Source organism: Mustela erminea, chromosome 9, assembly GCF_009829155.1.
Source record: "Mustela erminea isolate mMusErm1 chromosome 9, mMusErm1.Pri, whole genome shotgun sequence".
Classification (NCBI taxonomy): Eukaryota; Metazoa; Chordata; class Mammalia; order Carnivora; family Mustelidae; genus Mustela; species Mustela erminea.
Window position 1 is genome coordinate 103,319,631 of NC_045622.1, and position 120,113 is coordinate 103,439,743.

The following is a 120,113-nucleotide window of genomic DNA, read 5'->3' on the forward strand; positions in this document are numbered from 1 at the left end:
TCACACTTTCCAGAGCCATCTTAATCTCTGTCCTTCTGAGCAGAGGCTGTTCTCCAAGCAGTCTTAAAAGGAATGTTAAGGTGGCAACAATGTCCCCTCAGTACCCCTACTTCCCAGCATGTGAGCTTGTATGCAGTCTAGATGGCTGTGCTTCTGACTTCCATCTACTATATCCTTCCCAAGATGTGCCTGGACTTGCCTGAGCATGAAGTTATTAGGGAGATACAAAGCCAGAGGCAGAGAAAAAAAAAAGCACTCATTTTTTGGGCAGTTGGGCAGCAAGTCCCCAGAGGTTGCTTTCAATTTGCCAAGAGCCTGGGAAATGGGAAAATAAATAAATTCTCCCAAATCCAAAATGAATATCACTGTTATCACTAGTTACGGAGTACCTACTTTTTGTAAACTCTTTGCATCTTTTCTCTTTAGTCCTCCCAACAGCCAACAGTGGAATCCCTATTATCCATCCCTATTCAGTAGACCAAAAACTCAGGCTCAGATAAATTAGTTGACTTACCTACAGGAATAGGGGAAATGAATTCTAACTGGGATCATGCAAGTCACTAGTCTTCACAAGCTATTTATTCTTTCTTTCTTTCTTTCTTTCTTTTTAAATTTATTTTCTGCATAACAAGTATTCATTATTTTTTCACCACACCCAGTGCTCCTCAACTCTATGGGCAAATAATCTTCGACAAAGCAGGAAAAAATATACAGTGGAAAAAGGACAGTCTCTTCAATAAATGGTGCTGGGAAAACTGGGCAGCTATATGTAGAAGAATGAAGCTCGACCATTCTCTTACACCGTACACGAGCTATTTATTCTTATGTGTTACTTGTATTTTTTTGTGTCAGTTTCCAGTCCTTGAAATTTAGAAAAAGAAAGCAGAGTCATGTATTGACTATAAGTACACCAAAGCTCTTATCTTGTGTAATCATAGCTACTGCTCTGAGAAAGGGGCAGGAAGTCTCAGAGGCTGGAGAGCAGAGGAGCAAGATCATTCTGGCAGGAACAGCAAGTAGGAAGTTCTGGCTGAGAGCTCCCCAGCAGAGAGCTGGCCCACCAACCACCACTTGCAGGACTCGGCTACAAGAACAGGTGGGCACCTTGGTTTGAATCCTGAATTTTGGGGGGAGACGACTGTCCTTAGAATAACCAGCCAGGAATCAGATTCTTATTCTTTCTTCTGAGTCCCTGCATGACTGGTGAGTTAATTCCCTGCTCTGATGATTAGTTTACCTACTTCCCAAACGAAAGAATTGGGTGAAACAATCTTTCGGTTCCCTCCAAGAATTGAGGTGATGATTTTCTACAAGTCTCTGCATTTCTTGGCATGTCACTCATATTGTGCGATTAGACTGGATCCTGCATTAGGACCCCAAGGTTCCATTCTATTCCTGTCATAGAGAAGGTTGCTGGATGCAGAGCAGTTGTCTTGTAAGCTATGATTTGTCTCCAAAGTGGGGGTTTTAGAACTGTCTGGAAAATTTGTGGGCCACCCCAAGTTTGCCTCCACCTGACGAATGTGGAGGGACCAAGCATCCCTCTCAGACTTTGGAGACTGTGGGTGATGGCATCAGTCTGGAGACTCCTATGAAACCACAAAGAATGCTGGCTCTATAGAACTCCCCCTAAAAAGTAGCAATACATGTATCATAGCCTTAAACTCCGCAAATCAACTTCTAAATGTTACTCTGAGTAGATAGTTGAATAGATGAGGCACCACAGAAGTACAAAGACGTTCACTATAGCATTGTTCATAATGGTAAGGAGAGAGAGAGAAAAAAGGAGGGAAGGAGGGAGGAGAGAGAGAGAGATGAAAACAATCCAAATAACCTTCACTGGTTAAATGAATTTTGAAACATCATTCATTTGGATACACTGTCTTTTTTATTGTGGTAAAATATTCATAACACAAGATTTAGCATTTTAACCATTTTTAAGTGTATCATTCAGTGGTATTTAGTATATCTTTATTCTCGTGCAACCATCCCCACAAATGAACTCCAGAACTTTTCATCTTCCCAGAATGAAACTCCGTGCCCATTAAGCACTAACCCACATTTCCCTCTCCTCCCAGCCATGGTATCCATTGTTCTACTTTCTGTCCTGATGAACTTGAGTACTCTGGCTGCCTCCCAGAAGTGCCATCATACAATATTTGTCCTTTTGTGACTGATTATTTCACTTCACGTACTGCCTTCAAGGTTTATCCACATTGTATCGTGTGTCAGAATGTACCACTTGGCTCTTAAGTTTAGGATTTTTATCACCGACATTCATTAGTGTCAGAGATGTCCACAGAATAATGTTGAGTGCAGAAAGATCTCTAACCGGCATGGATAGAATGATTGTGTTTATGCAGAACACTGAATGTGTGTAAACACATAAAAAGAAAGAAGAAGGAGAAAATGCAAGAATGCAAAGGATACGTATGCAATGCTGGTTACTGGGCAGAAGTTGGGATTTAAGTAACTTCATTTTCTTCTTCAAAATGTATTTCCTTTTTCATTGTATTTGCTATGTTATATACGCTTTCAAACAGAACAATTAAAAAAATAATAAAAGAAAATAAATGTACATGGTATCCAGAGTATGGTAATTGTACCAAGGAGGCTTCCAGGTCCTAGCCTCAGGACTAGAATCAAGTATATCCTGTAGTCCTTGGGTATGAGGACTGAAAAATATAGGAAGGAATCCTATAGAACTCCTATAGGAAAGGAACCAGAACTAGAGACTATTGTTTTTAAAATCCTAAATTGGGATTTAAAAAAATTTTTTAGGTTTTTATTGTGGTAAGAACACCTAACATGATATCTACGCTCTAAAAGATTTTTAAATGTATAGTACAGTAGGTCTACCTATAGGCCCAATGCTGTGCAGCAGATCTCTAGAACTTACCTTGCACAACAGAAATTTTATACCCATTGTACAGCCATTCCCCATTCCTTCTTTCCCAGAGCCTGGCAACCACCATTCTAGTCTTTGCCTCTGTGAGTGAGTCTATTTTAGGTACCTCATGTAAGTTCAGTCACTCAGTATCTGTCATTCTGTGACCAGCTTGTTCCACTTAGCACAGTGTCCTCATGGTCTGCCTTACAAAGGAGGAAATCCTGCAATTTATGACAAAGTGGTTGAACCCCAAGAGACTGGTAATTAAGACTAGAAAGAGAAAGGGGTCTACTTAGCCCTTTGAGTTAGTAAACCACAGGAACTCAGCAGAAGCCAATTTACCAGGAATATGGGACCAAATGTCCAAGGTCAGAAATGCTCCTGTGGCTAATATCCGAAATCTATAAAGAACTTATCAAACTCAACACCCAAGGAACAAATAATCCAATCAAGAAATGGGCAGAAGGCATGAACAGACATTTCTGCAAAGAAGATATCCAAATAGCTAATAGACACATGAAAAAATACTCAACACCACTTGGGTTCAGGGAAATGCAAATCAAAACCACAATGAGATACCACTTCACACCAGTCAGAATGGCTCAAATTAACCAGTCAGGAAGGATAAATGAAGGGCAATAACCTGCCCATGGCCAGCAAATAAATATCTCTGGAATCCTACTGAGTTTTAGATACGACTAATATGTACTGAGAGTATACCATGTGCCTCTGTTCTATGTTGAAGCCATTACACTCATCATCTCATCTCTCCCTCACCATGAACCTATGAAGTGGCTAAAACAACTTGCTTATATTTAGTAATAACCGATGGGTATAGAACACAAGCACAGGACTGTTCTCCAAGACGTGACGCTCAAATGTGCAAACTGACACATTGGACTTCCAGCTCGATGTCCCTTCCCATCTCCCTCACTGGTAATGAGATTATAGATGCCAGTTTCAATCTTTATAGGTTATGCACTCCCTCCAGGAGAACCTGGATGTTGAGGAGAAGGATCAGGGAACAGAACTGTGGCACCATCAGATTATCACAAGCCTTTATTCAAACTACGGCCTTCAAGGGGGAGAATGTTGTACTGAGAACAGATCTAAGGAGCATCCCAGTGGCTGGACTCTGCTGTTCACAACACAGAGGCTCAGCAATACTGCTGAGCTGGTGGGCAGCAGGCGACATGCCTCTTGAGTCTACACTGGAACTTCCAATATTAGGAAAGAAGGGAAGATGAGGAGAATTAATGTGGTATTGAGAAAACTGTTACAAGCTTCTGAGCCAGATCGACTTGGTTCAGACTGTCATGCAAATATAGGAAAATAATAATTTTATTTCTGGGGCACCTGGGTGGCTCAGTGGGTTAAGACTTTGCCTTCAGCTCAGGTCATGATCTCAGGGTCCTGGGATCGAGCCCCACCTCAGGCTCTCTGCTCAGCAGGAAGCCTGCTTCTCCCTCTCTCTCTGCCTGCTGCTCTGCCTACTTGTGATCTGTCTGTCAAATAAATAAATAAAATCTTTTAAAAATAATAATAATTTTATTTGCTACCATGTGTTAAACACTTTCAGTGTGCCAGGCTGAGCACTTTGTGTATTTCATATAATAAAAATCACTTGAACTTATTAGTCCTGAGTCTCTAACGCATGACGTGGAGTTAGTAACACCCAAGTTGTTATAAAGATTAAAGCTACTATGGCGTAGTGCCTAGAATTAGCAGGAGTTAAATAAATGTTCATATTAACAGTCATTGAGCTACTATATGCAAGGGGGTCATTCCGTGTGGGACAGGACCGATACAAGAAAGAGATGTGGACTAGGAGTAACCAGCACCTGAATGGAAAGGAAACAAGACTCTGATGGAAGACTGAGCCGTACAGGTGCACGTGAAAGTACAATTCGGGGACATGGGTGTGGGAACGCAGCACAGGTGAAGTAGCCGCACCCGGCTCTGAGAGGGGGGCTGGAAGCAGAGCTGCTTGGAAGGACAGTGAGGTGGATACACTCAAGGCTGCAAGGTAAGTTCTATACAAATTGTTTACCTCTCAACTGTGGGACTCCTCAAAATGCTTAGTTTTCCTCCAGTGCCTCCTGTCCACAATGCTTCCTGTCCACGTGGATGGATGGACTGTGCCAAGCATGCTGGCCTTCCAACGCTTCCACTGCTCCCCACCTTCAGTTTTGTTCCTAAAGGACAGGTCACCCCTTAGGCAATGGAGAAAAATCTTTAACGGTTTCACACCTTCAAGTTGAACCTTGGGTCCTAAATGAATTCACTGCCTCTTCCAGCACCACCAGCATCATGCTGTTCCAGCCCAAGACCAAAGGAGACTTTGACTCCTTTACTCCAAATGGCATCATCATCCTCAAAAGAGAAAAACCCAAGCACAGCTACCAAAAGGAAGATAACCCACAGAACAGTCTGAAGGAAGAAGCTACAGTCCTTGGAGTAAGTTGATGTAGCTGCAAGGGGAACCCTGGGGGAAATGTGGTGACTGTCTTCCGATTACAGATCTATAGTGGATCTGGGAGAGTCTTTGTTTTTTTTTCTGTCTGACTCCAGGCTAACTTGGACACGAAATGGGGCTTTATGGGAAGACTCTATCCAACTCGGGCTTTTCTATAAACTAAAACCACTAGGTCTTTACTTGAAATTTGTACCAAAAAAGTATCTTGCAACTTGTCTCTAATATAGTCGATTTTGGATTTAAACACATGATTTTACTCAATAAAGTTAAATTAGATTTTTCTGTTTTGAGCTTATTTCTTAACCATTTTGAGATGAGACAGTCTGGATTAACCTCACTGGTTCTCCCTGTTCACTTACCTATAAGACATCCAAGTGTCTCCAGTCATACCAGGACTTTATTATGTTTTTAAATTTTTATTTATTTTTTTAATTTCTTTTCAGTGTTCCAGAATTCATTGTTTATGCACCACACCCAGTGCTCCATGCAATACCTGCCCTCCCTAATACCACCACCAGGCTCAGCCAACCCCCCACCCCTCTCCCCTCCAAAACCCTCAGTTTGTTTCTCAGAGTCCAGTCTCTCATGGTTCGTCTCCCCCCTCCAATTGCCCCCAACTCCCTTCTCCAGGACTGTAATTCCCACCTGGCTCTGAATATCCCTTTTAAGACCTGACTCCTACTCATTTCCAACTTTGGAAACCTGCCTAGTTGTGGCCTCTGGAATTCAGGATCAGTTAACTTCATAATCCTCCTCATTCCTGAATGTGTTTCTCAAAAGCCTCCAAATCTTTTGTGTAAACAGAAACCCTTGGGCATTGTTTCCACTGCTACCTTCCTTCTGGGCCTGGAAATGAAAGCAATCCATTCTTTGTTTCTCAGGGACACTTCTAGATCAATCTTCCCCTCTCCATCTCTAAAAGCTCCTACTTTAGAATCTCATGTCATCCAACTAAGTAATTCACTCCCACTTTTCTTTCTAAAGATTTTACTTATTTATTTGACAGAAAGAGAGAGCACAAGCAGGGAGGAGGAGGAGAAGAGGGAGAAGCAGGCTCCCTGCTGAGCAGGAAGCCCCAGTGTGGGCCTAGAGCCCAGGACCCAGGGATCATGACCTGAACCTCAGGCACAGGCATAACCAACTGAGCCACCCCTCACTAACCAACCCAGATACCGCTCACTCCCACTTCCTTTAAAAAACCACATAATGACTCTTTTTATTTATTACTTGAAAAATCCTAATTCAGTCTTCTAACCCCCAAAAAAGATATTTTTAAAAAGTTATCTATATTTTGAAAAAGTTATCTATATTTTGAGCATGGGAAAAAATAATTATCTCAAGCAATTTAAACAATTAAAATAATTAAAATCTTTTGACCTTCAAAAGATTCTATTAGGTAATTCCAGTATTTGGAATAATCGAGAATTGGTAGGAGAATTAAAATTTCAGAAGACTGAGTTTAGTTTAAAAACATAAAAATAGGGACACCTGGGTGGCTTGGGCTCGGGTCATGATCCCAGGGTCCTGGGATTGAGTCCCACATTGGGCTCTCTGCTCAGCTGGGAGCCTGCTTCCTCCTCTTTCTGCCTGCCTCTCTGCCTACTTGTGACTTCTGTCTGTCAAATAAATAAATAAAATCTTTAAAAAAAACATAAAAATAATCAGTGTTTAGGAAATAACATTAAATGATGTACTGGAAAATTTGAAAAGTGATCATCCTTAGAAAAATCTTTTGATGAATGTGTTGCTTGAAAATAAAACAAATCAATGTTTGTCATCCTGCCATATTAAGACTTAACTGCTTCAATCTTCATGTTTATGATCCCTCCAGTATCACATCCTCTCTGTTCCTTGACCTCTTCTCCCCAGGTATCTTGTCCATCCTTCCTTAGTCAAACATTCTATGAGTCATATCCTGGGCCTTATCAATACTAACAGCAATAAAGCCACCGTTACCTACATTTCGAGCACCCCATATTCCACCAACTCTGACCTTTCCAGATTAACTCCCTCTGACTCTACGTTGACTCTCTCTTTAACCTCCCTGACTTATTGATAATATCCCTATTTCATAGAGCCTTTCTCACCTACCCAAGATCCCATTGTTCACTCTCACTTGTGAACACCCTCAACAGCCTTGTGTTCCTCAACTTAAGGCATAATCTTCAGGAAAAACAGCAACATTGTTTTACTTCTAGCTCTGCCCATTTGCCTATTCTACACCTGAACCCATGCGACTAAACTTGGCTGAAAATCCAATGTGGACTCCACTTCTGGTTTATGACCGTAACCTCAGATGGATGGTAAAAGTTGTCTGAAAAGAACATGATCTTTCCTTCATCTATTCACTTACCTACTACCCCAGATAACTATTTCATACATTCTATCTCCTGAAACCTCTGATGCTTCTTCCTTCTCCACTGATTACCTTGCTTCCTAAAATACTAAAAAAAAATTGAGGCAATTTGGAGAGAATGTCCACAAGCTGCTACACATCTGCAATTACATCTGTGCCATGTATTCTCCCTCCCCTCTCCATTACCAATATGATCTTCTAACTGATGATAACCCTCCCTTTGTGCAATAGATCCTATCCCTTATTACTCGTTCCAGTAAGTCTCTTTATTCTCTCTGCAAAAATTTTTATCAGTCCCATGAGCACAGAATCTTACAGTAATTTCTCCCATCTTGAGAACAAAAAAGCAGAAACAAATAATTATAATTTCACACTCCCTTCAACTATTGCCCACTGGCCACTTGCTTTCCCAGCAACATTCCTCTAAGGGGTAGGAAGTCCATGTTTCCAGTTCCTCCAGAACGATATTCTCTCTTGAATCACACCTAACGTCATTTGTCCCCATTGCTCCACATTAGTAACCTAATTTCCGAGTCTCAGTTGTTAATGTTCTTGAAATAATAGAAGTGTTTTACGCAGCTGACTACACTCTCCTACTTGAAATATTTTACTCACTTGGCTTCTTACACACCACGTTCTTCTGGTTTCCCTCCTTCCCTCTTGGCTTGTCCTTTTATACTCCTTTACCATTCCTATTTATTTCTCAGATCCTACATTTGCAGTATTTGATAGTGCAGTCCTTAATTCTATTTTGTTTCTGTATCTGCTGCAATAATGATTCCAACTGGTAATACATTTTTAAATATTATCTTCACTTACAACTTTGCGGGGGGAGGGGGGACTATATCCCTTACCTGGCTCTCTCCTCTAAACTTAAGATTTATTTACCCAACCCCTGGGTTATCTACTAGATATCTCTCCCCTAACCTGTCCCAGACTGAAATCATCATCTTTGTCCCCAAACCCACCCCTCATACAACATTCCCAGATCAGATCACTGTCAGTTCCATCATTTCAGATGCTCAAGCCAAAACCCTTGGAGGCAACCTTCATCCCTATGTTTCATAATCCACAAACTCTCAGCAAATCCTACAGATTTAATCTTCATCACGCATCTAGGATACAACTCCATCTTGCTATCTCCATGGTCAACATCTTCTGTAAAGTCAACATCATCTCACATGAATTAATGCAACGTCCTCCTTATTGATCTCCCTACTCTGTTTCCTTATGATCTATTCTCAACACAGCAGGTAGAACGATCCTTTAAAAATATAAATTGGATCATGTAATCTCTTCACTTAAAATTATCCACTTCACTTCCCTTTTTACTTAGAATGATAGGCAACATTTGTAAAATAGCCTACAAAGTCCTACGTGGTTTGCACCATGCTGCCACTACTTTTTGGACCTCATTTCATGTTACTTTACTCTTAATTCATTCTATACTTTCCAAGGAACATATCTGTAAAGCACAAAATACGTGGCCAGTAGCAGTGATTTTCATTTGCTTCATTTCCCTGGTGCTGACCCAAAACAGATGTTTAATACATATTAATTATATGAATTTTTGAATTCTCTTGACTTTAGGTTATTTCTCCTATGTTTATACCAACTTTAAATTGCATGTGCATTAAATAGTGGGTTACAGTGTGGGTTCCAGATCAAAGTAATAGGGCTAAAACCTAGCTCTCTCACTTCGCCATTTGTGTGGTTTTGTACAAACTATTTTTAACCTGGTGCCTCATTTTTCTCACCCATAAATAAGATGAGAAGAATAATCAGAGTGTAGAAAGTGTTCAACAAATATAGATTATCATAATTATCACTAATGTCATGAAAATAGTAATTATTATTAAAATCCAATGATGAACAAAATGGATTATGGCACTAAAGACTTTCTACCTTATTTTATTTCAACTGAAATAAATTCAAATAAAAAAATTGAGTCCTTTGTTAACTCTTCCTTGATAAGTTTGCTTTCTACATCCATCTAACTGAACTAGTGTCCAGAAAAATTTTCTCCATTTGCTTTTCCTAGAACAATAAGAATAACAAATTGGCAATTATCTTTTTCAAAACAAAGTTAGGGGCGCCTGGGTGGCTCAGTGGGTTAAAGCCTCTGCCTTCGGCTCCGGTCGTGATCCCAGGGTCCTGGGATCGAGCCCTGAGTCGGGCTCTCTGCTCAGCAGGGAGCCTGCTTCCCTCTCTCTCTGCCTACTTGTGATCTCTGTCTGTCAAATAAATAAATAAAATCTTTAAAAAAAAAACACACACAAAAAATACAAAACAAAAACAAAGTTAAAGTGTACATATGATCACTTCCTGACTTGCTAATTTAATAATCCTATCAGAAAGAAGAGGTTGGTTATACATGGATTTCCTTCTCTTAGAAAATGCTTACTGACTCCTTGTAACACATTTTCCCCCTTTTAGTAAATAAAATAAATAAGTAAATTAATTAATTGTTAGAGAAGAGATAGATTGAGCACACATGAGCAGAGCGGGGGAGCAGAAAGAGAGGGAGAGAGAGAATTTTAAGCAGGCTTAATTGACTGAGCGACTCAGGTGTCCCTTTTTTCCTTTTTAATATGACAAATTATAGCAATTATAGCATATTTTATACTCTTTATAAACACAATTTACATTCAAACAGTCACTTTCATCTGTTTATGTGTTCTTAAAATTTTCCTTCTTGTCTCTTGTAGGTTATCCAGATCCTGTGTTGCCTGTTGATTTCAAGTTTGGGGGCCATTTTGGTTTCTGCTCCCTACTCTTCCCACTTCAAGCCAACAGTTTCCACCATTTTGATGTCTGGGTATCCATTTGTAGGAGCACCATGTGTGAGTACAGTGGGGTCTCCAAGAGACGACATGCTTTCTAAATGCTAAGTAGGTACTAAGTCACTCCATGACTCTCAAGAGGTAGGGATAGAGGACAAGGCAGCCAAGGCCTCTGACTTTCCCTCTGTCATTGTGCCACATCACATTTCTCCAATGCAGGAAGAGCAGCAGAGGGGTTTAATCGCCTCCTCCTGTGTCAGCACCCCAAGGAGTGGCTCACTGGGGCAGGACACAAGAGGGTCATACAGTGGACATATCAGTCCAGCATTTCTTACCTGGCGTCACAGCCTGCCTTTGGAATAATGGAAGATTTTTCACATTCTTCTTTGGGCTTTTGGATTTCCTCCAGTTTAAGAATAATCCACCTGCCAGGTAGGGAGTAAAAAGGTCATTTTTAAAATAGAATGAGCACCACTGGTAGATTACACAGATTGCAGGGAATTAAACTGGCAATGGTAAAATTCACAGGAAGCAAAGACTCTTGTTATCTGTACAGAAGTAATCCTGAGAATTTGGAAAACTTTTTTGCTGCCTTCCATTGAAGCACTCATGGAGAAGGTCCTAGTTAATCTTTTTCTTTGAAGAGAGCCAGGGCCTAGTCATGCCTCCCACAAAGGGCCACTTATTTCCCATGTAGTATCTTGTACAAAATGAGAAAAAAGCACACATTCTGGGCAAATGAACTCTACAAAGACACCATCACTGTATGGATATAGCCTCTGTGTGAACACAAACTATGCAGTGAGGCAAGGAAGCTGTGCTCCTGCCCCCAGAGCATAATTTGTCTTATATGTCTATCTGATCAGTAGTTGTGGTTCCCACATTCCCTTATGAAAGGTAGAAATAGGTCATGCTGGACCCTCTTTGTCTGTGACTACCCAACCCCTAAAAGCCACAAGCTTAGCCAATGTTTCAGCTTCTCCAAACATTCTTCCTCCACCAGCTGGATCTGAAACACCCCTGGTCTCAAATACTGAGTTCTGGGGCTTCAGGATGACCCTTCACATCTGTCCCTATAACTTCCCACCTTCCTCAGCAACTAGTCTAACACAGGTCCCCTACACTAATACTTGAAGCCCATGTGTTTCTGTACCTTGGGCCATAAGAGACCCTTTCCTAAGTGCTTCTTTTGGCTGCTCTCACCTTCCTGTCCCTTCAAGTCATTGGTCTTTCTCAACCTCCACTCTCCCCACCTTGTAATTCAGCATTACTCTCCTCCCTCCCTGTACACCTCCTCTCTAGGCCACCTCAGCTCACAGCGACTTTTGCTAACATAAATCCAGATCCTCTGGATTTCTTCAAAGTCAACATAAGCATTGAGAGTAGATTTCCACATTTCCACTAGACAACTGAACTGACTATTTCTCTCTTTTCTGAGCAGTTTGCCATTACTGGATCCCTCTCAATTATTTCTGGGAAAAAAGCAACTAAGACCTTTGTAAGTATAAGAACTATCAAATCTCAGCTCATTGGAATAAAGGGAGTTTGACAGTTAATTACCCTAGTTTAGTTTCCATTCACAAGTTAGGAAAATGGCTATGAGCAGGGTAGAGAACCCAAATTCTCAGCACTGGTCCACTGGCAGAACCGGGTGGTAACATCAAATTCCCTACCTTCTAGACAGGTACTCTTCCCCTACACAATGTCCTCCTGGATCATATTCCAAGTCTGGAGATTTACCTCAGTTGCTTAAACAGTAGAAATTTTTAAAGACACCATGGAGTCTTTATAGTTTGTTATCTTGGCCCTGAATAGGGTAGATGACCATCCCAGCTAGAACCTAGACCTTCTTTTTCTGGAAAAACCTGTCTCATAATGAATCAATTTCCTAAATGGCAAGGTCAGAGGCACAGGTGTGTGGGCTTAGATCCTGCGGTTAGCTCCCCCACCCCCTCAGAAACAAGAAATTAGCAGACTGTAGCCACTTTCCTGACAAAAGTCGGGAATGTGTGGGTGGGGTCTTTGATCCTCTCATTGCAAACTTTCCCTTTCCCTTTCCACACACTCACAAAGATGACTCAGGGAAAAGCCACATCCTGATTCAGGAAGATCCAAGGTGTAGTTAGCCATGGATGAGGGAACCTAAGATGGTGTGTGAAGCTGGTATGTGTTCCTGGTACTTGAAGCTAGAATCTAAACCCCAGAATCAGTGGACAGAATTTTGAAATGTTTACCCCATTGGATGGAGTTCTGGACTTGGAACCAGGAAACCTATACTCTTGTCCCAGCGCTGTGACTGACCCATCTGTGTGCTCAAAAAAGTTCCTTCCTTCTCTGGGTTTCGGTATTCTCATTTATAAAATGTGGAAGATGAACATTTGGATCTCACAGGTGGCTTTCCAAGTGTCCTGAACACCCTAAAAGGGAAAACTATACTTGAGCATGATGTGGACTTCATACATAAGACAAAAGCCAACATGTGGGCTCCATTACCCATGTGGCAGCTCTGGGCAAAGGCACTACCCACTTCTGCTCTTCCTTCGGTAACTCAGCACTTGAAGCCACATTACCAGGTCCAGGGAAAAGACGGAAGAGCAACCATTCTCCCACCCCATAGTATCCTATAATGATGTTTAATTAGAAAAGAACATATACTGGGAACCTAGCACAGAATCTAGCACTTCAGTTTCTTTGCAGAGGAACCATATTGTGTGAGAAACCTTTACTCTAAAATGTAGAACACGACTCAGGAGAGAGTGTGGTCCATGTGGTTCTCAGGCCTGACCCACCTATAGGTAAGTATTCCAGCTTCTCCAGTGTTATGGAAAGAAAAGGCACAGAGACCACCAAAGACCATATTCTAGAACATCTTAAAGCAACAGAATGATTCTAAGGCTGTTGAGGAAGTCAAGGAATAGACAGGGAGTGGTTTGAGCAGGGCCACCTCTGTCTGCAGAGAGCCAAGGAGCCAGAATCCCTACCCCGAAGAAATCATTCCTGCGTTCATGCACTGCACTCAACAAACGTGTTAATTATATCAAGTGATAAATTAGATAGTGAAGAGGGATACAGAGGTGAATAAAACACAGTCCGCGCCCCCAGGAGTACACAGATTAGAGAGGAAACAGACTCAGGGAAGCGCCACTGTAGTGTAATGGATGGAAAAATAACAGCATCACACGCTGCTTCTACCGTGAGATCCCAGGACAGATTTATCTTTTTCAGGCCGTGAGCAGCCTGACCTCAAGTGCAGTGAGTTCTCTCACTGCTGGAGCAGGCCTCTTCCTCCTTGCTGATGGTCTGGCAGCCCTAGAGACTGCTTCTCGACGGTGTGACTCAGAAAGGGAGTATCTATCCACACTGCCTTATTCGATGTACTATTATTCGATATATGAATTCAAGGGCTGTCTTCTGGATAGCGTCAGTCTAACAGTAAGTAGCTTCAGACTCAATATCCTGTCATGTGAAATCTCAGCTTCTCTCTTTTGCATGATTTCTGCTTTTTCAGCAGTCTATATCTTGTTGATCTGAACTCCTGGAAGCAGACAGGAAAAAAAAAATGTGGTTGAAAAAGTCCTATCGTCAGACTGCGAAATATAGGGGATGTATTGTGCCATGTCAAAATAGGAAATCAAGAAGGGCTGTGGGTTCAAGATATGTCTGGTCTGGCAAGAAAAATAAGCAGAAATAAATTACTGAGACTCCACCCAAAACAAAAAAGCTTCTAGACAGCAAGGGAAAACATCAACAAAAAGAAAAGGCAACCTACTAAATGGGATAAGATATTTGCAAATGAGATATCCTATATGGGGTTAATATCTAAAATACATAAAAACTTACACAACTCAACATTGGAAAAACAAATAATCCAACTTTAAAAATGGGCAGAAGACATGAATAGCTATTTTCCCAAAGAAGACACACCAGATGGCAGAGAGACACATGAAAAGACGTTCAACATCACTAATCATCAAGGAAATGCAATTCAAAACTGTAGTGAGGTATCACTCCATGTGTGTCAGAATGGCTAGTATCAGAAAGACAAGGAACAAGTGTTGGTGAGTATGTGGAGAAAAGGGAACAACATGCACCATTGAGGAGAATGTGAAATGGTATAACCACTTGGGAAAACAGTATGAAGTTTCCTTTAAAAATCAAAAATAATAATACTATACGATCCAGTAATTCCACTACTGGGCATTGACTCGAAGAAAACAAAAACGCTGGTTTGAAAAGACACATGCACCCTTGTGTTTACTGCTGCATTACTGACGATAGCCAAGATATGGAAGCAACCTAAGAGCCCATCCATAGACAAATGGACAAAGAAGAGGTGGTCAGCAGTCCTTCTTACATTAAAAAATATTCCTTTCTCAGTAGGTTTAGCTCTTGAGGTGCCCCCTTTGTTGAGCAGGCATCTTTCCCCCTCAACACAGGCAGAAATATCCCTCTTTATTTGAATTTTACTTGATTTGCGATTAATGTAGCCACAGTAAGTTAGCTATAGAACTTGGACTTAAGCCCAAGCACATAACTACTACACTTTGGCCCAGGAAGGCTGGCAGAAGGAGAAGGGGATGGGAGATGGCCCACTAGTGGATTCCACTCCTAGCAAAAATGCCAACATCTCTGGGCAGCGTTTTCTTGCCTAAATTCCCCCCAAGCTGGATGGTCATCACCTGTTTGGTAAAAATCCTGGCTTAGTCAATCCTTTATCCATAGGTTCATAGTTTTAAAACCATAAGCTCTGGCCTTTTAAGGAGAAAAATTTCTTCCTTTGTGACTCCTCTAGCAAGAAGCCAGGGAGACAAATGTAGTATCTCTTCTTCCCTTGGATCTGTCTCACGGATCCCAGAAAATGTGTGCAAGTTCCTGCCCGTGTGACCCAGAGGCTGTCAAAAGCAACCCTTCTGAGGAAGCAGAAGGGCTTGTAGCTTGAGGAAGTGAAAGGGCACAGAAATGCATCAGGTTAGAAATCAGTGCAAGGAAGCCTGGGAGACAGCATTACCCTGGTGCAGGGCAGACATCAGGCAAATCTGGGAGAGTGAAGGAGACATCCTCCCTGCCAGGATGCTGAAGTTTTAACTCGATGAAAACTACTCTCAATACATCAAACTGTCTCCTGCTCTCAGACAACCAGAGAACTTCCTGCAAAATCAGAGAAGTTGCAACAGGACTGACCCCAAACACCCATTCTTTCTTTATGAACACAAAGATCACCTAAGCAAAGTGATACATCAAAACATTTAAAATATATACCTGAGGTTGGAAGAAGGAAGGAAGGGAGGATTGAAAGAAGGAAGAAAAAATCAAGGAAGAAAGGCATTTTGTGTTCCAGGAGCTAAGAAGGATGCTGCAGCCAGGTAATCAAACAAGAGCTGGGACCAGAAAACCAGAGAAGTCTGGACGGGAACACAGGGGTTACCAGCTGGGGTAATGGCATTTTAATGCCCATGACAAATCTAAAGTTCTTCAGGACCACACTGAGTGTCCTGCAAAAACGTTAAAAGCAGAGACTGAATATTTACTGTATTTTTGAAAATAGGACAAGGAAATCCCTGCCCAACATCCCAGGAAGCATTAAGAAACTCTGCCATAAAGGATGCTAGGGTGAATTCATCTCACCAAGCCATGGGCAGGGATGGACGGCATCCAAATTGAAAATTACATATAATATAAAGGAATCTCGAATACAAGGATTAACTTAAAAACTTCCTGGGTCTGTGGAACTCCTGAGGTTCTAGCAAAATCAAACATAAAATTCCCACTGGGGAGTCATCCATAAACCCAACCACTGGGTCTCCTATATATTAAAAAATTCTCCCTCCCCACCCATATGCTAAATCACCTAAGAGTGAAAGTGTTTTGAAAAACATAGAATAAATGGGGAACAGCAGGAAATTGAACAAATATGAAAGTTAGATCAAGTTAGCTCAAGAATTGGAGGTTATATACTAATTTGGAAGACTATAATGAAAATGTCTTAAATGATTAAAGGCATAAAAAAAGGAGCAAAAATCAAAATAAAAGAACATGATGGTAAGAAAAAGGAATAAGCAGATTTGAAAAAGAACTGAACAGTATGATTAGAAGGGCAAATTATAATCTTTGAAATTAAAAATTCAGCGTATCAATTAAACTGTAACTCAATATACCCAAAGAAATTGTGAGATGGAATTTAGGTCTAATTAAATCACACAGAGCATACCACATTGCAATAGAAATCTGAAAAATATGAGTGACAGGCTAACAGGAAGGACACAGTGAAGCACAAAGGGTCACATCTAACATGAGCTCCAGGAGGTTGGCCAAGGAGAGAAGAAATATACAAAGATAAATTACCGGCAAAATTTCAGAATTTAAAAAAAAAAAGGGAGATTTCAGATGGAAGGTATGAATGGAGACTGTTCCTGGATAAATAAAAACAAATCCGCACTAGAAACATCATAACAAAGATAAACATAAAAAAACTAGAGATAAAGGAAAGGTTACTCTTCCTGCCGCTTCCCTTTCTGTCCACTGCTGGAACTTTTAAGCCCCAGGCTCCCCTCTGCGGTCAGGCACCAACTATCCCTGGCTTGATTCACAGGGGGTGCTGGTGGTGATGTTGGTCTTCACTGTGCTGGAGCTCTCACTGGCTGCATATGCTTCCATCCTTTGGTGGAAAGAGGTGTACTCCAGCAACCCTGGGGTGAGTACTCTGGTATGTCACACGAAGCTTGCTGGGTCCCAGCATCTGAGCTGTGATGATCCAGGTTGAGAAAGTGTCAGAAAGAGGAGTCAGTTGTTGGTCCTGTGGTTCGTGGAGAAGGCGACTTTCATAGTGAGGAGAGAGTTCTAAGAATGGGTTCCCCTTCATGATGACACTGGTATCTGAGATTATTAGTGGCTGACTTCTGGCCAGCAAGTCAGTTAGAGAACCACTTAATATGAGGTTGGAATGGCTTTAGAAATCATCTGCCCCGGGATGGCTGGGTGGCTCAGTCGGTTAAGTGTCTACTTTTGGCTCAGATCATGATATTGGGGTCCTGGAATTGAGCCCCTCATCGGGCTCCCTGCTCAGCACTTCCCCCCAACTTACGCTCTCTTTTTCTCTCTCAAATGAATAAATAAAATGTTAAACAAACAAACAGAAATCACGGGCCCCCAGCCCTTATGAAAGAACTGAGGGTTGGATAAAATCACATGGATAATGAGTGACACAGACAAACCGGCTGAGAATGAAAACTGGCATCTCCTCCTTCTTGTCACAGACACAGCCACCTGCCTTGGTAGAGTCTCCAGGGCTCCATTCTCCTGCTATGTGATGAGATCTTATTGGGCATCTCTGTTCTGTTGATACTTTCTGTGTTCTTCCTTATCCCTTCTTAGGGCGTGACATTACAATTTAAAAATCTTCGCTTTTTCTCTAAAAGCCATGATTTTTTTTTAAGATTTTATTTATTTATTAGACAGAGATCACAAGTAGGCAGAGAGGCAGGCAGAGAGAGAGGAGGAAGCAGGCTCCCTGCTGAGCAGAAAGCCTGATGTGGGGCTCAATCCCAGGACCCTGGGATCATGACCTGAGCCAAAGGCAGAGACTTAACCCACTGAGCCACCCAGGTTCCCAAAGCCATATATATATATATATATATATATATATATATATATATATATTTTTTAAAAAGGAAATTATTTAAAGGGACAGAATAATGATTCAATTATGGTCTTAAATGGTAACATGGTTAGCAGATTAAAGAATGGAATCTATTTGAAACTAATACTGAATCAATAATATATTTTGGTAAAGTTGGAAAGGCTACTACTGTACAACATGTGGGGAGAATGCATTCTAAATATGGATCAAAGAAAGCCTCCAAAATCAGGTTTTAGTAACGACTACTACTAGACTGATGATTCACAGACCTGTACTCATGAAACAAATAATACATTATATGTTAATTAAAATACTACTAATATTATTATTATTCACAGACATGTACCCCTGAAGCAAATAATACATTATATGTTAATTAAAATAACAGTAATAATTTAAAAAATAATAAAATAATACACTTTCTCTTTTCTAGAGCACATCTTCCTTGCCAAGGTCATATTCAGCATGTCAAAAAGCTCTTCAAGGTCATGTATGAAAGTAACGCTTCAGAAAGAAAAGGAGAAATCCAGCACTCCTGGCAAAGTGTGATTAGAATTTCCTGAAATTTCAGCTACTACAGACGCTGAAAGAAACTTTCAGAAAACAGCTTTGGTGTTGCACTTGCTCAGTGTGAGCGATTTCATTGCTCTTGAAAATAATCTCTCAGAAGCCCAGGTGGGTAAGCTGAACAGAAAGTGATTCACCTACCCATGAATAAGAAGAGAAAATGTGCACTCTTGTGCTAGTGTGAAGTGGCCAAGTCACGTGGCTTTGCAGGCTCTGAGCCTGTATTAGTTTCACACTATGTTGCTTAAACACTGGATATTAGGGACTGCAAGAACTTTTAAATTAGGAGTACTTTAAGGGACGCCTGGGTGGCTCAGTTGGTTAAGCAGCTGCCTTCGGCTCAGGTCATGATCCCAGCGTCCTGGGATCGAGTCCCACATCGGGCTCCTTGCTCCGCAGGGAGCCTGCTTCTCCCTCTGACTCTGCCTTCCACTCTGTCTGCCTGTGCTCGCTCTCGCTCGCTCTCTCTGACAAATAAATAAAATCTTTAAAAAAAAAAAATATATATATATATGGCTCCATTTCTGCCAATTGAAGTGCATTTCTGCCAAATAAATGTGGCTCGGTATTCTGTCTCATTTTATGACTATATTCTTAAATATGTGGCTTCAGAGATTATAATTTATCATAACGCTCTTCCCGATCTAAGTTCTAGACCAAATAAGAAATTAGCCATATAGAATGAATATCTACCCTGTTACTGTATTGGAATAAACAATAAATAACATGACCTACCCAATAAAGAGGGTCCCACTATTATCCCCTGGATCTAGGCCTTGGGTCCTATCCCAAGACAAGGATGTAGCAGAAATGCATACACGTGTTTTCCAAATGACATGTACAAAAATGGTCATAGAGCCAATACACATAGTTGCCTCCAAAAGGAAACTATCCAAATGACTATAAATAATAAAAGAGAGAAATAAAAATTGTACTATAGTCATACAATGGAGTACTAAACAGTAATGTGAACGGGCAGACTATAATTACATGCAGCCATGTAGATAGATCCCACAAACATAATGTTCGGGGGGGAAAGGGCCTTTTATAAAAGAGTAAATACTGTATGTGTATAAAGTTTAAACACAAGCTGAATTAGCAGGTGGTGTTAGAAGCAGGACGGTGGTTGCCCTTGGGGGTAGATAGTTATAGAAAGGGAACCCAGGGGGTCTATGGGCTTGCAGAAACGTTCTTCTCCTTGATCTGGGTGCTGGTGTCATACGTAGGTGACTTGGGTTCTCTTGCTTCTGTTATAATTGAATAAAAATGTTTTTGAAAAAGTTGCTTTTGACCCCTTGGCCTGTCTAGTTATTAAGCCCCCTCACTTCTCCAGAGTCAATTTCCTTTGAAACATCATATTCCAAAAACCAAGGAGTTGTCTCTGGCTCTTCTATTTTTTTCAAACACTATATCCAGTCTATCATTAAGACTTCAAAATATACTGAGTCTGATTAATTCTCACCATCTCATGAGTCCTCTGGCTCATCATCTCCCACGGACATTACTGCAATGGGCAACTAGCTGGGCACCCACACCAGGTGGTTTGTTCTCCATATAGTAAATAACAGACTTTTTTCCCCATCTAAAATCAGACCATGTCATTCCTCTGTTCAAACCCATTCTATGCCATTCCAAAGAAAAGCCAGAGTCCCTAAATTTCTTTACAGGATCTGAACTGTCATATCTGCTCTGACCTTCTGATAATCCCCCCTGGCTCCTCTATTCCAGGCACATGGGCCTTTTGCTGTCCCTTAACACATTCTTTCTTTAGAAATTTTACACTGGCAGGCCCTCTACCTGGAGTACTTTTCCTGTAATTACTTCCATTGCTTCCTTTCTCACTTCTTTCAGGTCTTTCTTCAAATCTCTTAATTGAAGTAAAATTCTCCCCACCGACACACACAAAATTATGGGCCTCTCTCCCCTTCACTTCCTTATTTGTTTCCCCAAAGCACTTATGGCCATCTGACAGGCTATGTATTTTCTTGGTTTGTTAATTTTATGTCTACCCCCACCAGTCTGTAAGCTATGACACTCCCTTACTACTCTCTACTGAGGTTTTCAGCTCCTGTTTATGTGTTTTCAAATCTGTGTGTGTGTTTATGCGTGTGTGTGTGTGTTAGTATTTTACATAGGGGGCGGGGGGCCTTGGAGATTCCTCCTCATTCTATAAGCCAAAAATGTAATAAAATATTTAATACAAGACCTATTTCTTATTTTTTGTTTCTCTGTTAATAGGAAAGCTCTTCAGAATATTTGAAGAATTATATTTAGAATTATCTGGAATAATATTTTAGATAATGCTATCTGGAATGTATCCAGAATTATCTGGAATAATATTCCAAACTGATACTAGGTACAGTAAAGACAATGTATATTTCATTTGCAACTTCCCTCCACTCCCTCAGCCTGATATGTCCATCCACTCAATTTCTAAAGTCAGAAATTTGGGAGTCATTTTTGACTCCATCTTTTGCCTCACTACCTTATTCACTTTGGGAACCCAATTAGGCAAAAAAAACCACTAGCATGAACGTCGAATCAATTAATGGAAAGAAAAAGAGTTAACAGTTTCAACCAATTCCAAACAGACACTGCAGATACTGAACATACATAATACAATTCTGTGTTCTTTCAATATTTTGGAAAAAAATTGCAGGTTCCCCAAAAGGAACCCAAAATTTGTGGCTGAGCCGCATTACCCAATTCCTTATTACAAACTCTCCATCCTTCCTCCATCTTAACCAATGGGGGTGAAGGATTCTCCCTGTTGGCCTGATGTAAGCAGTCATGTTGAGAAAAAGAGGAACAGGGCGTTCATCTGGCAAAACCCAGGGCCCTGAGTCATACAAGCACAAGGAAATAGATTCTGTCAATTATCTGACTGCCCTTGCAAGTGGGTTTTTCCCCACTTGAGCTTCTAGATGAAAATACATGCTGTCTGACACTTTGACTGTAGGCATCCCTGTGAGACCCTGAACAGAGGTACCCAACCAGGTTATGCCTCAACTCCCAATCCATGAAAATTGTAAGATGATAAATGTGTGTTGTTCTGAGCTCCTAAAAATTTGTGGTAGATAATAGCAATTAAAAAAAAAAACAACTAATAGACACTAGATCGTTGCATAGAAAATGAAAGGGGGGAAGGCCAAGCTCAGATTTTGGCTTCCACCCTTACCAGCAGTAACATCGGACCTCAGTTTCCTCTTCTTTAAAGTGGATGTGATAGGGGCGCATGGATGGCTCAGTGGGTTAAGCCTCTGCCTTCAGCTCAGGTCATGATCCCAGGGTTCTGGGATTGAGTCCCACACTGGGCTCTCTGCTAGGTGGGGAGCCTGCTTCCTCCTCTCTCTCTGTCTGCCTCTGCCTACTTGTGATCTCTCTCTCTCCATCAAATAAATAAATAAAATCTTTTTAAAAAACAGACAATCATATCAAAAAATGGGCAGAAGATATGAACAGACACTTCTCTAATGAAGACATACAAATGGTTATCAGACACATGAAAAAATGTTCATCATCACCAGCCACCAGGGAGATTCAAATTAAAACCACATTGAGATACCACCTTACACCACTTAGAATGGCCAAAATTAGCAAGACAGGAAACAACATGTGTTGGAGGGGATGTGGAGAAAGGGGAACCCTCTTACACTGTTGGTGGGAATGCAAGTTGGTGCAGCCTCTTTGGAGAACAGTGTGGAGATTCCTCAAGAAATTAAAAATAGAGCTTCCCTATGACTGTGCCATTGCACTACTGGGTATTTACCCCAAAGACACAGATGCCGTGAAAAGAAGGGATATCTGTACTCCAATGTTTATAGCAGCAATGGCCATAGTCGCCAAACTGTGGAAAGAACCAAGATGTCTTTCAACAGACGAATGGATAAGGAAGATGTGGTCTATATACACTATGGAGTATGATGCCTCCATCAGAAAGGATGAATACCCAACCTTTGTAGCAACATGGACGGGACTGGAAGAGATTATGCTGAGTGAAATAAGTCAAGCAGAGAGAGTCAATTATCATATGGTTTCACTTATTTGTGGAGCATAATAAATAGCATGGAGGACATGGGACATAGAGAGGAGAAGGGAGTTGAGGGAAATTGGAAGGGGAGGTGAACCATGAGAGACTATGGACTCTGAAAAACAATCTGAGGGGTTTGAAGTGGCGGGAGGGTGGGAGGTTGGGGTAACAGGTGGTGGTTATTACAGAGGGCACGGATTATATGGAGCACTGGGTGTGGTGAAAAAATAATGAATACTGTTATGCTGAAAATAAATTTAAAAAATTATTTAAAAAATTAAAATAAAATGGATGTGATAGTATAAGAAGAAGGAGGAATTTAGTGAGGGAGTAAATACCTCATTTTATTTAAAGCAGCATCGGCACATGCATCGGCACCTTCTGCTGTTGGAAAGCAAGAGGGAATGCCATTTTGACCCAAAGTCTATCTCCCTGCTTGTAGCTGTCCCACAGAGATCTTGTCATTTCGCCTTTTCATGGAATAGCCTAGTTCCTTCTGGTCTGAGTCTGTGGGCTGATGTGAGACAACCCATCTTTAAGAAGCTTGAAAGTCAGAAGCAGGGGCAGAGAGCTGAAGCTGACAACTATAACTAAGTTGAAATAATAAAATGAGATGCATTTTTGAAAAAACCAAGACAATGAAATTTGAAGTGTCTCCTGCTGCATATCCCTTATTCCTTCCTAAAAACCAGGTATGCTGTGTGAAGACAGCTCTTTCCCAGCATTCTAAGGGAAAAACCATATGCTTTCAGTCAACCCAAACTCCCATCGATTTCCCAAAATATAAGTATAAGGCAATAAAATATCTACGTGTGCATAGTAAATTACATGTCAGGCTATAAAAATGCTTAAAATCCTGTGATTCCTTCAATGCCACATAATCACAACGGTTGGCTTTTTTTTGGCAGTGCATGGCTGTAATCTGAGTCAGAGCCATCCTGGGGGCACTTCCCCTTTTTGGACCAGCATGCTTTTCATAACTTCACATGATTCTGATGATCTATCAGTTCTGCTTACAATTTAAATACAGACTGGTCCCATACTCGGTTTTGTTTGAAAGATTGCCTTGTGCTTTGGGTACATGAATTAAAATTTACTTGAATAAATGTTGGTAGGAAAATGTTGTACTGAGAAATATGTACCCTTGTTGTGAAAACGAAGAGTCATTCTGTCAGAAAAAGAAAAAAAATAAGAGAGAAGAGTCTGCAATTATTTCTCTCCAGAAGTGGTTCTCAACCTGAAATGATTTTACCCCACCCCAACCCCCAAGGGACATTTGGCAATGTCTGCAGACAATTTTGGCTGTCACAACTGGGGATATGGTAGTAGCATCTTGCCAAATATCCTACAATGCACAGAACAACTCCTTATGGCAAAGAATTAGCAGACTCCAAATGCCAGCAGGGCTGAGGCTGAGAAACCCTGCTAGGCATGGTTGCCACAAACTAGGAATTACTCAAGAGAACATTTGTGCATATAATTTTTTTGGATTTGTGAAACCATTTACCTTTGTGGTTTAATAGTTAAAATAATAACAAATACAGGATTATAAAGGATTAAATGTGGGAAGCAAAATTCCAAAAGGCACTTTTTGTTCTTTTTACTGTACTTGTGTAGTTTGAAATCAGGAAGGCTTTGAGCAGGATTAGCTTTACTTGTCCTTCTGAAAGCTAAAATATGCTCTCATAAAGTGGCAATTACATCCAGCCCTATACCTCCTTAAATATGGATTTTTACACTATGAAGGAATAGGATCAAATAGCAAATGAGACAACTTATCAACTACAAGTGGAAAACTCCTTTTGAAAGAGGGTGGAAGAAACACAAATTGGAGAGATAAGACAGGTGGAGTTTGGCTCCTTTCCCAATCCCTTAGTATGTTACCTTGGGCAATGTAGTCTTTCTGTACCTCAGTTTTGGGACTACAGAATTGTTAAAAGGATAGAACTGTTTAATAGATATTAAAACAAAGCACTCTTGGACACAGGTACTGGGATTTGTTTTCATATACATCATCTATTTATTTTTGTAGATTCCGCTTGTAATCAAACTGACAAGGAAGTTGGTCTTCTGGAAAACTGGACTATCCTTCACCTGGATCTAGGGCCAGGATATGCTCTAGAATTCTGAGACTCTATGACTCAATGACTGTGATTCTGTGGTTCTAGGAGTGAGAAGAGCAGGCTCATTGCTAAGGACTCCATGTGAAACTGATGGAAGACCATGATTTTTGCTGCAATGTTCAATCACTCACTCTTTTAATAGAGTTCTACCATTGAAACATGGAGTCATCATCCGAGGTCAAAAAATCGACCCATGTCATCACTGTACAACCAAATGATAAAGTACTAACTGCATTTCCCTACAGACCTCATGCCTCACTGTTGGATTTCCTGAAGGGAGAACCAAATGTCTTAGGGGTAAGTCCTCTCCCATCCATTGGTTTTCCTGGAAGGGTGAAAAGAAGCTATTTTTCCAGGTGTGACCATATGGATGCTTTTTCAGGGAGGGATTTGATTCCCCTTCTTTTCTCTCACCTTTTGTCTGTAATGTTTCCTTCTTGATTAATCATAAAAACCTCTAAGTCACTTGCTTGTACAAATAACTCGATCTTCAGTAGAAAAGCCAATATGTAGCCAATAATACCATTTCCCTAGATTTTGATAAACAAGAGAAATAAATATTCTGCTTAGAAAATGCCCACAGTTTGCCTTAGAAATGTCTTATTTATAAGCATGCCTTAGAGATGCTTCTGGGGGCTTATGGAACTCTGGGAAATAGAGTATTTACTTATTTATTTAGAAAGCATCTTTCTTTTTTTAAAATTTAAATTCAATTAGCCAACATATAGTACATCATTATTTTTAGATGTAGAATTAAGTTAATCATCAGCTGCACATAACACTCAGTGCTCTTCTCATCACCTGCTCTCCTTAATGCCCACCACCCAGTTATGCCGTCCCCCCACCTACCTCCCCTCCAACAACCCTGTTTGTTTCCTGTACTTAAGAGTTTCTTATGGTTTTTCCCCCTCTTTGATTTCTTCCCATTGACTTTTCCCTCCCTTCCTCTATGATCCTCTGCTCTGTTTCTTATGCTCCACATATAATTGAAACCATGTAATTGTCTTTCTCTGATTGACTTATTTCGCTTAGCATAAGCAATCAATGTAAATTTCATCCTTTTTATGGCTGAGTAATATTCTATTGTAGATATAGACCACATCTTCTTTACCCATTCAGCTGTTGATGGACATCTGGGCTCCTTCCACAGTTTGGCTATAACTTCCTTATACTGAGGAAATCCTGGGCGTGTTTTATGAGGAGTTAGTACTGCTCCCTGAATCCTAGCAGAGAGGATGCAGGAAACTGGTATAATTTTTCCAAATATTTTACTGAGGCAGTGACCTCAGGGTGTAACACCTCCCGTGGAGCTAAAAGCCACCCATGGAGAGGTTAAACTTCCCCTTTGTGCTGTCATTGGCATTGGGAGTTCTTTGAAAATTATATTCAAAGCTCCATAGTGAGCCACGAGGTAGAAAAAAAATTTTTCAATCATAAATGTACCCAGAGGAGGGCTGTACACACAGCCTCCATCCCTGGTACAAAAGGAAAATACACAACCTGTGGTACAGTGCTCCACAGCTGTGGCCCGGGGAAAACCCAGAATGCTTGAGGAGAAACTCTGTCCTGAGAAGAGCTGCCAACCCCAAGACCACCATGGTGCAGACTCCTAACAGGCTGATGAACCCACCGGATTAGTCTCACCTCTAGACAAGCCCTTGCCCAAAGAGCAGATGAGACAGAGAGCTCACCCCAGCTTCTACACTCTAGATCAGCAAACTTCAGACTTTAAGAGAAGTGGACTTGAGCCTTAACTCCAAAAGCATATACTGAATGTGGAAAATATGTGCGGTGGGGGGTGGGGATGATAGGATGCTGGAGCTACAGAAGGGCCACCCTGAAGAAGCTTGCAAGTAGGTCAGGTTTATAGTTAAATCTGGTGCAAGGTAAATTGGCAATAGAGGGGATATAATAGGTAGGGAAGGATGAGAGTGAGGAATGTGAAGGACCCAGGTAAGTGTGATGAGGAAAGAGACAGAGGACTTTTTGCAAATCTCAAGGGCGTTGGCACACGGAAGAGGAAGGCGTTCATGTGGAGGGAGGTGTGACATAAAAATAGCAGGATGCCTCAGGAACCTAGAAGAGTCTAAAGAGGCTGGGGCACTTGTGATCTCATGGACCCATTTCTTTCCTCACAGGCTATCCAGATCCTCCTGGCACTGATCATTTTGGGCGTCGGAACTATATTTGCATTTAATTACATCAGTTTCTCCCAGAAATTCCCCCTCGTTTTCCTCACAGGATATCCGTTCTGGGGAGCACTTGTTGTGAGTATTCTCAGGAGCTTTTGACAAATTACAATCAAGACTGGTTTAAGCTGCCTCTTGTCCTGGAATAATGAATCCTATGAATATGGTCCCCAAGGAGACCAGATAGCCAGTCCCTTCTTGGCAAGAGAAGTCACTCCATCTGGTCATTGCACTACCAGCATCACAACAGTGCGCTTCTAGGTGTACAGTGTTTAAAAGTTTCCAAAGCCCTGGGTGTAGGATAAGTCATCTGCTCCTTACTACCAATGGGAGATCAGATGGGCAAATATCCAACTTTTTCTTTTGCAAATACAGAATTGGAGTTTGAGAGTAGATAATAATTCTTACTTGAGTGTAGTTGACACACAATATTACATTAGTTTCAGGTGTACAACAGAGTAATTTGACAAGTTTATACATAATGCTATGCTCACCGTAAGTGTAGCTGCCATCCATCACCATACATCTCTAACTCAGTACCATTGACTATATGCCTTATGCTGTGTCATTTACTCCTATGACTTATTCATTCCATAACTGGAAGCCTGTTTTTCCCTCTCCTTTTCACCCATTTTCTCCATTCCCCCACCCCCTCCCCTCTGGCAACTGTTTTGTTCTCTGTATTTATAGGTCTGAATCTGCTTTTTGTTTGTTCATTCATATTTTTTTTAGATTCCACATATGAGTGAAGTCACATTATATCTGTCTTTTTCCGTGTGACTTATTTCACTCATACTTTCTAGTCCCATCCATGTTGTCTTAAATGGCACAAACTCATCCTTTTCAATACTGTGTAATATTCCACTGTATATACCACATCTTCCTTATCAATTTGTCTATCAGTGGACACTTAGGTTGCTTCCATATTTTGGTGGTTGTAAATAATGCTGCAATAAACATAAGGGTGCATATATATATATTTTGAATTAGCGTTTTCTTGTTTTCTTGATAAATAATGGTGGAATTACTATATCATACAGTTTTTCTATTTTTAATTTTTTAAAGAACCTCCACACTATTTTCCAAAGTGGCATTACATGAGAGTTCCTTTTTCTCCACATTCTCATCGAGACTTGTTATTTCTTATCTTTTTTATTTTAGTCATCTTAACAGGTGTAAGATGATATCCCAATTATGGTTTTGATTTGCTCTTTTCATGGGTCTGTTGGCCATGAATATGTCTTCTTTGGGAAAATGTCTATTCAGTTCCTCTGCCCATTTTTTAATCACATTGTTTGCTTTTGTGTGTGTGTGTGTGTATGTTGAGTTGTGTAAATTCTTTATATATTTTGGATATTAACCCCTTATTGGATATATCATTTGCAAAAATCTTCTCCCATTCAGTAGGTTATCTTTTAAAATTTTGTTGATGGCTTCCTTCACTGTGCAAAAGCTTTTATTTTGAGGTAATCCCAATAATTTTATTTTTGCTTTTGTTAAACCCTTGCCTTAGGAGACACGTCCAGAAAAATGTTTCTATGGCCAGTGTCAGAAGAATTACTGCCTATGTTCCCTTCTAAGATTTTTATAGTTTCAGGTTTAGGTGTTTAATCCATTTTGAGTTTATTTTTGTATATGGTGCTAAAGAAAGTGGTCCAGTTTCATTCTTTTTTACATGTAGCTGCCCAGTTTTCCCAGCATCATTCATTGAAGAGGCTGTCTTTTACCCATTATTTATCCTTCCCTCTTTTGTCACAGATTAACTGAACCTATAATCATAGGTTTCTTTCTGAGCTCTCTATGATCTCTATGTCTATTTTTGTGCCGGTACCATACTGTTTTGATTACTGCAACTTTGTATGGTATCTTGAAATCTGGAACTGTGATACCTCCAGCTTGTTTTTCTTTCTCAAGATTGCTTTGGCTGTTCAGGGTCTTTTGCGTTTCCAAACAAATTCAGTACTTCTGTATTATTTGTTCTAGTTCTGTGAAAAATGTTGGATATTTTGATGAGGATTACCATGAGCCAAGACATAAGAGCACCCTGAGGGTCCATAGATAGGTAGACTCTTTACGTTCCAGATAAATAAGTGGCATGAGAAATCCTCCCTCCATCAGCTAGAGCAGACACAGCTCACCTGTCCCTTCTCTCCACCAGGCCCAGAGCCCAGAATTATCTTCCTGTTTACAGCCCAGCCAGGAAAAACATCTGGGTGGTATGTCTGGGACATTAAGGAGGAGGCTGACTCTTCCGCTGACCCTGGCAAAAGGGGTGTTGTTCAGTGCTGCCTATGCCCAACACAATATTTCATCTTATATCAGTGCCTACTTTTCTTCCTCCTTGATGCTCAGGTCGAAAAACTATACGGTCGAGGAGAGTCACAGACATATAGACTACAATAGAATCTCCAAAGGAAATTACAATATGTGATATTACAATATAATTTACTTTGGAGATTATATTGTAAGGGAGTCAAGGACATCACCTGTTAACTTTTATATCTTTTCTTCTTAACAGTATGTTGTTACAGGATGCCTTATCACAGGAGCACATGAAAAGGGAAAATGCCAGGTAAGTTACTTTTGTGACTTCTTTGTAATTTATGACCTTCTACTTGATTTACATCATCTTTGTATATAAAGTCATTCGTAAGAAAGGATCTCCCAGGAAAATCTTTAGACACCAAATCTGCAGTTCAGGATACTGCTATTTGTGTCAAGGTGAAGGCCATCAGCCTTCACCCTTCTACTGGTTCCCATTTCCCTAGGGTCAAGTATTGTGAGAGAGTTATTTGTTGGAAACCAGTCTACATTCCTCTAACTCAAAGGTTCTTAACTGGGAATAATTTTGCCTCCTCCCCCAGAAATATCTGACAGTATCTGAAGACATTTTTAGTTGTCACAACTGGGTTGCAGGGTACTATTGTTACCCAGGCGTAGAAGTCAGGAATGTGCCTAAACATCCTAAAGTGCACAGAAAAGTCCATCATTACAAAAAATAAATGATCTAGCCCAAAATGTCTGTAGTGCCAAGTTTGAGAAACTCGACTCTAACCAAAAACAGTCCCAGGATCGCTGTAATCGCCTACAGATTTTCTTTGGGACCTGCCCAAAGTCTGAAGGAAAGAGTCTGACATTGACGCCAGATCATTCTGGGATAGAATCAAGGCTAACACTCATTCCTGTGTCAACTTAGAGGGAAAAGTACCTAAAGTACCTACTTCAAAGGGTTATTCTGAGAATTTAATAAGATATTACATATAGGAGTGCCTGGGTGGCTCAGGGGCTTCAGCATCTGCCTTTGGCTCAGGTCATGATTTCAGGGTCCTGGGATCAAGCCCTGCATTGGGTTTCCTGCTCAGTGGGGAGTCTGCATTTCCCTCTCCCTCTGCTCCTCACCCCTGCTCGTGCTCTCTCTCACTCTGCTCTCTCTCTCAAATAAACAAAATCTTTTTTAAAAAAGATATTATGTATAAAAGATACTTGACATTTGTACTCCTTTCTAACAACTCATTTTTTTTAAGGCTCTGGAGATGTAAGGGTTCTTTTAAAGCCATTTTAACTGTGTTTTTATGATCCTTTGCCACTTTCCTCTAAGGATAGTGACAGACCATAGGAAAGTTCTGAGAGCATGAAAGCCACCATCTCTCTCTACCTGCAGAAATAATACAGACAATGCAGATAGGTCCAGATGCTGTTCTTCCCGCCATATCGATTCCCTTCAGAGCTCAGGAATAAACTAAGGGTAGGCAGACCCATCCCCCACTCACTGAGAGCTGCACAGATGAAGGCAGGCAGGAAAACATGGTGCAAGAACCCTGAATTTTGGGCATCAGAAGGTCCGGTTTTCCATCCCAGCTCTTCCACCAACTGCAGGATTACTCACAATCACTTAGTCTCTGAATCTTATTCAGCTGTCATGTGGGGATAAGCAGTGGTCTGCCTACAACACAAAACCATAATGAGGATCATATAAGACAAAGGCTGGGATATTTTTTGTAGATCATAGAGCCAAAAGCACATGGGGGATTGCTTACTTAGAAATTTTTGTCCATTAAATGTCCTATGGGAGCCAGAACAGAGCTCAGAAAGAGCGAAAAACTGAGGATTGATAGAAACAGAACATTTGTATGTCCCTGTGCATTTTCTACCGAAAATGCCTGTGTGTAGTAAAGACCTGGGCATGGGCTAAGCATGAAGTCATAGGTATGCTTCTAAGTCCTGCCACACTAAGCCACAGCTTCTCCTGGACAGGACAGGCTCTGTAAATGCACCACTGCCTTGCCCATCACAACAGGCATACATAAATCAAGAAGAGTAATGATCTACTGAATTGAGATATGGGGCTTTTCTTTGTTTTTCCTTTATAAAAGCAATAGCATGACCATTCACAGACCTCTACTCCCTGGGGCAAATAACACATTATATGTTAAAAAAAATAATTTTAAAAATTAAAAATAAATAAATAAATAAGCAATAGCAGTGCTGGGAGTAGGTATGAATAAGACAGTTCCCCCTTCCTGGCATTTTCTTTTCCTAAGGCAGTTCTGGGACACATAGTTGGGGCACACTGAACACTTGTTAAAATAAGTGAATAAGTGGATAAATTAGTGACATTATTCTCATTTTTTGAGGGTAAAAATTGAGATTTCTCAGGGATTAAGTTACCTTGTACAAGGTCCTAGTTTAATAGGACTCAAAATCAGGTCTAATTATAAGGCGAAGATAGTTCCTGACACACCATTTTGCTTGTAGATTATGAAAGACCATGTAATAGGACAGAGTGAATGTTTTCTTTAGCATTAGCCATAGAGCATTCCTTCTTCTCTACCTGTCCTCATTCTTGTCTTCCTAGCTCATTCTAAAACTTAGTTTCTCTTCTGAATTCAATGAATCAGGATTTAACATCATGCTTTTCAGGCATACTGACTTGACAAAGGAATTCATCCCTGAGGAGTATCTGGAAAGACAAAGGCACTAAGAATTTCTTACAAGGTATTTTTGGTTTGGGTTGGGTTTTATTTATTTTAATATTATTTTAAAAACTATTTTTCAGAGACAAGGTATCATGGTCATGAATGTCATCAGTTGCTTGGCTGCAGTGGCTGGGATTACTCTAACCATTATCAGCTACAGATATCAACACAAGTATTGTCAGATGCCTTCCCTCGAAGGAATATGTGTCATAGGTAGAGTTCTTTTCAATGTAAGTGGTCCTACTCTGTAACGTGAATCTGTACAATCTTATTTGAACTACGTTCACGATGCATCAATTCATTAATTTTGATTCCAAGAATGGAAGCTGAGTTAGCATTTGAGCTGACTGTTGAGAACTATATTGTGATTCAGGATCTGAATCTGACTTTTGTAAGTTCTCTGAACCCCAGTTTTCTTTTGTGGAAAATGAGGATGTTAAGAATATGTCCTGCATTGGGTTGTCATGAGGATTACTTAAATTAGAACACTGTCACAGTGTAAACAGTCAATAGGTTTTGGTTATTACCATTAGTACTGACATAGATTGGATTAAATTTTGCCTTTAAAGAATCAGTGAGGACAAAATGATCTAAAAAGTTTACCCAACTGGGGCACCTGGTTGCCTTAGTTGGTTAAGCGGCTGCCTTTGGCTAAGGTCATGATCTCAATGAACTGTTATCAAACCCAGCATTGCATGGGTCTCTCTGATCAGTGGGGAGTCTGCCTCTCCCTCTCCCTCGGTCCCTCCCCTAGCTTGTGCCCTCTCTCACATGATCTCTCTTTCTCTCTCTCTCAAATAAATAAATAAAATCCTTAAAAATAAAGTTTACCCAATTAATACTAAAAACAAAATTAGTGGGAGCCACTTAATAGGTGTTTGAGCTACTTAATAAAGTATTCTAATAATTTTAGAACATAAGTTATTTTACACAAATGTAACAATTTTATTCATTACAGCAGACAAGATGTATCATTATTGCCAGGAAATACAACTGTAGGTGTAGTTTTCAGTATTTATCTAGTAAGCATTCAATGACATCATTTTTATGAATGTCAAGGACTCCCTTTACTTCCCCAATGAAATCCTGGCTTTCATTTTATTTCTGTCAGCCACATCTTGAAGGATTTGTTCCTAAAATGTTAATGAGATTTGACCTGTTTGGATGGAAGTGAAAAAGAATCACAGGAAATGTCTCCCCCCAAAAAGAAGGAAAGAGATAAGAGCTACCTGTTCCTGGATACAAGATCTTATTTATCCTTATAATCATCCATAAAAGTGAGCCTAAAGAATGCTCATATATTCTGAGATAAATTCCAGAATTAGACTCAAAAAAAGTTACTAAGGAAAGCCAGAAAACTATATGAGGAACATAATATTGTCCTAATTGGGCCAAGACATAGAGCATTATAATCCCTTACTCTTTTATCTAGTGGACAGGAGACCACTACTGTACATTATGTTAGTAATGTAAGCATCAGGAAGTTAGTTAGTAAGTATCAGGAAGAAACTGTACACTGAAAGTGCTAAATGTCCAGATTTTTGACTCTGCTCAGATGGCAACTGCAGGATTAGTTTCTGTATATATAATCAGGGAGAATCTGTTCCAAAATCTCAGGTGTATGATGCTGCTATTCCTTGGTGTAATTTAAATGTCACAAATAAACTTAAAAAAAAAAAAAAAAAAGCCAGATCAGTTGGCTCTAGACATCTCCTGAATGGACCTCTGTCTCCAAGACCAATCCACTGTCTACACCATGACCAAAGCCATCATTTAAAAATGCAAGTCTGAGCATATTACACAGTGACTTTTTGTGAAACACAGAATTAAAATCCAAATCTTAAAAGGCTTACAAGACCCTGTAACACCTACCTAGCCTACCTTTCCAACACTGTTCCAGGTCTTTATCTTTCTTACTCCTCACATCCGGTACTTTTCAAATTCCTTAATGTGTTAAATACTCACCGTCCCAGGACCATAATAAGACCAGCTTTCTCTTGCTTCCAGTGTTTTCTGGCCTGGTTCCAACCCTTTTCCACACCTCCCCCAATTAAAACTCCTCCTTGTTCTTGAACCTCAGAAGTCCTTCCTGATTGCCCTCTACCCCTCCCAGTACAGGCTTGTTGGGATCTCCCATTATAGTAGGGTGTAGTTCCCAATACTTATTTATGACGCTTATCACAACTTAGTTAAGTAAATAATTGTCTAATTATTTTCCACTGTCTGCCTCCCTTATTATGATCTAAGTTCCACAATGACCAGGGGTGGTCTATCTTCCCCAACAGCAAATTTATAGTAGACACTTCATACATTTCAGTTTTACCAACAAATGGGAGAATACCCAAGCCTCTGAATGTATTGCAGCGAGACCAAGGTTCAGACAGACCCAGTTCTTTGACCAGGTTAAGTGTGGCCTGACTGCACCCAGTTCTTACAGTGCCCCCAGCCCAAGCTTTCTGGACACCATGCTACTTCTTACCCTGCTTTTTGATCTAGCTCTTAACTTAAAGCAGAGTGTGCAAAACAGCAATCTGTGGGCTATATCCAGCCTGCAGATACGTTCTATTTGGTACACACAAGTCAATGAATAGCTGGAAAATTTTACATTAAAAATATGCATATCCAGCTTCGTTAGGAAAGAAAAAAAAACATCATGGGGCCCATGTTCCCACATGGTTAACTATTGCTCAGAACTGATTAATGGAAACATTCTAGGAATACCCTTATTCTCTACTGTCTTGCCTCCTAACTGTTCTACTCATTTGGGATGGTTGCCTGGCTCCTATAAGCACTGGAGTTTGTTACCTCTGCTTATCAAAAACACATAAGATGAAAATTGTTCAATCATTGATGGCTATGGGAGCATATAAAATGTGAGTTTTCCCCTAGCTGGTCATACAGTATAAATAGTCTTTGGCTTATAGCTTTAAAATGATACAGCTTTCATTCCAAACGCCATCTTCGTTACTTGCAGGGAATCTTGTCAGTCTTACTGATCATCAGCATAGTGGAGCTCAGCATCGCGGTGACTATCGCCTCCTTCAGAAGCAAGTGCTGGACAAACTCTGATGAGGTGCGTTCAGTGTTGTTAGAAGAATGGGTTCCAGCTGGGATGCTGCAAGATGACCTCTGGTCTATTTGTTGCCAGAGCACTATTCTCAGATGCTGAACTAGAAATTATAGAGGGTCAAGGAGAGAAAAGCTTAACATTGATGGCTCATTCCGCACTGGGAAATAATGATGCTTCTTTTTCCTGCCCTCTACGATATCTGGTAGACTCTGTTCAGACACAGCTCCTTATCTCCCTGACAAAATTAATGAAGAGAAACAGACTTAATGGGAACCTATATTATTATGTCATGGGGAGCTTATTCCTAGGCCATAAGGGTGTGTGAGACAATCCCCTCATCAGAGTGGAAGCAGAGAAGAAAAATATTTAACAGTGATACTTATCAAACCTATCAAGACTCCCTATTTGCCCTATGAAAGAACTAAAGCACAAAGAGCACCCTCTCCGGTGTCACAGAACATCAGGGTTTTGACTAAAATAAAGAGGGTCCAGAACCTGTTCTCTAAATCCCAAAAAACAGTTCCACACCCTGTATTAGGTGGGGTTTTTTTTTCTTTTTTACATTAATTTTATAGAAGTATAGTTTATTAACAGTCTAATTTACCCATTTTAAGAATACCTAATCCAAGGGGCGCCTGGGTGGCTTAGTGGGTTAAAGCCTCTGCCTTCGGGTCAGGTCATGATCTCAGGGTCCTGGGATCGAGCCCCACATCAGGGTCTCTGCTCAGCGGGGAGCCTGCTTCCTTTCCTCTCTCTCTTTTATTTATTTATAAATAAATATTTATAAATAAATAAAATCTTAAAAAAAAAAGAATACCTAATTCAAAAAGTTAAGACAAGTTATAAACCCCTGTTTTACTACCATCATAATCAAGATAGTGAATTCCTGGGACACCGAGGTGGATCAGTTGATTGAATGTCTGCCTTCAGCTCCGGTCATGATCTCTGGGTCCTGGGATCCACCCCCACATCGGGCTCTCTGGTCATTGGGGAGCTTCCTTCTCCCTCTCCCTCTGCTGTTCCCTTGTTTGTGCTCGCTCTCTCTCTCTCTTTCCAATAAATAAATAAATCTTAAAAAAATATTTAGTGCATTTCTATCACTCCAAAAGATTCTCTGGAACCTCTTCACAGTCAGTATCTCTTTTTTTTTTAAAGATTTTATTTATTTATTTGACAGACAGAGACCACAAGTAGGCAGAGAAGCAGGCAGAGAGAGAGGAGGAAGCAGGCTCCCTGCTGAGCAGAGAGCCCAATGCGGGGCTCAGTCCTAGGACTCTGAGACCATGACCTGAGCCGAAAGCAGAGGCTTTAACCCACTGAGCCACCCAGGCGCCCCAGTTATCTCTGTCTTGATTAGTTTTTACTTTTTCAAATTCATGTACATGGATTATAAATAAGTCCTCTTTTTTGTGTGTCTGGGCTCCTTTCTCCAAGCAACACTTTCATGAGCTTCACCCATGATGTTGCATGTATCAATACTGTGTTCCTTTTACGTGAGCGCACACCACAATTTGTTTATCCATGTACTTCCTGACGGGCACTTGATTGCCAGGAACATTTGAGTTCATGTCTTTGTGTAGACATGTGGTTTCATTTCTCTTGGAGCATCATATCTTGGATTTGGTTGCTAGGTCAGATGGCAAGGGGGCGTTTAACTTTGTAAGAAAATGTCAAACAGTTCTCCAAAGCGGCTGTATCATTTTGCACTCTTATCAGCAATATATGAGAGGTATATAACATTGATGGTTCACTCTACCTTTTGAGATAACTAAGTTTCTTTTTCCTGTCTTCTCTGCTATCCAGTCATCTCTGTTCAGATATAGCTCCTTTTCTCCCTGCCAGGCTGCTCCATATAAGTACCGACACTTGGAATTGCCAGTTATATTAATAACTTTGCTTTTCTAGTGGGCATATAGTGGAATCTCATTGTAGTTTTAATTTGCATTTCCCTGATGACATTATGTCAATGACTATTGTGTTTATTGTCCATTTGTATATCTTTTTTTTTTTTTTTGGAGATGTGTGTTCAAATCGTTAGCCAACTTTTATTACATTATCTTATTGAGTTATAAGAACTTAAATGATTCTTAATAAAAGTCCTTTTTTGAAATAGGTGTATTGCTAACATTTTTCCCAGCCTTGGTTTGCCTTTTTATTTTCTTAATTGTTTCTTTCAAATAACAAATTTGTTGAAGTCCAATTTATGATTTATTTTCTTTTATGGTTAGTCCTTTTTGTGTTTTAACAAAGCTTTCCCTATACCAAGATTGTGAAGATTTTCTTCTCTATTTTCTTGTAGAATTAGCTTTTGTATTTAGGTCTATAACAGATTTCAAGTTAACTTTTACATGCTATGCAGCAGTAAGGTAAGACGTTCATGCAACCCCCCCCCACCATAGAGATACCCAGCTGTGCCAATGCTATTTGTTGGAAAATGCATTGGTTTCCCCCATTACCTTGGTACATTGGCTGAAAATCAACTGACCTCTTATTTATAGGTCTCTTGTGGATGCTACCTTGTCCCAATTGATCTAGATGTCTATTCTTCCACATATTCCACACTGTCCTAATTCCTACAGCTTTAGTATAGTAACCTTTTTTTATTGTGGTAAAATATACATAACCTACTAGTTATCATTTTAGTCATTTGTTAAGTATACATCCAGTGGCATTAAATATATTCAGAATGATGTGAAACCGTCACCACTACCTATGCCCAAACTTTTCCATTATCCCAGTACAATCTCTGTGCCCGTAAACACTGTGCCCCTTTCCTCCTCCTTCCAGCCCCTGGTAGCTTCTAGTCTATTTTATGTTTCTCCATCTACTTTCCATTATCTACTGATTATTCAAATAATTCATAAAAGTGGAATCATATAATACTTTTCCTTCTGTATCTGTTTTACTCTACTAAACATAATGTTTTTCAGGTTCATTAATATTCATCTATCAAAATTTCATTCCTTTTATGGATGAACAGTAGTCCATTTTGTGTATATTTCACATTTTGTCTAGCTTCAACTATTGATGGACACCACTTTTTTGTACCATTTGGCTATTGTGAAAAATGTCTGTGGGAATATTGGTGTACAAGTATCTGTTCTAGTCAATTATTTTGGATACATATCTAAGAGTGTAATTCCTGAGTCATGTGGTAGTTCTGTATTTAACTTCTGGAGAAACTGCAAAAACGTTTTGACAATGGCTGCATCATTTTACATTCCCATCAGCAGTGCACAAGGGTTCCAATTTCTCCACATCCTCATGAACATTTGCTATTTCCTTTCTTTTCATTATAATAACCATCTTAATGGGTATGTGGTGGTAGACAGCTCATCATGATTTTGATTTGAATTTCCCAGCAATTAGTGATGTTGAGCACCTGCTCATGTACCTATTGATTGTATATCTTCTTTGGAGAAATGTTTATTATATTCCTTTGCACATTTTTTAAAAGATTTTATTTATTTATTTGGCAGACGAGATCACAAGTAGGCAGAGAGGCAGACAGAGAGAGAAAGGGAGAAGCAGGCTCCCTGATGAGCAGAGAGCCTGATGTGGGGCTCAATCCTAGGACCCTGAGATCATGACCCGAGCCGAAGGCAGAGGCTTTAACCCACTGATCCACCCAAGTGCCCCTCCTTTGCACGTTTTTAATTGGATTGTTTTGATGTTGTTGTTGAACTGTAGGAGTTCTTCTTTATATTCTAGATATTAACCCCTTAGTTGGTATATGATTTGTAAATATCCTCTGTCATTCTCTAAGTGGTCTTTTTCTCTTCTTGGCAGCATTTTCTGATGCACAACCGTTCTTAATTCTGATGAGGTTCAATTACTACTTGTTTCTTTTGTTGTCTGTGCTTTTAGTGTCATATCCATGAAATCACTGCCAAATCCAATGTCATGAAGAATTCCCTCAATATTTTCTATGAGTTTTGTAGATTTGGCTACTTTTAGCACTAGATTTTTTTATCCATTTTGAGTTCAATTTTATATATGGTGTAAGGAAAGGTTCTAAATTCATTTTTTGCATGTGGATATATGGTTTTCCAGCACTGTTTGTTGAGACTATCCTTTCCCCTACTGAATGGTCTTAGCACTCTTGTCAAAAATCTGTCTATGAGGTGGCACAGTCAGTTGAGCATCTGACTCTTGGTTTCAGCTCAGGTCATGATCTTGGGGTCATGGGACTGAGCTCTGTGTCAGGATCCATGCTCAGGGCAGAATCTGCTTGGGATTCTCTCTCCCTCTCCCTCTGCCCCTTCCCATAAACTCTCTCTCTCCCTCAAATAAATCTTTTTTAAAAAATCCATCTACCATACATAAGAGTTTATTTCTTGACTCTGTGTTTGACTCCATTTGTCTATATGTCTGCCTTTATGCCAGAACCATACTGTCTTATTTACTGTAGTTGGGATTAAGTTTCAAAGTTGAGAAGTGTGATTCTTTCAACATTATTTTTTTCCAAGATGTTTTTTGACCACTTGGGCCCTCTGGAATTCCATATGAATCTGAGAAATGATTTTGCCATTTTTGAGAAAAAGGCTGTTGGAATTTTGATAGGAACACTGACAATTTTCTATCCTTGCAATGTCTTTATCTGGCTTTGGTATCAGAGTAAAGTCAGCCTCATAGCATGAATTGGAAAATTTCCCCTTCTCTTCAGTTTTTTAGAAGCATTAAGAGAAGGAGTAGTATTAATTCTTCTTTAATATTTGTGAATTTTTCAGTTTTCCTTGTATTATTAGTTTCTGTCTTCATCCAGGTATGGACAGAAAAGGTACTTTGTATAGTATCTTTTAAATCTATCAAGACTTGTTCTGTGACATACTATGTAGTCTGTCCTGAAGAATGTCCCACGTGAATGTGCTTTTTGCTGTTGTTGGTTGGAATGTTCAGTTCACGTCTGTCAAGTCTAATTGGTTTACTGTGTTGTTTAACCCTCTGTTTCTGTACTTATCATCTGTCTGGTCATTCTACGAATTTTGAAAGTGGAGTGTAGAAGCTTCCAACTATTCTGGTCAAATAGTCTATCTCTCTCTTGCACTTTACCAATTTTGCTTCATATATTTCGAGGGTCTGTTATCAGATGTGTAAAAGTTTTTAATTGTTATATCCTCATCTTCTATTGAAACTTTTATTAATATATAAAGTCCTTCATTGTCTCCTACAATTTTTTTGGTAAAGTTTATCTGATATTAGTGTAGCCCCTCCCCAAGCTTTTCTTAGGTTGATATTTGCATCGAATAATTTTTCAATAATTTCACTTTCAATCTCTTTGTGCCTTTGGAGCTACAGTGAGTCTCTTGTACACAGTATATAACTGAACTGTTTTGTTTTGTTTTAATCCATTTAGCCAATCCCTGTCTCTTGACTGGAGAGTTTAAACCTTTCACATTTAAAGTAAATACTAGCAAAGAAGAAGAACTACCATTTTGGGTTTCCTATATGCCTTATAGCAAGACACTTGGACTCTGTTCACTTTTGTAAATTCTTATTCTGTTCCTCAATAATTCCTCAATAATTTCAATTGTTCTATCTTCAAGTTCATTGGTTATTTCTTCTGCTTCCTCAAATCTGTTTTGGAACCCCTTAGTGTATATTTTATTGTACTTTTTGGCTCCAGAAACTCCTTTGAGTTCTGTTTTATAATTTGGTTATTTCTTCTGCTTCCTCAAATCTGTTTTGGAACCCCTTAGTGTATATTTTATTGTACTTTTTGGCTCCAGAAACTCTTTTGAGTTCTGTTTTATAATTTATATCTCCTTATTGATATTCTCATTTTGTTCATACATCATTTTCCTATGACTTTCTTTAGCCCTTTTAGCATCCTTATTATAGTTGTTTGAAAGTCTTTGTCTCATAAACACGAAGTCTGGGCTTTCTTGGGTATGTTTGTGTTCATTAGTTTTGTTCCACTGAATAGACCATACTTTCCTGATTCTTTGTATACCTTCTTTTATTGAAAAGTCATTATTTGAATCTTATAATGTGTTAACTCTGGAAATCAGATTATCCATCTGCCTTAGGGTTTTGCTGGGTGGTTGTTTTTATTGTTGTAAAACATCTCTGTGCCAGAGATAAGCCTGAGAGGAAAGCTTCAGGTCTTCTCATTTTCTGGGGATGCATGGTGGGTTTCTACATTCTCCCATAAATACCATTGTTTTTAAATATCAAGAAAACAAAATTAACCAAAAACCCAAGCAAACATAGTTGGAAGTTGAATAATTTCCTCTACAAACTGTTTCAGCCAATATGGGTCAAAATAATGGCACCTAGCCTCTGTGCCTACATATCAGTGATCAGAAGCAGCAATCCACAGTAAGAATACAGAAAACTTGATATTTGGAAAACATGACCCTAATTGCCTACCCTGGCTCCAGCAGCATGGGCTGCCACCTCCCAGCTGCCTGTCAGGGACTTGGAGTGAGAGATAAGTAGTCACTACCTTGCTAAAGGTTTAAATTGACAGACAAAAGCCATGAATCTACCAGCCAAGCTTTCATCTGGATGCTTCAAGTGTTCACATAGAATCCAGAGTTGCAAAATAGTTATTTCAGAGTGCTTCTACCAGTACAACTGTTGTCTCTGAACAGGAAGATTCTAGGAGCTTCCTATTCTGTTTTCTTCTCTGAGGTTCCCCTAGAATAATTCTTAAAATCACATAGTGTCAATCTTCTAAATTTGTTGTTTTCAAAATCATTTTTGGCTAGCCTACATCCTATAGATTTCCATATAAGTTTTAGAATTAGTTTATCAATTCCTTAAAAAATGTTGTTAGGCTTTTGACTGGAGTTTCACTAGACTTATAAATGATTTAGGAAACATTTATTTATTAGTAATATTTAGTCTGCTTGACCATGTCATAGAATGCATCTACATTTTCTTACATTTCCTTTGATTTCTCTCAGCAATATATTGTAGTTTTCATATTTTGTTAAATTTATCCCTAAGTATTTCATGTTTTTTGTTATTGTACATGTATTTTAAAACTTTATTTTCCTAGTATCTATTCCTACATATAGAAATGCAATTTATTTTTATATACCAGCATACTAAGACTTTAATAAACTTATTAATTCTAGTAGCATTTATATAGATTTCCTAGAATTTTCTAAGTAGACAATGGTTATACTAGTAAATAAAAACATTTTTATCTGCAAATTTTATTCCTTATTTTTCTTGATTTTTGCACCGTGTAGAGCCTCCAGCACAATTTTTTAATATAGCCAATCTTTTCGTGTTCAAAACCACAGATTGAAAGTTTTACATTTTACCTTTAAATGATGTTACCTATAGGGTTTTCATAAACTAAATTTATCCTCATTTGTAGGCAACTTTTTTTTTATCATGAAGGAGCATCAACTTTTATCATTTTTCATGTCAAGCTTGCGTTTTTATAATATTATCTCAGCCCAGGTATTTGATGTGTTGTTCTTTTCTTGATACAACCACAGGAGAATACAAAACCCTTTAGGAGCAATATTAAAACAAATTACTCACACTGAATAACTACTCAATTTAATTCCACAAAAAGGGCTTTTTAATGGCATAGCAATCTGCAAAGTACAGCAGAGAATACAAAGGTACTACGTAATATGCACTCTGAACTCAAAAAGAGGAAAGGGAATGGGAACTCTTAGTATTTATGGATTAAGTTCTCTGTGCCAATCACCATGCCTAAAGCATTATTTTATATAGTCTTCAGTAATAGCCACCCTGGAATAAGGTCGTGAAGTGGTTATTATAAAGAAGCATGTATTAGAAATTAGGATAGATTAGATGGAGAGAAAAGCACAGAATCCAGAATTCAACTGCAATATATGACTCCTAGATACTGGCTGAACTCAGTTCTCTCAAATAACCTCATAGGAATATTATATGTATTACTTGAGATGACTTTGGAAACTTATCCAGCACCTGGTAATCACTGATGAGTACATTTAAAGTTATACACTTAAAATCTTGAATAAAGTTAAAGAACTTATAATTCATGCTTCTAAATCTTTTAACAAGTGAAAAAAAATTACTCTTCAAATGAAACAAAGGTTTGAGGATGAGTAAAAATGTATCACATAAATACCCTTCCAATGGTGATAAAATATAGATGTGAAAACCAATTAGAAGTTGGGAATGACAATGTGTAATATAAGAGAACATGAAGATTCATTTTAGACCAGCCATCAATCAAACAGGCAACCATAATTAGGTCATTTAATCACTCAGAATTCCAATCACTTCATCAAATAGAACAAGTAGTCTATTCTGACTCTGTGGTTGACCTTAGAAAGGACACAGGCTGACAGGACTCAGTAGATTGGTCTGTAATGTCAACCACTCTCAAAAAAAAAAAAAAAAAGGAAAAAGAGAAAATGGGAAGAATGAGAAGCATTGGCTAAAGATTGTATCAGCTGCTGTCATTTAGTTGTTTAAAAAATTTCCATAGATCTCACTTGTCTGTAGAGGAAAGCTCAAATTTCCTGGCCCAGGGTCTTGGTACATTCATGTTGCTATAACAAAAATGCCACGGACTAGGTAGCTTGAATAACAAAAATTTCTCCGAGTTCTGGAGGCTGGAAGTGCAAGATCAGAGTGCTAGTAGATTCAGGGCCTGGTGGGTGCCCACTTCTTGGTTCATAGATGCCATGTTCTCACTGTGTCTTCACATGGAGGGAAGGGAAAGGTCACTATCTGGGTTTCTTTTTATAAAAACTCATAATCTAATCACGTCCCAAAGGCCCCACCTCCAAATACCATCACACTGGGGATTAAGTTTAAGTTACAAATTTAGGGGGAACACATTCAATCCATAGTATTCCATCCCTTCCCACTCCCCAAATTCATGTCCTTTTCATATATTATTTATATATTATTTCCATCCCAATAGGCCCACAAGTTTTATCCTTTTTCAGCACTAACTTTAAAGTCAAGTCCAAAGTCTCATATAAGTATCATCTAAATCAGAGAGGGGTAAGACTGAACATACGATCCATCCTGAAGCAAATTTCCCTCTAGCTGTGAACCTATGAAACCAAACATGTTATGACACTGAACTTCCAAAATACAATGGTATATTCTTCTAAAAGGGAGAAATCGCAAAAAAAAAATTTTTTTAATTTAACAAATAAAAGAAGTTCAAGTCCCACTTATGTCTAAAGCCTAACAGGGCAGAACAAACCTTAAGGCAAGAATAATCCTCTTTGACTCAATGCTCTGACTTCCAAGCTCACTGGGGAGTGACATCTTCACTGTGGCTTAGCATTAAGGCACCACAGTAACTCTTCACCTGAGGTCTACCCCTGCAGCTGCTCTCTGCCTGGGCCCTGTGGCTCTCCTGGGCAGGAGTCCCATGCCTGTAGCTCTTCTGGGTTGGGGTCCCAAACCCGTGGCTCTGTCGGGGAAGCACTGTCTTTTGAAATCTCAGTGGAAGTGGTCATGATCCCATGGCTCAGCTGGTTGCAGTCATGCAGCAGGACTCTGCAGTGGCCCAACTTGGAGACACTGAGAAGGGGCATCCTGGATTAGCTTGAAACCAGAGAGGTGGTCTTATCCTTCAAAACCATTCTTCTCCCAGAGCCCTTTACTCTGGGCGCATGATAGGAGTGGCAGCCCTGATGCTCTCTGAATCACCTTTGGTGTCATTCTTGCATTGTTTTGGAGAACATGTTCTGGCTATTGTTGAGATGGCTGATCCATACCAGTTTCTTCATCGAACAAGTCACTTGGTCAGATTCTTAGTGTTCTCATTTTCTGCAGTATGGTTAAACTGGGAATCTTCCAAACAATTAAGTCCTGTTTCCTTTTTGATTACCAATTCCATTTTTAAGTAATTTCTCTCTTCTCACATTTTATTATTAGCTGTCCAAAGGAGATAAGTCTCACATTCAGCACTGTTTAGAAATAGCTTCAGCTAAATTTCATTATTTATTTCATAAAATACTTATTATTCATTATTAATAATATCATTTACTACATAAAATTTCATCACTTTATTCACTATTACAAGTTTTACCTTCCATAAAACACTAGAACACAAATATAATTCGGCCAAGTTCTTTGCCACTTTATAGCCAAGATCGCTTTTTTCTAGTTTTTAATAACATAGTCTTCATTTCTGTCTGAGATCTCATCAGAATGACCTTTATCTTTCATATTTCCACCAACATCTCGTTCAGGATTACTTAGATATTCTCTAAGAAAATAGATTTTATCTCTCTGGCTCTCCTTTTTTCTTCCTGGGCCCTCACCATAATTGTCCTTAATGGTCCATTCACAGCAATATAAGCTTTTTCTGGTATGCACCTCCAAACTCTTCCAGTCTCCAAACATTATCCAGTTCCAAATCTGCTTCTACATTTTTAGATATTTGTTACAGAAGCACTCCCACTTCTTGGTATCTATTTATGCCTTAGTTCATTCAGGCTGCTATACCAAAGATAGAGGGCCTTAAACAACAAATATATATTACTCATAGTTCTGAAACCTGCGAAGTCAAAGATCAAAACTGGTATATTCAGAGTCCTGGTTCATAGCTGGTAATCTCACTGTGTCTTTGAATAGAGTACGGGGCAAGGGGGCTCTTTGGGGTCCTCTTACAAGGGCACTAACTCCATGGTACAAGGGCTCCAGTCCCATAATCTAATCTCCCTCCCAAAGAGCCTACCTCTAAATACCATCACATTGGAGATTAGGTTTCAACATACAAATCTGGAGAGACACAAACATTCAATTTACAGCGCCTAGCATACTATCTAACAATATCTAACTGCTTACCATCTGCCATGACACAATGCTGCATCATAACGTGCTGTTTTATTACCCACTGTTTCTTTCTACCTGGATTTCTATTTTTATCTTGCTTCATCTGACCTTTTTGCCTAAGGAATTTCCTACTCATCCATCAAGACATGGATCAAATACCACTCCTTAATGAAGCATTTCCTGGCACTCAAATTTAGGTCACCTTCTTCATTCCCATAAAGCACTTAATACTGATTTCTATAATAACATTTGCTAAATTGTATTGCTATCTATTTATATCTTGGTATATCTATCCATTGTGAGCACCTAATAGACAAAACCTACATCTAATTATTTTTATCTCCAGAATCTCGTTCATCTAGTAGGTGGACAGTAAATCATTATAAAACTGAATGTATGAGTGGCACATTCAGTTAAGCATTGGACTCTTGGTTTCAGTTCAGGTCTGATCTCAAGGTCAGACCTTGACACTGAGCCCACATTCAGTGCAGAGTCTGCTTGAGTTTCTCTCTCCTTTATCCTCTGCCCCTCCCTACTGCTCTTTCTCTCACTGAAAGAAATAATCTTTTTTTTTTTAACTGATTATATGAATACCAAGTAGATAATTTTAAATTTTTGAGATGCTTTATAATATTAAGTATGGGAAGAATATTTCAGAAAATCTTAATCAAATTCCCTCTTTTCAATATTTGAGATAGTGGTGGGTGATGACTTGTTCAAAATAAAACCAATGAGTTGATGACAAAGGCAGTGCTGGTAATGGTATTTGTTTTCTGACTCCTTGTGTAGATGTTATATTCTGTGTGCTATCTTAAGGCAGAGATGAAAAATCATTTGTGAATACAAGAAGAAAAGAACATCAAAAGTTGGTTGTTACATTAATGTTTTCCCTACCCCTTGGTTTTATAGATTGTATTTTTCTTGCCTTCGGATATTACTCAAGATAGTGAAACATCTGCCCCTGAAGAAAATGCTACAATACAATTTGAGCTTCAAGAACAGTCTTCTACTGATATAGCAACAACAAACAAGCAACCTGTTTTCATTGGAGGTTATGCTTTCTTCAAGTTAAGAATCTCAAGAAATCCTTTAGTCTTTCGACATTCAAGGAGGAGAGGCAGCAATATTTACTATACATCTTCTGTATCTATGCTAGACGAACAACATAAAAATAACCCTCCACCTTCACAACTTCAAGAGGAACAAACTAAACTGAAAGTTTTGCCTCTCACAGAGGAGAAGAAGCCCACCGAAAATATTCCATACACTGAACAACTGAAAGATGAAGACCTAAAATCTGCTGTCACACAACCCCCAAAAAAGCAAACCCAATTGCTGCAGTCCTCAGCTTCACCAATCCAAGTTTTTCCATCCTACTCTAAAAAACTCCAGGCGTTACCACCCAAAGACTTGCTACCCCAAGCTCTGCCAGTACAAGCCCCAAAACCCTATGTCACACAGCCTCATGGCCTGACATCGGAAGACATGCCATACCAAGACATACCATACCAAGATGCACAATCCCTAGACCTCCCATCTCAGAAGGCAGCATACCAAGACATATCATACCGGAATCCACCATACCAAGATACACCATCTAAAAACATGGCACCCCAAGACATGCTATCCCCATATGCACCAGCCCAAGGCATAACTAACCAAGATCTGATTTCCCAAGTACCAGCTCTGCCAGCACAAGTCGTGCTATTTGAAGCTCCAACATTCCATGCTGTACAGTCCTCTAATATTCAACGCTTAGATCAGCAGTCCCTTCAACAACAAAATCAGCAATTTATGCAGGTAGCATATCAAGACATGCAATCAGAAGTCAAGTTATTGACCCAAGAATGGAAATCCAAGGAGGAATTCCACAGCAGGAAATCCTCAAAGTGGCAAGCCTTAGACTGGCAAAACAAAAATTCACAACCTCCAAAGTCACAGAATTTAGAGCAGCAAGACAAAGCCTTGCAATATGCAAAACAGAAATCCCCAGACCCACAAATTCAAGGCCAAGAATCCCCAAAAAGGAAATCCCTAGATGATCACATCAAGGGCTGGTTATCCCCAAAGAGGCACTCCACAGATAAGCAAATCCAAGTTAAGCAAGACAAACAATACCCAGATCAGCAATCTGAAGGCCAGCTGGTCCTATGGGAACAACCCCAAAAGCAACTATCCCCATATGGACAAGATGAAGATCAACAGGACAAAGAGAAGCAATCCCTGAAAAAACAATACAAAGAAAGACAAGAAAGAGCTCTACAGGTTTATAAGGGACAATCCCTTGTGAAACACACGCAGCAAGCTGAAGACCTGCAAGTCAAAGAGCAGCTACATCAAGATGGACAATTCCAAATCCAGGAATACCAAGGCTGGCAACTTTTAGACCAAAAGTCCCAAGATTGGAGTTCAAGAGTTCAAGGCTGGAGAAGCAAAGATTGGAAAGTGCAGGAAGCGCAATTAGAAATGCCACATTCCCTAAAGTGGGAATCTCAAATTCGGCAAACCCAAGATCTAGTAGAGGAAGAATCCCTAAAGCAGACCGCTCTACAACAAGAAGTCCAAGCTGTGCATGCCATAACTCGACAACAATTACAAAGCATTCCGTTTCAAGACAGTCAGGATCAAGATAAGAACCAACAAGACCGTAAATCCGCAGAAACCCAAAAAGAAGATATGCAGATAGATACCATGCAAACAAGAGACAACAAACCAACAAGCATGAAGCTTGAGAGCCAAAACCTATACAACCTGCAGTGGGAAGACAAAAAGCCAGATTTTAAGTGTAGTTCCTCCCGCCAAAGCTCAGTGCAAGACACACAGTTCACTTCTGCATCTGATATAAATTCAGAACAAGATGTGCAGAAAGACATTTCAATTTGCTCAGCTTCATACCAAGAAGATATTCCTTTAATTTCTACCTCATGTTACACAAAAGACCAACAGCAATCTGAAGACTCTGACTAACGGGCAAAATCTACCCAAATGCCACACTGCTCCTAATTATGGAACCAAAAAAGGAAAAACAATATAGTCTCCTCCAACCTATGTTCTCAAGTATAGTTGCTACCTTATTCACTCAGCAGAAAACAAAGGGCATGCAGAACGCGCAAAGGATTTGTCCTTAAAATAAAATGGCAACGAATATTAATGCTATATCAGTACTTTCTGTGTTTGAAGGAGTAATTCACATTTAAACACTCTTACTAGTGTGAGTGTTTCAATCTATGATCACCAATTCATTTTACAACCAAATACATTTTTATTGAATAGTTCACATACAAAATTAATTGCAGGTATATACAACATAGCGATCTGACAATTGTATACATTATAAAATGCTCACCACAGTACCTGTAGTTACCATCTGTCACCATACAAAGGGATTGCAATATTATTGACTATATTCCCTATGCTGTGCTTTTCATCCTCATGATTTATTTTAAAACTGGAAACTTGTACCTCTTAATTCCCTTCACCTATTTCACCCACCCTCCACCAAACCACCAGTTTGTTCTCTATTTATGAGTCTATTTCTGTTTTACAATTTAATATTTAACGAACTTACTTTTCCATGGTGCCACAATTCCTTGCCTCCTCCCCTGTGTATTACAGGGGCTCAGTAAGTCAACCAGGAAGAAGTCCAGGTAGGCTTTCGAAGAGCTCAAGAGCCAAGAGTCCGTGAGAAAAATCAATAACACCATTCCCTTGCTTTGCTGTTTCCAATCACCCACCCAACTCCTCACTCCACAAATCTGTGTTGAGGATATATGCTCTAAGTTTGTCCAATTGTTAATGAGATGTAATGTGGCAATGGATACAGACTGTAGTGTACAGGGAGAGGATAAAACATACCTAGGGATAGGAAAAGTAGGAGGCAGGGAATGGCAGAGATGCAGATGTTGTAATAAACTGTCATATACTGAAGATCTGCTCACTTCGGCATGCCTGCACTCATTTCTAATTTATCAACACTTATAACATCAAAGGACAAAGGAAATTGACCTTTGGTTGTCTGTTTTGTGGTCAAAAACGTTGAGTTACTCTGCATCCTCCAAGGCTATCATTTCTTCAATTTCTTAAGTTGAAATTGGAGTTGCTAACCACCCCTTCTCTCTGCGGTGTTCATCACTTGTTGGATTCTGCATTTTTCTTCCCATTTCAAAAAGTCTAAAATTAGTGTTTCCAGGGATTTCTCTCCATCTTTCTCCTTTTTTGAAATCACATACACTTTCATAATTCTCTCATATCCTTGTGAATAACCCCAGCTGTGTCTTCAGCAGAATTCCACAAAAAGGCTTGCTTTAAGAAGGCATTCAATCATTTTTAAAAACCTAAGCTCTCCAACTAGAGGTGAATGGTAGAATAATGAGGCATGGAGCTGGAGAGACTGACAATCCGCTCCTTGTCACTTTTGCCTCTGTAGTAAGGATGAGTCACCTGAATCCCGAGTTAGGTTCAACCTTGGTAGGGTCCTTACCTTACCCATTCCTACATGGTTGCCACTTTGTATTCAACTCACTCCGAATAATACTAATAATTTCCCCTTTTGCTTCAGCTAGATTAGCACATATTTATGTGGTGTTTGTTATGTTTAACTTTTAGTCCACAAATGCTGGTGTTCAGTAAATAGATATTTACAACTCTAAATCATATTCTTTGAGAATCCAAGGCATGCAGTCAGTTCTGCCCATTTTTCTCCACACCCATCCAACACACACACACACACACACACACACACACACACAGATACACCCAAGCACAGGGTCTTGTGGTCTTAAAACAATGTAAGTCATTGTAGGGGTGATTCCTGTCATTAATGACTAGTCCACACCTCTTACACTGAGAAACTCATTGTCTCCATTCCTATTAGATCCAAAGTGTCCTCTGAATTTGATGAGTTATATAACGCACTTGGAATACAGGATTTTTTCCCCAAATTGCAAAAATGCAGTGCCTAGGGCTGGACTTAAAATGTGAAAATGTAAGAAAGTTGAAAACCATCCTCTCTGAGGTTTTTTCATTCTACTGAGAATGCTAGGGAGCAAGTCAGAAGTCCTCAATGCCCCCCGGGCCCACAGGCAACTTTCCAATTTGCAAGAATTCCACTTTTCTCTGCTTTTCAAAGGCATTTTTGCCCCCACCCCTTTCTTTCTTTTTTTGAGATACCTTGTACTGTCCCATCAATAAATTTGGGTCTAGCGCTGACAAAATCAGGTATGTTTAGGAGCTGATAAAGGAATGTAAATGTGTAAAATAGCTGTTTATAAAACAAGATGAAAAGGGATATAGGGAGCCAGAGCATTTATGATTTAAAGGCAACCTATTTTTCTTTCTGAAACTAACTTACTCCTATTTTAGGTTAGGTTTGTTCTGGTAAAACTAGAAGAATTGATTTTTCAGATGCTATCTTACACCTACAGGTCCCAAGAACCTGGTTGGAAGGGAGAAGACATTTACAAGTGATATATCCAATAAGGTGTTAATATCTCATATATATAAAGAATTTATACAACTCAACACCAAAAAAGCCCCAAACAATCTGATTTAAAAAATGGGCCTAGGACCTCAATAGACATTTCCCCAAGAAGACATACAGATGGCCAACAGACACATGAGAAGATGCTCAACATCACTAATCACTGTTAGGGTCCATGATCAAAGGAACAAGACTGACACAAAGCAAAAATCAAACAAAGCTTTATTTCGTGCCAAGCATCAAAAATCAAACTGACTGGTAGGGGCCATCTCTTACGAAGAGACAACAATGATGATCCCAACAAGGTTACTCCCAAGAAGGTTGTTCCAGTTGAGGCTGCTCTGGATGAGGCTGCTCCGCAGATGAGGCCACTCCCAGGACAAGGCTGCTCCCCAGACAGGGCCGCTCCCCGGACAGGGGCTACTCCAGCGAGACCACTCCCCGGACAAGGCCGCCCCCAAGAAGAGGCCACCACACCGGACAAGGCCGCTCCTCAACAAGGCTCCTCCCCAGACGAGGCCCGTCTGGATGAGGCTGCTCCGGTGGAGGCTGCAGGCCAACAGCGCCACTCCCTGGCAAAGGACGCTCTGGACGAGGCCATTTCCTGACGGGGCTGCTCCAGGCGAGGCCTCTCCCCAGACGATGCTGCTCCTGACTAGGCCGCTCACGGAGGAGGCCTCACGTGGAGGAAGCCGCTCCCCAGAATGATGCAGCTCCGGCGAGGCCCCTCGTGGCGGGGCTGCCACTGGGGCAACAAGGCTGCTCCCGGCTTGGGGCTACAAGGCCGCTGGGGGTAGCGAGGCCGTTCGCGGTGGGGCCATGGCCCAGTGGTGGCAAGGCTGCTGGCGGTGAGGCTGCAGCTGGGGGCGGTGAGGCCGCTGGTGCCGGGACCGCTGGCAGCTAGGCCATTCCCCCTGGCACTGCTGCCGAGGGCCACGCTTTCCGGCGGCGAGGCCACTGGCAGTGGGGCTGGGTAATGGTGAGGCTGCTGGCGGCTCTGACAGCTCTGACGGCTCTGAGGACTCTCCTACTCCTCCTACTCCTCAGCCTCGCAAACGAACCTTTATAGGGGTGGTTGAGCCTGGCCCACACACAGTTGGCCAATGGGATTTAAACTCACCTCAGTAAATATATGTGCATCCCACTGATTGGATGTCTTCACCTGGCCTGACCCGCCCTTGTATCTAGGCTTTGCAAGTAAGTTCTTCTGGGAGGGGCGGGGTCAATCTAAGTTTACTGCAACAAAATGGCTCCCTCTGATTAAGTAGGCCCTTACAATCACCAGGAAGATGAAAATCAAACCCACAATGAGATATCCTCTTACACTTGTCAGAATGGATAAAATAAAAAAGACGAGAAATAACAACTGTTGGCAAGGATGTGGAGCAAAAGGAACCCTTTGCACTACTGGCAGGAATTGGTACAGTCCCTGTGGAAAACACTATGGATGTCCCTCAAAACAAAAAGAGAACTACCATATAATCCAATAATTCAACTACTGGTTATTTACCCAAAGAAAAGAAAAACACTAATTCAAAAAGATAGATGCACCCCTATGTTTACTGAAGCATTATTCATAATAGCCAAAACATGGAAGCACATTTATTGATTTTAATGTTCCTAAGAACTAGCTTTAGATAATTTTCCAACATAACAATAAAAAACAAATACACATATACACTTTACTTTCATACCTCAGTGTTTTTACTTTTCAAGCTCTATAAAATTTTTTTTAATCATATATTTTGAGGTACTTATAGACTTAAAATTCTTTGAAGCTGCAAAGATAAGTGTCTGATTTTTCTTCACCTAACTTCCCGCAGTGACTACCTCTATATAGTTGTAACACAATAGCAAAACCAGGAAACTGACACTGGTACATTTACAGTTAATTAAACTACAAACCTTATTTAGTTCTAACATTTTTTGTCCTACATTTGCATGTGTATAGGTTTGTGTGTTTAATTGTGTTTAGTTCTATATAATTTTATCCTGGGTATATATTTCTGGAACTATCACAGTAATCAAGATACAGAACTGTTTCACATCCACAAAACAACTCCTTCTCAATACTTCCTTGTATCTCACTGCCAACCTTTCTCTATCTCCTGGCAACCACTATTCTTCTCCTTTTCCATTGTTTTGTAATTTCAAGAATGTTCCATAAGTAAAATCAACTATACTTAAACTCTTGAGATTTTTTTTTCACTAAGCTTCGTTTAAGCATTCATCTACGGAAGGACATTAGATGACTGTTTCGTGTATTTTTCGATTATGAATAAAGCTGTTAGAAACATTCACGTATAGGCTTTTGAGTAAATATAAAATTTCATTTCCTTGGGATAAATGTCTCAGAGTACAACTGCTAAGTTATAAGAGCCTGCCAGACTATTTTCCAAAGGTACATGACCATTTTTATATTACCATTAGCAATGTATGAGAGATCCAATTTTCTGCATCCACACTAGCATTTGGTATTATCACTTTTCTGTTTCAACCGCTCTAATATGTTTGTAGAGATATATTACTGTGGCTTTGACTTACATTTTCCTTAATGGCTAATGAGTTTGAACATCCTTTTATGTTTCCAGTAGTCCTTTGAGGAAAAAGCACGTGGAAGATAAAATTTGGAAGTTGTGTATGCCTGAAAATTTTTTGGTTTATATATCTTCAAAAGTTTGATGGTTGGTCTTGGCTATAAAATTCTAGATTAGGGGGCTTCTGGGTGGCTCAGTGGGTTGAGCCTCTGCTTTTGGCTCAGGTCATGCATGATCTCAAGGTCTGGGATCGAGACCCATGTCTGGCTCCCTGCTAAGCAGAGAGCCTGCTTCTCCCTCTCCCCCTCCTCCTGCTTGTGTTCCCTCTCTCACTGTGTCTGTCTCTGTCAAACAAATAAATAAAATCCTTAAAATTTTTTTTTTAATTCTAGATTAGAACAACTTTTTCTTCTGAGTATTTAAGGCTTCACACTCTTCTCAGTTCCAGTATTGATCTTGGAAAGTCCAAAGCCATTCTGGTTTCTAGTCCTTTATGTGTGTGACTCAGTTTTTTTCCCCCTTGGAATCTAAAAGGATTTTTTTTATACCAACTGCTCTGAAATTTATTCTTATGGATCTGTTTTTATCAATTCTTCTAAGTATTTAAATATAAAATTTTAAATTATTTTCTCCCCTGCTTTTTCTCTTTCTCTGTAACTGCTGTTAAACCTCCTGAATTAGCCATTTTATTATTATTATTACTACTACTACTACTACAACTACTACTACTATTATATTTTCTCTTCTATTTTCTATCAACTTGCTCTTTTTTTGTACATTCTGCTTAATTTTCTCTACTGAATATGCCAACGATTCTCCTGACATTTTCTCTTTGGCTATCATTTTCAAGAGATGTGTTTGTTCTGTTCCCATTTTATAGTGTTCTCATTTCATAGATGCAGTTATTTCTTCCTATACTTCTGAGTATATTAGTGGATTTTTGGTCAAGTTTTCTTCTTTTATATAGTCCCTGATTTTTTCCTTTTATTTCTGTTTCTATATTCCATGCTCCCTCACATTTCTAATAATTTGTGGTTGTTCATATGACAGAAGGAAAATGGGAGAAAACTTAATTGGAAGGTTGGAGCCTACAGTGTTTGCCATTAGTGAGCTTTTCTGTTAGATGAACTTACCGTATCATTGATTTAAGAAACCCTACACTTTAGTATCCTTCATATCTTTCTAATTAAGGGCTTTAATTTATTTTTAGGTTCTGATATAGTCAGTGTTTTTACCTGTGTGATGTTCTGGGCAATGATTTTATTTCCCCTTTAGTCCGTGGTTAAAATAATCTCCTTCCCTTGTATCTAATTACCCCTTCTGAAATATATCTGGGAAGGACACTGGGTTTTATCATCATTCATGGAATAATATATTTATAATTTAAAGAGCAAGAGAAATCTAAAGGATCTGCAAGCCCCTACACAGGTGACATCTGGTCACACTAACTGACAGCTACTGTCTAGAATATGAATCTGGATCTTTTAAATGGGAGATATTTTACAACAGAGAGAAAGATAAGAAATTTAAAAACAAAACTGAGCTTCAGCTGCAGGAAGAGAAGAGAAAGATAAAGAGCACAGAGGGTCTTTCTTGGAGCTTTCTGACAAGGAAGTGAGGGCAGCTGTGACAAGGAGAGGCCTGATCCCATTAACTATGAATCCGAGAACATCAACCACTTGGATCATTGTAACTTCCCTGGAGTAGCCAGCAGTAAGAGGCTTGAATGAAAGCTTGATTTGGGAAAATTGAGGAATACAAGGATATTATACAATTATTCCATAAACTACTTTAGAGCTAGAACAATCCCCAGAGTCAATTTTGGCAGATCGGAAAATAAAAAAACCTGAAGACATGGGGAGAAGATAGTACACAAATTTATCTTACCCATGTATCAGTGGGCCTAGATGCCCTATTAGCAGGAGGGCTATGAAGTTCCACAGCCATTCTGAAATGTAGAAATGAGGTAAAGTAACTTCTGGACCGACTCAGTGTGACATTTCCAAAGTTCCTATAGCTAAGCTTACGAAAATACATCGAACATTTAGCTGACCAAGAACCAACTGAAATAAACTTTAGAAATAACACAAACATAAAATGAAACATTTAGCCACTATGACTAAAATAGTAATAGTAAAAAATGTTGATTGTTATTATTTTTGTAATTACTATTTATTTAGCATCCACTACATACCAAATACCTTATCATTCACTTACAATAGGCCTATAAGGTAACTACTATTCTCAGTTTTAGATAAAAGATGTAATATTTTAATAAATAAGTAAGTAATATGAATATGTAAATTAATGTATCACTTAGCTAAGACTTCGTACCTAGTAAATAAAAGGTTTTGGAATTCTAAGCTCTTATGCTTGAAGAATTGAGTCTTTCAGAACTGCCTCTCCAGAATTAGCTTACATGAATTAAAGCATAATAAAAACTTCAGGTAATCTTTCTACAATTTGTCTGATGGCTATTAAAACATTGTTCTAGTCATCATGCTTAGGGAAAAAGAGAAAGAGAAAGAGGAACTGGAGAAGGTTCAGAGGAAAGTTAAAACATGAGTAAGTAAGGATGACATGGTATCATAAAGTATATTGGAATAGAGTTTGCTTAACTCAGAGAACACTAACACAATATCAAAGGATTTTCACAAGGGAAGATCACCATTAAGATTCCATGTTCATGTGAATGGATAAGGAAGATGTGGTCCATATACATTATGGAGTATTATGCCTCCATCAGAAAGGATGAATACCCAACTTTTGTAGCAACATGGACAGGACTGGAAGAGATTATGCTGAGTGAAATAAGTCAAGTAGAGAGAGCCAATTATCATATGGTTTCACTTATTTGTGGATCATAACAAATAACATTGAGGACATGGGGAGATGGAGAGGAGAAAAGAGTTGGGGGAAATTGGAGGGGGAGATGAACCATGAGAGACTATGGACACTGAAAAACAACCTGAGGGTTTTGAAGGGGTGGCAGGGGGAGGTTGGGGGAGCCAGGTGGTAGGTATTAAGGAGGGCACGTATTGCATGGAGCACTGGGTGTGGTGCAAAAACAGTGAATTCTGTTACGCTGAAAAGAAATTTTAAAAAGTAGTAATACTTAAAATCTTACTTAAGTGATGATACATATTTTTGTAATGTTACATCTTGTACATTTTGTAATGTTATTAATTAATATTATTAAATTCAAGCTACTTACCTAGATGAAAAAAAAAAAAAAAAGATTCCATGTTCATGAAAAACTGAATACTGGAAGCTAAATTTGGACGAAAAAAACTGTAAGAGGACTGATCCTTTAATATATCTAACTGGCAAGTGGCTAGAGGCTGTCACATCATGATTTTTAATTTAGGAAGATCTGATCTATTAGGAAACACCCGAGAATGACAAGGTAGTGTGTATAAATGAATACAAATTCTTCTCCTCCCTTCATCCATGTCCTTGAAATATGACAGTACAAATCTTCCAGCGAATGAATGGAGTCTGTTTCCTTACCTTCGAATATGGGTTGTCTCTGCAATTTGCTTAGATTAGCATACATGATTCAGCAGAAGTTTAAAAAACATGTGTGAGTTAGAGAAGAACCAAGAGCCTACCAACTGCCAGATATGTGACTGAGGCCATGCTAAATCACCTAGCTTTGGCCACTCCACCAAATGACCACAGATTCAGAGAAAACCTGGCACACAAGAGCTGAGCTCCACCAGATCGGTAGAACCACCCACATGACCCACAGAACTCTGAGCAAAATCAAAGGCTGGTGGTTTGAAGCCAATAAATTTTGGGGTGGTTTGTTCACAGCCAAAGCTAATAAAATCATGTGGCAAAAACAAAAGTTATAGGCTAAAGAGACACTATGTCTACCTCAAGAAGTAAATTCTTAATTCTGAGGGCCTGAGAGGATTTGTCCCTTACCTCCTAAAGACAGAGAACTAGAATAAGTATTCACAATACTTATTTGGAAACTAAAATGTCTTCACAGATCATCTAGCCCAGTCTGATCAATGTGCGTATATGGAATCTGAAACCAAGAAAGAGGATGTGACTTGTCCAAGGTCACAGTGAGTTCCTGACTGAACTAGGACTACTGGGCAGGTCCTCTGACCTCCAATCCTGGGTATTTTACTCAATAACCTTGATATCTCAACCAATCCTGAGATTCCATGACTCTGTGACTCTATGGTTCTATAATTCCAAGACAAAGCACAACAATGCCAGTGCTCCAGGCAGCCTTGGGACAGAAGAAGAACATGGTCTAGACTTAAGTACCATCAAGAACATTTTTTCATTTCAAAATATCAACTGCACCATCATGGATTCAAACTCTGCACACAACCCTGTGTTTCTGGTATTTCCTCCAGAGATTAATGTTCCTGACTTGCGATCAACAGAACAAGACTGACACAAAGCAAAAATCAAACAAAGCTTTATTTCGTGCCAAGCATCAAAAATCAAACTGACTGGTAGGGGCCATCTCTTACGAAGAGACAACAATGATGATCCCAACAAGGTTACTCCCAAGAAGGTTGTTCCAGTTGAGGCTGCTCTGGATGAGGCTGCTCCGCAGATGAGGCCACTCCCAGGACAAGGCTGCTCCCCAGACAGGGCCGCTCCCCGGACAGGGGCTACTCCAGCGAGACCACTCCCCGGACAAGGCCGCCCCCAAGAAGAGGCCACCACACCGGACAAGGCCGCTCCTCAACAAGGCTCCTCCCCAGACGAGGCCCGTCTGGATGAGGCTGCTCCGGTGGAGGCTGCAGGCCAACAGCGCCACTCCCTGGCAAAGGACGCTCTGGACGAGGCCATTTCCTGACGGGGCTGCTCCAGGCGAGGCCTCTCCCCAGACGATGCTGCTCCTGACTAGGCCGCTCACGGAGGAGGCCTCACGTGGAGGAAGCCGCTCCCCAGAATGATGCAGCTCCGGCGAGGCCCCTCGTGGCGGGGCTGCCACTGGGGCAACAAGGCTGCTCCCGGCTTGGGGCTACAAGGCCGCTGGGGGTAGCGAGGCCGTTCGCGGTGGGGCCATGGCCCAGTGGTGGCAAGGCTGCTGGCGGTGAGGCTGCAGCTGGGGGCGGTGAGGCCGCTGGTGCCGGGACCGCTGGCAGCTAGGCCATTCCCCCTGGCACTGCTGCCGAGGGCCACGCTTTCCGGCGGCGAGGCCACTGGCAGTGGGGCTGGGTAATGGTGAGGCTGCTGGCGGCTCTGACAGCTCTGACGGCTCTGAGGACTCTCCTACTCCTCCTACTCCTCAGCCTCGCAAACGAACCTTTATAGGGGTGGTTGAGCCTGGCCCACACACAGTTGGCCAATGGGATTTAAACTCACCTCAGTAAATATATGTGCATCCCACTGATTGGATGTCTTCACCTGGCCTGACCCGCCCTTGTATCTAGGCTTTGCAAGTAAGTTCTTCTGGGAGGGGCGGGGTCAATCTAAGTTTACTGCAACAAAATGGCTCCCTCTGATTAAGTAGGCCCTTACAATCACCAGGAAGATGAAAATCAAACCCACAATGAGATATCCTCTTACACTTGTCAGAATGGATAAAATAAAAAAGACGAGAAATAACAACTGTTGGCAAGGATGTGGAGCAAAAGGAACCCTTTGCACTACTGGCAGGAATTGGTACAGTCCCTGTGGAAAACACTATGGATGTCCCTCAAAACAAAAAGAGAACTACCATATAATCCAATAATTCAACTACTGGTTATTTACCCAAAGAAAAGAAAAACACTAATTCAAAAAGATAGATGCACCCCTATGTTTACTGAAGCATTATTCATAATAGCCAAAACATGGAAGCACATTTATTGATTTTAATGTTCCTAAGAACTAGCTTTAGATAATTTTCCAACATAACAATAAAAAACAAATACACATATACACTTTACTTTCATACCTCAGTGTTTTTACTTTTCAAGCTCTATAAAATTTTTTTTAATCATATATTTTGAGGTACTTATAGACTTAAAATTCTTTGAAGCTGCAAAGATAAGTGTCTGATTTTTCTTCACCTAACTTCCCGCAGTGACTACCTCTATATAGTTGTAACACAATAGCAAAACCAGGAAACTGACACTGGTACATTTACAGTTAATTAAACTACAAACCTTATTTAGTTCTAACATTTTTTGTCCTACATTTGCATGTGTATAGGTTTGTGTGTTTAATTGTGTTTAGTTCTATATAATTTTATCCTGGGTATATATTTCTGGAACTATCACAGTAATCAAGATACAGAACTGTTTCACATCCACAAAACAACTCCTTCTCAATACTTCCTTGTATCTCACTGCCAACCTTTCTCTATCTCCTGGCAACCACTATTCTTCTCCTTTTCCATTGTTTTGTAATTTCAAGAATGTTCCATAAGTAAAATCAACTATACTTAAACTCTTGAGATTTTTTTTTCACTAAGCTTCGTTTAAGCATTCATCTACGGAAGGACATTAGATGACTGTTTCGTGTATTTTTCGATTATGAATAAAGCTGTTAGAAACATTCACGTATAGGCTTTTGAGTAAATATAAAATTTCATTTCCTTGGGATAAATGTCTCAGAGTACAACTGCTAAGTTATAAGAGCCTGCCAGACTATTTTCCAAAGGTACATGACCATTTTTATATTACCATTAGCAATGTATGAGAGATCCAATTTTCTGCATCCACACTAGCATTTGGTATTATCACTTTTCTGTTTCAACCGCTCTAATATGTTTGTAGAGATATATTACTGTGGCTTTGACTTACATTTTCCTTAATGGCTAATGAGTTTGAACATCCTTTTATGTTTCCAGTAGTCCTTTGAGGAAAAAGCACGTGGAAGATAAAATTTGGAAGTTGTGTATGCCTGAAAATTTTTTGGTTTATATATCTTCAAAAGTTTGATGGTTGGTCTTGGCTATAAAATTCTAGATTAGGGGGCTTCTGGGTGGCTCAGTGGGTTGAGCCTCTGCTTTTGGCTCAGGTCATGCATGATCTCAAGGTCTGGGATCGAGACCCATGTCTGGCTCCCTGCTAAGCAGAGAGCCTGCTTCTCCCTCTCCCCCTCCTCCTGCTTGTGTTCCCTCTCTCACTGTGTCTGTCTCTGTCAAACAAATAAATAAAATCCTTAAAATTTTTTTTTTAATTCTAGATTAGAACAACTTTTTCTTCTGAGTATTTAAGGCTTCACACTCTTCTCAGTTCCAGTATTGATCTTGGAAAGTCCAAAGCCATTCTGGTTTCTAGTCCTTTATGTGTGTGACTCAGTTTTTTTCCCCCTTGGAATCTAAAAGGATTTTTTTTATACCAACTGCTCTGAAATTTATTCTTATGGATCTGTTTTTATCAATTCTTCTAAGTATTTAAATATAAAATTTTAAATTATTTTCTCCCCTGCTTTTTCTCTTTCTCTGTAACTGCTGTTAAACCTCCTGAATTAGCCATTTTATTATTATTATTACTACTACTACTACTACAACTACTACTACTATTATATTTTCTCTTCTATTTTCTATCAACTTGCTCTTTTTTTGTACATTCTGCTTAATTTTCTCTACTGAATATGCCAACGATTCTCCTGACATTTTCTCTTTGGCTATCATTTTCAAGAGATGTGTTTGTTCTGTTCCCATTTTATAGTGTTCTCATTTCATAGATGCAGTTATTTCTTCCTATACTTCTGAGTATATTAGTGGATTTTTGGTCAAGTTTTCTTCTTTTATATAGTCCCTGATTTTTTCCTTTTATTTCTGTTTCTATATTCCATGCTCCCTCACATTTCTAATAATTTGTGGTTGTTCATATGACAGAAGGAAAATGGGAGAAAACTTAATTGGAAGGTTGGAGCCTACAGTGTTTGCCATTAGTGAGCTTTTCTGTTAGATGAACTTACCGTATCATTGATTTAAGAAACCCTACACTTTAGTATCCTTCATATCTTTCTAATTAAGGGCTTTAATTTATTTTTAGGTTCTGATATAGTCAGTGTTTTTACCTGTGTGATGTTCTGGGCAATGATTTTATTTCCCCTTTAGTCCGTGGTTAAAATAATCTCCTTCCCTTGTATCTAATTACCCCTTCTGAAATATATCTGGGAAGGACACTGGGTTTTATCATCATTCATGGAATAATATATTTATAATTTAAAGAGCAAGAGAAATCTAAAGGATCTGCAAGCCCCTACACAGGTGACATCTGGTCACACTAACTGACAGCTACTGTCTAGAATATGAATCTGGATCTTTTAAATGGGAGATATTTTACAACAGAGAGAAAGATAAGAAATTTAAAAACAAAACTGAGCTTCAGCTGCAGGAAGAGAAGAGAAAGATAAAGAGCACAGAGGGTCTTTCTTGGAGCTTTCTGACAAGGAAGTGAGGGCAGCTGTGACAAGGAGAGGCCTGATCCCATTAACTATGAATCCGAGAACATCAACCACTTGGATCATTGTAACTTCCCTGGAGTAGCCAGCAGTAAGAGGCTTGAATGAAAGCTTGATTTGGGAAAATTGAGGAATACAAGGATATTATACAATTATTCCATAAACTACTTTAGAGCTAGAACAATCCCCAGAGTCAATTTTGGCAGATCGGAAAATAAAAAAACCTGAAGACATGGGGAGAAGATAGTACACAAATTTATCTTACCCATGTATCAGTGGGCCTAGATGCCCTATTAGCAGGAGGGCTATGAAGTTCCACAGCCATTCTGAAATGTAGAAATGAGGTAAAGTAACTTCTGGACCGACTCAGTGTGACATTTCCAAAGTTCCTATAGCTAAGCTTACGAAAATACATCGAACATTTAGCTGACCAAGAACCAACTGAAATAAACTTTAGAAATAACACAAACATAAAATGAAACATTTAGCCACTATGACTAAAATAGTAATAGTAAAAAATGTTGATTGTTATTATTTTTGTAATTACTATTTATTTAGCATCCACTACATACCAAATACCTTATCATTCACTTACAATAGGCCTATAAGGTAACTACTATTCTCAGTTTTAGATAAAAGATGTAATATTTTAATAAATAAGTAAGTAATATGAATATGTAAATTAATGTATCACTTAGCTAAGACTTCGTACCTAGTAAATAAAAGGTTTTGGAATTCTAAGCTCTTATGCTTGAAGAATTGAGTCTTTCAGAACTGCCTCTCCAGAATTAGCTTACATGAATTAAAGCATAATAAAAACTTCAGGTAATCTTTCTACAATTTGTCTGATGGCTATTAAAACATTGTTCTAGTCATCATGCTTAGGGAAAAAGAGAAAGAGAAAGAGGAACTGGAGAAGGTTCAGAGGAAAGTTAAAACATGAGTAAGTAAGGATGACATGGTATCATAAAGTATATTGGAATAGAGTTTGCTTAACTCAGAGAACACTAACACAATATCAAAGGATTTTCACAAGGGAAGATCACCATTAAGATTCCATGTTCATGTGAATGGATAAGGAAGATGTGGTCCATATACATTATGGAGTATTATGCCTCCATCAGAAAGGATGAATACCCAACTTTTGTAGCAACATGGACAGGACTGGAAGAGATTATGCTGAGTGAAATAAGTCAAGTAGAGAGAGCCAATTATCATATGGTTTCACTTATTTGTGGATCATAACAAATAACATTGAGGACATGGGGAGATGGAGAGGAGAAAAGAGTTGGGGGAAATTGGAGGGGGAGATGAACCATGAGAGACTATGGACACTGAAAAACAACCTGAGGGTTTTGAAGGGGTGGCAGGGGGAGGTTGGGGGAGCCAGGTGGTAGGTATTAAGGAGGGCACGTATTGCATGGAGCACTGGGTGTGGTGCAAAAACAGTGAATTCTGTTACGCTGAAAAGAAATTTTAAAAAGTAGTAATACTTAAAATCTTACTTAAGTGATGATACATATTTTTGTAATGTTACATCTTGTACATTTTGTAATGTTATTAATTAATATTATTAAATTCAAGCTACTTACCTAGATGAAAAAAAAAAAAAAAAGATTCCATGTTCATGAAAAACTGAATACTGGAAGCTAAATTTGGACGAAAAAAAACTGTAAGAGGACTGATCCTTTAATATATCTAACTGGCAAGTGGCTAGAGGCTGTCACATCATGATTTTTAATTTAGGAAGATCTGATCTATTAGGAAACACCCGAGAATGACAAGGTAGTGTGTATAAATGAATACAAATTCTTCTCCTCCCTTCATCCATGTCCTTGAAATATGACAGTACAAATCTTCCAGCGAATGAATGGAGTCTGTTTCCTTACCTTCGAATATGGGTTGTCTCTGCAATTTGCTTAGATTAGCATACATGATTCAGCAGAAGTTTAAAAAACATGTGTGAGTTAGAGAAGAACCAAGAGCCTACCAACTGCCAGATATGTGACTGAGGCCATGCTAAATCACCTAGCTTTGGCCACTCCACCAAATGACCACAGATTCAGAGAAAACCTGGCACACAAGAGCTGAGCTCCACCAGATCGGTAGAACCACCCACATGACCCACAGAACTCTGAGCAAAATCAAAGGCTGGTGGTTTGAAGCCAATAAATTTTGGGGTGGTTTGTTCACAGCCAAAGCTAATAAAATCATGTGGCAAAAACAAAAGTTATAGGCTAAAGAGACACTATGTCTACCTCAAGAAGTAAATTCTTAATTCTGAGGGCCTGAGAGGATTTGTCCCTTACCTCCTAAAGACAGAGAACTAGAATAAGTATTCACAATACTTATTTGGAAACTAAAATGTCTTCACAGATCATCTAGCCCAGTCTGATCAATGTGCGTATATGGAATCTGAAACCAAGAAAGAGGATGTGACTTGTCCAAGGTCACAGTGAGTTCCTGACTGAACTAGGACTACTGGGCAGGTCCTCTGACCTCCAATCCTGGGTATTTTACTCAATAACCTTGATATCTCAACCAATCCTGAGATTCCATGACTCTGTGACTCTATGGTTCTATAATTCCAAGACAAAGCACAACAATGCCAGTGCTCCAGGCAGCCTTGGGACAGAAGAAGAACATGGTCTAGACTTAAGTACCATCAAGAACATTTTTTCATTTCAAAATATCAACTGCACCATCATGGATTCAAACTCTGCACACAACCCTGTGTTTCTGGTATTTCCTCCAGAGATTAATGTTCCTGACTTGCGATCAACAGAACTTACAGCCACAGCCTACGATACAAGCGGCCCTTTTCCAAAATCACTTGCTACAAAAATGAAAATCTTAGGGGTAAGTCATATTTTCCCCAATGTATACTCTACTGAGGGTATGCTATGAACTATTTGTGTTCCTTACAATTCATAGTTGAAACCATAATTCCTAAGTAATGGTGTTTGGAGGTGGGGCTTTTGGGGGATACTTGTTCATGATGATAAAGTCCTCATGAATGGGATTAGTGCCCTTATAAGAAGAGGTCATAGAGGTAGCTAGCTCTCCTTCCACTATGTGAAGTTACAAAAGAGAAGTTGGCAGTCTACAACCCAGAAGAGGTCTACACCAGAACCCAACCTTGCTGGCACCCTGATCTCAAACTTTCAGTCTCCAGAATCATGAGAAATAGATTCCTGTTTTTTATAAGCCACTCAGTCTATGAACCATGGGCTTAATCAGCCACCCCCAACAGGGTGTTATAGATATAACTTTGCAAAAGAAGTTGAACTGGGGATGGGGAAGAAGAGGGAAAGAAATGTCTGGTGGCACAATGTTTCAAGGTAAGAGCTAATTCCAACTTTTATTTCCATCCAATTCAGGAAGTACATCTCACATTTCTAATCCAATTATGTACAAGGTTCTACGGAGATGAATATATAAAATGAATAAGCTGCAATTAAACTAAAAATCTCCAAACTGATGACCTAGGAGTTTTTTCCTAGTTAAGTTCAGAGAAAAGAAAGAGAAAATCAAGTAGAAGTCAACAGATCAGATTTTATATCCTGGGTTACTGGTTCTACAGTTTTACATTTTCCCAATCAAGACTCAGAATTCAGTTTCACAATATGATATATTTTTATAGGCGGGGCTTTTGCGGAAAATCCCCTAATACTGTAAATGCTCATCTCTCCACACACTTCTCCATTTCATGACTGTTAATTATTTTTTATTTACCAATCCTCCTTTCAGAAAATGCCATTCAGATGTTTAAGACTGTGATAGTGTCTACATCTTACAAAATATTTGTCGTTTCAATCCCAAGCCTTCAAGAGTGGAAAATAGAAAGAAACTGATCCCCCCCCACCCCGCCCCCGGGGGCGGGGGGGGGGGGGGGGGGGGGAGTAGAGAAAGATGGCCCATTGACATGCAGAAAAGGGCCATCAACCTAAAGTGCTTTAGCATCTATTCAAATATAATTGTACTGAAACTCCTGCTAAAGAGTTCAAATTACTTTTAACAAAAATAGATTGAACCATGTCCAAAAAATTATGTTAGACACTACAGGGGTTATAGAAATAAATACAACCTAGTTTCTCTCATTGAGGAGAATAAATGCATACTTTAGAAAGAATAAAATAACAATATTAAATACCACATTTCACAGTAGCATCTAATAAGAGCCATAAACGGTTGGGGGTGAGGGACAGGGGAACCCAGAAAGGGAACAGTCACTCTTATCTAAAAGCAATGGGGCAACTTTGCGGCAAATTTGGCATTTAATCTGAACACTAAAGAAGTGATGTAATTTTAATAAGTAGAAATGAAAAAGAAGGAGGAAAGCAGAGTATTCTAGACAGAGAAAGCATCCTGAGCAAAGAGCTCATGGTAGCATAGTTTGGGAATGACAAAAGAGAGCTGGGAGTGAGCAAATTAGACTAGAAAGCTTTAAGAGGATTAAAAGATAAACAAAAAAGAAACAAGAAAAATCAGGATGGATAAATACACTGCAGTACATCTGTACAAGGGAATGTTATTCAGTGCCCGTAATAAATAAGCCAACAAGCCATGAAGAGACATGGAGGAACCTAAAATACACATTTCTTTTTTTTTCTTTCTTTTCAGCATAACAGTATTCATTGTTTTTTGCACCACACCCAGTACTCCATGCAATATGTGCCCTCCCCAATACACACTACCTGGTTCCCCCAACCTCCCCCCCACCCCGCCACTTCAAAACCCTCAGGTTGTTTTTCAGTGTCCATAGTCTCTCATGGTTCACCTCCCCTTCTAATTTCCTCCAACTCCCTTCTCCTCTCCATCTCCTCATGTCCTCCATGTTATTTGTTATGCTCCACAAATAAATGAAACCGTATGATAACTGGCTCTCTCTGCTTGACTTATTTCACTCAGCATAATCTCTTCCAGTCCCGTCCATGTTGCTACAAAAGTTGGATATTCATCCTTTCTGATGGAGGCATAATACTCTATAGTGTATATGGACCACATCTTCCTTATCCATTCATCCGTTGAAGGGCATCTTGGTTCTTTCCACAGTTTGGCAACCGTGGCCATTGCTGCTATAAACATTGGGGTACAGATGGTCCTTCTTTTCACTCCATCTGTATCTTTGGGGTAAATACCCAGCAGTGCAATGGCAGGGTCATAGGGAAGCTTGATTTTTAATTTCTTAAGGAATCTCCACATTGTTCTCCAAAGTGGCTGTACCAACTTGCATTCCCACCAACAGTGTAAGAGCATTCCCCTTTCTCCACATCCTCTCCAACACACGTTGTTTCCTGTCTTGCTAATTTTGGCCATTCTAAGTGGTGTAAGGTGGTATCTCAATGTGGTTTTAATTTGAATCTCCCTGATGGCTAGTGATGATGAACATTTTTTCATGCGTCTGGTAGCCATTTGTATGTCTTCACTGGGGAAGTATCTGTTCATATCTTCTAACCATTTTTTGATATGATTATCAGTTTTGTGTGTGTTGAGTTTGCAAAGTTCTTTATAGATCCTGGATATCAACCTTTTGTCTGTACTGTCATTTGCAAATATTTTCTCCCATTCCGTGGGTTGCCTCTTTGTTTTCTTGACTGTTTCCTTGGCTGTGCAGAAGCTTTTGATCTTGATGAAGTCCCAAAAGTTCATATTCGCTTCTGTTTCCTTTGCCTTTGGAGACATACCTTGAAAGAAGTTGCTGTGGCTGATATCGAAGAGGTTACTGCCTATGTTCTCCTCTAGGATTCTGATGGATTCCTGTCTCATGCTGAGGTCTTTTATCCATTTTGAGTTTATCTTTGTGTAAGGTGTAAGAGAATGGTCGAGTTTCATTCTTCTACATATAGCTATCCAATTTTCCCAGCACCATTTATTGAAGAGACTGTCTTTTTTCCACTGTGTATTTTTTCCTGCTTTTTCGAAGATTATTTGCCCATAGAGTTGAGGGTCCATATTTGGACTCTCCAATCTGTCCCACTGGTCTGTGTGTCTGTTTTTATGCCAGTACCATGCTGTCTTGGTGAGCATAGCTTTGTAGTAAAGCTTGAAAACAGCAATTCAGTAACATGGCAGGGTAAAAAGTCAATGTACAGAAATCAGTGGCTTTCTTATATACTAACAAGGAAAATACAGAAAGGGAAATTAGAGAATTTATTCCATTTACTATAGCACCAAGAACCATAAGATACCTGGGAATAAACCTAATCAAAGAGGTAAAGGATCTGTACTCGAAGAACTACAGAACACTCATGAAAGAAATTGAAGAAGACACAGAAAGATGGAAGACCATTCCATGCTCTTGGATCGGAAGAATAAACATTGTTAAAATGTCTATACTGCCTAGAGCAATCTATACTTTTAATGCCATTCCAATCAAAATTCCACCAGTATTTTTCAAAGAGCTGGAGCAAATAATCCTAAAATTTGTATGGAATCAGAAGAGACCCTGAATCGCTAAGGAAATGTTGAAAAACAAAAGTAAAACTGGCGGCATCACGTTACCTGATTTCAAGCTTTAATAAAATACACATTTCTAATGAAAGAAGTCAGCCTGTAAAGACAACAAACTATATGATTTCAACTATATTTCAACCATGTGGCATTCTGGAAAGGCCAAAATATGAAGACAAAAAGATCAGTGAGCCTGCTTCTCCCTCTGCAGCCCCCCTGCTTGTGCTCTCTGTCAAATAAATAAATAAAATCTTAAAAAAAATAAATTAAAATAAAACCTATTAATTTAAGTAAAATGGTATATATGTATGGTAAATTTTGTTATGGATATTTTACCAACATTTGTTTTAAATGTGAAAAATAATATTTGGGGTAGAAAAGGAAACAACCAGGAAGGTAATCTGGAGCCCTAACTGCCAAGTATCTTATATCCATCCTTACTTAGACTTTATAATATTGACAAGTACCTTCCAATCTGTGAAATCAACAATGCACCTAAGGAGCTTCATAAAATGTGTATACCAAGTCTCCAGGCCTTGTTCCGGAGCTACTGAATAGGAGCTTTGAGAGAGTTGGCGGGACGGGAGTTGTTGAAATCTGTATTTTGTAAATGTTTCTCTGAATTTGATAAGCACCAGATTCGGGAGCATTGTTTCAAACAAACTGAGAGGAGTAACCAGATTGGTTCTGTTTTGCGATCTTACTTCAGCACTGACATAACACTGGAATAGAGAGAAGCTGGTGCAGAAAAGCCAGTTAGAAAACAATTTTAATAGTTTAGATTAATGGATAGTGACTCTTGAGTTGAATTTACTCAAATGGACTTGGACTCAAAGAAAAGGATATTCTTCAAAACTCACCTACTTAAAAGTCATCGTTGCTATGGGAGTAATGAGAGGACTCAGAGAAGGCAAGTGGAGACTAAGAGGCAGAGAACAAACACTCACACATGGCATATCTTCCATTCTCTATGTCATTCTCACCAGTCTTCCCTAGCAATCGTCAAACCACTGTTCTACTTTTTTTTTCATTATTTGTTTTATTTTTAATTTTTTGAGGAATCTCCATACTCTTTTCCATAATGAAACATCTCCACCAACAATGCACCACATTCTCACCAGCATTTGCTATCTTGTCTTTCTGATGATAGCCATTTTAACAGAAGTGAGGTTCTATTGTTTTGTGATTTTGCTTTGCATTTCCCTGCTGCTTGGAGAGTTTGACATGGTCTAACCTGGGGATTCTATTCAGTAAGCAGAGGATATAGGTTTTAGAGGCTGAAAGTCTGTATCTCTAATTCTCAGGTGATCCTAATGTTGCCAATCCATGGGCTACATTTTCCAGAGCACTAATTTAGATCATTTTACCTGTTACCAAATATCAGATAAAGGAATCAAGAAAACACTTGGGAGCATCATAAAGGGGCTTCTACTATCCTTCCCCTATTTATAAAAGAAGGTAATCATCAAAGAAGATTCTGTATATTTTTGAAAAGGAAACCTACCACTTTGCTTTTTCCTTACCATGACTTATCCCTCTATTTATAGGCTATGCAGATCCTGTTTGGAGTGATGAACTTTTCTTTTGGAGTTGTTTTCCTTTTCACCCTTGAAAATCCGTACCCAAGGTTCCCTTTTATATTTGTTTCAGGATATCCATTCTGGAGCTCTGTTTTGGTGAGTATAGTCAACTGAGTTCAATTTGAAGCCATGACAACAGGGATACTAGGGCATTCTTAAATACCAAATGAGCTGCATTCAGTTTTAGGATAGGTTTTGAAAAGATAAAATAAAAATCAACTTTGTTGAAATCACTTCCCCATTAGTTCATCAGAGTTACTGATGTTCCATCATTGGGTTCTGAGGTGCCTTTGGGGGTATTCCCATGGTTTTGATATCATTTGTCCATTCATTCATTCAAAAATGAGTTGCTATCTATTATAAGTCAGATACATAGAGGAAGGCAATGAGGATCCAAAGGTTAATAATACATGGACCCTCACTATGAAAGACAGTATGAAGTTTCCTCAAAAAATTAAAATGACCATATGATCCAGCAATTCCCCTTTCGGAATATATCCAAAGGCAATGAAAACCCTATATCTGGACGACCATGCCCATAGCAGCATTAGTCACAAAAGTCAAGGCATGTAAACAAACTAAGTGTCCATCAAAAGATGAATGGATGATAAAGAAGTGTGTGTACACATATGTATATGTACACATATGTACACATACACATATACATATGTGTATACATATATGTATACATACATATATGATACATACATGATATGTGTGTATATATAAAGAGTTAAATTCTATATATAGAATTTATTATTAAACAATTTCTATATATATATATGTGAATGCGTGTGTGTGTGTGTGTGTGTGTGTATGTAATACACAGTCATAAAAAAAAATCAAACAAAGAAATCCTGCCACTTGCAACAACATGCTTAGACCTTAAGGGCATTATGCAAGTGAAATAAGTCAGACAGGGAAAGACAAATACTGCATGATCTCACTGATATTTAGAATTCTAAAAAATTCAAAAAAAAAAAAAGCTCAGATTTAAGGTTACCATGGGCGGAGAGTGAGGAGAGAGGGAATGGAGGGTGGTGATCAAAAGGAACAAGCTTCTAGTAATAAGATAAATAAGTATTAGGGATACAATGTACAATAGGATGACTTCAGATAATGCTGCTGTATGATATATATGAACATTTTTTAAGAGAGTCAATTTTAAAAGAGTCTCATCACAAAGAAAAATACTCTTTTTCTTTCTTTCTCTTTCTTTTAGGAGTAGAGGGTTGTAGCTATATGAAATAATTGATGTGAAGTAAACATGTTATAATCATTTCACAATATATGTAGATCAAATTATTATGCATCTGCCCTAAGCTTATACAGTACTGTATGTCAATTACATCTCAGTAAAACTCGTGAAAAAATAAACAAAAATAATAATATATGAGCCCTTCCTTCAGAGGGCTCTAGGTTCAGCAAGAAAACAGGTAAACAGGCGATTTAAAGGTAATGTGATAAATGACCTCACACAGGTGTAGAAAGTGCTCGTGTAAGGAGAGATGAAAGATCCGTTTTCTCTTTGGAGAAGTAAAGAAACAGGGAGGGCTTCTCAGATGTACCTTTGAGCTACACAGAGGCATTTATTTAATTTCATTCAATAAACATTATTTAAGCACCTGGTTTAGTGCCACAGAATGGACTGTGTGTGGGAATTCGGGGAAAAGGCAGTTCTTGGTCTCAAGGTCTCTCAAGTAGAGAGTCAGATCATCACCACAGGGTGTGATCAGAGCAGTGACAGACACAGGAATTGCCAATGTAGGAAAGGCACCTACAAAAAGGAGGGGAGATGCCCAGAGACACTCCAGCTTGGCTGAGTTTTAAAGGATGGGTAGTTAATCAGGAGGAGGGCACACACAGAGCAAGGGTGGTAGGGAATGGTAGAGAGCAGGAAATGGCTGCGCACAAGGGGTAGGGATATCTTGCTGCATGCCAACGGAGAACCATGAACAAAAGTCTCAAGGTATGGGAGAACACTTTCTATCCTGAGGACTTTAAGAGTGAGGCTGAAGAAATACCAGGCAGTGGGACTGGAAACATAAAAATGCATGTGCTGTAGTCCAATTTGGAAATTCTACCTGATAATGATGCTACCACATGAGACTCATCTCCATGAAAATTCTTGGGATTTTTTTTTTCTAGAATGCCCAGCATATTAGCTGGCAGGACACACTGGATTGCAAATGGGTATGAAGGATGTTTCTTGTAAGAATGACAGAATCTGATTTTATTGGTTATGAATTGATTTGACACCGGTGTGGAATGATATCAAAGCTCAGTCCATAACAGCTATAAAAGGAAGGTAGATGAGAAAACAAGCCCAATAAAGCTAAAAAAAAAAAAAAAAAAAAAGAAAAAAAAGAAAAATCTCATGTTCAAACAGACCTTTAAGGCTAAAGCTAATTTCTAGTTCAATGTTTTGTCCAATACTCATTTGCGGACAATTTTACCAGGCATGTCACCCCGCTCACTGTTCTGAGGATCATGTGAACTAGGAAGGAAGGTATGTTAATGAAACACATAGAAGTTTATTCTCTGATAACACTTCAACAGCACTTAAACCCATTACTAAAATGTTTATTCTTTTTAATAGTTCATTAATTCTGGAGCCTTCCTAGTCGCATTGGAAAGAAAAACCACAAAAACTCTGGTGAGTTACATTTTCCCCTTCACTAAAAATTTATAACTTTGAAGTAATTAATTCTAGCATTGAAATAAATTTGGAATATCATTAACTCACTATAATTCCACAAACTATCAAGTACTGATACCAATCAACAGCATTGGTGTTTTGTCCATAGGATCATAAAACACCAGTTCCAGAAGAGCTTTCCAGGTCATCCAGTTTCTTATTTTATATGTAAAAACACTGAGGCACAGAATAAAAGCCAAGTTCCTAAGCCAAATGGTAAAATGGGTCTCAGTATTCCAGTAACTCATTAATTCATTCTTTCTGTGTTGTCAATCGCTTTGAAAAGCACTAGTTTGACTTGCATGATGGGTACACTGTGAAGACAACCTCATTAAAAATAATTTAATTAATGAAATAAACCTTTTAAGCAGAAGTTCAAAATAAATAATACAGTGTTAATGAATGCAGAAGGTACACTTACAGGTAAATTATAAGTAGAATATTTTTACTTCTCTCAAGGAATCAAAAATGTGAGATATTAATAAGCCAATAAATTATTTCCAACACAGGAGTTCTCCTGCAGTTTTGAAATTTAAGGAAGAAATAAAATTGCAAAGAAATACGATGTTTAGTTAAACAGAGTCATAAAACAAAAATGTAAATAGGTCATGACTTTTACCAGAGCATCAAAGTGCAGTGCAATGTGGCTATGCCTAAGTGTGCATCCCTCCCCACAACTAAATGGGAGTTAACTTAGGTATAGATTGTGGGGGATGGAAGGGTTATTGAAGGTTCAATAGATTCCCTCATTCTCTGGCTGACAGCCTGAAGCCAGAAGAGGTGAAGTGTCTCATATATGATCACACAGTTGCTTTGTGGCATTGCAATGCTGTGCCTAAAATCCTCTCTCCAACCTCCCCCACCATTGCTTCTTGTCTGTAGACTCAGTGTTATGGTCTTCATCTCTTTCAGGTGAAACTGAGCCGACTAATGAATTTTCTCAGTGCCCTGGGAGCATTAGCTGGAGTCATTCTCATCACATTTGGTCTCATTCTAGATCAACACTTCTTTTGTGGCTATGCTGGGACAGCTACTCAGTGTCAGGCTGTTGCTACCCTATTCATTGTGAGTATGCTGCAATTTTATGGCGAGGAGTAATGGGTATAATCATAAAGATTTATTAGCATCTAATCAGCAAAATACAAACACTGTTGCTGACACACGTGTTTTCTTTTTATTTACAAACATTTATAGAAATCATAATATCTGATAGGTTGTATCAGGCATTGTGAAATAGAAAAATAAACACCTTACAACTCCCAACTTCAGGAGTTCACAGATGAGTAGAGAAGATAAAACATGTACAACAATGAGTATAATATAAAAGGTAGAGTGATACAGGAAGAAAAATGCAGGTACCGCAGTATGGTAGCAATTCATAGTCCCAAATATATGTTAGAGTCGTAAGTGGAATGTTTTTATGGTTTTGGTTTTGGCTTGAATATTTAGACTGGGCTTCTGATAAAACATAGTATATATTGAAAACAGGCATTTATTTCTGTTCTTTCCATAACACCACTATGATTAGTTTAAGGGAATGTAAAAGATGTAAATCTACATGGAGAGAAAAATTAGTCATCAAGATCCATCAAGATTTGTCAGGAAAGTTGGAATGTTATCAATCACCTAAGGAAAAGGGAGTATTCGTAAAAGTAAAATATCCCAGTTGCAAGAGCACATATCACTTCCTCATCTTTTTCCTGTACTTAGAAGGAAAACATCTTGTCTTTCATCATAAAGTATGATGGTGGCTGAGGGTTTTTTAGATGGATTTGATCAGGCTGACAAAGTTTTTTCTCTTTCTAGCTTGTTGAACATATTTTCCAAGTGTGTTGAATTTAGTGAAATGCTTTTTCTGTATCAACTGAGATGATCATGTCATTTTTGTTCCTTATTCTATTGTTATGATGCAATTGCACTGACTGACCTTTTTATCTTAAATAAACCTTACATTCCTGGGATAAATCCCACTCAGTCATGCTGTATAATTCTTTTAATATGTTGTTGCATTCATTTTTATGGCACTTTGTTAAAGATTTTTGCATCTTTATAAGGGATATTGGTCTATACTCATCTTTTCTTGTGATATCTTTGTTTTTTTGTGTCTGGTTAATATTGGCATTATAGCAGGAGTTGGAAATTATTGCTTCCTTTTATACTTTTTCGTAAAGTTTGAGAAAAATTATGTTGAATTTTCCGTAAACATCTAGAAGTCTTCACTGGTAAAGTCTCCTAGGTCTGGGCTTTTCTTTCTGGGAAGTTGTCTTCTTTTTTTTTTAATTACCTGTTATTAGTTTATTTAGTTTTTCTATTTATTCTTGGATCAGTTTCAGGAGTTTTTGTCTCTTACTGTCAGCATGAGTGAATGAAAGAAAATGACAATACAGATTTTCAAGAAGGCTGTCCTTGTAGTGATGTGTTAGTAGAATTGTCTTCCAATAATCCAGAACCTTGAATTAGCATAGAGGAGATAAAATAGCTAAGAGTATAAGCCCATTATCATCAATGGCATTGGTCATTATGAGGGAGTTAGTTTTGTTCCAGTCACCTTGAGTGGAAGTGTTCTAGTTCCTAATTCTGAGAAGTTTGGGCCACATATGTATTAGATAGTCCTATATTTTGGACCATTTCCTTTTGTAAAGTTTCTAGAGGACAGCAGCTTAATGTCTGTAATAAGTGAGGTAATGGTGGTGATGGTGGTGCTGATTTTAGTAAGATCTCCAGCAAGGCTCAAGTGCATTCTTTCCCTGATGACATCTCCAAAATAACCAATCACCTACCTGAGGTCACAAAAAATGATTAATTAGATGGCTGGCAAGGAAAAGTAATCCACATCTGCTAGTGGAAAAAACTGCCAAATTTATTATATAATCAGAGTTATCAGAACAAAAGTCAAATCATTTGCTGAGATACAATACAGAATTTTGGAGAATTTAGTCAGTGATTACCAGGAAGTAAGAAGGTAATAGGGACAGTGAAGGCCTTGGAAAACCCACCCCTGCCTGCTGACACAAGAAATCAGCAGCCTCCGACAGGTAGAATATGTAAAGAGAAGTCTCTCCTACAGCCAATTTCCTACATATAGACAAGACTGGAAAAGTTTCTTAGAAGATTTTAATTAGTAAGGGAAATTGGAAGGGGAGGTGAACCATGAGAGACTATGGACTCTGAAAAACAATCTGAGGGTTTTGAAGGGGTGGGGGGTGGGAGGTTGGGGGATCCAGGCGGTGGATATTGGAGAGGGCACGGATTGCATGGAGCACTGGGTGTGGTGCAAAAATAATGAATACTGTTACGCTGAAAAAATAAAAAATTAAAAAAAATAAAAATAAAAAATAAAATAGTTAAAAAAAAAAAAAAGATTTTAATAAGTAATCCAAGATAATGGTCCTAGAAAGGATATTGGTCAAAGAGACACTTATTAGTCCTGGTGGCTGGCTAACAAGACATAACTCCTTACCCAGGATTTATTTTTATAGATACACAAAAATATAGAGAAAAGGCAGATAGACAGGATGGTTAGTGGCAAAGCTTTGGCAGACCATCTTTTCCTTCACCCCTACCCTACCAAGGGGAAAATAAACAAGAATATATATGAAAGGATAATGAAAAAGTCCTGGGAAACCTGATTCCTAGGACAAATAAAATGACCCTATCTAATAAAAAGTGCTAGACTTGCCTCATCAACATAGATCTGCAAACCCTGGACAGGGTTGCTCACAGGCAGTCAATGGAATAGGCACTAAATGAGTGAACAGACCAGAACCATAATTATGAGGAGTCTGACTAGACCTCTCTGGGGCCTCTGTAACTGTTTAGCACCTTCAAAGACCACCAGGAATGGTGGAACTTTGGTGGGCCACCATTGCAGTTAAAAGCTGAATTTATTAAATTTGCAATCAAGGGTGAACATAGGGTCTCAGACACAATAGGGGGAAATGGAAAAGGGCATTTATAAGATTTCTTCAGTTGGAGGAGTCATAAGGTAACTTTGGGGGAGAGTAACAGTAGTCTGGAAGGAAATTGGTTAGATTTGTGAACTAGATGAGTTGCAGAATCAATGGTCTAATTTCTTGAAAACATGAATTCACATGGAATTAGCATAAAAACATCTCTCTGTGGCCTTATTTTGAACATAAAGCTCTGAGACATCTTATGTTAAAACCTTGAACTTAGATATTTGGTTTTGCATATCATGCTTTGGTACACTTTATCAATTTGCTGACTCAAAGTGCAGTTATTTTTCAAATCATGGTTTCTTTTCACTATCAATTCTCAGTAATCTTAACTAAAACTGAAACAAACAAACAAACAAACAAAAACTATGAAAATCACCAATGGAAAAAGTAGAAGCAACTGGACTGATACCTAACTTCTCAAAAGCAATAATAAAAGCCAGAAGACTGAACAATATCTTCAGTGTTCTGAAAAAAAAATAACTACCAACCAATAACCTCTATTATTCACTACCCATTATTGCGATGTGTATATATATATACACGTACACACAAACACACAATGGAATATTACTCAACCACAAAAAAGAACGAAATCTTGTCATTTGCAATGACATGGGTGAAGTTAGAGTGTACTACGCTAAGCAAAATAAGTCAGAGAAAGACAAATACCATATGATTTCATTCATATGTGGAACTTAAGACACAAAACAGATGAATGAAGGAGGGAAAATAAAGAGAGAGTCAAACCAGGAAACACTCTTCTAACTACAGAGAAAAAACTGAGCGTTGCTGGAGGGAAGAGGGTGGGGGATGGACTAAATGGGGGATGGGAATTAAGGAGGACACTTGTGATGAGCACTGGGTGTTATGTGTAAATGATGAATCACTGAATTCTACTGCTAAAACCAATATTACACTATATGTTAACTAGAATTTAAATAAAAACTTGAAACAGAAAAAAGAGAAGAAAAAAAATCTTACAAGAATGAAGTGAGGGGCTCCTGGGTGGCTCAGTGGGTTAAGCCGCTGCCTTCGGCTCAGGTCATGATCTCAGGGTCCTGGGATTGAGCCCCGCATCGAGCTCTCTGCTCAGCAGGGAGCCTGCTTCCCTCTATCTCTCTCTCTGCCTGCCTCTCTGCCTACTTGTGATCTCTGTCTGTCAAATAAATAAATAAAATCTTTTAAAAAAAAAAGAATGAAGTGAAATTAAGAATTTTTAGAGAGACAAATACTGAGCTTGCCTCCTGCAGACTAGAATTAATGGAATAAAGAATGAACTCCAGGTAGAAAGAAACTGACAGCACAATGAGATGCAAGAAGGAATGAAGAACAAAGAATGAGATAAACGTGTGGACAAATACAAGTGAATACTGCTTGTGTAATGCAGTAACGATAATATATATTGAGATTAAAAATAAAGTACTTAAAATACCAGTGAGCATTAACCTATAAGTAGAGAAGGGAGCAAATGGTACTTTTGTTATTTGTCTTTGCTAAGGACCTGAGTTTCCCTGAGAAGAGGGTGAAGGTTTGAAGGATTTTAGACTTCAATATGTTTTAATAATTAATGGTATCATCAAAAGTAAAAAAACTAGAACTAAGAGAGATATTTAGTCTATTATACCCAACAATGAAGAATACACATTTTGTAACACATGCCAACAGATGACTATATATTGGTAAACAAGACAATTCCAGAATACCAAAGGCTGAAGTCCTAGTGCATATCCTATGCAATAAAACAATAAACAATGATAAAAATAATTTCAGCCTGTGTGGTTGAATATTAAGAAGTAGGCTTCAAAGTAATTATTGAATCAGGGAAGAAATCACAATACAAAGTCCCTCAAAAACGTGAGGGCAGAAGGTAAAGCAATAGTTTTAAGGCAATTCATAGTTCAAAAATGCAGAAACTATAAAATATGATACTTTGAAAAATAATGGCCCAAATATTAATCTCAGGGATTAAAGGAGAGAAAATTAGCCCAAAGAAAGAAGAACAAAGGAATATATAACAATGAGAGCAGAAATAAATAAATAAATAAATAAATCATGTACACATTAGAAAGATTCAAAATAGCCAATGATTGGTTTACTGAAAATACTAGCAAAGAGCATTTATAGGAATAGTAAAATATACAAATCCTTTTTTTCTGGTTATGACAGAGTAACTTAGAGCAGCTCTCTAGTAAAAATCACTTTTATTTAAAGCTTATTAAAATAACAAAAAATTTCCAACTGTTTGAATACAAACAAAAGAAACCAGGGCAGCCAGGATTTAAAGTGCAAGGATCCTGTAAGAATTGTACATGTTGAACTAAACCCAAAATTCTCCTCCACAAGTTATTTGCTGACACCTAAGATGTGCAGGATAAAAAGATCAGACGCTAAGTATATAGGAAGCTAAGAGGCTAAGAGACCAAGAAGAGATTTTTGGCAGCCAAGAAGAGTATTGCAGACACACACACATTGTCCAGAGTCTACCAAGAGGAGGAGTGGAGTCTGGTAAACATCCACAAATTTCACTTCTGAAGAAAGACTACACCCTAGAACTAAGGACAAAGGAAACAAACCAGCCTCACGAAACTGAAATTCATCCATGAGTTATTTTGATCATGGTAACCTTCTCCTAATCTGTCTAATAGAAGAAAATTAATTCATCCCCAGAGGAAGATAACATAATTTAGGATTTCTACCATTTTTTTGCATATTACATTTATAATTAAGTATAAAACAAAACATAACAAACTAGTCATACCAGAAAATAGGACTGAACAACTGAAAAACAAAAACAAAATAATCAGGGCATGTGGATGGCTCAGTCGGTTAAGTGTTTGACTCTTGGTTTCGGCTCAGGTCATGATCTCAGGATCCTGGGATTGAGGCCCACTTCAAGCTCTGTGCTCAGCGGGGAGTCTGCTTCAGAATTCTCTCTCTCTCTCTGCCCCTTCCAGCACTCTCTCTCTCATTTTAAGATAAATAAATAAATATTAAAAAAAAATAAATCAGTGATAGAAACCACTCAGAGGTGACCCAGATGATAGGGTCATCAGATATAAACTTGACAATAAACATGGCTGTTATTTCTAACAGAGAAGAGAACAAGTCGAAGAATATTATGGGAGACTGACACCCATTAGAAAGAAGTCATTGGAATTTATAGAACTGAAACTAAGCCCTCAGCGGATGGGGCAAACCATGTATTAGACACTTCAGAAACACACAGGGAGAGAATCAGCATAAAATACAAAGACTAATCCCTAAAGAGAAAAAAAAATGATATAAAACATTAGAAAGAACAAACATAAGGGACATATGGAGAAGAATGGAAAAAATGTGCCTTATATGCAACTGAAGAACTACAAAAGAGAAAATGAAAATGTAGCACAGGCCAATGCTCACAGAGAGAATGGCTAATGATTTTGTAAAGGAATCAAAGACAGGACATGAACCACAAACAGGAAAATACAAGGAAAACTACATACAGCACATGATATTCAGATTTCTGGGGGGAAAAGTATATAAAGAGCAAAACGTAAAAAGAAGCTGGGGTGGGGGTAAACACAATCAAAGGGACACAGGTGAACTGATAGGGGCCAGAAAATAGTGGAATGACATTTTAAACTGATGAAATAAAATACTGTCAATCCAGAATTCTATGTCCAGTGAAAATGTTTTTTAAAAGTAAAGTTGAAGTAAAGATAGCAGACTAACAAAAACTGAAAACAATTGGTATTGGAAAATTAGTCCTCAACACAGTAATTACTAGTCCTGAACATAGAATACCGAATCAGTAATCAAAACCTGCTAGGGACACCTGGGTGGCTCAGTGGGTTAAGCCTCTGCCTTCGGCTCAGGTCCTGATCCCCAGGGTCCTGGGATCGAACCCCGCATAGAGCTCTCTGCTCAGCAGGGAGCCTGCTTCCCTCTCTCTCTCTGCCTGCCTCTCTGCCTACTTGTGAGCTCTCTGTCAAATAAATAAATAAAATCTTTGGTGGGGGGGGAACCATCTCCTAAAAGAGAAAAGTCCAGAACCAGATGGCTTCACTGGTGAATTCTACGAGAAATTTAAAGAAGAATTAATTCCAATCCTTAAACTCTTCAAAAAAAAAAAAAAATAGAAAAGAAGGAGCCAAATTCATTGTATAAGCCCAGGACTACCCACACCAAAACCAGACAACTACACTACAAGAAAAGAAAATTGTAGGACGATATCCCTGATGAACATATACACAAAAATCCTCTACACATTTGTTAGCAAACTGAATTCAATAATATATTAAAAGTCTCATATACTATTTTTTTAAAGAATTTATTTATTTGATAGAAAGAGAGAGACAGTGAGAGAGGGAACATAATCAGGGGGACTGGGAGAGGGAGAAGCAGGGTCCCTGCTGAGCAGGGAGCCCGATGCAGGGCTTGATCACAGGAACCTGAGATCATGACCTGAGCCAAAGGCAGATGCTTAACAACTGAGCCACCCAGGTACCCCAAAAGTCTCATACACTTATCAAGTGGTATTTATTCAAGGGATGCAAGGATGGTTCAACATACAAAAATCAATAAATGTGATATGCCACATCAACACAATGAAGGATGAAAATCATATGACCATCTCAATAGATGCAGAAAAAGAATCTAACAAAATTCAACCTGAAAAAATTTAAATTCTCAACACACTGAGAGAAAAAGCATACCTCATTATAAAGGACATATATGACAACTCCACAGCTAACACGATACTAAACAGTGTAAAGCCAAAAGATTTCCCTCTAAAATCAGGAACAAAACAAGGATGCCTCGTCTCCTAATTTCTGTTCACCATAGTACAAGAGCACGGAGCACAGAGCAACTGAGGGAAGAAAGAAAGAAAAAAGGAAGGGGAAGGGGAAGGGAAGAAAACAAAGAAAAAGCATCCAAATCAGAATGGAAAAAAGTAAAAATATCTCTGTTTGCAGAGGACATATTATACCTAGAAAACCCTAAAGACTCTACCAAAAAAAACTATTAGAACTAGATTGCAGGATATAAAAATCAATATACAAAAATCACTTGCATATCTATAAAATAAAGAGCCATGAGAAAGAAATTAAGAGAACAATCACATTTGCAACTGCATCAAAAAAGATAAAAAATTTAAGAGTAAATTTAATCCAGGAGGTGAAAGACCTGTATACTAAAAACTTTAAGCCACTGATGAAAGAAACTAAAGACACAAACAAATGGGAAGATATCCCATGTACATGGATTGGAAGGATTAATATTGTTAAAATGTCCATACTACCCAAAGGAATCTATGGATTTAATGCAATCCCCATCAAAATGCCAATGGCATCTTTCTCTAAAATTTTATGGAACCACAAAAGACCCCAAATAGCAACAGGAGTCTTGAGAAAGAAAGAAAACAAAGCTGAAACCATCACATTTCCTGATTTCAAACTATGCTACAAAGCTATAGTTATCAAAACAGCATGGTATCAGTATACAGATAGACACACACATCAGTGGAATGAACAGAAAGTCCAGAAATAAGCCCAATCATACATGGCCAATTAATTTACAACAAAGGAGCCAAGAGTATATGATAGGGAAAGGACAGTCTCTTCAATAAATGGTATTAGGAAAATTAAACAGCCACACACAAAGAAAGGGAACTAGACCACTATCTTACACCGGATACAAAAGTCAATTAAAAATAGATTAAAGACTTGAATGTAAGACCTAAAACCATAAAACTCCTGGAAGAAAACACAGGTAGTAAACTATTTGATATCCATCCTGGCAATGATTTTTTTGGATTTGAAACCCAAAGTAAAAGCAATAAAAGCAAAATAAACAAGTGGGGCTACATCAAACTAAAAAGCTCTGTACAACAAAGGAAATCACCAATAAAATGAAAATGCAGCCTATAGAATAGGAAAAAAATATTTACAAATCATATATCTACTAAACAAAATACATAAAGTTTGTACAACTTAAGAGCAAAAAAAAAAAAACGAATAAAAAATAAGCAGAGGATCTGAATATACATTTTTCTGAAGAAGGCGTAACAGATGTTTAACAGGTACACGAAAAGATGCTCAGTATCATGAGTCATCAGGAAAATGCAAATCACAACCACAATGAAATATCACATCTGTTAGAAGGCCATTATCAAAAAGACAAGAAATAACTAGTGTTGGAAAGGTTGTGAAGGAAAGGGAACCCTTGTGCACTAGTGTTGGGAATGAGAATTGGTACAGCCACTATGGTAAACAATATGCTTCCATATCTTGAGGACCCTCTCCTCAAAAAATTAAAAATAAAACTACTATAAAATCCAGCAATCCTGCTTCTGAGTATTTATCAGAAAGAAGAGAAAACACTAACTCAAAGAGATAGGAACATCTTCATATTCATTGGAGCATTATTTATAACAATGAAAACATGGGAACAAGCTAAGCATCAATGGATGTATATGTGGTACATTTACAATGGAATGTTATTCAGAATGCTATTCAAGAAAGAAGGAGGTCCTACCATTTGCAACAATGTGAATAAACTTTGAAGATATTATGCTAAATGAGATCTCCACCTGGCTAGATGGAGGAAAACAAATACTGTACAATTATCACTTACATGTGGAATCTTAAAAAGTCACATTCATAAAAACAGAGTGGAATGGTGGTTACTAGGGACTTTCGGGTGGAGAATTGGGACAGATGTTTGTCAAAGAATACAAACTTCCAATTGGAAGATGAAAATGTTCCAGAGCTCTAAGGCACAGCATTGTGCTTGTTGCTAACGATACTGTACTATTCAATGTTACAAAGAAATGAGATCTTAAATTTTTCCTATCACAGAAAGTAGAATGATAATCACATGACATGAGAGAGGTGTTAGCTAATGCCACGATGATAATCATACTGCAACATAAAATGCTTGAATCAACAGACTGCATGCCTTAAACTTACACAATGTTACATGCCAATTACATTTCAATTTTTAAAAAAAAAAAGGAAAAGGAAAAGGAAAGGCACAGAATGGGAGATAATCTCCTCAATACATATATCTGACTGGAGACCCATAACCAGAATATATTAAGCACTCCTGAGTATCAATAATAAAAAGACCAAAAAAATTAGTAGGACTTGAACAAACACTTCACAATAAAAGATATGCCAACAGCCAGGAAGCATGTAAAAATGTGCTCAACATTATTAGTTACCAGAGGAATGCAAATTCAAAATCACAATGTTTGTATGAACACCTGAATGGCTTCAATGAAAAGGACTGTCAAAACCCAACGTTGGCAGGAATGTGAAACAAATGAAATTCTTACACCTTTTTGACAGGAATGTAAAATAGCTCCACCACCTTGGAAAACTATTTGGTAGTTTTTATCAGCTAATCAGGCCCATTTTATGTCTCAGCAATATATACAAAAATGTTCACAGAAAACCTATTTGTAACAGTTAAAAACTAGGAATAATTCAAATGTCTATCAACAACAGAGTGGCTACAGGAACTGATTATTCAAACAACGGAATATTACTGAGCAACAAGAAAGAAAACAGACTACTGATACATGCAAGAGCATGGATGAACCTCAGTCCACTAAACTGAATGAACAAATTCAGATACAAAAATGAACAGGGAAAGTTATTAAATGGTGTTAGAAATCAGAATAGTGGTTGCCTCTGAGTGGGGAGGGGCACTGACTGGGAAGCGACACAAGCAAACTTACTGGGGTGATGGGAATGTATAATATATGTTGATCTGGAAATCAAAAAAGGGTAAAATACATATATATATTTTTTAAAAAGTGGAAAATATTTGTAAAGCAGGTAATAGCAGTTTTGATGCTTTTACATACAAAGAAGGAATATAACTGACAAAAAGTCAAGAACACAATTTAAAAAATGGACGAGATTATGAGGAAGGAATTTACAAAAATGCAAACGTGGTGGCCAAATAGACTCAGAGTGAGGCTCGAATTCACTAGTAGTCAGGGAAATGCCAGTTAAATTAATAGTGGACAAAGATACATTCATTAGATTGGTAAAAATTAAAGCTATAAAAATTTTCACAGGTAGGGAAATTGTGACAATGATGTTCTGTGTGTCGGTGGCAGAAATCTGAAATGTTACTACCATTTTGGAAAGCAAGGAGGTGTTTACTTATATGAAAGATATCCAAGTAGCTGTCTCCATAGCGATTAAACACCTACATATAAAAGCATATGAACAAGAATGTTTATTGCAGCACCATTCAGAGCATTAATGAACAAACACAACAGAAGAGGAGGAAAAGGAAATAATTTCCAGTCACTAAAGAATAAATGAATTATGGCAACTATACCATGAGATATTATAGGGCCATTAAAAACAATGTGACCCTAAAATAAACAATATTTCAATGTATACTCAAAACATAGATACAGTTGCAGGACAGAATATTAACCATATGGACCTTCACAAACTTTCACAAACATTCACTGGCAAAACACTTGTGTGTCCAGCCTCTGGGCTCCTAACAAGGTGTGTATCCTATTCACACTCCCTGTTGCCAAGCTGAAAGCATTTGAAAACGGCCTCTAGCCGTGATAAAAAGAACAGAAGATGGTACTATTCGCCTATGCTTCTTTCTGTGTCTTTTTCTACATGTTCCTCTTTTGCCTGTACCTGTAGGGTTTTTCCCCTCTTTTCCTTTCCTTTTCAGTTCTGCTTCTATTTTTTTTTCCTATTTCTTAATCTCTTTCTCCTTCAACAGACCAATTTTTAAAAATCTTTTAATTTTTTATTAACATATAATGTATTATTAGCCCTAGGAGCACAGGTGTGTGAATCACCAGGTTTACACACTTCACAGCGCTCACCATACCACATACCCTCCGCAATGTCCATAACCCCACCACCCTCTCCCCGCCCCCCTTCCCCAGAAACCCTCAGCTTGTTTTGTGAGATTAAGAGTCTCTTATGGTTTGAACAGACCACTTTTTGAAATTATTTCTTTGTATTGTATATATTCATGAAATGGAGCATTTCCGGCATATGATATAGAAAGTGGATTGCGTTGCCTGACTTTCTCTGAGAAAATAATGTGCTGTCCTGAGCTGTGCTGTGCTCTCCTGTACTGCAACAGCTTTATGCTCTCGTGATCCTTTACAAGAGTCAGATATACCTGAGACATGCAGGAGAAAGCTTTTCTTAACCGGGAATTTTTACCTCATTGGCTTCAGAAAAACCATTATTGTGCTAATATCATGATTCTTCTTTTTCCTTCTTCTTCTGTTACAGGGAATTTTGATTATGTTGATGGCCTTCAGCATTACTGAATTATTCATCTCTCTGTCTTTCTCAGTTATGAGGAGACCTTTTTATTGTTGTGACTAATGGTGCTGAATATCACCGTGGGAATAAAGATGTGCTATAATATCATCAAGAGGTGAACTATGTTTGTGAGAAAAAGTCAGAAGGAACATAAAATCTTAAGGCTGGCAACTGTGGGAAGCCAAGGGGAATGACTTAAGAGAGGGGGAATCTGGGAACATTTTGGCTGATAAAATAAATCCTGCCTCTTTGCAATGCCATCTCTTCCTCTCCCCAAGTCACATCGTCATCTTGGTGTCACCTCCTCTCTTAGTCATTCATGCTCTGAACTGAAGGGCAGCAATGCAGTGTTGCCACTATACAAAGTAATGAACCAAAGAGCACAGTGTGGAGTAACATCTCCTGCTGATTTCTTCAAGACACTACCTAGTGGCTCCTATACCATGGTTGTGTGCAAAAATCAGTTGGCTGGAAGAATGGCTTGGCCTACAGATTTTGCACTGTTACTGCAAAATCATCAATGTGAGTTACTCATAACAACTAAAATAGTAACAAGGAGGGCATATATTGGTTAAAGAGACTATAACGTTCCAGGTACTGTGTTAAGTGTTTTTTGTGTGTGACTCAAAAAGTGAACCTCACAAAAAGTCTAAGAGGTAAATTTTATTACTATACACAGTTCATGGACAAGGAACCTGAAGCCTAGAGAAGGTAAGCAAAGTGCCCCAGGTGACAAAGCCTACAATGGCAGAGCCATGATGTCAACAGGCAAGTCTGGCTCTAGAGTCCAGGGTCTTAATCCCTACAACAACATACCAATGTCTCTTAGACTCTTGGTCTCAGAACCCCTTTACACACAAAAAAATTATTGAAGTTTCATTACACATTAATACAAGTAACCTTTTATTAACATAACAGTTATTTTCCAAAATAAAAAAATATGAGTGTGAAGAGTGGCACTGATACACGGTTTTATAAATCTCTTTTTGTAGCTTGCTAAACATTCTTTTTATTTTTAGTTGTTTTTAATTATGGTTTCTTTACAAACAAATGCACACATTTAATGTATATGTACTCCCCTGATGGCCAGCACCATAACTGAGCATATCCATCAGCTCCAAAATTTTCTTGTGCTCTTCTGTGGGATTTTGCTTTTTTGTTTTTTTTTGTTTTTGTTTTTGTTTTTTTTTTAAAGATTTTTATTTATTTATTTGACAGAGAGAGATCAGAAGTAGGCAGAGAGGCAGGCAGAGAGAGAGAGGAGGAAGCAGGCTCCCTGCCGAGCAGAGAGCCCGATGCGGGACTCGATCCCAGGACCCCGAGATCATGACCTGAGCCGAAGGCAACGGCTTAACCCACTGAGCCACCCAGGCGCCCCAACTTTTTTGTTTTTTGATGAGAACACTTAAATGAGATCTATCTTCTTAACATGTTTTAAAGTGTACAATTCTGTAGTAGTAACTAAGTACTCTGTTGTACAGTAGATCTCTAGAACTTACTCAGCTTGCATAACAAAAACTTTATACCCATTGAAAAACAAAGGCCAATTTAACTTTACTGCATATTCAAATCACTGGAGGAAATTTAATAACCCACCCCCCCACCCCCAAATGTACCAGATACCGCCCTACAGCAGTTAAATCAGAATGTGGTGAGAGTTACAGAAAGGAGGGAGTGGAGGGATGGGGTAACCGGGTGATGGGTATTAAGGAGGACACGGACTGGGATGAGCACTGGGTGTTACATGCAAAATAAATCGTTAAACACTACAACAAAAACTTATGATGTACTTACTATATGCTGGTTAATTGAACATAATAAAAACATAAAAATAAATTTTAAAAAAGAACGTGGTGAGAGCCTGGCATCAATAGTTTTTAAAGATCTCTAGGTGATTCCAATGCAGAGCTTCTCTCTAGTGTAACAGAAGCCACAAGATTCTGGTAACTGCTTTTGCATTCAGTCTGATGTGATAGCTCGTGTTCTGTAGCCTGTGGAGATGACTGCTGTAAACTTGTGGAAAGGGGTACTAAAGTTCTGGTATTATAAGAGCTGTTTTGAGGTCACAGACACTCTGGGAGATTCCCAGGCCGCACAGGGAGATGGTTACCTTATAGTACGTTTCCTTCTGCTGACGGAACCACCTGCTAAGTATTAGGGATCTTCCTTCTGTCATCCCAGCTGTCATGACTGCCCTCTGAGGCAGGTACATCCAGCCTGTGTCACAGACATGAAAAGAAGCTCAAAGTGGTTGATCTTTCTGAGACCACAAAAGGAAGTAGGGATTTAGAACCAGGATTTGAGTCAACATGCTTAACTCCAAATCTCATTATCCTGTGCTTCTTTTGGCATAGAAAACACTTAGCATATGCAGAGAGATAAATGATCAGGTTTTCATTTCTGCAGTAAGCTGGAAGGAGAAAGGCCTGTGGGTACACATGTGAGGGTAGGAGGCAGGGGAGTGAGATTCTAATGAAAAATATCTATTTTAAAAAATTTTTCCAGTGGAATTATATTCTGATGAAAAATATCTGGCACCTGAGTGAGGCTGAGAAGTGTGGGGATATTTAAGGGTGAGAATCCCCATCACCTAACAGTAAGGGCTTTTAAGTTAGACCTAGGTCTAAATGTTAGTTTTGCGACTGAAAGTTTAGTGGCTTTGCAAGTTATTTAACTTTTGTGAGCTTTAAATTCTTAGACTAAAATGCAGTAATACCTACCTAATGGGTTTGCCATGAACCTTAAATGAAACGTGAACGATCTTAATCAGTGCCTGGAACTTAAAAATCACACAGTGAATGGTATGTTTTCTTATAAATGTAAAGCTGAGGTTTTCTTGCTTTCTAAACATCACTTTATCATTTCTGCGGCCAGTTTCCCTCATTTCCTGATCACTAGTGCCCACGATTACAAAATGGAATCGATGCTATAGGTATTAAATGGAAAGTGCTTGGCACAGAAGTAAGTGCTTGTCTCATTTTATTTGCCTATGGTTTCACTTATTTGTGGAGCATAACAAATAGCATGGAGGACATGGGGAGTTAGGAGAAGGGAGTTGGGAGAAATTGGAAGGGGAGGTGAATCATGAGAGACTATGGACTCTGAAAAACAATATGAGGGGTTTGAAGTGGCGGGGGGCGGTGGGAGGTTGGGGGAACCAGGTGGTGGGTATTAAAGAGGGGACGTATTGCATGGAGCACTGGGTGTGGTGCAAAAATAATGAATACTGTTATGCTGAAGATAAATAAAAAATAAATTAAAAAAAAATTTTTCAAGGAATCCCTCGGAACATGGAAGACCTTGTCAGCTACACAGCTCTCCTGATACTGGAGAGCCTGGTGAGAATCATCGGGGTGGAGAAAGAACTGAAGCAGAATTGGTCTCTCTCACAGCAACCAGAAAAACCAGCCCCACGTTCAAGGGACATCTAGACCAATGGCTGAGTAACGCAAGGACACAAGTACTTATGACATAGAATGCAGTTTCCATAGGAGAAGCAAAATGTTCTAAACACCAAAACAACAAAACAACAACAACAACAAAAGGAGTGTTAGGAGCTAAGGGGAATAAAAGGAAGGTAAATCTGAACTAAAAGTTCAGTTAATAAACTTTTGTGTACACTCTAAGAGATCATCGTCTACAAGCAACAGGGCCACAGGGTAATGACAAGAGGGGAGAGGAATTTTAAACGTGTAAATGTTTTACCTAATATCCTCAAATGTTACAGAGAAAAAAAAAATATGGAACACAGGGAGTGCTACTGACAAATCCAGACTGCAATGGGGGTTTCAACACAGTCAATCCAAACCAGCAAAGACAGAGTGAAAGTTTGTTTGTTTATATAGATTCAAATTCAAGTTTATTCAGGAGGAATCACCCAAGAGCTATCTAAGTGATCTCACTGGCACAAAAAACAGAGTAGCAAATACTCTGAGGGAGACTTGGAAAAACAGGGCTTACACAGAGAAAAGGATATGAAAACTCAGGTTGTGTGAGCCCAGTCCAAGCCTCACTGATGCCAGCCAGGCATGTGCCAAATTTCCATGCCAACTACATTCCCGTGAACACCCATCATCCTGGACTCCAACTTCAAGCCTCACAATCACCCAGAGCTCAGATCTCCTGCAATTATCACCCCTGGCACCAACATTCAAGGACTCTAGCAGATGAACTGAAGCTTAAACAGATGGCAGATCTCGTGTTTCCACTCTTCTTTAAGATTTACGAGAGGTGACCGCATGCCTTTTGACCATGGATCCTTGATGACAGCAAGTCATTGGCTCTACCCCTCTAATCCGAGCCACTGCAGAGAGGAGCAGAGTGAGGAGGTCGGGGAGAGAAAAGGTGGGAAGAGAGAGGGATAGGAGGGAGGGAGGGAGATGGGAAAGCAGCTTTTTGGATCAGGCAAACAATTACCTAATTACAGCCTTGGGGCTAATGAAATAAAGGACAAGGAAATTAAAAGCAATGAAAAATCCAACATATGAACACAGTAGTTGTATATAGTGGGGGCAGGGAAAACAGTATCTCTGGGCAAAACTTACTTTGATTCCTTTCCCACATATTTACGCTTTCCTGGCTACTGGCTTCCTCCATTCCCTCACTTGATCTAGCAGTGGCATAGCTCCAGGCCAGACTGAAAAGAGAGGGGACACAAGGAAACTAGACAGATGGAAGGAAAGGGCAGGTGGTGTAAGTAGAAGGGCTACTTCAGTTTGCATCCCAAAACATGGAATTCTTGCCTCGAGCTTCTGAGGATATATTCTACAGCACCAAGGTATACTTTTAGGTCATTTCCAGTAAATCCCACACAAGACTTACATGGCCCCAGAAGAACCTTAAGTGTGGGTAAACATGGACAATATTACCTACAATGCTCCCAAACGTCCGGGCTTAATGATTCCTGAATCTCTCTGCTTAGACGCCTTCTTCCCACCTACTCACTCCTAAAAGTGAAGTAAAAAGGTAAAAGTCCTAACAGCCCATCTTTAGAGAATTTCTAGGGCCCTTCTTGCCCTTGGGGACCCATCATCCACACCTGCTTACAGGGTGGAGACTGCAAAGTTCTTCTAATTAAGGTAGCGTAAAGTACGCCAGGCAGTCCCCGGGGGTCCTTTTCAAGAAGTGAAACCTCCTGGTAAGGCAGAAACTTTTTTGTATATCCTTTGGCTCTGGTCAGTGTGCATTAAACCAAAGTGATTGGGGCAAAGGCTAAGGTAGCAGAAGCCACTGATTTCCTGTCACCTGGTATCTATGAGAGGCCCCAGACCTGCCTTATGTCACTCACCCCTGTGTACGTGAGACACCAGCAGTGGAAGTGAACTCAGCAGCAAGCATCTGAATCAGCCACACGCCTAAGGCCTTGGACACTCAGGTAAGGAACCAGTTTTCTTTGTTTAAGCGACTGAAAGGGAGGGAGTGATGGGTAAAGCGTTGGATGGTTTTGGAGACTAGAGATGCTCGGCTTTCACTCATGGGTTTCCCTGGTCAGGATTTTCTGGTTGTCACAATCTGAGGAGGGGTACCAGAGCTTGCTGCCCACCCACTCCCTTAACCACTCCCTCTCTCAAGAGAAAGCCTGGTCAATGAACTAGGAACCAGTCTACAAAAACAGCAGATTGCAGCATGTAGACAAGAGCGTGGTTACTGAGCTCCTGGGCTCAAACCGGAGCTCCACCACCTATAAGCCTATAGCAAGTTACAAACCTCTACCTATCTTGGTTTGCTCACCTGTAAGATGGGAGCAATGGTACTACCCACTGCTTTATATAAGATTACATGAGCTAAAATCCTAAAGCTCTTAGAACTACCTGGTTCTAAAGAAGAACATAATCAGCCATGGCTACCATGAAAATATTTCAACTTCTCTTGTTTTGAATGCCTTTGTCTCCAAAGATACCCTGCTAGATGTGAATACTCTGAGATGTTCTTAAACATCACAGGGTAACATTTTCTGGAGGGCACTGGGAGGCCATCAAACTCAACACAAAAATCCTGCCTCAAATCTATCACAGAAGTCTACAGTGAGAGTGGGCACGGCAGATGAGGAAGACTTAAAGAAGGGCCACCAAGATGAGTTTTAGCCACGTCATTATTGTTTCTTAAAACCAGTATATAATGTGATTGCCTTTCCTATTTCCCAAAAAATGGCTTGATCTCGCAGATCATCAAGTAAGATGAAATGATCACCTTTTGGTCCAGCATCTGAGGATTTATATGTAAATCTTCCCTGAGGAAGAAGCTCAGTTTAACATTTATTGAGCTCACAGTACACACAGGAAACAGGTTCTCTATCTAACCCTAGCAGGACATATGTTAAGAAATGTACACCCCATTAGAGGAGTTACAGTATTAGCTCATGAGAAAGAAAACAGTTGGTAACAAGGAAGGAATGCAGAGAGCTGGGGGCTTTGCAGAAGTCATGCCTGGCAGTCTTAGGTGATGTGTCTAATCGGGAGTTTGGCCATGGAGGGGCTGGAGGGGATCATTTCAATGTGGACAGGGTTCCAAGAAGAAAGCAGGAGATGTGTCCAGATCAGTGGTTCCAGCAGGGAGCGAGCGATGAGGGGCAGCTCCAGAAGGGTTGTAGAGCTGCACTATGAAGGCCATGGGGGGCCATATATGGGTTTCCCCAGGAGGCAGTCACAGCCCAGACAAAGAGTTCAAGCTCAGGATGAGCAGGCCTTCAAGTGGTGATTCAGGGCCGGATCTAGCATCCCTACAGAAGATGAATCAGACAAGAGAAAGACCAAAGGCAGAAGAGTAGGATTTGGGGGCTAAACCGGGAAAGGAAATGAGACTCAAACTCATCAGGTGACGTTGGACCTAGACAAGGTCCGCACACAAGGTAAGATACTCTACAGAGGAAGAAGTGGCAGGACTTGGCCACTGACTGAACAGAGATGAAGGAGCTGGAGAGAAACATGGCTCCTGCTTTTTTAAGTTAGGGGACAGGGGAACAGAAGTAAAGTCATCTGAGCGGTCATGCCAGAGGAAGGACCACAGACTCGCAGCACAGGCCTCGGACAGAGCGGCCTCAGGGGAGTGGCTCTGGCAGCAGCCGGCAGTGAAGCCCGGAGAGCAAGTAGGTGGTGAGGAAGTAGAGGAACAGAGTAGAATGAGGAGCTTGGAAGAAGCAGGCTTAGGTAAGGCAGGCACTAGGCAGGGGCTGGGGACATCGCCAGATTGAAGGAAGAGGTTTTGGGAATGGGGACACTGCAGCACATTTTAATCATCCACAGGTTTCCAATAATAATCATTATTGTTTGTTTAGTACGTTATAAATTGCAAATCATCTCATGTTCTCAAGCATCCTCTGAATAGTGAGATGACAAAAGCGGCGAGCAACAGCGCCGGGACGAGCACTTTCTGTGGTACAGGACCACAAATAAAGACTGAAGATACAAGAACCACTTTCTCTGAAGGACTGACGTCCTGGCAGAAGGAGCTGGGCTGAGGAGCACAGGCAGAGGGAAAGGAAGTCAGAACATGCTTCCTCAGAGATAATACATGCATGAGGCCAGAAAGGATAAAAATGCAGAACTATTTTGAGTGACAAAGGAGGAAGTTGAGGTGACAAAATCTATGCAGCTTTGAACTTCTCATTAAATGATGTAATTACTGGACCTAAAAGTCATTATTTGAACCAAAACCCATAAAGGCTGTGAGATTTTCAGCAGCGGATGCACACAGAAATAGTGATGCCTTTTAAAAACCAAAAAAAAAAAAAAAAAAAAAAAAAAGATTTGCAGAAGTCACTGTGATAAAATGGGGCAGTGCCTGATCAGCGGAACCCGGATGGTAATATAGCTCAGTGAAAACAAAACCTGACTGTGATCACATTTTGACCAATGTGCCTGGTACCAACTAGGCTTCAAGCTCAACTGCGTGTTGGGCATTGTTCAAGTCATGGTGAACAGTAAAAAATAATGATAGGGCAAAGTTGCAGGAATCTATGATATCCTCAGGAGTAGATGCCCTAACTTTATATATTCCCATATAGTAAAAATTTTATTACCTAGTCTACAATGCCCTGGCACAAAAATATGTGTATATTTTAGGAGATGATTTCCATAAAAAATGAAGTAGCATATCAAAATGGGTATGTTTGTGTTTATAAAATATTTTACAGTAATATGTGTCGAAGCCCTCGTGGAAATAGAGTTGCCGTAGTGAGACATCAATTTTAACAGCGAAATAAAATATTTCTCCCCTATGGTCATTTCTGCCACTAGCCACTGCAGACACACCCCAGTAGGACCTGCTTTTATAGGAGATTTATCTCACCAATAATACAGACATAGCATCCGGCAGTTGAAAAATAAGGAGAAATTAAAACAACGCTAATCCAGTTATATCCTTCTGTCCAGAGAATTGATGACCTTTGCTCTTGAAGTTGTCATCACTTAAAAAGAGCCCTCTGGAGAGGAGAGTGGGGATTCCAGCTTATTCCCTTCCTACCCATAGGAAAATTAACCTCTCTGGGCCTGCACCTCCCCATCTGCAGAAAAGACAAATGCCTCCTTAGTAAGGCAGTCGTTGGGTGGCCTGGCACTAGATGCAAGACATCCCAGGTATGCAGAGCGTGCTCAGTCAACTGCTGAACTACGTAGTCTGGCCACAAGGCAGCAGAAAGCGCACAGCCTCAGAGCCACGATGACTGCCTCCTGGTTCAGCTGTCACTGAGTGCAAAGTCGGCAACAAACCACAGCCCATCCCTGGGCGGCAGCTTCCTCATTTGTCAAATGAACAGAATGGTTTCTGAGGTTCTAACCAGCTCCAAAAACTCTGCCTGGTGATAAGAATCAGTCTGTAAACTCCTTCATGGGCTATATTAATACATTCCTTTTCGTCAGTGATCTCGTTGGGTGGTTTGTGGTGCAAAGCACCAAAACCTCCAAGACCACATGACACTTGATAATTGAGAGGTGAAGCAAAAGCAAGTGCAAAGCACCCAGTCAAAGACCCCTCTCTTCCCTTCATCCCATGGTCCTGACTAATATTCTGTTTTCAATTGCTTTCTAGGCATTCAAATAACACATCCATCTGAAGAGGGGAGAGGCTCCTAAGTGAAGGGCTGAACCTGTGTTCTGCACAGGGTCCAAAGCAGCCGCAGATACCTCGTTAGATAGGTCCAAGCCCTCAGTCTCAGTCTCCAGGAGTCATGTAACTGGGAACAAGTAACCTAACTATTCCATGTCCGTGTCATTTTTTCTACAAAATAGGATTTTGTAGAAATTCATTCCTTGTCCACTCTGTGAGGCTTAAATGAACTCCAGATATGAAATCTTTGTCATTATAGAGTGGGTGCAAACATGAGGGCTGGGCGACTCCCAGGCCCCTGTCCCACAGCACACCTGCAGGCAACCAGCTGGGTGTGACTTCAACAGAATAAGCAGGCAGGAAGGACAGTCTTGGTCTCCAAGGCCCCTTACATGACTTAGAGCTGACAAAGATGACACCAAAGATATGTCCCTAAAAAGAGATTCCCAGGGCCCAGGAAAGACCCAATAGAATTCATGTAAGTAATTGACATAAACAAATAAATGCCAAAGGGAAGCACAAGATGAAAAAAGTTGAACAGTCTTACAACATGAGAACTGGAAAGAGTCTTGGTAATAATCACTAACTTCAGAAATGAATAGCAATGAATTCTAAGAACAGACCGCACTTCCTACTCTCTTCCCCTGTACGAGGCACTTTCATATGCGAACTTCCTTATTTCTCACAACCTGTCTGTGACAAGGGTACTGGGTCTCATTTTTCCAATGGGAAAAACAGAAACTAATGCTCCTGAAGGCAGTAATACTAAGCACTAGCAGAGCAACAAAACAGGTAATAATTATTCAGACTTGAGTGCTTTATACACATTTATTTCTTCCACAGTGTTAAGAACTACTCAATCCACATAACAAGAGGGATAAGGTCTCTGCTTTGATGGGATTTATATTCTAGTGGGGAGAGACTGCCAATAAACAAGCAAGCAAACAATCGAGGGGATTCCCCATAGTGGTAAGTGCCAAGAAGCAAAAAACTGGGATGCTGTGCAAGATCACTATGGACTGAGAATTCGAGTAAGGTCTTCTGAGGAGTTGACATTTGAGCTACACCTGAAAGAGAAGACATTATTCATGCACAGACCATCAGTCTAAGTATTACAGAAACCCTATTCTATAAGACAAGAATTATTATGCCCATTTTATAGTTGAAAAACCTGAGGCCCAGAGAATTCAAAGAACTTACCTGTAGTTTCACAGCAAATAGCATAATCACAATTTCAACCTCAGCAACCCATCTCAGGAGGCTACAGTCTTAATATACAACCTTAGAGAGCCTCCTTAAAGTGATTAACTTGAGGTTGCAGAGTTGGTGGCAGAGGAAGCCTAGAATCAGCTCCTACGGACCCTAAGGACAGTCCTTAGTACACTCCTTCATGATGCCAATGGACAAAAGCAGATAAGCAAAAGGACAAGGACAAGTCACTGACGAAACACATTTTCCAATATGAGGGTGTAAGAAAAGCTTCCAGAGATGTGAAACATACAGGACATGCAGACAGATGAGCATGGATTTCTCTACAGTGATAAAGTGTGCCCCGAACATCATTGTCAAGAATCCTGGCAGGGATCCCTGGGCCCACAGGTCCTTGCCTGAGATGCCCTTCAGATCCTGTCTTCAAACATAATAGTAGGCTTTGCCTCAGACCCAAAGCCACTGGGAAGGTGCGCTTTCCATGAGACTCATGGAAAAAATATGGAGAAAAGTATTCAGGTGCATGAGACAAGTTCAAAGACGCTGAAAATCCTATTTTCTCTCTCTCTCCCCCCATTTTATTATTTGTTTTATTTTTAGGAATTCTGAGGGTGAAATGACAACATCCAGAAATTCAATGAGTGGAATTTTTCAAGCAGATCCTATGAAAGGCCCTACTGCCATGCATCCTATTCAAAAAATAATTCCCAAAAGGATGACTTCAGTGGTGGGCCCTACACAAAACTTCTTCATGAGGGAATCAAAAACAATGGGGGTAAGTCAACTGCACTCCATTCTGTATCCCAGAGACTCTCTGGCTCACAAAAACAGATGCTGTAGGCCAGGTAGAGAATGCAACCCAACTAAAAAGTATTTGATCCAACCCAAGGTGTTCTTTATATCTGACACAATATGCCAAATCAGGGATACGCAGAGAAGTTACCACAGTGATCTATCTCCTTTTGACTTTGTGGTTTGCATATTTAGGGGTTTCCCACCCAAGTGTGTCACCAGCATCTCAGACATATTCTCCTTGGAAATGACCCAGGTGGTGGGTAAAATGGATCTGAACTACAAAGGGTTTTGGCACCTTCGCCACTTTTAGACACTTTAGACACTTTATGCAACCCCAAGTCAGGAGCCAGGGCTTCCTGCCTTACCTTTGTTTTCCGACTTGGTGATGACTTCAGTTCATCATCAGTGAACCCATTCTCTCTCTCTCCAGGCTGTCCAGATTATGAATGGGCTCTTCCACCTTGCCCTAGGTGGTCTCCTGATGATTCACACAGATGTCTATGCACCTATCTGTATAACTCTGTGGTATCCTTTCTGGGGAGGCGTTATGGTGAGTAAAAACTAAAAACCATTTGGGAAGTGATGCAGACAAAAAGGTTAAGGAAAGTATATGGCTGGGAAATAGGTTATGAGGCTAAAGTAATTTAGTGGAAAGAGAGGTTGACTAAACTGAGCATAAATCCCATTGGAAGTCAGTGATCACACTTCAAGGGAATTCAGAGAGAGATGCCCTACCAGGATCTACACAGGGAAGGAAGATTGTCCAAAGTTGGACCTCTCCAAAATCAATATGGAGATGGGGGAGAAGGCACTAAACATTTGAACTGTACAGTTGGGTGTTTCAGAAAGCAGGAAAACATGGGGACATTCCATTCCCTCCCACCTGGTCCTTCCTCCTACAATTCTGTGTAGTTATCATCATAGATGGTAAAATTAGTCCCATCCCAGATGAATCTCCTCTGGCTTAACAGCAGAGCAGCAATTTTTTTTTTAATTTATTTTCTGCATAACAGTATTCATTGTTTTTGCACCACACCCAGTGCTCCATGCAATCCGTGCCCTCTCTAATACCCACCACCTGGTTCCCCCAACCTCCCACCCCCGCCCCTTCAAAACCCTCAGATTGTTTTTCAGAGTCCATAGTCTCTCATGGTTCATCTCCCTTTCCAATTTCCCCAACTCCCTTCTCCTCTCTAACACCCCTTGTCCTCCATGTCATTTGTTACGCTCCACAAATAAGTGAAACCATATGATAATTGACTCCCTCTGCTTGACTTATTTCACTCAGCATAATCTCTTCCAGTCCCGTCCATGTTGCTACAAAAGTCGGGTATTCATCCTTTCTAATGGAGGCATAATACTCCATAGTGTATATGGACCACATCTTCCTTATCCATTCATCCGTTGAAGGGCATCTTGGTTCTTCCCATAGTTTGGCGACCATGGCCATTGCTGCTCTAAACATTGGGGTACAGATGGCCCTTCTTTTCACTCCATCTGTATCTTTGGGGTAAATACCCAGCAGTGCAATGGCAGGGTCATAGGGAAGTTCTATTTTTAATTTCTTGAGGAATCTCCATACTGTTCTCCAAAGTGGCTGCACCAACTTGCATTCCCACCAACAGTGGAAGAGGGTTCCCCTTTCTCCACATCCCCTCCAACACATGTTTCCTGTCTTGCTAATTTTGGCCATTCTAACTGGTGTAAGGTGGTATCTCAATGCGGTTTTAATTTGAATCTCCCTGATGGCTAGTGATGATGAACATTTTTTCATGTGTCTGATAGCCATTTGTATGTCTTCATTGGAGAAGTTGCTATTCATATCTTCCAGAGCAGCAATTCTTATGGCCATTTCATGTACATGTTTTCCAAGCTTCTAACCTTGTCTGGTGTGGTATGGGGCAGCCATGTTTATAACATCATTACACTTCCATAGTTGCTACTATAAAGATATGCCCAGAATTGAAAGTTTCAGAACAAAGAGAGATCAATTAAAACAAGAGTTTCCTCCATTTTATGGCCTGCACGGTAGACAGAAGGATGAGAAATAATTGCCATCACTTCCGGTAGCAGCCAATATTTTCACGGAGTGCCTATGGCCTTCAGGCCAAGTCTTTCCTTCCATACTGATTCACTCCTCATTGGCATCAAAGTCACTTAAATCACTGTAAACTCCAAGGAGAAATTCCACAAATTTGAGGGGGAAAAAAGAGCTAAAAATAAAAATAAAACTACCAAATTCACAGTTGTTAGTATTCACTGACCTGAAAGCATGTGTTTTGCCTCTGGTCTTACTTTATTCCTATCACAGCTCCCCCAGTTAGTTGAATAAAAGACATAGAATGAACATAGTTGAGCATGAATAAAGGAGAAATATGACTGCTGAAAAATGAATGAACACTACAAAAATGGCTTGACAGTTTAATGAAGGTGGTTGGAAATGCGGATAGCTTTTTTACAACCAGTTCTCATTGTGAAAAGTGACCTCCCTCTCTGCCTCTCTCCCTCTTCTCCCATGTTGCCCATGCCTTCCCCACCCACCATCTCTTTTTTCACAGTATATCATTTCTGGATCACTCCTGGCTGCAGCGGACAAAAACCCCAGGCAGAGTTTGGCAAGTAATCCTATGTCCTTCTTTCCCCACATCAGAGAAATACCTACTTTCTCAATGGAAAACAAAAAACACTTAAAGACCTTTGGGATCAAAGTAGTACTGCGTTCTCTCTCAGTCCCCAAAAGCAAAAGAAAGCTGCTGTGATGTTATTCATGATAAACCTGGAAATGAGACCTACACAACCTGTGTCAGCAGGGAGTTGGTGGCAGTGTTCTTGCCACTGTTTGTTTCCACTTGTTGGTACAGACCCAGAGGGCTCTATCTGCTCCTTCCCTCCCTACATTCACAGAACCATCTCACTTCATGTGATGGTTCCCTCCTTCCCTCTACCATCCTATGCAGACAGATATAATCTGAATACTACTTATATTCACTTACTTAACCGATTATTTACTGAATGCCTACCAGGATGGTGGCAGTGGCAGTGGCAGTGGCAGCGGCAGTGGCAGTGAAAGGAAGTTCAAAGGTACAAAATAAAAGAATTTAGGATGAATCCTAGAATTTTCTCTCATAAACTAATTGGATGTGAAGGGGTAAAATGAGATGGGGAAGTCCAAGGAAGGAACACAAGTTAGAGATGGAAGGTTGTCACATTGCAGTGACAAGGACACTAAAACCACTGAGATAAGTGTGGTTTAGTATGATTTAAGTGTACTGCCTTTCTGAGTCAGAGGGATGAGATCTAGAATTCCTTCCTAGATTTGACAGCCCAAATGAAATCAAACCCCATTAACAAATCTTCATGTCTCCATTTCAGGCCAAAGGGAAAATGATAATGAACTCATTGAGCCTCTTTGCTGCTATTTCTGGAATAATCTTTTTGGTAATGGATATATTTAATATTACCATTTCCCACTTTTTTAAAATGGAGAATTTGAATCTTGCTAAAGTTTCCCTGCCATATATTAACATACACAACTGTGAGCCAGCTAATCCCGCTGACAAAAACTCTCTGTCTATACAATATTGTGACAGCATACGATCTGTTTTCTTGGTAAGTATGAAATCAGGTTTCTTTCTTTTTTTTTTTTAATGTGCTAAGTGGGTTGTTTGTTTGTTTTAATTTTATTTATTTATTTGACAGAGAGAGAAAGAGAGAGAGAGTACTAGCAGGCAGAGTAGCAAGCAGAAGGAGAGGGAGAAGCAGGCTCCTTGCTCAGCAAGGAGCCTGACATGGGGCTCAATCCAGGACCCTGGGATCATGACCAGAGCAGAAGGCAGTTCTTAACCAAATGAGCCACCCACGTGCCCCAGAAATCAGGTTTCAAGGAAGAAGTTTAGTCTTTTTATTACAAGTGTCAACTCTGGATCAAGATATCTGCTACTTACTGTCTATACAGCTTTTGGGCAAGAATTTTAACCACATTCTGCCTCAGTTTCTTCAGCTGTAATATGGGGAAATTAACGGTAAAACAGTAGGGTTGTTTTGAGTAATAAGTTAACATACACAAAACCCTTAAAATTGGTACACAGAAAGTGCTATGTGTTTACTCTAACATTAATTATTATTATTATTACTGGTTAATAATTATTAAGATGATTAAGATGAACACTGAAGAAGTACCTAAGTTACTATGAACATCTTTTGCCTCCATGAGTTTTTAGCGTAGAATTTGAAGGGGGAAAATGTGTCTTCCAAGTATAGACAGGTTTCCTTCGTCGTGATACCACCTAAAGCCGGATACAACTTAATCTGGGATTCAGTGATTAATTTTTCCTACATAAAACGGGTTCTTCAACTAATTACCGCTGCCTTATTTTCTATCAGCAACATGCATTAGCGATCTGTGGCATGCCAGCTGTTGTGCTAATGGGTTAGGGTTATAAAGATACTAGTAGTTCTCAAGGTTGCTCATTACTCACCTAAAGAACTGACCTTTTAATCATTTAATTTTAGCAAACAGTAATTGAGCACCAATCATATTCCTTATTTCATTATTATATTTCTGCTCTCGTTTTTTCTGTCGTTCTTCAGGGCATTTTTGCTGTGATGATGATTTTTACCTTCTTCCAGAAACTTGTGACAGCTGGCATTGTTGAGAATGAATGGAAAAACCTGTGCTCCAAACCTAAATCTGTAAGTAGTAGCCACCCCATCCACTAACACTCTCTAGGAAATCATGTCTACAAAAAATGATTTATGGAGAATGTAACCTCATATAACTTTGAGACTAGAAGCGTCATGAAAAATGGTCTTGGCAGATTTCTGGAAAGTAGAAAACACCTGATGAGGCAGAAGTGTCTTGAAATTCGAAATAAGTCTAAAGGTTAGACAGAGGATACAGTCCTCTAATACGTGCACTTACTAATCCTGAGTTCTGCTTCACTCCACGCGCCCATCTTGACTTAATGATTCCACACTTAATGTGTAAAAGTGGGATAGCTCAAGGTTGAAGGCTGATAAAAGCACTGGTTCTTCCACTTAATTTCTCAGTATTCCCTCCCCTGCACCTGCACCTTTTCATCAAATTTCATTTCCAAAACAATAGGTTGAAAGAGGCTCCACAATTGGGAGAGGTGAATATCCCAGTGACAGACTGATTATCAACTGCTTCGAACCACAGAACGTCAGATTAAAATTTAGAAAGCACAGTTCCTTCATTCTACAGATGAGAAAAACAGATTCTAGAGAAAACAACCTTCCCAAGGCTATAGCTAATAAAGGCAAATCAAATCTAGAATCTAAATTTCTCCATTCCTGCAGTGTTCTTTCCCAAATGCTGTGTGATCATTCTAGACAAAGTGACAAATATCTCCCGACCTTGAAGATGAGCTTTGATCCCCTGGGAAGTCAATCCTGGTATCTGGAGGCATATAGGAAATAACACAAACAGCATAAAAACCAGGAAGTATTTGATAAATGTTCCTAGAGTTTGTTGACAAATGTGCCAATGGTAAAGGTCAAGAAACATTTGTTTAATTTTGTGTCCTAGGATGTAGTTGTCCTGTTAGCTGCTGAAGAAAAAAAAGAACAGCCAATTGAAACAACAGAAGACATGGTGGAGCTGACCGAAGTATCTTCCCAACCAAAGAATGAAGAAGAGATTGAAATTATTCCTGTCCAAGAAGAAGAGGAGGAAATGGAAATAAACTTTCAAGAACTTCCCCAGGACCAGGAACCTTCACCAACAGAAAATGACAGCATTCCTTAAATTATTTTTTTTTCTTTCTGTTTGCTTTTCTTAGCATTAGAAACTAGTGTTCATAGCTTCCAAGAGACATACCCACCCCTATTTCCTGAGGCCTTCTGCAAGTATCCTCTAGCTGTCTCTCTGGCCTTTGCATGGAATGACCACAGCTCACTCACACTCGCGCGCGCTCTCTCTCTCTCATGCAGAGAATACAGCCATTTCAGGTGACTGTGTTGGCACGTTTCCTGTTTGGGGCAGCTTACTTACATTGGAATAAGGCAGGCTAGGTGTTATATACCACATGATTTCTCACTAACTTTTCCTTGGATAAGGCTTTGTAGTAGTGGTCAGTGTGGTAATTCCATCTCTGCCCCTAATGAGAAAGATAAATGTGGGCTCCAGGCCATCCTGAAACTATTTTTAGTTCCTTCCACATCTACCTATTTTGTGAAGTCTCTTTTACTCTTAAGGAAAGTAAAAAATAGTAATAATGAAGGGCATTAAGGATCTATTCTATCTTTCTATGGGGCTGACACTGTGTCCACTGCTCTTAGAGTGTCTAAACCCCATCAGGGAAGCTCTAAGTGGCCAAAACCCAACCCCTTCTTTGTACAAACAGCACAGCTTATAAATGGACGTGTCTGTATCTGTCTTAACTTTTCCTAACTCCTGTTCTAGGCTCATGATTGCACTGTCTACCTACCTGTTCTAGGCTCTTGGTTGCACTACCTTCAGTCTATAGGCGAGAGAAGAAAGAATCAAAGAAAATGCCATAACGAGTACCCAAATCTTAAATGATAATCAACAGTTCTATTTCTAAAGTAATTTCTAGTTCACAAAGTAGGTTATCAAATAATTACATTTGATATTCCATAATCAAGGGAAAAAAGGCCCTATCCATATTTTACAAATAATTCAAAAAGGCTAATTTATAAAAAAGCAAAAGTAATTTGTCAGTGGTCACAGCTAGTTTTGAGAGCCTTCTTTCATACTCAGATCTTCTTACTCAAATCCTACGATGTTTGAAATAAGCAAACTGCCTGCATAAACTACTTGAGCAAAGTCAACAGGTTTTAATGAGCACCTGCTCTCTAACCAGCATGAAATAGGTGTTGAGAGAGATACAGAGTCAGGAATCCAGTCTTACTCCTTGGGGATAAAAAGACTTAGACATTCACAATATTTGGGAAACTACTTACATCATTAATATATACTTAGCTGTTAGTAAGTAATCTTACGTAATGCAGACACTAAGTGCTACGGACATTCTCACAAAAGAAGATCATGCTTGAAAATAATATAATCAGTTATGATGCCAAATCTTGGGCAATAGCTACCCCACTTCTCAATTCCTGTTTATATTCAGACATACTAGTGCCCTACATAGAAAGAATGTTACTATAATCTATCACATTTGAGCATTTTCTATATGTTAATCACTGCAGATTCTGGCAGATACATAGACAAAGTAATTTCCACTCCTTGTGATATTTCTATTTTTTTTTTAGGGACCACCAATACAAAGTATTTACTGTGATTAGAAAAAAAAGAGATGAGACATTTCTCTGTCTATGGAAAGTCCTCAAAATTAGCTTTAAATAAATAAAACTATGTAAGTGTTCTTGTCTGAAACCGTTGATTCCAACACAGTGTTTACCCAGTCTTCTCCATTCTTGTGACGTCAGCCCATGAGCAAAGCTCCTACAGCTTTAAATTCATATTCACATAAACTCAATCTGAGTTTGAAGTATGTGATGTCAGGACATCAACTATTTATGCCAGGGTATTTTTACACACACACATTCCTGAGGAAAATTTTCATGGAAAATTTAATAACGGAGTACAGATTTCTCCCACTCAGCACTCCAGAATGCCGCTAACATATGAGGCAGGCACTCTCGCCTTAAACTAGAAGAAATGGACAAGAGCAGTGGCAGCCCAGAGGAAAACAATTAATGTGGAAACCTTCAAAGAAGACAAGATCTCACCTCTATCTTATTTTCCACACTTCTGAAATATATATATGAGAATCCCTCTCCAAATCCATTATGTCTTTAAGAATTTTGTTTTACATATATATTTTTATTCAAGTATAATTATTAGCATATTGTGTTACATAATAGCTATTTATTCATTTTTATAATCTCAAATAATTATTTTTACTGACTTCCTGTAACTTCTTATGAAACAACACTAACATCTATTGTTAAAGAAGAATGAAAGTAATTGCTAGAATTTCTCCCCATTTATCCCTTTTGGCAATTTGTTCCTAATGGGATGACTGACCATCCCAGTCTATCTGGGACTGAAGGACTTCCTGAGATGCAGAACTCAATGCTAAAACCCAGAGCAAACCAGGCTGGTCACCCCAGTTCACAGTAAAACATAATTGTACCTAGCTGCAATCACTATAAAATCTGCTTTTTATACTTAGTATTATATTATACATATTTTTTCTTATTGTTATATAATTTTCATAAGTTATTTTTAGTTGCAACTTAGTACTTCATTGAGTCCATATGGAATAATTGAATATTCCTCTATAATTGGGTACTAAGGGCCTTTTTAAATTTTTCTCTTTTTTGAAATCATGTTTGGAGCTGCAGAAGACATGAGCAAGATACAGATTTCTTCCTCTTATTATTCAAAATATGGCTTTACACTTCAAGCATTGTCAAAGTCTGCCCATAGGAAATAATGACATCAAGCCAGGAAATTAATTTTACACTTTGACAAGAGAATAGTCAACAATTCAATAAATAGAAATGGCAGTCTCAGACTGACTTAGCATGAGTTCACGCACAGATGCAATATGCTTTAAATTCTTGATGCAAAATCTAAAACATTGATGGGGAAGGTTTAAATTGGAAATTTTCCTAAATCTAAAATTCTTTTTTTTAATTTATTTAAATAATCTCTACACCCAATGTGGAGCTCAAACTAACAACCTTGATATCAAGAGTTGTGTGCTCTTCTGACCAAGACAGCCCAACAACCCATGTCTACAGTTCTTAAAGGGGTTTCCTTTAATTCAAAACTTGGTTGTGTGTTCTGAACTGAAGAGGACCAAGCAATATAAACTGAATATGGTAGGAACATATGGTGGCAAAATCAAAGCTAACTTAAGACTTTTCCTCTGGAGTCATGTTTACCTTTTACTCACTTCTTCCCTTGGTGACTTACTATGAGAAAATTACTCTTACCTAGTATGCATTCTGCTGCAAGAAAGAACAAAAATCTTAAAGTAAGACACAAACTCATCATTGAGAAATCATTCATTCATACATCCAAAAATATCTGGTGATCTCAATCTACTGGTGAGCAAAAATAAGCAGAGATGTCTCCTCTTAGAGCTTACTGTCTGGCTGGAGAAAGAGACACTAGCAAACATCTACCAGGCACCTACAATGGGTAAGGTATACTATTAAGTACAGAGGGGTATACATAAAGATAAGAGAAGCCCCCAGCCCTCAAAAATTTTAGAGGTGATTTAAAAATGTACATATTAAAAAATAAGCAAAAAAGTTAGTAAGAAAACATGTACCTCAACATAATAAAGGCCATATATGACAAACCCACAGCTAAAATCATACTCAACAATGAAAAAATGAAAGCTTCTCCTCTAGGATCAGGAATAAGGATGCCTGTCTAGCCACTTTTATTCAACATGGTATTGGAACTCCAGACCACAGAAATTAGGCATGAAAAAGAAATAAAGACACCCAAGCTGGAAAGAAAGAAATAAAACTGTCACTATTTACAGACGACGTGATACTAGATATTTAAAAAAAAAAAAAAACAAACCTAAAAACTCCACCAAAACCTCTAGAGCTAAAAAATGAAATAAGCAAAGTCACGGGATGCAAATTTAACATACAAAGATCAGTTGCATTTTTATACAGTAATAATGAGCTATCAGAAAGAGAAATTAAGAAAACAATCCCATTTGTAATTGCATACAAAAGAATAAGGTACCTAGGAATAAATTTAAGCAAGGAAATAAAAAATCTGTACTCTGAAAACTGGAAGATGCTGAAATTTCATGACATGAAAGAAACTGAAGTGACACAAATAAATGAAAAGACAGACTGTGCTCATGAACTGGAAGAAGTAATATTGTTAAAATGTCCAAATTATCCAAAGTAATCTACAGATACAATGCAATCCCCATCAAAGTTATCAAAAGCATTTTTCACAGAACTGGAACAGAGAATCCTAAAATTTGTATGGAACCACACAAAAAACCAAAACAGCCAAAGAAATGCTGAGAAATAAAAACAAAACTGGAGGTTATCACACTCCTTAACTTCAAAGTCTAATACAAAGCTATATATAGTAATCAAAACAGTAGGGTCCTGGCACTAAAACAGACACATAACATCAATGAAATAGAATAGAAAGCCCAGAAATAAACCCACACTTACATAGTTACTTAATCTATGGTAATGGCGGCAAGAATGTACAATGGGGAAAAGACAACCCCTTAAATAAATGGAGCTGGGTAAACTGGACAGCTCATAATACTCAAAAGAATAAAACTGGACCACTATCTTACACCATATACAAAAATAAATTCAAAATGGATTACAGACTTAAGTGTAAGACCTGAAACCACAAAACTACAAGAAAACACAGGCAGTAAGCTTTTTTTTTTTTTAAGATTTTATTTGACAGAGATCATAAGTAGGCAGAGAGGCAGGCAAAGAGAAAGAAGAGGAAACAGGCTCCCCACTGAGCAGAGAGCCCAATGTGGGGCTCAATCCCAGGACCCTGGGATCATGACCTGAGCCGAAGGCAGAGGCTTTAACCCACTGAGCCACTCGGGCACCCTGGCAGTAAGCTCTTTGATATCAACCTTAGCAATACTTTTTTGGTACCAGTGTCCCCAGGAAAACACAATAAAAGCTTAAAATACACAAATGGAATTATATGAAACTAAGAAGCTTTTGCACAGCAAAGAAAACCAACAATGAAACAGAAAGGCAGACTACTAAATGGGAGAAAATATCTGCAACTCATATATCCAATAAGGGTTTAATACCCAAAGTATATAAAGAACTTAGACAATTTCATATTTTAAAAAACCCAAATAAAAAATGGGCAGAGGACCTGAACAGATGCTTTTCTGAAGAAGACATACAGGTGAACAATTGGCACACAAAAATATGCTCAGCATCACTAATGATCAGGGAAATGCAAATGCAAACCACATGAGATATCACTTCACACAAGTCAGACTGGCTATTATCTCTTACTTTTTTAAAGATTTTATTTATTTATTTGACAGAGAGGGATACAGTGAGAGAGGGAACACAAGCAGGGGGGTTGGGAAAGGGAGAAGCAGGCTTTCTGCTGAGCAGGGAGCCCAATGTGGGGCTCCATCGCAGGACCCTGGGGTCATGATGGGAGCCAAAGGCAGTTGCTTAATGACTGAGCCACCCAGGTACCCCTGGACTGGTTATTACCAAAAAGGGGGAAAAAAAAGTGTTGATGAGGGTGGAGAAAAGGGAATCCTCAAACACTATCGGTAGGAATGTAAATTGGTACAGCCACTATGGAAAACAGTATAGGGGTTCCTCAAAAACTAAAAACAGAACTATAGGGGCACCAAGGTGGCTCAGTTCAGCAACTGCCTCTTGATCTCAGCTCAGGTCTTGATCTGCAGGTCATGAGTTCAAGCCCCACACTGTTAAAATAAAATATAGAACTACAATACAATCTAGCAATTCCACTTTTGAGTATCCAAAGAAAATAAAAACACCAATTCAAAGAGATATAAACAACTCTATGTTCAACGAACAATTATTTATAATAGCCAAGATATGGAAGCAACCTAAATATCCATGTGAATGGAGAAAGATGTGAAGTGTGGGAGGGGTGTGTGTGTGTGTGTGTGTGTGTAATATTACTCAGCCATAAAAAATAATGAAAACTTGCCATTTGATACAATATGGATGCACATATAAAGTATTATGCTACATGCAGTAAGTCAGACTAAGAAAGACAAATACCAAATGGTTTCACACACATGTGAAATCTAAAAGACAAAATGAACAAATAAACAAAACAGAAACAGACTCATAGATACAGGAAACAAACTGTTGGTTACCAGAGAGGGGAGGCATTGAGGGGGAGGAGCAAAATCAGTAAAGAGGGTTAAGAGGCATAAACTTTCAGGTATAAAATAAATAAGTCATGGCGATGTAGTGTATAGAAAAAGAAATGGAATACAGTCAATAATATTGTAATAACTTTATGTGGTGACTAATGGTCATTAATTTGAGGGCATTTCATAATGCATAAAAATACCAAATCATTATACATACATACACCTGAAACTAATAGGATATTGTATGTCAATTTTACTTCAATAAAAACATACTATAAAAATTTATTTGATGGGGAAAATAAAAAGAAACCAGTAGAGGTTCAGGAAAATTCAATGGGAAAAGAACAATCTTTTCAATAAGTTGTGGTGGAAAAGCTAATAACATGAAAATGAAATTGGACACTTACTTCACACCACAAACAAAATTATCCCAAAATGGAGCAGAGGCCTAAACGTAAGAGCTCAAACTAGAAAACTCTTAGAAGAAAACATAAGTGAAAACTTCACAATGTTGGATTAAGCAACAGTTTTTTAGGAATGGCAACAGAAGCACAAGCAAACAAAAAATAAATTGGACACCATAGAAATAAAAAATTTTTGTGCTTCAAACAACACAATAAAGAAAGTGAAAATACAACCTGCCAAAGGGGAGAAAATATTTGTAAATCATGTATCTGGTAAGAGTCTAGTATCCAAAATGTATAAAGGGAAAGCTTACAGCTCAACAATTAAAAAGTCAAATACCCAATTTAAAAAGTGACAAAGGATTTGAATACATATTTCTCCAACTTACCAATAAGCACCTGAAAAGACGCCCAGCATCATTAGTCACTAGGGAAATGCAAATTGAAACCACAATGAGAAATTACATCACCCCCATGGGGATGGCTATAATCAAAAAGAAAGTAACAAGAATTGGTGAGTATTTGAAGAAATTGGAACCCTCATATAATACCACTAGTGATAATATAAAATGGTGTAACTCCTTGAAAAATATATATGGCAGTTCTTCACAAAGCTAAATGTAAAGTTACTAAAAAATCCAGTAGTCCACTGATAGGTATATTCTCAAGAGAACTGAAAACATAAGATCACACAGAAACTTCTACACAAGTACGCTTGTATACAAAAAGCAGAAACAGCCCAAGTGTCTATTAACTGATGAGTAAAGAAAATGTGGTATATCCATATAATAAAACAGTATTTAGCCATCAAAAGGAAAAAAATTCTGGTACATCTTACAACATGGATGAACTCTGGAAACACCTCCTTAAGCACAGGAAGCCAGAAACAAAAAGTCACAACTTTATGATTCTAGTTATACAAAATGCCTGTCACAGGAAAACTGACAGAAACAGAGACAAAGTCAGTTGTTCCCAGAGGCTGGGAACAGGGGAAAAGGGACAGTGACTACTAATTCAGGTTTCCTTGGGAGGCGATAAAAATATTCTGGAATGTATAGTGTGATGGTTACAAAACCTTGTGAATATATTTAAAAACACTTAAAATGGGTGGGTTTTATGGTGTGTAAATATATTCCAATAAAAATATATTTTTAATATTTTTATTTATTTGACAGACAGAGATCACAAGTAGCAGAGAGAAGAGGAAGCAGGCTCCCCACTGAGCAGAGAGCCTGATGTGGGGCTTGATCCCACACCCTGGATCATGACCTGAGCTGAAGGCAGAGGCTTTAGCCCTCTGAGCCACCCAGGTGCCCCCCAATAAAAATAATTTTAGAAAAGAAGATGGCTGGGAAGGACGAAACAATGTAAAATGCATAGTGCATAGCACAAAATAGTTGCTCAACAGTGTTAACAAACTGTGTGAGCTCTATGAGGGCTTAGAGTATCACAAGAAAATCTCATGGAATAGGAGGGGTTTGAGTTGAATTGAGCATAGGTAGAAAATCTATAGTAAGAGAATAAGGAAAAAATATTCCAGGTAGATGGGGCAATGCTTATACAGGATGAAAACAGAAACATTCTACTTGTGTTCAGGGGCAATATCAGAATCACTTAAATGGGTTTTGGCTAAATTAGTGAGTCATTAGACCCAAGGCAATAGAGAAAGGCTGGGACCACAGGATGCGGAATCATCAAGGCCCACCACATCTGGAGTTGGATTCTTAAGCATTAGGGAATCACTGGCCGTGTTTGAGGCAGGAAGCAAGAAGTTACAATTAGTAGTTCAGAAAATAAGTGAGACCAGAGGAATAAATAAGAAAGTAGATCTGAGTTAAAAACTAGAAAAAGGGGTGAGTATATTTAAAGATATTCTGGAGTATACAGAACTTAATGGATGTGAAGGACTTTATTAGCTATAAAAGGGAAGAAATCAAAGATCTCTCTCAACTTTGACTCTGGATGACAGGAGTAGGGAGGACATGAGATGGGGCTGATACTAACGGAGAGAGGGGGCAAGCTGAAAAACTGTAGGCCCAGATATTGGATCATGAGCGCAGACTGCACTGGTTCTAGAATTTTACACTATGGACTAAAGAAAGATTCTTTCTGATACGCAAACACCCACCTGCCACTCCAAGTTTGAAAATCAGATGAAAGAACAGTCCTGAAAATGGAACTGCAGGAAGGATTCACTTAAAACTGATAGAGTTAAGGGGCGCCTGGGTGGCTCAGTGGGTTAAGCCTCTGCCTTCAGCGTGGGTCATGATCTCAGGATCCTGGGATTGAGCCCTGCAGCAGGCTCTCTGCTCGGCGGGGAGTCTTCCCCCACCTCCCCGCCTCTCTGCCTGCCTATCTGCCTACTTGTGATCTCTCTCTCTCTCTCTCAAATAAATAAATAAAATCTTAAAAAAACAAAACTGATAGAGTTAATGAATGGGAGTTCCCAGGGGAAGGGTGACACTTTTTTTTTTTTTTTTTAAGATTTTATTTATTTGCCAGAGATAGAGAGAGAGAGTACACACAAGCAGGCAGAGAGGCAGGCAGAGGCAGCGACGAGAGAAGCAGGCTCCCCGCCGAGCAAGGAGCCCGATGTGGGACTCGATCCCAGCACCTTGGAATCATGACCTGAGCCGAAGGCAGCGGCTTAACCAACTGAGCCACCCAGGCGTCCCGAAGGGTGACACTTTAAGGAATGCCTATGTGTAGCTGCTGCCAGAGAAAGTGAAAATAGTAAAGATGAAATTGAGGATGTCCAGAAAAGTAGGAGAGGGACTTAAGAGAGCGCCCTGTCTTGGAAGCTGAGGAGGGACTTATGTCTCAAAGGGCAAAGAAGCTGCAGAGCAGTGTTGATGAGAAGTCTGAAAACATGAGGACTGACTAGAGGCCACCAGGTTCAGGAATCAGGAGGTCACTGGCAGCATTAGGAGAAACAATCATAGAGGGGTATTCAGGAAAGAAGACACACTACAATTCACTGAAAAGTGAATGTGGCAGGAGAACATTTAAATCATAAATGCATCTGCGTTGGGATCTTTAGTCGTTAAGGAAAGAGATGATTCAGTGGTATGAGAAGCAGAGAGACAATGACCCAGAATGCGAGGCAGCTTAAAACCTGCAGGCACAGACAAGTATGAGGTTACATTCATTTAACAAATTCAAGTATTTATTGAGTGCCTACTATGTGCTTTGTACCGTTCTAAGTGACGAGGCTGAAAGCAGTTGACTAACAGACAAAAATCCCTGCGCTTGTGAGGTTCACGTCATTCAGATGCATTCACCCGCCGCCACCAGTGAGTGGAGAAGAGGATGTAGCCAAGTGTGGACACTTGCGTTCACTTAACAGCCGGGGCTCCGCTGTATCACTTCCAGCTTACGTTCTGACGACTTACACTTGTGGGTGGTTTTCACGGTGTCCCTGATCTTCAAACCAGTGTGCTCTCGGCTTTGATAGGAACAACCAACATGCAGCGCGGTCAGAAACAAATCCGTAGGCTGCAGCATCGGTGGCAAGAGCAACAGTTCTCTGGGCCAACCAGGTGAGATGAAGGAATAGAGAAGTCGCGGGGCCTAGAAGCTCTCATCGTGTACATAACTCTGGCACCATTTCGACGGCTTCTTCAGTAAAAGAGCTGCCGAGAGATCCAGCCACCACTCGGTGCTTTCACCTTCGTGGGAAATGAAACTTGTTAAAAGTTACGCTTTTAGTTTGCAGGAAACAGCTGCAGTGAGTCTAAGTTTATGGCAGGAACAATCCAAGTCACAAGATTTTCACAAGAAAATTTTATTAAAACTTATTACATGAAGCAGACACATGCATTTTATTTAAAGTTGAAATTTTAAAAACTCTCACGTGATTTTAAGGTGCTTTGGTTTGAGGACCACTGATCTATATCCCTTCTGTGGAACCCAAGTAATTAAAAGAACTTAGGTAACTTCTTATCACTTTAAGCCATTTCTAAAATACCCTTTTCATCAGAAAAGACATTATTTCAAGAATTTTGAAGAAATGATGGGGAAAAAAGACAACATAAAATCTAAAGGTCTTTTCTGACCTTCCAACTTTCACCTTGTTCTCTAGACACTTCCACTTCGTTGTAATTCTCTGCCTGGCACTGGTTTGCCACAATCTGATATCCCTTTATTTGTTCATTTCTCCTTCTGAGAACACAAATGCCTGAGAGCTGGGACTTGACTGCAGTGTTCATCACTGAACCTCCAGAACGTAGAGTGCGCGCTACAGAGAAGGTCCTCAAACATCTATTAAATAATGATGGCTGAAAAGCAGTTCCTTATATGGTTACTTATATTCATATCAATCAAAAGACATATGCTTATCTCTATATAACATTTGTAATGGAAAAAAAAGATTTTATTTGAGAGAGAGAGCATGAGCAGGGGGAGCAGCAAAGGGAAAGGGGAAGCAGACTCCCTACTGAGCAAGGAGCCTAGGGCAGGACTCAATCTCAGGACCCTGAGATTATAACCTGAGCTGAAGGTAGAGGTTTAACAGATTGAGCCACCCAGGTACCTCTATAATGGGTTTCATGTATATATTTTTATCTTTCCATATACTTATTTTAATGGCTACATAACAGTCCATCACAAGAAATGCCAAAATGATTTTACCCAACTATCCCGTTGGTGAGCATTACAAATGACTGTAGCTCTACACTCTACCTAGCTGTCTATATATCTAGGTATGTGTTTTCTCACTTAACTACTAAAATATGTTCAATTTTATTCTTCTTTTATCCATTTATTAAGGAAACTTGCATTAGAAGTCAGTGAAATATTGAATCAAAGGTATTTCAATACTTTTCATGTGTGACAATTTGTTCTATAGTTTGTAGATAAGATGTACTGTTCCCCTAAAAGAGACATGTATAATAATTGTAATAAATTACCACACTCTTTCACACCCTCTTCCTTATTAATTCATTAAGTAAAAAACAGTATGTCATCTTGATAATTTCTTATTGTTAGTGAAATGAAATAGCATTCTAATATATTAATTGAATTTCCCCTTTTTATTTTATTTGCCTAAAATGTGTTTTACCTTTGTTTATGCTTTTAGTAAATTAATAATATCAAATATTTAAAGCATAGTGGAAATGCAAGACATAACAAACCACAAGACCCAAATAGTGTGGAATAAAGTTATATTCCTTTTTCTCCCCCTCTCCACTCCTCTTTTTCTTTTCTTCTTTTTTCTTCTTTGTTTTTCTTTTTTCTTTTTTTTGGAGGGGGCACCTTTAAAGGATGCTATAATATGTGAATAAATGAAATAAGAGAGATAAGAAAGAAATCATTTTAAAAGAGAATAGAGCAGGTGACAGGAAAGATACAATGAGTTAAAGAAGACAGGAGTAGAATGTTATCAGAGAAAAAAGAGAAAATGGGAAGCCAATATTTAACAGCATTCTATAGCATTACCTAAGAAAGAGGGAGACACTGAATGAGGCGGGGATAACCTTGCTGAGCTAAGCTACTATCCATCATAGAAGAAATAAGAATTGCTCTTTTTGGATATTCAGCAGAGAATGAGGTGCTGCAAGAGATTTTACAGTCAATAAGAGATTATGATGGTAGCAAAAGGTATCTTAAGAGGAGGTAAAACCAAGGACTAGATGAGACATCCAGAAAAAAATGAGCTCATCTTGCTTATGTCTAGATGCAGAGCAGTTCAGGTAATAATTCAGTCAGGTAACGAATCATCGAAGTCCATAATGAATCAGTCAGGTAATGAATCACTGAAGTCTACATTTCAACCAGCAGGTCAGGAATGAGGACAAAGAGCAAAGGAACAGCAATGGCAAAAAAAAAAAGAGCGAAGCTTTGCTGGAACTATGCCAGCACATGACAGGACCGAAAGGAGGAAATGGATTTAAATTAATACAAGAAATATATTGGTTAAAATAAGGAGAAGAGAAACTGCCTTTTGTTAAATATACACCATGTAACAGGCATTAGGGCAGAAGCATTACAACCAGTAAATTATTTATTCCTCACCGCCACCCAACTACAGTGGGTATGATTCCATTTTCAGATGAAGAAATGGAGTTTAAAGAAATGTCACTTCTCAAAGTCACAGGGCTAGTAAGAGAGCCTCTGGGATTCACAAATCAGTGTGACAATAAACTTCTCCTACTGTCTGTCCTAAGGCTAAAAAGGAAAATCTCTGTCTTCCTTCTAAGGATGTACCATCTTCTATCCATCTATAATTCACCTTTTTTTCACACTGTAACTTCTTTGAAATCTCGCAGAGTTACAGGTTAAGTGACATCACTTTATTTCCTTAGTGTTTTATTAAAAAACGGTGCATCCTACCAACAATGATGCGACATATTCAGTGAAATTAGATATATGAGTGGTTCTTAACAGAGGTTCTGGAGGTATTTTTAAAAATAAAAAAAGTTTAGATTTGGATATTCACTCTTAGATGGATGTAGATGTGTGCAATAGAAAATTTCTAAGAGTTGACTTCTTTGTTTGACTATGTTCTTTACACTTAAATGATGACTCTTATCTCTGAAATATTCTACATTCCAATAATTGGCAGAAATCAGTTTCTACAGAAGCTCCTTTGCTTTGATTGTCTAAAAAACATGAACATTTTGTGAGAGACTACACCCACAAAAAATATTTTATTGATAATGGAAAAGCTAAGGTTGGGGGGGGGCAGGTATCCTATAAAATCAGAGAAGGATCATTTAGGCACATGACTAAATATAATTAGGGATGTTAAAGACCTGATATAGGCAAAATGTGGAAAATGGTTTTTCTGGACAAAGAGGAAACAACTGTTTACATTTTCTTCTTAACAGCAGATCAACTAATTTAAGAAAACTTTGTCTTTTTGAACAGAGAGTATTTCAATCTTATATCCATGCACTTTAAAACCCATTTGTTTTAAACCTAGTCTGTCCTGATCACACCCAAAACTCTCTTTCTGAAGTTTTCCCTTCACAACCTCCTACTAACTTTCCTTTGCATTCAGGTTTTGTCTCAAGCCATTTCCTTCCAAACAACCATCTCATTTAGGACAAATTACCTTTTACCTTCAACAAAAATCATTTCCATTCCTTGAATCTTTCTTACATATCTCCTACTTTTCCACATACAGAGTTGTTTCCCTTATTCCCATCAATCTTACAGTTAACAGAATTTTGTACTCTTAGAAACACCTTTGTCTCTAATCAGTTATTAACCAATTGTGAACTATTACACCAGAATTCTCGAGATGGCAAAATTATGAATCAGTTAAGTACAAAACATGCTTACCAACAGATTTAAATATTCTTAGTTTCTTTGCAGTAAGAAGTCAAAAGCACAAATCTACAGCCAGTAATTAATGACTTAGCATTTTATCCTATTTGAAAAGACCTAGATGTCCAACAAATTTAATTCCATTTGTCATCCAAGCAAAACTTTAAACTTTCAGGTTACCAGAGACTCTGTAAAAGGTTAACAATTACCCATGAAAACTTTGAGACAATTAACCATCAGTTTAGTCATCTTTTTGCTAACAAATTGCAACAGAGATAATATGAGCATATCTGACTATCAGTAAACCTTGACAGAATAAAAGTTTCATGTCTACTGCTGATAAATTAAAAGACATGTCTGTCTTAATTAAACCAACAAACTTAACTTAGTTCAAATACTGATTTACATTCCACCTGGGCCCACCCTACTTTCAATGTTTCCCTGAGACACAGGTGGGGAAATTTGGAATGGGAGGTGTTAGGTCCAGGGGTGCTCTTTTTGCTCCTTGACAGTGAAGAGAGAAGGATCCGTAGTGCAGGAGACACCAAGGATGGTATGCAGGCCAGTTGCCCAGGCCTCACCCAAGTTGGTGCAGAAATAGGAGAAGGGGGAGATAGAAGAAACAAAGTGCTGCCAGAATGCAGAGAAAGGATTTGAAGTTTTAGAGGTCATCAGCTCCAACAGAGGAGCAGATCCCATGCTCTCCCTCCAACAAGGGTGGGAGGGGTTAGACAGTCCACATTGGGCCAGAGAAGACAGGGAATTTTCCCAAAACAAAGGGAGTTGCAGCAGCTGCTTGGGAATATTCCTTAAAGTCTCCGTCTCAAGTTAAACGAACCCCAGTTAGCTCCAGTTATAGCCATTAATATGAGAGGTAAGTGAGGGAGAAGCCCCCACATCTATTAGGAAAAACAGAGATAAAGTCAGAGTCCCCTTTGCTAGTGATGACCTGTATAACCTCCAGCAACCTGTGTTTACTAGGAGACAGCTTATTTAGCTCATTATCATCCAGTATGTCAGGAGGGAGTTTATGAGCTGACCCATTTGGGCAAACACATTCTGGAAGAGGCCCTTAGGTCGGGGTCCTGGTGTAGAGCAATGAAGGCCTAGGTATGAGCAATGAAGGTATCCTAGGTTCATTTGCCCTGTTTCCTGCAGAGGAGATCTGACAGATCCCACTGAGGCCATGCAGTGTTCCAGGAGTTCAGTCCTTTCCTAAGTTTTGCAATCCGAATTATTTCCAATGGGTTAAAAAGCACTCCAAAGTAGAGTCCTTGGGAACTGAAGGAGCCTACTGAGGCCATGCTCCCAGAAAAGTAAAGAAAGTCCATTATCAAATCCCCCCCAACTCCTGAGTGGTATCCCATGCAGAGGTTCCTGTGTGCAAAAGTGACCAAAGGCGTCCCTCAACAAGACATCACTATTGATCATGATCCTGCCTCCCCATAAAGGCATACCTGCTGTAAAAGGCCCTGGAGGGGTGCTGGCTCCCCTACCCTACCCCATCGCATCCTAAGCTGCCAATGGGTGCCTGGTGAATGGACTAAAATACCGTGCCTTGCCATCGTCTGTCCTGAAGGTTGCATACTTCTTTGCCATTTTAACCCATGGAAAACACTAGACAAGCTTGGCAAGGGGGAATTACCCAATTTTGTAGCTCTAAGTAGTTAGTAGAGGACACTAACCAGAAACAATAAAGACTGAAATCCATCACGGTCTGAGCAACATTCCAACACATGTGGTCCTTACAGCCAACTTCCCTAGGAAACGATCACCAGTTAGGTTTTAATTCAATTGAGTACTGGTTTCAGCCGGCTCCCTGCAGAGGTCCTACAGCCAGAAGTGGCTAGACCAGGGATGTGGGGGGGATCACAATAGATCAATCAGGAGGAAACCTCACACAGGAGTCTTCCGATTGGCAGCTGTCCTGGTGACTTAGGTGGCTGTCTCATGCCCAAGACAGACAATTCCGTATAAGGACAGGAACAGAGAGAGGGCATCAAGTTTCTGGGTCTTATTGCCATTCTGGCCAGGGTACTGACAACCAAAAGGCAGACGTTCTCCTCCCTGTAGAGTAGCCACAGGCTAGAGGATTACTGCCTGAGAAATCAACATGCAAGTGTTCCAGTAAGACCATACTCCTTGAAAAGCCCCTGAAATGAGACTAAAGAAAGACGAGACAAAGTACTCACCAATTTTGCACTGAAGCTTAGAGTCTAAATGTAAAGACTCAGCCCCATGTTGGGCGCCAAATGATGAAGTTTTAGAATAGAAGTGAGGTTCGGTGGGGTGAGGTCCAGAGCTGGTGATCAAGAAGGAATTCTTGAGACATCTTTGGTGCAAAATGGTGGTTTAGTAAAGCATGAGGACAGGACCCATGGACAGAAAGAGCAGCTGTGTCAGCGTTGCGAGGGGTGGCAGGTTATATACCATGGGGGTGGGGGAAGGAAAAGGGAGGTTTCAACAGAACTTTCATATGCTAAAGAGGACCTACAAGATACCAGATACCAGAGGCCTTGCCATTGTCAAAATTGTTTTTCCCTTTTCAACAAGCTATTAAGATAGTTGGGAGATTCCTAAAGAATGTCACATATGTCCCACCCAGGAGGGGGGTGGGGGAAGATTGGAGGGTGTTAGCTTTTGCTTTGTCCTCAGCCAGCCTTCTGTTCCCTCATCAGAATTACACAGTATATAACCTTCTGATATTGGCTTTTTTCACTCAACATAAAACCCCAGAGATTCGTCAGTTGTTGTATGCACCAACAGTTTATTATTCTTTATTACTAAATAGTATTCACTGAATGAAAACTATTTACTTTGCTTACCTGATGCTATAGCTTTTTCTAGTTTTCTGTGCTTCTTTTTCTATAATAATCCAGTGATTCTCAAAATATGTTGGTTCCCTTCAACTGGAATGATTATTAAAAAATTCTGAACCCCAGGGCGCCTGGATAGCTCAGTCGTTAAATGTCTGCCTTCAGCCCAGGTCATAATCCCAGGGTCCTAGGATCCAGTCCTGCATTGGGCTCCTTGCTTGGCAGGAAGCCTGCTTCTCCCTCTCCCAATCCCCCTGCTTGTGTTTCCTCTCTTGCTGTCTTTCTGTCAAATAAATAAATAAAATCTTTTAAAAAGTAAGAAATAAATAATAAAATAAAAATTCTGAACCCCATTTCAGATCCATTCAATCTGAGTGTCTGTGGGTAAGGTCTAGGATTACATTATCCATAACTCAAACACTACAGTGCGATGTAATAATGGTTACTTTTTAGCTGCATTAAGCTAGAAA

The 120,113-nt window shown here is 39.3% G+C and overlaps 4 protein-coding genes and 1 long non-coding RNA gene across 9 annotated transcripts; 4 read left to right on the plus strand and 1 right to left on the minus strand.

The window, feature by feature from the left end:
• The first annotated feature begins 954 nt into the window (after positions 1 to 954).
• On the plus strand, positions 955 to 18,654 carry MS4A7 (membrane spanning 4-domains A7). Of its 2 annotated transcripts, XM_032359001.1 has the most exons (7): positions 955 to 1,096; positions 5,188 to 5,347; positions 10,431 to 10,565; positions 11,947 to 12,003; positions 13,731 to 13,937; positions 17,095 to 17,196; positions 18,575 to 18,654. In XM_032359001.1, exons 2-7 carry the CDS (start codon positions 5,201 to 5,203, stop codon positions 18,635 to 18,637), a joined length of 711 nt encoding a protein of 236 aa, XP_032214892.1. In that variant the 5' UTR covers positions 955 to 1,096; positions 5,188 to 5,200; the 3' UTR covers positions 18,638 to 18,654. The 2 variants fall into 2 exon arrangements, with proteins under 2 accessions (XP_032214892.1, XP_032214893.1); XM_032359002.1 differs by lacking the exon at positions 17,095 to 17,196.
• Positions 18,655 to 24,893: 6,239 nt separating this feature from the next.
• Positions 24,894 to 49,004, plus strand: MS4A14 (membrane spanning 4-domains A14). Its single transcript, XM_032360418.1, has 6 exons — positions 24,894 to 25,158; positions 27,000 to 27,128; positions 29,569 to 29,622; positions 32,107 to 32,256; positions 35,001 to 35,099; positions 46,767 to 49,004. Exons 1-6 carry the CDS (start codon positions 25,021 to 25,023, stop codon positions 48,822 to 48,824), a joined length of 2,628 nt encoding a protein of 875 aa, XP_032216309.1. The 5' UTR covers positions 24,894 to 25,020; the 3' UTR covers positions 48,825 to 49,004.
• Positions 49,005 to 55,711: 6,707 nt separating this feature from the next.
• LOC116600275 lies at positions 55,712 to 58,006 on the minus strand. Its single transcript, XR_004289571.1, has 3 exons — positions 57,804 to 58,006; positions 57,088 to 57,251; positions 55,712 to 55,821 (listed from the first exon to the last, which is right to left on the minus strand). It is a non-coding gene; the product is annotated as an uncharacterized LOC116600275 (long non-coding RNA).
• A 6,818-nt stretch (positions 58,007 to 64,824) lies between these two features.
• MS4A5 (membrane spanning 4-domains A5) lies at positions 64,825 to 86,338 on the plus strand. Its single transcript, XM_032360424.1, has 5 exons — positions 64,825 to 65,111; positions 70,253 to 70,381; positions 72,885 to 72,941; positions 73,896 to 74,048; positions 86,221 to 86,338. The coding sequence occupies exons 1-5, from the start codon at positions 64,959 to 64,961 to the stop codon at positions 86,314 to 86,316; spliced, it is 588 nt and encodes a 195-aa protein (XP_032216315.1). The 5' UTR covers positions 64,825 to 64,958; the 3' UTR covers positions 86,317 to 86,338.
• Positions 86,339 to 91,442: 5,104 nt separating this feature from the next.
• Positions 91,443 to 104,677, plus strand: MS4A1 (membrane spanning 4-domains A1). Of its 4 annotated transcripts, none has more exons than XM_032358972.1 (7): positions 91,443 to 91,627; positions 97,105 to 97,279; positions 97,730 to 97,849; positions 99,858 to 99,914; positions 100,672 to 100,908; positions 101,929 to 101,991; positions 102,848 to 104,677. In XM_032358972.1, exons 2-7 carry the CDS (start codon positions 97,121 to 97,123, stop codon positions 103,064 to 103,066), a joined length of 855 nt encoding a protein of 284 aa, XP_032214863.1. In that variant the 5' UTR covers positions 91,443 to 91,627; positions 97,105 to 97,120; the 3' UTR covers positions 103,067 to 104,677. The 4 variants fall into 4 exon arrangements, with proteins under 4 accessions (XP_032214863.1, XP_032214864.1, XP_032214865.1 ...); XM_032358973.1 differs by having other exon boundaries at positions 91,444 to 91,627; positions 100,672 to 100,737; positions 101,890 to 101,991; XM_032358974.1 differs by having other exon boundaries at positions 91,444 to 91,627; positions 100,672 to 100,737.
• Positions 104,678 to 120,113: the final 15,436 nt, after the last annotated feature.

Excerpts from the sequence above, each read along its gene's own strand:
- MS4A7 (XM_032359001.1), top strand. The coding sequence starts at position 5,201 with ATGCTGTTCCAGCCCAAGACCAAAGGAGACTTTGACTCCTTTACTCCA. Across the intron at positions 5,348-10,430 it reads AAGAAGCTACAGTCCTTGGA|GTTATCCAGATCCTGTGTTG; the intron begins GTAAGTTGATGT and ends TGTCTCTTGTAG. Across the intron at positions 10,566-11,946 it reads CATTTGTAGGAGCACCATGT|TTTGCCATTACTGGATCCCT; the intron begins GTGAGTACAGTG and ends TTTTCTGAGCAG.
- MS4A14 (XM_032360418.1), top strand. The coding sequence starts at position 25,021 with ATGGAGTCATCATCCGAGGTCAAAAAATCGACCCATGTCATCACTGTA. Across the intron at positions 29,623-32,106 it reads ATGAAAAGGGAAAATGCCAG|AGACAAGGTATCATGGTCAT; the intron begins GTAAGTTACTTT and ends ACTATTTTTCAG. Across the intron at positions 32,257-35,000 it reads TAGGTAGAGTTCTTTTCAAT|GGAATCTTGTCAGTCTTACT; the intron begins GTAAGTGGTCCT and ends CGTTACTTGCAG.
- MS4A5 (XM_032360424.1), top strand. The coding sequence starts at position 64,959 with ATGGATTCAAACTCTGCACACAACCCTGTGTTTCTGGTATTTCCTCCA. Across the intron at positions 70,382-72,884 it reads CATTCTGGAGCTCTGTTTTG|TTCATTAATTCTGGAGCCTT; the intron begins GTGAGTATAGTC and ends TCTTTTTAATAG. Across the intron at positions 72,942-73,895 it reads GAAAAACCACAAAAACTCTG|GTGAAACTGAGCCGACTAAT; the intron begins GTGAGTTACATT and ends CATCTCTTTCAG.
- MS4A1 (XM_032358971.1), top strand. The coding sequence starts at position 97,121 with ATGACAACATCCAGAAATTCAATGAGTGGAATTTTTCAAGCAGATCCT. Across the intron at positions 99,915-100,671 it reads AAAACCCCAGGCAGAGTTTG|GCCAAAGGGAAAATGATAAT; the intron begins GCAAGTAATCCT and ends TCTCCATTTCAG. Across the intron at positions 101,992-102,847 it reads TGTGCTCCAAACCTAAATCT|GATGTAGTTGTCCTGTTAGC; the intron begins GTAAGTAGTAGC and ends TTTGTGTCCTAG.